Genomic DNA, 141,602 nt, shown 5'->3' with positions numbered 1-141,602 from the left:
ACCGTGCCAAGGCGCAATGGTCATACGGGGTCTGCCATCCGGGACTTGCTGGGATGACGGAACTGACACGCAGAGGCCCCTACCTAGCGCGCCAACTGTCGGTGTTTCGGACCAGGGGGTCCTCAACCAACCAGTGAATTTGAACTGCGTGCCCCTAATCCCGGATGATGATGCAAAGAGACACAAGATTTATACTGGTTCAGGCAATCGATGCCCTACGTCCAGTTTGAGAGATCGATCTTGTATTCCTTGCACCGAAGTGCTTGTAGTAGGGGGTTACAAGCTAGGGGAGAGAGGGAGCTAGTCCCAGGTCTCGGCAAGGTGTCGTGTGGGCCGCTTGAGACGTTGCTCTCAGGCGGCTGGGATGTGTGCGTGTGTGTGTTACAAGGTGTTCTTCTCTTTTTGTCCCCCCCTCTAAGTGGCCCAAGTCCTCTCCTTTTATAGTTGAAGGGAGGGCAAGGGCAGTACATGTGCTAACTATACGGCGTCGTGCCAACAGGGGAGGCATGTCCGAGCCCTGTGGCCTGTTCCTGTGGCGGCGTGGTCATCGGAGTGGTCCGTCCTTGGAGCACTGGGGCGGCGTGCTAGTCCCATCCGATCCTGTACGTCGTGGGAGCCCTGGGACTGCCTCGGAGCGGGTGCGGCGGTGGACGTGCAAGCCGCTTGTGGACGGACCGTGCACGAGGCCGAGGCTTGGTCGGTGCCGAGGCTGCACCGCAGTGGGGGGTCTCGGTAGGCACAAACCCCAAGATAGCCGAGACCTTGGTGCATAGTGCCGAGGCCCCGAGTGGGCGGCTGATCTGGTGCGCCGGCTTGGAGGCGGTGATAACCCGGGCCAAGTTGTCTAGGCGGGGATCGCGGGGCACAGTGCAGTGTGAGAGCTGATCGTGGGCACAGCGTCAGAACACAGTGGCCGGTAATCCCCGCCGTGCCCTGTCCCAGCCGGTATGGCGTTGATGCGACCTCAGGTCCCGTCGGCCATTCTGTGGCGTCGAGCCATCGTCCGGCTAAGATTGCGGGAGTGGTTGAAGTATTAATGAGACATGACGTGCTGTCGGGAAGACCGGCCGAGGCGGGGGCGACGGACTATGGATAAGCTGGTCTCACGCGATACGGAGAATGAGGCCTCGCGCGAGACAGAGAGGGGAGCCTCACGCGAGACGGAGATCGAACTCCTTGCCGAGGCCTTCCATGGAGAGCCTCACGCGAGGCGGAGATTGTGTTCCCTGCCGAGGCCTTCCGTGGAGAGCCTCGCGCGAGGCGGAGATTGCGTCAGGACGCCGAGACCTCCTGCGCGAGGCTCGAGGCGAGGCGGAGGGCCTGGTGGGCTCGGACGTGGCGGGTGAGGGGCCCACAGCTTACCTTCTAGCTTTGTTTTTTGATGGGACTTAAGTGACCCCTTTGATTGTTCGCTCGGGGTACCCCGTTCTAAGGTACCCGATACAAGTGTTTCAGGCTTTTCAAACCTTTTGTTTCGAGTGTTTCATCTAGATGTTGCAAAAGTAGATCTGGATGTTGCATATATTGCAATGACAAAATACGTCAGTTGCGGCCTATGTTTCAAGTGTTTTAGGTGTTTCATACGTATGTTACAAATGCTTCATCTAGATGTTTCAAAAATAGATCTTGGTATTGCATATGTTGCAAATGGCTATACATACATGTTTCAATCGCATGTTTCAGGTGTTTCATCTGTCTTAGACGTATGTTGTAAATGTTTCATCTGGATGTTTCAAAAATAGATCGAACGTTGCACATACTGCAATGGCGCCGGTGGTCGACGGACAACCGCCTGCCACAGGGCTTCGGCTCCTACCTCGCGCCTTCCTCACGTGGCATGCCTCGCCATGTCCTCTCCCTCCCTTCCCTTCCCTTCCCTTCCCGCAATCTCGTCGTGGCAGTTTGAGCTCGGCCAACGAACGCACGAACGTCGGGTAGGCGCAGCAGCAGGCGCGGGTTGGGTGGGTAGGCGTAGTAGGGCGGGGCAGGGCACGAGCTTCTGGAGTGGTGATGAAATATTTGTTAGTGCACTATTGTGTCTTTTAGATGATTGAGCTATGACAAAGTACTCAACTTCTTAAGACTAGTTGGGCCGAGAATAGTGGACATAATAAGTGTACTCAAGTTAAAAAAATGAATTAAACCTGAAAAGATCAATATTGCGCACTTGAACTTTAAGTTTAGTTTACGACATATTTTAATTTTATTATATATGTTAACATATAAATTTTATGTCCATCAAGAAAGCACTTGTTGGGGCACAGATACGCGAGCAGCGGAGGCCATTGCAAGTAAGAACTAACAATAACTGAATTGTTGAAGTAATGTTGTGCAGGGACAGCCGACAGTATCTTCGCCCACCATCAAACCAAAACGGAGGTCGCAGCGCCACGAGCGAAGGCCGCCCGGCGAAGGCGAAGGTCGCAGCGCCACGAGCGAAGGTCGCCCGGCGAAGACGGAGGTCGCAGCGCCACAAACGAAGGCTGCTTGGCGAAGGCGGAGGCTGCAGTGCAATGGGCGGTGGTTAAAGCTGACGCCACTACAGCAGGAGGGTTCATGACGCGGAGGCGGCCTCGGGCTAGGTATGGGCCTCCCTTGGGCCGGCAATTTAGGCCCAAGGAGATAAGGCGATGCAAAGAAGGGAAGGCCCAGTTTGCCCCGGGCCACCTGTACTAACAGGAGTTGTAAAACGAAGATGTAAAAAGAAAAAGTAGTGAATAGCGCCTTTATAAATGGGGATAACTGAAGTATGTTTGGTTGGTTGTTGAAGACATTTATAAACTCTAATTGTGCTAGGACCTACGTACCACTTTTTTAACCTTCGCATCCGGCCGGGCGAAGGCTCTCTCCATACCATTGGAAAACGCTACTTTTCAACAGTACTCATGCAGAGGGAGATTTACATTTTTACCATTATTAAGAATAACACTCATCTTAATATTATTTTTAGAATGACACTTATAAATTTACCAGATGAAAGAAGTTTTAACATCAAATTTGCCATCTTTGAGCATGTGGCACGCCACGCCAGCCCAACACGCTGGCGCCAGTCAACACGGGCGGCAAAATATCCTTCCTACCTCTGCCCTGCTCGTCTCTCTCCCTCTGCGATAGCTAGGTCCCGTAGCTCCTCTCATTGCTAGATGGGCCTCAGTTGTTAGCTTCGTCTCCCACCTCGAGGCATACTTCTCCCTGATCTCCTCACCTTGGTCATGGTGCTGCACACGGCCTTCACCGATGCTAGAGAAGCTAGCCTCGCACATCACGCAGCTGACGCTGGGGTCGTCGAGGATGGAAACGACGAGCTGCTCGAGCTCGATCTTGACGGCGAGCTCAGCCCCGGGCGCAGGCGAGCTCGGGCAGCGTGCCTTGCTCGTCGTCCTCGGGTGCTCGGCAGCCATGGATGGGTGGGACGAAGCTGGTGGTGCTCGGTCGCTCGTCGTTGCTGCTCGGCGGGCATGACCACCACCGCCGCTACTACCTGCCGTCCCCGTCCAACGTGCTTATCGCGGCGTTCAAGCGCGCGCAGGCGCACCAGCGGCATGGCTCCGTCGAGAGCCAGCAGCAGTCGATGCTCGAGCTGGTGACAACCCTAGCCGCGGGTGAGCTCCGCCCCGGCGGCACGGCTAGCCCTGGCCGCAGTCAAGCTCGGCCCCATTGGAGAAGCTGAGCATCTGCACCGTTGTCGCTGCACCCAAGAACACATCTCGGCCTCCTTCCATTGTTCGCGGAGATGCGCGGGAGCAGTCACGAAGGATTGGGGACGATACTGTGCTGCAGATCGGATTCATGGTGGGGAGCGGAGCAACGGAGGTGATGGCTGCAAGTGCGGCCTGTGGGGCGCACCGGGCAGGCTGGCTTGCTGCTTCGGGGCCGTCCATGGCGCAACTGCTGGACCAAGGAAGAAGAAGAGCTGCTGGGATGCAGAGGCGGCTGAAGGTGGAAGACGACGCTGAAGAGTGGGACCCACCTGGCAGCGGGAGGAGGTGCGGGATCTGGCTATCGGAGGAGGAAAGAGAGGAGAAGGACAACATTTTAACGCCCGTGATGACTAGGTGCCAATGTGTCAGCTGGCGTGGCGTGCCACATGTATAAAAATGGAAAATTTGATGTTAAAATTTCTCACATCTGGTAAATTTGTAAGTGCTATTCTAAAGGTGATATTTAGATGAGTGTCGTTGCTAATAATAGTAAAAATATAAATATCCCTCATGCAGAGTGGCGTGGTTTGACGAGTCAAACTAACCTTTGTGGCGAGTGGAAACTCGCCGTCCGTCGCCCACGCGCCGCGACGGAGGTGCGCCTCGGCGGCGGCGACCCTGCGCAGCACGGCGACGACGAGGCCGACGGCGTAGTCGGCGGTGTCGACGGAGAAGGCCGCGCCGGCGTTGGTGACGGCGAGCCCGCGGCGGTGGCGGCAGGCGCGGAGGTCGACGTGGTCCAGCCCGACGGAGGTCGCTACCATGAGCTCCAGCGCCGGGAACCTGTCAATGAGGCCGGCGGTCACGGCCATGAGCCCCGCCACGAGCAGCACCCGCGCCTCCGCCGCCGTGGCCGCGTCGGCGTCCCCGGCCAGGACGAAGCGGTACCGGCCTTCCAGCGCCGCCGCGAAGTTCGGGAACAGCGGCTGCGCCAGCAGCACCAGCGGTTTGTCGCCGTCCGCCGGCGGCGGCGGCATCCTCTTCGATCCGGTAGGAGGACCGAGGACGGCACGGCAGGATTTGGTGAGCAGAGGGGAGGAGCGACAATGAGAATCAACAACAGTTGTTTAGGTGAGGTGGGTGGGCTGTTGATAACTCACAACCAATGCAGATTATTTATTTGTTTATTCGGGGGATTCGTTGGTCTGAATTTTAGCTGAAACTGGCTGAAAAACACTGTTTCGGCTGAATTATTGTGAGAGAAAAATACTGTTCCGGTTGAAAAAACAAGCCGAATAAGCTAAATTTAAGACAAGCGAACGGAGCCTTTGTTAATTAGAATATTGCAGGAATCAGATCAGTAACAACCCCACAAAGAATTAAAATATAATAGGGCGTTGTTTAGATTGAGATTAGAAATCAGTATTTGGCACTGTAACACTTTCGTTTGTATTTGACAATTATTGTTTAATCATGGTCTAACTAGGCTCAAAAGATTCTTCTCGTAATTTACAATCAAACTATATAATTAGTTATTTTTTTATCTACATTTAATACTTCATGTATGTGTCTAAAGATTTAATGTGATAAAGAGAATGAAAAAACTAGCAATCTAAACAATGTCAAGACGAAGCATCATTCATTTCAACTGCAAATCATGTCATGTCATGTTGATTGATCAGCTCAGCTGCAAGATCCTCTCCTGGACCGCTGGACGCCGTTACGAACGCCCGTGCCTCTTCCGTAGCTAAACTGATGAAACAGATGCACCACGAGTCAACTCTATCTTGCTAGAACTGGTCGCTAGCGGTGGCGAACTTCATTGCAGACTGCAGAGCAGTGCAAGCGCAGGAACGTAGGTAGAATTCGATCGTCTCGTCTAGGCCTCGTTTGATAGGTATGTATTCGTCTCAATTTATACATGTTGACGTGGATTAGAGTGAAATTAAACTAAATTATATTTTATTCCACTCTAATACATGTGAATTAAAGTGAATACACATACATTCAAATAAGGTCTCAGTCTCCAGGTGGATCCAATCCAACACACTAAATTGAGATCGTTAGAGTAAGGCTAATAATACAGTCAGCTGCTGACTGTATGAATCCTTGTAGCCTACCTCTCGGTCCAACCATATAGTAGTTATAGTTTTCACTGTTAATATATGGTCCACTTATATGTCTCACGGAGTTTTTTCGTTCTTATATCCAAACCGACTATAAACTTACAATCCGTTTTTTCTCTTCTCCTTTCCTCGCTCCTACGCCTCAGCATTTAGCCATCTCGTAGCCCCTCGTTATACTTGCTCCTATAAAAAAAACTCAATTGAGTTGAGTCTGAACAACGACGCCGCAGGTAGGAACGCCGACCGTCCGACCGTCATATCCATTCGCGCGTCTCGCGGTAGCTGCTTTGTCCTCGTGTTTACCGCTCTGCTTAGCCCATTTCTCATCCAACGCGTTGTACCTCTCAACTTTCTCTATGCATAATAAAAGACAGCCCACGTACAAATCCTAGCCCAATTAAGGCCTAGTTCGAGAGTGAAATGAGCCCAACTTGAGGGCGGAGAACACATAAACAGATGCTTTGATTTAGTACATAAACATATACAAACACTATTTAAGCACAGATATAAAACCATTTTACGTCAGTATTTTGAATAGTTTTCTGCTCCAAACAGCCAAAATAATCTCCAGCAAAAGCCAGTACAACATATCAATCCATCCAGTTTAACCAAAATAATTTCCAACAGTGTTCACCACATTCATCCCAAAAGAAGAAAAGAGCCTTTCCACGTGGCAGCTACCAACAAATTTGGACTTTAAAAGGAAATCTTAAACATGCGTATCATCGATTCCACTAGGACTCTCTAAAAACTAGTTGTACAAAGTTGAAAAAAAGAGCGATATTAAAACTACCACCAACAAATTGGTGAAACTAGTGAAGACATCGCTGCTCTTGTGAGCATTATCTATTGATGCTTAAGTTTCTACACCACCACCATTCTCTTCATACTGCACAAACCATGCAACTTGTTATTTAGCGTATAGTAGTGAGTGAGAACACTATGATGCAAGAGTTTTTAGCAACACATGCTAGATTTATTTGTCACTTTGTTTTGAACTTTCATGTCTTGTCTCAGTCGACTTCTATATTGCTTTACAATTTTTGGTTGATCCTCCATTTTTCTTTAGGCGTGCAACACTAATAAGGGTACTAAAGGTCCTCCGAGGATCGTCTCAAAAAAAGAAGTCTTCCGAGGATTAAAAAAAACATGCAACTTGTTATTTAGCGTATAGTAGTGAGCGAGAAGCTCCAAATCGTGGCTCCACCGGCTCCTCCTCATCTCAGTTTATTTTCTGCCTCGAAATCCAAAACGACTCCGTGCTACAGTACTGTTATAGTGATTTCATGGAGGAGCCGGAGCCCCTGGGAGCTATGCCAAACACAGCATTAGTACCCGTTAGGAACGCCCTAATAAGGAAGTATAATAAAGATAAGGAAGTATAGTAAAGATCTGGAGGTGGGTTGAATGCCAGCATGGAGGAGAGAGAAGAAGAAATGAGTTCATAGCAAAATTAGACACAGAACTAAAATTTTTTTTTAGGAGACAAGTGGATGATACGTGAGCCAATTATTATATGGGTCGGCTGATATGTAATCAGTAGTAGAGGGTCGTTAATACATTCTTTTCAGACGTCAGTGTGCCTATACTGGTCTCTACACCGTACATGGATGCTTACCGCTGTGTACTGTACGTATGGTTTTTTTTAGAGTTTTTACTGTACTTATTTGAGTACATGTCTATAATATGAGAAAGCTAGCTTAGCTAGTTATATTCGAATATGGCCCACTTTGGTACTTAGCTAGTTATATTAGAATATGGCCCACTTTGGTACGGACTAGCTCCAACTCCTCCAACATGTGCACTGTTCCAACCAAGGATGGAAACTCATTTAATCTAATAAATTCGTATTTTCAAACAAATTCGAATTCAAAAAATTCAGAACATCAAATTCGAAATCAAAACAAAAACAATTTAGATATTTTCCGACGATTTTCTACTTTTAATTCGAAATATCCCAAATTCAAAATTCGGTTGAAACCGAATTTAGCCCACTGCACAGGTCACACAACCCATTTACAGGCTGCTCACCACGCAGCTGTGTGCTTTCAACTGGGAGCCAGCTGCCCTCTCATATAGATGACGTCCAGCCTCATCTCATTTCACCTCGCGAGGTGGTACTAAACGGCAGCAAGCCACCAGCATCTTCTCCGCTTCCCTTCTCAGCTTACCGGTGCTAAACGCAAAGCCTACCTAGGCCATAGCCCATCAAACTCATCGGTTTAACCCCCACCTGCTAAGTCAATGACACGTTTGATAGTTTTTGCCTCAGCCGAATAAATCTTTGTTACTCAAAAAAAAAGCCGAATAAATCTTTAAAATAAAATACTATATCTATTCCAAAAAAAAATAAAATTATCCTGACTCAGTTCGTGTTCACGTTTCTATGATTTTAAAATGGTATGCTAGTTGCTACATCTAATTTTAATTCCTATTATCCTGCTAGCTGTTAATTAGTTGTTCTATACTTGTATTTGCGTGTCTGCTATTGTATTAATACTTAAGACTAAGGATCATGCACTTGTTAATTATTATAGGCACTTGAACTTGATCATCCATGTACATGTACTTAGTCATGCACTTGTTAATTGTCATGCACTTGGGCCTAAGGGTCGGTATTCCGTATTGAATTTTCGTAATCGGCCATGTTCGACATAATTCCGCTCAAATTGGTTCGTTTTCGGAATTCTCAATATTCCGTAAGTTCGTGTTCGTTTTCATGTCTGGCTTTACCGTTTTTGTTTTCGTTTTCGTATTCAAATGTAAAAGTAGAAGGCAGTGTTCGGCTGAGCAAGAAGCCGGCTTATTCGGCTTATTTTTTCAGCTGGGACAATGTTTTCCTCTAAAAAAAAAGTACAAACAGTGTTTTTCAGCATGAACAGTGTTTTTCATACCAGCCAAACACTGCCGAAAACAATTTAGGAGTTTTCCGACCATTTTCATCCTTAGTTCCAACACAATAGCTGAACAATGATGGTGCCAGTGAAGCCAGTTTTTTTTTTTTTTGTTCACCAGCTCCCCTGACACTACAATAGCTGAACAATGATGGAGCTGGAGGTGGTTGAATCCATACCAAAGGGGCCTATATATAAGTATATGAGGAACGAATGAAACTGTGCTGTATTCCCATACATTTATTTATTTATGGCACAAGCACGCGCGTCGGTGCATTCAAATTAATTTGTGTACTTCTATTGTACTACTCCCTCTCTTAATTTTTATGATGCATAGATTTCGACTGTGTCTCAGTTCCAGTTTTGAAAAATAATTAGTTCCATAACATCGAGATATTCCATTCCTTTCAAATTATAGTCGTCGTTCACTATGAATTTAATTTGTTCTAACTTAAATTACTACCTTTTACTATGTTTTTTTTCTAAAAATATATATCAACGTCTACATATCAAAGAAAAGCTCTATGAAAATTATTTCTATACAGAATTACGAACTAATCTGATATTCTAGATGTTTGTGCATATTTATATAAACTTAGGTAAAGTTAAAAGGATTTGACTTAGAACAAAGTTAAAGTAAACTATAACTTGAAATAGAGAGAGTATGTTTAGGGATTTAGAAATATGTTTTCAAAGTTCGTGGACCAAAATACCACACATCTTAACAAGTTTAGAAACCGCACTCAATTTGTTTAAAACTAAAATGTTTGAACAGTACATGAGTGGCATATAAGGAAAATTGGATAAAGGTCCTTGTTCTTTAATAGTGCTATACTCATCACCAGTAATACGTTGGGCGAAACATCTCTTTCTCGTAATGCATGCAATTGTTTCTGAACAGCTTCCAAGTTGGGTATTAAGGAGCTGCTGCCTCTTCTGATCTAGAACTGAAGGACCTACTCACTGGTGTGGCGTTTGCCTGTGGTGGCAGTGGCTATGATCCGCTCATATCCAAGCTTGCGGTAATTATATTTATATATATATTTATTTTTTTGTTTTTATTTCCGAATCAAGAAGCTATATCAATATTGAAGTTGTTCTATATCTTTATTGTTTCTGAGAATAAAATTAATTGTTACGTAAGCTGAGACCTGCAAATTAATGCAGACAACCTTGTCGAGTGACGATCAACTCGAACTATTTCAAGACTACAAGCAGAAGCTAACGACTTTGGTTGGAGAGAAGGAAATGACACGAGTTATCTCACAAGGCGTCTTCTTTACAGTCATGGGGTCAAATGACATTGTAAATAATTATTTCACTCTACCTATAAGACGCCACGAATATGATCTTCCTTCGTACGTGGACTTTCTTGTCTCTTCGGCGATTAACTTCACAAAGGTAATTATTGCTAATTCTAACCTTTCTGATCGTTTCTCTATATTTTCTATCATCTTTTTTATAGCCACAAGTCTTGTCTCATTCCTAAATTCTCTACAAGAATTTAAATACATTGTGTTGCTCCCTAAATTATGCAAATATATTTTCTATCTTTTGTTAAGATGTTAGAGACAGATTCAACTAAAGCAAACAAGATGTATTTTTTCTTCTAGAGTTAAATGCGCAAGAAATTTATTAACTTATGTGGTGGTTTCAGTTAGGTCTGTCAACTGATTTTTGGGTCCATCAATATACCTTTTAAGTTGTGTCACCTAGGTTCATACTAATGTTGAAGTGGCATACTAATCCTGATGAATTGGGGCCATCGCTATTCTGGTGATGTTCAGACCTTGATATGATGTCAATGTCACACTCGTCCATCGCGCCGCCTTTCACATTGTGCCACCACCGTGAGATCTTGGACGCACCGAGCACCATGCTAGCATCACATGGGCGTGGTCCTCACCCTCCTTGCCATCTTCTCCCTCTTGCCGGCATGAAGCATGGCGACGCCCTAGTGACATGTTACTACATTGAGAGGGTGGACTAAGCATCAAGCTCTAGGGGGCTGGCTACTTCTTCCTCTCCTCACTCACATCTTTTCTCTCTTCATCCTTTTCTCCATAATCTTGTTTCTAGTTGTAATGGAGACAACTCATTAGGGGGGCTAGAGCACCCACGACCCCCTAGATCCACTGCATCATCATTGTTTAGGTCCTCCCAAAGTCTGCTTTGACCGGTCATCTCTGTGATCGCAAAGGTTCTTGAGCGGCAGCCGGTGGCTTCGATGGGTCAGCCCACAACCTGTTTTGATGAAATGCCACATCATCATGAGAAGCCCATATAGTGGAGGTATGGACATGTACCTAGGTCACACAATTTCAAAAGATAATTGACCCAAAAATCAATTTTAAGAGTTGATGGATCTAATTGGAACCCTTACACAAATTAATAGAGCTTCACGGGATTTAACACTTCTCGATGATAGTTTTATGGTAATAGATGTGACATCGTATTGTTTTCTCCTTGTAGGGCGAAACTTTCCTTGTGTGTAGCAAAGGGTTGTTGTGTTTACTAATTTAGCTAGTGCTTGGGCCGGGCAGCACCATCTATCCCCACGGTCGCTATAGAAATCATAAGTCCCATGACGCTGCCTACTTGACCCGGCAACCTTGCACGCTATCATCAACCAAATAGGCCTTGTTTAAAGAGTACTAGAAAGACATGTTTAATTGCTCTCTTCTTTTGTATAGACTTTGAATGATATGGGAGCTAAGAACATTGGATTTCTGGGTGTCCCACCATTGGGATGTTGTCCTTCATAAATAACACTTGGAGGAAGCCCATCACGCCAATGCGAACCATCAAGGAATCAAGCATCACAGTTGTATAATTCTAGAGTTTCAAAGGAAATAGAGCGATTGAATGCAGAACGAAGTGTTTCTGGATCAACGATTGTTTATCTTGACATATACTACAACTTACTTGATCTTATTCAGAATCTAGCTTCATTCGATAAGTCTTATATTTTCTTTGCTACTACAACCCAATAATATTGATGCGTTGATATTGTAAGCTTACTAAACCAACCTTCATATCAGCATAGGCCACATCTACTTGCAAGATATGAAAACTAATTTAATTCTATGTAGTATTCGATATTCTATACATCTTTCTCAAGGGGTTTTAGTTATTGTTGGGATAACCACACTAACATAGCTTGATAGGGTTAGCGAAAGCACTAATTTCACCACAATATGAAATCAGCCTGAGATCAACACCTATTCACTAAAGGAAATATATGCATCACACATATAAATGGGGAAAATAGAAGCAGTCACAATAGATTCCAACTAGTTATTATCACATCAACCTCAGTTGCAATTGGTTGCAAGTGGTCACAATCAGCACCAACAGCAATCAAAACTAGTTGCAGCTAGTCACTCCAACAGCAGTTGCAACTAGTTGTAGCCACACTTCATCTCAATAGCGAGACACCAGATTTAACATAGAAAACCTCCAAATTGGGGTAAAAAACATGGGACCAAGCCAACCAAATCTTCTTCCACTATCTGCTTGTGGGATTACAACAAATTCATCTCTAGATAGCACTAGAGGCAACCATACATCAAGATTTACATATCTTGGACAACAATAATAAGATTTGAGGCAGCTATTAGGGTGAAGAAAGAGGTCACAAAATGATGGTGGAATGCATACTAGAGGTACCAAGGATGTGGATCTTCAGCTTCATAACCTTGAGGACGAACCCTTCTTGGTCTATTGCTTGATCTCTCTAATCTCCCTCTTTTTCTTCTCTCTCGGAGGCTCTCTAGTGCTCGAAGGAGCTGAACTGAACAACTGTTTCCTCATCCCTTCTATTGCAAGCCAAGTTACAAATACTAGATGCATGCAAGATTGGTCCACTTTCTTGAACTACACCGATGATGTGTGACCCTGCTCACTAGGAGCAATTACTCTCCTCAATGCCCACTCATGACGAGGATTTTCCAACATTTAGTTGGCATGTTCTCATAAGATCAAGTACAATAATAGTCTTATAGCCAAGCTAGTCAACATTTTTGCATATGTGAAGGAGAGAAGAAAGGAGAGAGAAGAGAGCTCGGCTCTCATGCAAGCAGCAAAATAAGCACACGAGCCTATACAGTGGTAGGCCTAGATATCAGGTGAATATGAAGAGGATTATGAAACAGAAGATGGGACATTGATAAAAGCAAAAATAAAAAAAGTTTTTATAGACAAATAGAGAAAACTATTGTATAGCTTAGCTGTTACAACTTGACTTACACTCAAATACTTGCTCTATTTCTGAGCTTGCTGTTACTATCATTTCTACACTACTAAAGAATGAGCCACATTTTTACAGGTTTCAAGGATGTCAGCGAAGGTTGCAGCGGTAGCACAGTGTTAAATGCCCGCTATATTCATTGCATATCACAGTGCATGTCCAAATGCAATCGATTATATTTTCTGGGACGGCTTCCATCCTAGTGAGAAGGCCTACAACATCGTAGTGGATAAGCTCATTCAGCAAGATGATGTGAAGAAATTGTTGTTGCACACTCTATAATAGTTTTAATGCTCCCATAGAACAACCTGACCAGTGACCATGGATTCCACATTGCAATGTCATTTGCCAAATGTACGAAACATATATAAAATGTGTGTCAATCTTATACAGATTAATTAATTTGTATTTTTAGCTCAAAATCCTTAATTACAACAGTGCTGTACAGTAATAACCACATATCTGTAACTAGTTGTCAATAATAAGAACGCCTTTATATTTATAGAACCGTCCGTGGGGGAGTACCTAATATAAAAAGTTGTACCCTTACCATTTGTGTGCCAGCAGAAATTTCATTGTTGAACACCACGATAATTTAATATACATCCTTTGCTACCCTGTTGGTAGGTGTACCCGTGACTGTGACTTTAGTGAGGTATAAAAACGTGAGAAATCAGTATACCCGTGACTGCCCCACCACCGCACCGGGCCGGCCCTCGTGACAGCGCTCGTTCTAGTTCCATGCTCTGCATTACTTTGTAGGTTGAAGGAGGAAAAGGAATTAGAAACTTTTACCAGGGTTCCAGATGCAAAATTCTGGCTGAACTTCTAAAATGCATAGAAAATCACCAAAAAAATCATAAAATAGAAAATCAAGTTGTGTTGAACTCCTCTTGAGTAGTTCTATGCAGTACATATATAATATGGCATTGACATAGTTTAATTGATTCAAATTTAGATTTTCAGTGTTTAATTCATAACTGCGGTTTGTGTAGTCCAAATGCTACAAAATTTTGGTGGTAAACTACCCACTGCATGGTTGATTCTGTAGTAAAAATTTCAAGTTCTTTTGATGCAGTATGACTAAGTTCATCATTTAACTTAGTTTTTGATTGAGTTCTAAGACATTGAAGGTCTCTATAAATTATTTTTTACAAATGGTTACCGGTGATGGGAGTCTGCGGCGTGCGCGTGCCATTCGTTTGCCGGGATGAAGCAAGTGGCTGCAGCAACTGCAAGGACTACTCAACTGCTGGTGCTTGTCGTGGTCAAATATGTCGCCCCGGCGTGTACAAATAAAACATGACCCCACTGCAAGGACTTTGTCGTAATCAAATCTGTCGCCGTAGACGTGTAAAAAAATAATGACCCAGGTGCAATGCACGAACATTTATCTAGTATTGGTAATAGATAGCAACTATAAAAATTAGAAAGATTGACTTCAAACAGGCCTTTTACTAAGTCCCTCTTTAAAACATATAGGTCTATTAAAATTCTAAAATAGGAAAAACATAGGATCGAAATGCCTATACAATTGCAAATCTATAAGAATCATGTTTAACATTTCATCATATGGTAAAAGCCGCTCGATAACGAAGGGGTACGCCTCATACAAAGCCGCCGCCGCCTAGGTAGAGCCGTTGCCACCCCTCCTCCCTCCGCCGCCACCGTACCTAGGGCTCCTCTCCTTCCTCTCCGGTGCGTCTACCAAGGACAAGAAGGAGAGGAGACCCATCCTTTCCCCCCGTAGTTTTTCTATCTAGTTGATTAGGGTTTAGTCCAATAAATCTTCCAGCGAAATCAGATGATTTTCGGTCGGGATCATGTGTCCTACGACGACTTCGGTGATTGTCACAATGAGATCGTCGTTGCAGGTGTTGATTTCATTTGTAGGCGGTCAATTTGTGGCCTTTATCTGTAAGGGGAGGGATACTTTTGGGAGCCCCTACGAGGACAGTGACTCCAGGTCATCGATCTCATCATCCATGGTCGCAGAGAGGAATTCAAGGTCTCTAGGTGATGATTCTGCAGCCTATGTCGTAACCGACGATGCAACTGACGATATTCTTTCAGCGATTTAGATGTGTTTCGGACAGGTTCCAAAGCGTTGGATCTTGCGGCATATCCAATGTTTTGGGGTTGGTCATTGGATTTGGCATAAGGACTTCACTTTGGCTCTGGCGTTCGAGGGAAACCATTGGGGAAGAAGATGGGAGAATCTGGATAGAATATTATGTATTTTAGATTTTTTCATGTATAATTTGTGTAACACCCATGGTGTTACGAGCTTGCTTAGCACCGAGATTTAGGTCCAAGAGGGATTAGCCAAACAAGTTTTCGAGTTTTAAAAATTTATAACGCACGTGAAATGATAAGCGAATCCTATGTGACTCACTTTTGTGGCCAAGAAAAATCAAAATAAATAGTGTTAACTAGTGCTCTTAGGAGCTCAAAAAAATCAAATTTGACGTTAAGATAAGCTCTTTTCGTTAAGTCGGCAAACACTTGAACTATTGTTAAAATACCATTTTTGGTGATTTATATTGAGCAAAATAGTTAAATGGTGCTTAAATATTTTGCTCCTATGGGATAGTATAAGGTATGGACTATTGCATGAAGTATTTATTAGTTAAAGTCAACAAGGTTTAGACCTATCAAAAATTATGATAAAAGAGTTAATGGTTACTTAGCCCCAACTAAAATCCTTAACTTTTCTAAGTATGGAAAAGTAGTAAGACAATGCTATTTTGACATTTAAATTCTAGCTAAAATGTTTAAATACTAGCTACATGTTTTGGTATAGTTGATTGCATCAAAGTGAGTGCATGAGCATGGTGTAGGTTGAAGTTGTGTGGGATGTCACGTTGCTCTCGTAAAAATTTCCCAAACCTCCTTAGAAGCGCTGTAACCACGTTGTTGGCGCTTTGTTCATGAACCGGCAGTCTAGCGACGAGCCCATGTTGGCATCCTTTTATCTCCCTCTATGGTTGCTCTATGGTCGTGATGATTGCTTCGCTAGATGGCTGGCAGTGTTGGCTCTGGGTCAGCGAAATTGGTTGAGTTTCAATCGAGGTAACCAGCCGTCTTTGCTTCGCTTTAAAATTCATGCACGACCTTACCTCGGGCTGGCTGGTCCGGTGTGCGCGGTCACCGTGCTCGGGAGTGCGGCATCATGCAGGGGAGCCTGCACTGTTGCACGCACGCACCGCGCATGACCTTGCTGGCGGCTGTCTCATCGTTGCCCGTGCTGTGCGTTGGACCGAGCGGGTCGTGGCCACCTCATGTCGGGCCGGCCGAGCCGTGCCTTGGTTCACATGCTCACGAGCACTATGCCACACCGCTGCGCTGTGCCGATGTGCTGCCACTGCGCTACGTCGGTGTAGCCACTATACGACCACGCTGCAAGGCGCCATCGCGGTGCGGTTATCATGTGCATCCGTTATCATCGCGAGCATGCGCCATCTTGACTATTGAGCCGTGCGCGGGGCTGGGCTGAGGCCATGACCATTGTTGTTGTGCATACGTGGCGGCCACCCTGCCCTGCAATTCAACTACCATGAGCCGTGCCACCGCCACCATGTCTAGGTCAACCGACCCCAGTCATAGGTTGACGGTGATGCCTCTCTACTCGCCCTGACTCGCTAGCCGCCATGGGAGGTCCCTGCTCGAGTGGGGCCGCTCCAATTCAAAAGCATCATGCCAAATCTCTTGGTCTCGTCGTCCGTGCATGTATGCTCGTACTGCTGCCATCAATCAGGGTTGCCTTGTCTTAATCCACTCGAGCTCACTCGTGTGACCTCCCCACAATCACGCTGAGCGTGGAGTCATCGCTCCTCCTTTCCTCCTAGCGTTAGCGGCTTCACCGTTTAATTCCTCGCTCTAGCGGGTAGCTTAGGAAGTAGGCTAGCTGTCTCCTTCCCCTCAAGCTCGATCATGCCCTTCCAATCGGTAATTTGGCCTTTTGCTCGTCGCTGGTCATGGGCGCCGCCAAATCAGTAGGTTGGGAGGTAAGGCATGTAGGAGTGATAGCAGTTCGATTGCTCCTAACCCTAAGCTCGCCTTGACTCCCTCTTGTAACACCGTCGGTGTTACACCCTAAATCATTTACTAAAACATGTCATGAGCATCATACTTGTGTGTTAATGCATGTCATGAAGTGAGTAGATAATGCATTGCAACTAAAACGATCAACAAAAATGTGAAACAAAAGTTGCTCCATGATTTGTACAGTTAACAAGTAGGGGTGTAAACTAATTTTTATTGAACAAAAATGCTATAGAACATATATGTGACACGTAAATAAAGTTTGAAGTACAAACTTTGTAGATGACAATGAAATACTTGGTATTGAAAAAAATATTGCTAAGTAATATTTTTAGTAGCTTAGAAATGTAATATAAAATTAAGATTAGCTCAAACGCTTAGAAAATTTCTAAGCTTGTGGACAGCTAGACGCTGCTAAGTTTAGCAATTTATTTGGAGAGATTGGGTTAAGGAGTGGTGTAGTGTTATGATTCGATTTAGTACTTCCATATGCCATCTTGAGTGTAGTGAAGCCAGTTTAGGTTTAGGAGCAACGGTTTAGTCGTGATCAGCGTTTTAAAATTTGGGCACGTCATACCTTTGTGCTATCTGAGGCCGTGCGCGTGGTCACCACGCGTGGCCAACCCGTGTTGCCGTGCGGTTGTGCCATGCGCACGCGCGTGGCCGCGCATCTGCTGGCAGTGGCCGCCATGGCCTTATCGTGGCTTGGCCGCACCGCTAGGCCGCCGGTTCACTCTACACTCGACCGCCCCTACCATCGTGGCTACCGCTGGTGCTACTGCTACATCCGCGCCCACACCGTGTCGACGCCGCTGCCGCTACCATCGTATCGCCACACTACGTGCATACCCCTGCGTTGTGCCGCTAGCCTGTCTTGATGCTATGTGCATGAGGCTGTGTCGCTATCGCCTTTCCACTTATGGCACTACGGCGCACATGCCACGTAGGCAGCGAGTGCGTGGCCATCGGCTAGCGCTTGGCCGTGGGCCACCCCAGTTGTGGCAATTGCGTCCCTCCAAGCACGCACATGCCGAGCCTCTGACCGAGTCCCCACCACCTCCCATCCGCTCACTTCTCCCCTGTCCACATCTCTGCTGCCGCCGCCGCTGTGCCGCATCAGAGCGCCTATATGTGAGAGGACGCCTTCTATTAATTCGTTGTGCCCACTGTTCCGCCCTCACTTCCCGTCTCTAGCTGTCCCCACCCCACTTTGATTGCGCTCGATTGAGCCTTAATTTTGGAGCTTTGCCCCGCCACCGCACCGTTAAGACTCATCACCTCCCGCGCCATGGCTGCACCAATAGATCTGTCTTGAGCCCCTCTGCGCCATGCGCACACTAGTTGTAGCTCTAGTGCCACCTCCTCGCCACTAACGCGGCCATGCCTTTGTGGTCCGCCGTTCACCTCGCAGAGAGCACATGGCCAGCCTCGCTCGGGTCATCTCTAGCCGAGCCGGCACCTCGGTTAGGTCACTGGTGAGTTATCATTCCTCACCTGCTACCCCTACTACCTTGTTGTTGCTACGGCTCACCAGAACACCGTTGCCATTATCGTAGGGTGCCCACCATCGTGGAGAGGTCCTTCTACGACGTCCCAGCTCATGCAACCGCTGTCCATCGCCTCGCGTTGACCCCTTGGTGAGATTCGGTCTCTTAGCTAGGTTAGCATGGGGCCTGTGTGGCCGGCGCTATCGCCAGTGCCACCGCTCGCCATGCCAGAGCACGCGGGGGAGGCCTTGGACCATGCCGTTGTAAAGAGGAGAGAGTGCAAGGGTCTTTTTGCATATGTGTTGTCTCTAGGAATAGTAACATGGACTACGGGTTGTTTTGTTCAGAGTCCAAGGGCGCTTTTGCTAATATATCAGAGCGCACATGGGCTCCTCACCATGAACCGCATCCATGCGTGGGCCACGTTGGGCCGGATTCAGTTATCTTTTTCATAGAAATTTGAAATAGCTTTTCATTTTTATTTCTAAGCTGAACTTTGATAGATAATATAAAATAATATAGATGTCCAAAAATTGTGAAACTAATTTTGTTGGGTTCCTAAAAATATCGTCTACCTATGAGTATAGTTAGTTCATACATATCTGTGTGGATGCTAAGGAGCATTAAAATAGTTGAGATGCTTAGTATTATTTCGATTAATAATTGTAGGAATTCTTGTGGTAGATTGGTGATAGCAAAAACTCTGAAATTTTTATAGTAGCTTCAATGTATTATTATGTGCTCACTGTAATTTTTGTAGCCATAGAATAGACTACTTAATAGGTAGCTAAATACCCATTAAGGCTAAAGGAATAATGGCATGATATTGGTTTATAAAAGTTAAGCACTTGTAGGGTGAGCTTGAAATCTATTTAGTAGAGATAATGATTAGCTTAGTATCTTAGTCATTAGAGCTAGCTTAGTAGCTTAGCATGTGTATTCTTATTTTAAGAGTTGTTGTCGCTAAAATACTAAGTGCTGCATCATCATTGCATGCATGTAGAGAACGAGTTGGTGGAGTTCATGACCACCGGAGAGTAGGAGTACGAGGAGGTGATCGAGGAGTACAAGGATGAGGTCCTCATACAGGATGAAGCCCCACAGCCACTGATGACTGACATAGCTGACAATCCACCTGCCCAAGGCAAGCCCCGGTGCATAACCCTTATTTTTTATAATCACTGAATATATATATATATGTGTGTGTGTGTGTGTGTGATGTGCATTTACGTTATAGGAATTTTATGAAACCCACCTGCATAAATATATATGTCCTAAGAGTCTTAATAGTGCAAGTTCGAGTAGCTACTATTCTTAGGTTTTCGGTAGCGTGAGTAACCTGTCGTTACTCACAATAGGTGATTATTATAATTACTCTCATGATACAATGATGAAAGGAAAAATGGAGACATGGCAGGGATATGGTATGGGTATTGGTGGGTGTAACAGGTTATATCCTACGGCCAACGGGGCATAGCTTGGTTACACTGTTTTTCCTGTTCGTGTTGATTAAGGACCGTCTGTTGCTGTGGATGGTAGTCAGGTCACAGACTTATTATCCTAAGCACATACTTGCTTATGGGAGCGGGAAGGCTCATTACGCTCTTGCCATGGGTTCTGGCTCTTTTTGGACTGACTGATTGGAGGCGGAGAAAGGTGGAGGTCTAAGCACCATACTGAGACCGGGTCTCAAGTGTGGTGGCTTGGAGTCCAAGTTTGGACGGGGACCTAGAACCCGTGATAGGAGTGGAATGGGTTGGTCTTGTTTATGCCTGGGGTATAAACGGGACATGTGTTTTGAGGTACCTAGCTAGGATACATTAGTTTGTGAATCACCATTTCTGTGAGAACTAGAAGATGAAAAATGGTGAAATGGTTTTGATTGCTCAACCCTTTCTTAAAAATAGAACATGTGCTTACCTAGAATGGTTAGCTAATGAAGTAATCATGACTGCTAATAAAACTTAACTGTAAGGATAAACTATTAGTAATGCTTTTCGCGAACAAAAAGAAAATAGCAAACCCATATTTCCTATCATATCCTTAAGAGTCAGGTAACTAATCCCACTAGTCGGGTAAGTCTTGCGAGTACATTGTGTACTAAGGGTTTATTTTACCCCTATTGCAGGTGCAGCTTGAGGAGTAGCTCTTGTGTGGAGGATTCTTCTAGTGGGCATAGATGGATCCTTGTATCATTTCCGCTAGATGCTTATTTTTATTCCGTTATTTAATTATCGCACTCTGAACTCTGGTATTGTAATAAATAATTTCTAAGAACTCTTGTTGTATGAAATGGACTAAGTATTGTAAGCTCGTACTCGTTATTGGATTCTAAATGTAAAACGTGGATTGTTTCGAGTTCTCCCTTGGGGTGTGCTCGATGGAACTACCCGATGTTACTCTCTTTCGAGGTGCTTGGTGTCTAGTGAAAGACGAGCGCCTCTGAAAGCATGTTATTTCAGGCGGTTCTACCACAGGTGGTATCAGAGCCAATAATGAGTCTACGAGTTTAAAAATTCTTTTCAAAATCTAAAATTTTACCAACAAAAGCTTTGCGAAAAGTAGGATGCGATAAATTACGTAAATAAGTATAAGCCCTAGTAATATGGTCTATCTAGGATAGTGACACTAGTTTTATCTAACCAATCTTCTACAGGTATACTAACTTACGCTGCGTAGGAATCGTTTAGCGTACAGGAACTGAGTGTGCACTGTGCCAAAAATTATATACGAATGCCGCTATATTCCGTCTTGAGCGAACGAATAGGTCGATCCATGCATCAGAGAAAGAGAAATTTGCTTAAACTAAACTTCCCCACACGTATAATTTTTGGATAGTAAATTGATAGGATAATAAATAAAGAGAAATGCTTTAGCTCTTAAGGAAAAGTCTCGCTAGTAACCATTTATTGGGCCTTGTCATCTCTTTAACCTTTTGTTTCTAAATATGAAGGCTTTGTCCCTAATGGTGGGTTCATATATGTTTACAGATGAACTTGAGGTCTGGTCGTGGGAGCACCAGTATTAGGACGGGCCGTGGTCTTGGTAAAGACCAGGGCGAAAATGGTCATGGCGATGATCATGGCAATGCTTACAAGGAGAGACACGAGGCCCCATTCCTTGGTCCTCCTCCTCCACCACCACCACCGCCTCCAATGACCCATGCCGAGATGACGGCTGAGATGTTGGATGCTCGTCGTGAGTTGGCCTGTGCCTTGGAGATGCTGGCACAGGCGATTGGTGGCTTCGCCCTTAGAGGCCTCGGTGGCAATGGCGGAAACGGGGGTGGTGCCCACGGTCCCAAAAGGCCCTATTCCTATCAGGATTTCTTGGGGACACACCCACCCACGTTCACGCCGACTGCTGAGCCTTTGGACGTGGAGCATTGGCTTCGTATTGTGGAGTAGAAGTTTCAACTGCTCAATGTGACCGACGAGCAAAAGGTGCGCTTTGCCGCACAACAGCTTCTGGGATCTGCCAGTGTTTGGTGGGACACTTTCAATGCCATACAACCTATGGACCACCAATGGACTTGGTGGGAGTTTACCACTGCTTTCTGTTAGTACTACATTCCCGCTGACTTGCTGAATAGGAAGTTGTTTGAGTTTCTAGAGCTGAAGCAAGGAAACATGACTGTGATGGAGTATGTGAATAAGTTCAACCATCTTGCATAGTATGCTAGGACTCATGTGGATACTGATGAGAATAAGATGGACCGTTTCAATCGCGGTCTCTCTTGCATCTTTCAAGAGAAGTTGTATACAGGGGGCTATCAGACCTTTGGTGCTTTGATGAATGCTGCCATTGCTATGGAGGGACTTCAGCGTGACTTTCAGGCTGAGTGAAAGCGTAAGAGGGTGATCACTAGGTCTTCTAGTCACCCATAGTCGTAGAAGGTACAGGTTGTGAGGAGGATGTCCTATCACTCTCTGGGTGGACAGTCGTCTCACTAGACTCAGCAGACTCACCACGCACCTCCCACTCAGTACCGTGCACCTACTCAGTAGGTGCAGCGGCCTCAGGGACAGCATGTTCCGCCTAGTTAGGGACAGGGAACAAGCCAGGTGCTTGTTTCAAATGTAGTAAGGAAGGCCACTATGCTCATGAGTGCCCCCAGAACTAGCTTACTCAGTCTTCTTAGCCTTCAGCCAACTCTCGCTTGGTCAAGAGGACTATCATAAGGAAGAAGGTGCCCGTGAGCCACTCGGGGCAGGTTAACTTCACCGAGGCTGAGGAGATTCCACAGAGAGAGTCTGTGATGGCTGGTATGTTCACCATTGATTCCCACCCAGCATATGTATTATTTGATTCTGGTGCATCACATTCATTCATGAGTATGGGGTTTGCACAAAGGCACAATATATCTACTATGGCTATTCCTATTGCCTATAGAATCAGAGCTTCGGGTGCGTAGTTGTACGTTAAAACTCGGACGGACACAGTGAGATTAGTGCTAGCAACTCACTCTTATCATCTCCAGTTCATGTTATTGCCTGGGTAAGGCATAGATTCAATTCTAGGAATAAACTGGTTGAGAAGTTATGGGGTAGTCTTAAACCTTAGGCAGAGAGTTGTTGAGTTGAAGCTTCTTTCTTCTGAGGATAGAATGTCTCTCCTTATGTCCTCAGTTTCCACCCTACCAGTTATTGCTCATACTAAAGCCTCTCCTGATCTTGCCTCTATTCCTGTGGTTTGTGAGTTTTCGGATGTCCTTCTTGAAGATTTACCTAGGTTACCACCGAATTGGGAGGTTGAGTTTGCAATTGAGTTAGAACCTGGTACTGCTCCTATTTTGCGGAGTCCTTACCGCATGGCTCCAAAGGAACTGACAGATATGAAGAAGCAGCTAGAGAAATTATTGGAGAAGGGATTCATCTGTCCTAGTTCTTTATCATAGGGTTGTCCATCTATTTTTATGAAGAAGAAGGACGACACTCTTCGGATGTGTGTGGATTATCGCCTTCTCAATGTGGTAACCATTAAGAACAAATATCATTTACCTCGTATTGATACTTTGTTCGATCAGTTGGCTAGTGCCAAAGTGTTTTTAAAGATTGATCTTCGTTCTGGGTATCACTAAATTAAGATCCGACCACAAGATATACCAAAGATAGCTTTCTCTACTAGGTATGTCCTTTTATGAATACCTAGTCATGTCTTTTAGTCTCACCAATGCTCCTGCATTCTTCATGTACCTCATGAATTTAGTCTTTATGCTGGAGTTGGATAAGTTTGTATTGGTGTTCATTGATGATATTTTGATATACACCAAGAACAATGAAGAGCATGCACAGTATCTTCGGATAGTATTGACTCGGTTAAGGGAACACAAGTTGTATGCAAGTTGTATTTTGATCGTGTTGTGACCCTACATGAAGTTTCCCTTACTATTGTTTCCGATAGACGATCAGTCTTTGTCTCTCGTTTCTGATAGCAACTCTAGAAATGCCTTGGTACCCATCTCCTCAGGAGTTCAGCTTATCACCCGCAAACTGACGGTCAGACAGAAAGAGTCAATTAGGTATTTGAGGATATGTTAATGGCTTGTGTTATCTCTTTTCTAGAAAAGTGGGACGCATGCTTGACTCTAGCTGAGTTTTCTTATAACAATAGCTATCAAGAAAGCATTCGTATGGCACCTTTTTGAGGCCATGTATGGCAAGAAATATAGAACACCTCTTAACTGAGTTGAAGTGGGTGATCGTGGTTATTTTGGACCTGATTTTATCAAAGAAGCTCGAGAGCGAGTTAGTGTTATTCAGAGTCATTTAAAGGCAGCTCAGAATCATCAAAAAACTTATGCGGACAGCGAAGAAGGCCTTTGAAGTTGGTGACCATCTAGGTCACACGTCACCCGCTTTTCACGCTGACGTGGCAGCTGACCCTGCATTTGACGTGTGGGGCCGTGGTCTTCTCCTTGCTCTCTCAGGGCAGTCCCAATGGTGCATTGATGATGGTTTCTATCCTCATTAAATGACTTGCCACGTAGGCAAAATGCTGACATGGCAACGTAATTAATGAAGAAAGAGAGCAAAAATCATAGACCTGGTTTCTTCATGAAGAAACCAGGTCTACTTTTGACCCAATGCACCAAGAAACCATAAAATCGTCATTAGGGAGAAACCACCAGTTTCTAGGGAGCTCGTGTCGCACTTCCATTGGAGGAAAATATAGAGTTGGGAGAGAGAAAGAGAAAATAGTTATTACTCATAGAAACCATGGGTTGAAAAGAAATACTTTTTTGATATGATATCCTATGTTATAGAAACTACTAGTTTCTTTCATTGGGACTGCCCTCAGCACGCGCGCTCTCTCGATCAAAGCCGGACGCTGGGCAGGAGGCCGACACCGGCAGGCCGCCGCCCCCTGCGCCATCCCCATCAGGCCGAGCCCCCGTGGCCCCTATCTCTCCCGGGCAAGAAGTGGTGCCGGCCTGCGCGAGGTGCGCGGCGACAGCGCTGCACAGCGAGGTGCCCGCGCGGCGGCGCCCCTCGACCCCTGACCGCGACGCCCGCTGCCCGAGCCGCTCGACGCCGGCGGCCCGCGCTGGTCCACCTTCTTATGCACCCGACGCCGGCCATCTTCTCCTTCCTCACCCGAGCCCACGCTGCTCCCTGGCCACGGGCCGGCCCAGGCCGCGACGGCCGCCGTAGGCCTTCCTCTCCGCCGACGAGCCGGCCGCCGAGCACAGCCACTCCGGCCTGGAGGAGCTCAAGTCCGAGATCTCCATTGTGCGATCCCGTCTCTCGAGTCCGCCGCCGCCATCTTCCGCAACGACGGCAACCCGTTCACAGCGTTGGAGGTGATGGCGCCGCCGCCAAAGCAGATCTCGGACGGCGAGATCTCGCTGACGAGGCGGCGCGTGGGGGAGCCAGTGCGGCACGGCGGAGAGCGCGCTGTTCCTGGCCGCGACGGCGAGCGCGGCAGGGCGGACGGCTTCGAGCTCGGCCATGGCGGAGAACTGCGCGCCGGCCATGCACACCCGGCCGGCCACGTGAGACCCCTCGCTACCGTCCCACACCGCGAGTCCACGTCGTCGCGGCCGCCGCCGGCTGCGTCGAAGTCGGCGATGGCGTCTGCGACCGTGGACGGCGGCGGAAGCCACCTCAGCGCTGGCTGCCGATGCAGAGACCCGACACCTGGAGCAGCCGCTCCTCCATGCGTGCGCGTGCATGCACCAGTGCTGTGCCCAAGCACGACGGTGAGCTGGACTTCGAACGTGCGATGGGTGATGCGATGCGAAAAGGGGAAAGCTCGCTTTGCTGAGCCGGGAGTGCTGGCTGCACGGCCATGGATCCGCGAGGGCTCGGGGCCTCGGGCAGGCGGCGACGGCGATGGTCTGCTGCGGTAGCCGCTGGTACCACTCCGCGACGTCCACCTCCACCTCGCTCGACGACGACGACGGCAGCAGCACGCGCTCCTCCAGCATCCGCTGCACGGTGTCGGCGACGAAGGGCGTGAGCAGATTGGGTTCTTGGTGTGGAAGGCGGGCGACGAGCACGTTCGACACCGGTGGCCCCGCCGCATGCGCCGCTGACGCCGAGGCCGCGCAGGATAAGAGAAGGACCTATTCAGGCCTGACAAGTGGGCTCCACACGCCATGTCAGCATAACGAGTGACTTCAGATTTGTTTGGACCGAGACCCGAAACCATATCGGGCTAATATGGATGAAAACGGATCGGATACGAACGGATATCACTTATATTATATTTGTTTTTATATTTCTGTTCGGATTCGGATTCGGACACGGATAGCGTTCGGATACATATACGAATACGGATTGACTCGGTTACGAATACGAATAATGAGTATCGAATACGGTATGAATCGGATTCGGAGAAGATCGAATACAAATATCTATTCGGATATTGAGTAAAAGCAGCATATATATATATATATATAAAAACAGCACACACACATATATATATACATATATATATATATATACATATATATATATATATACATATATCCAAATGGAAACTTATATATGGGCCAGCTAGCTTAGCTAGGGTTATAGAGGATTGGGCCGTTTGGACAAGAAGTAATATTTTGGCCTAATTTCAAAAATCACAATTCGAGACAAAAAAAAACAAAAAAACAAAAAAATATTGTTTGATGCCCTAAACAAATTCAAATGAAAATGTTGTAATCAACAAAGTTTTATAACTTTTTGGGATCTAAAACTTTCATTTTGGTTGTTTCTCCATCTGAGATTCCAAGGTCGTTTGAAAAATCCAAATTTTAAATTTGAGAAATTCAAACGTAGTTTTCCTTGAAAAGATGATTTCAAATAAAAAAAGTTTTCAACTATAAAGTTTCATAAATTTCTAAGATCTACAACTTTTATTTTAGTCATTTGTTCATCCGACATAGTGGTAGTTACATTATTCACGAATCTCACACATCTCTCTTATAGTTTATGAAACTACAAGAGAGGGATGTAAATTTTGTGAACAATGTTACTACCACAATCTCGGATGAACAAATGACCAAAATAAAAGTTGTAGATCTTGATGAGTTTTACAACTTTTATGTTCATGACTTTTTCAACTGAAGTCATTTAATGTTTGAAAATGACGTTTGAAGTTGCTATTTTTTGAAATTCAAAATCCAAATAGATACAATACAGTCACATGAAAAGATGAACACAATAATAGCTATAAGAACACAATAAATTGATAGAACATGATTTTAGAAAATTTTAGAAAAAAAAATTATCAAATTTGAAGTTAGTACGAGGGAGAAAAACTAGTTACAAGTTTTAGCCAAAGATTAAAAAGAGAAATAGGCGTTCTTTAACCATTTCGAAATTGAAATTCAAATAGCATTTTGAAGCACTAAATGATTTCAAATGAAAAAATTGTAAACAACAAAGTTTCATAACTTTTTGAGATCTACAATTTTTATTTTGATCATTTCTCCATCCAAGGTCGTTTGAATAATATCCGGATAATATCCGTTTGAATAATATTCGGATATATCCGATACTTAACCGGATTATCCGATATCCGCCGGATATCGATGATATTACATTCGTATTTGATATCCGCCTAAGATATCCGTTTTATTATCCGTATCCGAAAAAAATACGGATATCCGAGTAACTATCCAGATAAGTGTTCATATTTGTTCGGTCGAACGGACGGTCGAATAAATATCCATACTGTTTTCATCCATACGAGCTAGGGACCTAGAAATTACATCTTGAGGGTACATGGACCTAAATGACATCCAATGCCAAGTTTGAGGACCGGTGATGCATTTTCCTCATTTGGGGACGTACTGATTTAATATAAGTTCCAATTCCCTTAGAAAAAAAAGAAATTCTATAAGAATCCAGAATGCAGGAGACGGTCATATAGGATTCCTAGGACACAAAAGAAAAGAAAACACGCTTATTTTGCTCCAAAATTCCTATTCCAAAATTAGTTCTGACCTACCACAGGCGGCAACAAGTGTTTAATGGGCCTTGTTTGAGGGTGTTTGGTTCGAGCTACTAAACTTTAGCAGTTACTATACGGTTTAGTCACATTTAGTAACTCCAGAGTTACTAGAGAGGACTAAAGCTCTTTTAGTAGCTTTTAGTCATAGCGTTTGGTTAAAAAATTACTAAAGTAACTAAAAACTACTAAATTTAGTAGCTACTAGACCCTTAGTGTGTGTAGCTTGAGCTGTGCAAGTCGCTGGCAAAAATATTGGCACACTGGTATGGGTCCCTCAAAAAAAGTAATTTATCTATCATGAGGTAATAAAGAACCGATTGATGTTTTTATAGGAAGAAAACTGCCGGTTGGAAAGATGGTAGCACACGAGACCGAACGAGGAAACGTGTGTCAGCGATGGAACCATTTGGATCAACATTAGGTCGTTTAATTTGTTGGGTCTTTGAGAGGAGGTGGTAACATTATTATGTTTCTATATCCTGATTAGATGTTGCGCCGCTTCTTTGAGAATCATCTTGTTGGTTGGCATGATGTTCTCTCGTGTAGATTTTGCTCTATATGATTAATAGATGTGACAATAGTTAAGATTGGTAATAACCAATGCAATATTCAATGGAAGAAAAGGTGGAGCGCATTGGTACCTTGTTGATCTTGGCAACATCCTTGGTTGCATTCGTCGTTGTGTCGAGATTGTATTGCAAGTAAGGGGGTCATTTTTGTTGGGCAACGATAACCCTTGTTGGATAGGCTGTCTTGCTTATTTAAATAGGGGAGAAAGATTATCAGAGTGAGAATTTTGATTTGCCGTTGAGTTCGGTTAGATATTCTTGTCCTGTCCATGGGCACGATGGAGACGATAGATGTAACTTGTTGGTTTGGTTAGCATTGATACGGTGTTTTCGTAGAATCTCAAGAAGCGTTATAGATATTTTATTCACCAACTATGGACATTTTTTTTTCTTTTGCCCAACTGTTGACGTTGGAATGACCGTACCTGATTCTTTTATTAATATAGATTAATTAATTAATCGTGAACGTGATGGATACTGATGATTGGTAGGCCTTCTTTTAACCAACTGTGAACGTCGGTGGGTGTGACCTTTTCCCGAATAATAAGATTTTAGACGATGGGCTTGGTTCTTTAGCTATCTCCTAAAATTTCTGTCATATCGAATGTTGGATATATGCATGGAGTATTAAATATAGACTAATTACGAAATTAATTGCACAACTTGTGAATAATTTACGAGACGGATCTTTTAAGCCTAATTAGTCCATGATTTGACAACATGGTGCTACAGTACACACGCGCTAATGACAGATTAATTAGGCTTAAAAATTTCGTCTCAGAAATTAGCCTCCATCTATGTAATTGGTTTTGTAATTAATCTATATTTAATGCTCCTTGTTAGTATCTAAATATTCGATGTGACATAAATTTTAAAAACGGCTAAAGAACCAAACACCCCCTATGTTTTATCTATATAATGGTAGCAATGGTTAGAGTGGCGCTGCTCGTGGCCACGGCGGCGGCGCTGGTGGTCGTCGTCGTCCATGCAGACGGAGCTACGACGACGACGGCAGCAGCTGGAGGCTCCGCCGCCGCTACGGACGACCACCAGCGGCCGAAGATCCCGGCCATCTTCGTGTTCGGCGACTCCATCGTCGACCCCGGCAACACCAACAACCGGTTGACGGCGGTGAAGGCCAACTTCCCGCCGTACGGGCAGGACTTCCCCGGCGGCGTCGCCACCGGGAGGTTCTCCAATGGCTTGGTCCCAGGGGACCTCTTTGGTACGTGCGTGGGGTAGTCTCCTATCCTATATGCTGCCGACCCTGTTTAGATTTCAATGCTCCTTCCATCAGTATCCGTACATACATGGTGTATATTTATTTATTTATATTATTGTCGGAGGCACGGTACTTGAGCAAGAGATTAAATTATATTAATTAATTATATCTAGCTAGATTGCACAACTAATGTCATAAACTAGTATTCCCTAAGTTCCAAATCGTGAGACGTTTTAGTTTTTCTACCTGCATTGTTTTTAATATATATATATATATATATATAGAGAGAGAGACGTAGTATATACTCCTTTATCTCATCCTAAAAAAATATAATTATAGTATGATAGCAAGTTAAAGTGTCTCAAATTTGACTAACTATATATAAAAACAAAATATAGTTCAATAAGTATCATTAAATTTCTCATGATATACTCATAATATACTTATTTGGCGGTATAAACGACGTTAATACTTTTAACTATATATTTGGTCAAATTTACTTTAACAAAAATGCAACTAGAATTATTTTTTTTCATGACAAAAGTATTATATAAATCGATAATGCTGGCCCACAGGAGTCTATCCCGTCCGGATGCGGCTCATCCTCATCCACTCATCCGCTCTCTCTCAAAAAACAACACGCACGCACAGTGCGCTGTCCGAAAATTCCCCAAATGGACCTCAAGCTAGCCCTGCCTGCCTGCCTCTCTCCACTTCCGCTTCCTCTCGCTTCCTCCAGCTCCACTGCTCCGCTCCGCTCGGCCTCGGTGTGCGGTGCTCGCTGCGGCTCGGTCCGGTGGAAGGACAGCATGTCGGCCTCGGCGTCGCCGCCGTCGGCGGGCGAAGACAAGCAGGAGGCGGCGCCCGTCAGGCACTGCAAGGGCGCTAACGACCTCGACAAGGTCATACTCCACGAGGTATGGGGTAGCTCCGTAGAGGTACCCATCTACCACTCTCGCGAGTCACCGGCCATGTTTCGGATGCCGAACCCCGGTGCAGATCCGCAGCGCTAGCCATGGTGCTGTTCGAAGCCCGATTCCTCGGTCGTTGCCCCAACCTTCCCCTCCCATATGTTGCATATATATGTTTCAGATGTTTTAGATGTATATTGCAATGGTTTCATCTTGATGTTGCAAAAGTAAATCGAGAGATGTTGCAAGTGTTTCAAAAGCATGTTGCAAGCGTTTGTTCAAAATGTTTCATTTGTTTCCAGACGTATGTTGCGATCAATTTTTTTTCTGGATGTTGCATATGTTTCACATATATGTTGCAACAATATGTCCCAAATGTTTTAGTTGTTTCAGTCTTATGTTGCAATAAGTAGTTTCATGTTGCAAGTTGCAATTTTTGGATGTTTCATGTGTTTCGCACACATATTGCAAGTGTATGTTCTAAATGTTTCATCTTTTTTCAGACGTATGTTGCATTCAAATGTTTTTCATGCTGCAAGTGTTTTATGTTGTTTGGCTGGGGGTGAACCGAAGGCAAGCGGTCTGGGCGTACAGCGCGCCGGGGGGCCAGCGGACGGTGGTGCTTCGGTGCTGCGGTTGAGGGCGTGCTCATCCTCAACTGTTCATCCCGGCTCCTGAGTGCCGCCCGCGTGGAGAGAGAGGAGGGGGTCGGGGGGCGACCGATGGGCACAGAGACGAGGGCGAAGTGCGCGCGTGGGGCGGGGCAAAGGCGGACGGGGCGGGCTGCACGGGCGTCCAGACATCCGGACACTTGCCACGCCCTATATAAAATACATTAAAAGAGTCATATATTTAAAAAAAATCAAAATATTTTACAATTTGGAATGAATGTAAGGAGTACTAAGCTACTAGCTACTAGTATGCAAATTAAAGGAAACCATTCTTTTTAGAGGCCGGTGTGCTGGTCTTGACACCGTACGTGTGGATGCTTACTGCTTGTCCATGTAAGTATTGGAGTGCATGTCTAAAATTGGGGAAAGCTAGCTAGCTAGTATATTCGAATAGAATATATACTCCATCCATCCCAAATTATAAGTCATTCTAAATTTTTTGGAAAGTCAAAGAATTTCATGTATTAAAATATAAGGTATGGGTGTGTATGTGTGCACGGGTAACCTAATAAGCTGCAAATAAAGAACCAAATAGTATATTACTTGGAGGGATCAATGTATAAAAGACTTGGCGCGGCTACCATACATATACTAAAATATAAGGTATCTTAGAAATTCTAGTGCATATTATATGGGGAAAAAAGCAAATCATGCATGTAACCTTCCTTTAATCATTGACGATATTATGTTTGTTGTTTGGTTCAGCTTCTGAAAAGTGCTTTTACTGCCAAAAAGCAGAATGACAACCAAACGGCCTGCTGGAACCTGAAGTTGCTTTACCAGAAGCTGAACCAAAGTGGATCTAGAAATCTGTTTTCAAAGTTCATAGACCTTAGTGGCATCCCTCGACAGGTTTAGAGGCTGCTGATGCATTTAATAGCTCAATTTGAAACTAGAATGCTCGAACACATGAATGACATACGAGGAAAATTGGATAGAGGTCCTTGTTCTTTAATAGTGCTATACTCATCACCAGTACTACTGCAACGTTGGGTGAAACATCATAACTTCTTTCTCATAGTGCAATTATTTCTGAACAGCTTCCAAGTTGGGTATTAAGGAGCTGCTGCCTCCTTTCCTTAGTCCTGATCTACAACTAAAGGACCTACTCACTGGTGTGGCGTTTGCTTGTGGAGGCAGTGGCTATGACCCACTCACATCCACGTTTACGGTAATAATTATACATGTGTATATACTTTTTTCAAATCAAGAAGCTATATCAATATTGAAGTTGTTATCTTCTTTATTGTTTCTGAGAATGAAATTGTTACGTAAGCTGAGACATGCAAATTAATGCAGAGCACCTTGTCGAGTACCGACCAACTTAAACTATTTCATGACTACAAGCAGAAGCTAACAGCTTTAGTTGGAGAGAAGGAAATGACACGAGTTATCTCACAAGGCGTCTTCTTAACATTAATGGGGGCAAATGACATTATAAATAATTATTTCCTTCTCCCTTTGAGACGCCACCAATATGATCTTCCTTCATATGTGGACTTTGTTGTCTCTTCGGCGATTAACTTCACAAAGGTAATTATTGCTAATTCTAATCTTTCTAGTCATTTCTCTATATTTTGTATCATCTTTTTATTCACAAAAGTCTTGTCTCATTCGTAAATTCTATGCAATAATCTAAATATTTATTTTGTTGCTCCCTAAACTATGCAAATATATTTTCTATCTTTTGTTAAGACGTTGAGAAAGATTTCAACTAAAGCAAACAAGATGTATTTTTTTAGAGTTAAATGCACTAGAGATTTATTAACTTGTGTGGTGGTTTTAGTTAGGCCTGTCAACTGATTCTGGGTCCATCAATAAATCTTTTAAGTTGTGTCACCTAGGTTATACTAATGTTGATGTGGCATACTAATCTTGATGAATTGGGGCCATCTCTACTCTAGGGATATTCTGCGACCATGCTACACCTATGATATGATGTCAATGTCACACTCGTCGGTTGTGCGCCTTTCACATTGTGCCACCACCATGAGCTCCTGGATGCAACAAGCACCATGCTAGCATCACACGGGCATGGTCCTCATGCTCTCTTTGCCGTCTTCTCCCTCTTGTTGGCGTCAAGCATGGCGACGCCCTGGTGACACGTTACATTGAGAGGGTGAACTCAGCATCAAGCTCTAGGCGATCTAGCTACTTCTTCCTCTCCTCACTCGCATCTTCATTCTCTTCATCATTTTCTCCCCTCACTTCTTTCTCCCTAATCTTCCTTTTAGTTGTAGTGGAGACAAGTTAGTAGGGGGATGGAGCCCCCATGACCCCCTAGATCCGTCAGTGCATCATCATTGTTTAGGTCCTCCCAAAGTCTTTTCATCTCTCATCTTTGTCCTCACAAAGGTTCTTGAGTGGTGGCCGGTGCTCTGATGGGTCAGCCCACAACTTGTCTGATGAAATGCCATGTCATCATTAGAAGCCCATATAGTGAAGGTATGGACATGCACCTAGGTCACACAACTTCAGAAGATTATTGACCAAAAAACCTATTTTAAGCGTTGATGGATCTAACTAGAACCCTCACACAAATTAATAGAGCTCCGAGGCATTTAACTCTTCTCAATGATAGCTTTATAGTAATAGATGTGACATCATATTATTTTCTCCTTGCGTGGTGAAACTTTCCCAGTGTAGTAAAGGATTGTTTTGGTTACTGATTTAGATAGTTTGCTTGGGCCAAGCAGCACCATCTATCCCCAAGGTCTCTATAGTAATTCAAAGTCCCATGATGCTGCCTGCTTGACCAGGCAACCTTGCACGTCATCAACCAAATAGGTCTTGTATAAAGAGTACTAGAAAGACATCATATTTAATTGCTCTCTTCTTTTGTACAGACTCTGAATGATATGGGAGCTAAGAGGATTGGATTTGTTGGTGTCCCACCATTGGGATGTTGTCCTTCACAAATTACACTAGGAGAAAGCCCGTCACGTCAGTGTGAACCATTAAGGAACCAAGCATCACAGTTATATAATTCTAGAGTTTCAAAGGAAATAGAGCGATTGAATGCAGAACGAAGTGCTTCTGGATCAAAGATTGTTTATTTTGACATATACTACAAGTTGCTTGATCTTATTCAGAATCCAGCTTTATACGGTAAGTCTTACATTTTATTCGCTGCTACAACCCAATAATATTGATTGACTGATGTTGTAAGCTTACTAAACCAACCTTCATACCATCATAGACCACATCTAGCTGTAAGATATGATAAACTAATCTAATTATATACGATTGTCTGTATTTTGTACATTTTATTTCTCAAGATGTTTTAGTTATTGTTGGGATAACAACACTAACATAGCTTGCTAGTGACAACGGAAGCACTAACTTCACCACAATTTGAGATCAGCCCAGAATCATTACCTATTTAAAGAAGGAAACATATGCATCACACATATAAATGGAGGAAATGACAACACTCACGACTGATTCCAACCAGTTATTATCACATCAACCTCAGTTGCAATTGGTCACAATCAGCACTAATAGCAATCACAACTACTTGCAGTTGGTCACTCCAATAGCAGCTGCAACTAGTTGCAGCCACACTTCATCTCAACAGCAAAACGCTAGATATAACGCGGAAACCCCCAAATTAGGGTAAAAACCACGAGACCAAGCCAGCCAAATCGTCTTCCACTATCTGCTTATGGGATTACAACAAATTTATCTCTAAATAACACTAGAGGCATCCATACATCAAGATCTATAGATCTTGGACAACAATAATAAGATTTGGGGCTGCTACTAGGGTGACGAAATACCTCACCAAATGATGGTGGAATTCAAATTAGAGGCACCAAGGATGTAGATCTGCAGCTACACAACCTTGACTATGAACCCTTCTTGATCTATAGCAAGATCTCCTCTCTAATCTCCCTCTTCTCCCTCTCTGTTTCTTCTCTCTTGGAGGCTTTCTCTAGTGCTCAACGGGGTTCAACTGAACAGTTGTTTCCCATCCCTTCTATTGCAAGCCAAATTGCAAATACTAGATGCACACAAGATTGGTCCATTTTCTTTAGCTACACCTACGATGTGTGGGCCTGCTCACTGCGAGCAATTACTCTCCTCAATGCCCACTCATGAGGAGGATTTTCCAACAGTTAGTTGGCATGTTCTCGTCAGACCAAGTACGATAATAGACTTATAGCCAAGCTAGTTAGCATTTTGCTGGTGTGAAGGAGAGAAGAAAGGAGAGGGGGAGAGCTAGGCTCTCATGCAAGCAACAAGCTGAGCACATGAGCCTATACAGTGGTGGGCTAGATATGTGAAGTGGATTATGAAAGAGAAGATGAGACATTGGTAAAAGCAACAATAAAAAAGTTTTTTATAGACAAATAGACACACACATTGTATAGTTCGGCTATTACAACTTAGACTTATACCCATATACTTGGCTCTATCGTTGGGCTTGCCCTTGCGATCATTTGTGCACGACTAAAGAATGAGCCATATTTTTACAGGTTTCAAGGATGTCAGCGAAGGTTGCTGCGGTAGCACAGTGTTAAATGCCATCATATTCATTGCATATCAGAGTGCATGCCCAAATGTAATTGATTATATTTTTTGGGACGGCTTCCATCCTATTAAGGGCAGTCCCAATAAAAAAAACTAGTAGTTTCTATAACATAGGATATCACACCAAAAAAGTACTACTTTCCAACTCATGGTTTATATGAGTAATAACTATTTTCTCTTTCTCTCTCCCAACTCTATCTTTTCCTCCAATGGGAGTGCGACACGAGCTCCCTAGAAACTGATGGTTTCTCTCCAATGGCGATTTCATGGTTTCTTGGTGCATTGGGTCAAGAGTAGACTTAGTTTCTTCATGAAGAAACCATTTCTATGATTTTTGCTCTCTTTCTTTATTAATTACGTTACCGTGTTAGTATTTTGCCTACGTGACAAGTCATTTAATGAGGATAAAAACCATCATCAATGCACCATTGGGACTGCCCTGAGAAGGCCTACAAAATTGTAGTGGATAAGCTCGTTCAGGAAGCTTCGGAGTACCTGCTGAGGTGAAGAAATTGCTGTTGCACGCTCTACAATAGTTTTAATGCTCCCATAGAACAACCTGACCATTTCCACATTTCAATGCCATTTGCCGGCCAAATGTACGAAACATATAAGATTGGATTACTCCTAAACACGTAATGAAAGGCTCCCTCCTCCGCATATCCACACGGCAGCCACTGTTGACGACGTGGCAGTTACTGTTCACGCGCTAATTGCTGTTCGCTCGCCAGTCACTGTGCAAATTCTGCTTCAAATACGGTTCGCCACTGTTTAGGACCGTTGTTTTATTGTTCCAAACTCCTCTTGCTGCTCGAGTCACTGATCACGTACGTTCCTCCCTGCACGAGCTGCGAAGCGCGCGTCAATGTGACAGAGATGGCCCGTTCGGCTGATAGAATTTTAGCTAAAACTGTCTGAAAAATATTATTCTGGTTGAATTGTTGTGAGAGAAAAATACTGTCCTTGCTAAAAAAAAAGCCGAATATGGAATAAGCCGAACGGGGTTTTGAGCTCAAAATCCTTACGACTGTGTTGTACAAAACCACAACGGATCTGTAACTAGTTGTAACAACAATCAGAACACCTTTATATTTATACAGATATAGTTTATTAAAAAAACAGTATGTTGATATAAAAAGTAGTACTATTACCATTTGTGTGCTAGCAGAAATTTCATTGTTGAACACCAAGATAGTTCAATATACATTATTTGCTGCGGTTACCCTATTGCTAGGTACATGTGACTTTTGTGAGGTATAAAATCGTGAGAAATCATCCTTCGTTAGGCCCTGATTGGATTCATATTGGTAATAGTTACCAACTAAAAACATTTAGAAAGAGTGACTTCAAACGGGCCTTTTACTATGACCCTCGCTGAAATATAGGATTATAAATTTCAGAAATAGGAAGAACAGAGGATTGAAATGCCTATGCACTTGAAATTCTATAAGAATCTAGAATGCAGGAAACCGACAACAGCAAGATCATAGGATTCCGAAGACACAAAGGAAAAGAAAACACGCTTATTTTGCCCCAAAATTCGTATCCAAAATTTTGTCTGACCTACCACGGGCGGCAGCAAGTGTGTTAATGGGCCTCGTTAGTGTGTCTAGCTGGGCTGTGCAAGTCGCTGGCAAAAAATAATAGCACGCTGGTATGGGTCGTTTAGTAAGTCTATCATGAGGTAACGAAGAACCGATTGAGGGTTTTTTTTAGGAAGAACTGCCGATTGGAAAGATGGCAGCACGAGAACGAACGAGGAATTGTGTGTCAGCGATGGAGCCATTTGGATCAACATCAGGTCGTGGATGCGCATCCAAAACAACCGCAAGATTTGGGGGATCAACTACCAGCCCAGATTGCTCTAGACACGTTTCCTTCCTTCCCGGTGCAGTGCAAACCTGAGTCGTCTCCCGATGTCACCTGCAGGGTCCCTTGCCTGCTTCTAAACGTCGTGTAGCTCATCCTCACCAGGAACAAGCCATATGGCAGGAGAAGAGGCATTCAGGGGATCGAATCGAACAGAACGACCGGGCGATAGCGATGCAGGCTTATCATAGTGCGAATCGAGCATATTTCGTTTAGATGTAATAATAGATAATAATTGTGATGAAAGGGGCCGTGCTGAGCGTGGTAGGGCAGGGAGGATTTTGTCCTGTCACCGGTGGCAGCCAGCGTGTGTCGATCGGACCACCAAACAGACCCATGGCGTAACAAGAGTAAACGGGCGTTGAATCCACCTGCAGACGCTTGACATTTGGAGCACCAATGGTTTGTAGTGCTTTACGCTACGGTGACAACGAAATGCATGTCGGCCCTGTTCGTCACTCTTATAATCCATATTTTTCAGCTTGTTTTTTTTAATCAAAACAGTGTTTTTCTCTCACACCAAATCAGCCGGAACGATGTTTCGACTTGTTTTTTCAGCAAAGCGAACGGAGCCATCATCTCAACTGAGTCCAGGTAAACTGCAGGAGCACAAACTCTCAGCTGAGTGTAAGAACTGTAGCTAGCAGTGGCAGGTTTCAGAGAAGAGGATCAGCATAAGCATCACCCTGTTCGTTTGGGCTTATTTGGCTTATAAGCCGTATTTTTTCAGCCAACAAACAGTATTCTTTCTCTCACACCAAATCAGTCAACAGTGTTTTTAGTCATGGCTTATCAGCCAAACAAGCCCAAGCGAATAGGACGTATAACCATCCATGTGAAAACCAACAGGAGAGCTGAGAATAAACTTAAGTTAATCCCAGGTGGAGGTAACAGCTAGAGGTAGAATTTGACCTGTTTGGCATGGACGTCCGTTGTTTTTTTACCATGGACCTGCCCGCAGCACCTAGTGCAATATCTCCACACCACACGTGTGATCAAGAGAAGGCAGCTGGCAAACATACAAAGTACAAGACCTGCAGAAGATACACACAAAATTGCTCAGTAAACTACGGGATTTTTAACTGTTTGCCACCGCTAGGGATGACACTCCTTCGTTTGGCATTTTTATACGTCCTCCTACATAATTGTCATCGCAAACAGTGAACCTGTCGGATACCGTGAGAAGGGGTACCCTAAGCAAGATCCAAAAAACGACTGCTTAGACTTCGTAAAGATCGAAACCAGCCAAACGCTGCTGGCCTCGGCCGATCCTCTGACTCGCCCGAGGCCCCATCGCCGCGGGCCTCGGCCGATTCTCCGACTCGCCCGAGGCCCCATCGCCGCGGGCCTCGGCCGATTCTCCGCCAAAGGCCTCGGCCGGGCCACCGACCCTCTGTCTCGCGCAAGGCGGGCTCGGCAGCACTCCGCTACCTCCTCCTTCTCCCGTCCCTCCGGCAAAACGTCGTGTCACGTCAACTCAGCCAACTGCTGCCCCTGACAACAGCCGCACGCCCGGCACAGTACAGCAGAATGGCCGATGGGACAGGAGGCAGGACTGGGCAGGGGTTACCCGCCACTGTACTAACCACCGTGACGCCCATGCCTCACTATGCTGCCAACTCCTGCACCAAGGACAATGCAGCGTGGGGAGCCACATCTGGGCTACTGTAGCCTCGGAATCAGTACCCAAGGCCAATAACTCCCCCCAAGGCCTCGACAGTTTGCTTCACGGGCTCGGCAGCCTGAGGGTCCATGACCACCGAGCCCCCCACGATGGCTCGGCCTCGGCATCTGCAGAGCCGCTGCCCCCTACGACGTCATTACACGGCAACCCGCACGTCGCCCGCCATGTCCTGCATCAAGCCGTACTGGAGCCCCACGACGCACAAGACCGAGTACGACCAGCATGTCACTTCCGCACGTCCCATCGAGGCACTCAACCACTCCGACAAATCACACGACGGCGCAGTGCAGCGACGTGGCAGACCAGACGTCCGTCACGTCAGCACCCTGCCATCCACGACGGGACTGTGCAAGGGTTACCGACTACTGTGCTGCCTAAACTCCTGCACCAAGGACGGACACGACGTGGGGAGTCAGAACCGGGTTCCTGTGACCTCGGGACCAGCGAACCGACCGCTCCGCCCCGCTCGAGACCCCCGATGAGCCTCGGACGAACTAACCGAGTTCCGCCTCGCCCGAGACTCCCGGTAGGGCCTCGGGCGAACTGGCCATGCTCCGCCTCGCCCGAGGCTGGGCTCGTCCCGCAATCTCGTCACCTCCGCCTCAAAAGTCACTCTGGCAGGCTATCGCATCCAATTAATGCACCCAGCTGCCCTCACTACGTAAGCCACGATCGGCAGTATGCCTCGACAGGACAACGGTCAAAATCGCCTTTTTACCATCCCTTACTGACGATACAGGGCACCGTATCCTGTAGACGCATGTTCGGCACTGTTCCGCCTAAATCAACTATCGACGATGGCCGCCCAGACCTCACATTGCCACCCGCTAAAGGCCTCGGCACAGCAGGCCTCAGCACAGCGGGTCTCGGCCTCAGCGCGATAGGTCTCGACACAGCCTACTACAGCAGCCACCAGGCCTCGGCACTTCACCAAGTCAACAAAAGTACAAGAGCGCAGCATGTCGTCAGCCTTGAAGACCATACCGACTAGACATTGACGGGAACTCCCACGACGCCATACTGCTTCTGGGAGCGGAATACGTCAGCAAATAGTAGCCTTCTCATGTACCTCTCGCTTCCTCCTTGTAACTATAAAAGGAGGTAGCCAGGGCCATTTCTGGGGGGGGGGGCGGAAAGAAAAACACACCGATAGAACCACGCACTTCCACGCTGCCTGGGAGCAACGTCCCAAGCAGTTCGCACCACCCTCGCCGAGACCTGGGGCTAGCTCCCTCTCTCACTCAGCTTGTAACCCCCTACTACGAGCACTCCGGTGCAAGGAATACAAGATCAATCTCTCAGACTGGACGTAGGGCCTCGATTGCCCGAACCAGTATAAACCTTGTGTCTCTTTGCATCACCATCCGGGATTAGGGACACGCAGTACAAATTCACTCGTTGGTTGAGGGCCCCCCGGTTCCAAAACACCGACAGTTGGCGCGCCAGGTAGGGGACTCTGCGTGTCAGCTTCGTCATCCTAGCAAGTTCCGGATGGCAGACCACATACGACCATTGCGTCTCGGCACCATAGTTTGGTTCGGGAGCCTAGAGTTCATGTCTCTAGGGCATGAGTACGACATGGTACTCCTCACTCCTCGAACCCCACCGTCCGACGACGAAGTCGCGCCCCGGCAGCCCAGGCGCAGGCGGCGCCCGGGCGGCCGCTCTCGCCACGCTCGCCAGGCACGGCGCGAGCAAGGCCACCCCGACGCTACGCGAGCCCGGGGCGGCACACCACTCCCCGCCGATATCCTACGACCAGCTGTTGGTACGAGGTCCCTAGCTGGGGGCCTGTCTGACCTGAGCCTGGACAAAGGAAAATCGCCGGGGGCTTACGGCGATGCCTAGTCATCTAACCCCGCTCGGCAATTCCCTGAAGAACCGACCCCGGCGGGGCAGAATCTGGAGACAGCCTCGTTCCCATACCCCTTTGGGTTGAGAAATGCCGCCACCTCCTACGCCTACGCTTACGCTGCCGCTCACGAGCACCCCTCGGAAAGTTCAACGAGGCCGCGGACGAACTGGCAAAGATGGCATCGGCACGGACCCCGGCCCCTCCGAACGTCTTCGCCAGAGACCTCCACAAGCCATCCGTCGACTACGCCTCGGCGACGGAAGAGGACCCATCGGCCGAGCCCACCGCAGGGCCCGAGGCCCCCTCTGCCGCCGAGACCCCGCCAGCCGAGCCCGAGGCGATGGCGATTGACGAAGAGCCTCCCAAGGCCGACCAAGGAACGGACTGGCGAGTCCCTCTCCTTGATCGCCTCGTCCGAGGAGAGCTTCCTGCTGACAGAACCGAAGCCCGATGGCTTGCGCGACGCGCCAAGACTTACGTCCTCTGCGACGGCGAGTTATATAGGCGCAGCCCATCTGGTATTCTCCAACGATGCATCACCACCGAGGCTGGCCAATCCTTACTTCGGGACTTACACGCGGGAGTCTGCGGGCACCACGCGGCGCCTCGGACGCTCGTAGGTAACGCCTTCCGCCAAGGTTTCTATTGGCCAACAGCGGTGGCCGACGCCACAAAGCTAGTACGCACCTGCGAGGGATGCCAGTACTATGCTCGACAGACGCACCTCCCGGCCCAAGCCCTCCAAACCATCCCCATCACATGGCCATTCGCTGTGTGGGGACTGGACATGGTTGGGCCTCTACAGAAGGCACCCGGGGGCTATACCCATCTGCTGGTAGCTATCGACAAATTCTCCAAATGGATCGAGGCTCGCCCGATCGCTCAGATCAAATCCAAGCAAGCGGTGCTGTTCTTTACGGATATCATCCACAGGTTCGGGGTTCCTAACACCATCATCACTGACAATGGGACACAATTCACCGGGCGCAAGTTCCTAACGTTTTGCGACGACCACCACATCCGGGTGGCCTGGGCGGCCGTAGGGCACCCAAGGACGAATGGCCAAGTAGAGCGTGCCAACGGCATGATCCTACAAGGCCTTAAGCCAAGAATATTCAACCAGTTGAAGAAGTTTGGCAAGAAATGGCTTGCCGAACTCCCGTCAGTCATCTGGAGCCTAAGAAATACCCCGAGCCGAGCCACGGGATTCACACCGTTCTTCCTGGTCTATGGAGCCGAGGCCATCCTCCCCACTGACTTAGAATACGGCTCCCCGAGGCTACAGGCGTACAACGAGCAAAGCAACCGCACTGCCCGCGAAGACGCCCTCGACCAACTGGAGGAAGCCCGCGACGTCGCGCTACTACACTCAGCCAGGTATCAGCAAGCCCTACGACGCTACCAAGCCCGGCGCGTCCAAAGCCGGGACCTGAAGGTGGGCGACCTGGTGCTGAGACTGAGGCAGAGCAACAAGGGCTGCCACAAGCTGACCCCACCCTGGGAAGGGCCGTATATCGTCGCTCAAGTGCTGAAGCCCGGGACCTACAAGTTAGCCAACGAGAAGGGCGAAATCTTCACCAACGCTTGGAACATAGAACAGCTACGTCGTTTCTACCCTTAAATTTCCAAACGTTGTTTACATTATTTCTCGAAATACAATAAAGAAGCGTTCTTTAGTTGTTATAATCTTTCGAGGAACCCCCTTATAGACAAATCGACTGTATAGAACCTAAGGACCGAAAGATTGTCTCAAGGGCGAAAAGGCCGGCCGAGTCGTGAGAACGGCCTATGCCTCTGGGCTACGGCAGCTCCCTCACCACCGTTTCGCCCAAAGGACAGCTTAGGTTCCGAGGAAGTTCTTTGCAGAGAGGTTGTCTATCGATAGGGGCTCGACGTCACTATAACGCAATAAGGGAGACTCGGCTCTGCCTCTGCAAAGTCGAGCCTCCCTCGGGGGCTAAAAAGGGGGAACCCCCCTAAGTCCCGGACACCATTTCTCAACCGTTTTTCCGAAAATTTCCACGCCAAACTCTCTCGCGCTTCGACGGGACCTTCGCAAGAAACCCAGAGACCAAAAGCCTGGCTGGAGGCCAAAGGGCCGGCCGAGTCGTGAGAACGGCCTACGCCTCTGGGCTACGGCAGCTCCCTCACCACCCTTCGCCGAAGGACGGCTTAGGTTCCGAGGGATTTCTTCGCGATCGAGACAGAGGGCACGGACTTAGAAATAGAATGGAAAACGGTTAAGAAGCACACATACGCAAATACTTTAAGGGCCTCGACGGCCACAAAAAACGTCACGATTCGGCAACTAACTCAATCCGGTTACATGGCCCCTTTTGGCCCAGGTCAAAGCTCAAGGATCGGCGGCTGGCGCGGGAGGGACCACCTCTTCTTCGAACAGCTTGGCCAACGCGGTGCCAGGTGCCTCGGCCGCCTCCAACAGCCTCACGACCTCTGCATCAGCCTCCTCGTCATCTTCTGGCAACACATAGCCGTCGCTGACAGCCTCGAGGTTGATGGCGTAGTGCGAGGAGACGACGGCCAGGGCGCGCTTGACACCCGTGTGCAACGCCCCTCGGAGTCTCTCGCGGACGTGGCCGCTCAACGCGATGAGGCGACTCCCAAGGGAGCTAGCTGATTGGACCTCCTCGACGTCCAGAGCCTCGCAGGCAGACCGGACAGCGCTGCGCAGCGCCTCGTGCTCCCGGACCTCGACATCCAGCGCTGCTTGCGCCGCGACGGAGGCCTCAGCCGCCTGGGAGGCCTCTTTCTCCAGATCTACGTCGCAACAAGGGGTCAGGAGTCAAGCGCGAACCAGGACAAAAAGAGCAAATGGAACGAGGAACATGGTTCAGCGGAACTTACCCTCGGCCTTGCCCTTCCAGGCTGAGACCTCGACCCGAGAGGCCTCGGCCGCCTTGGTAGCCTCTGCCAGGGCGACTTTTGTCGCCTGATGCTCGCTCTGCTCTGCACCCAGCTGCCCGGCTGTGGCCTTCGCAGAGGCCGTCGCTTCTTGGGCCCGAAGCCTGAAGGAGTCTCGCTCCTCCTCCAGTTCCTTGATCTTGGCCACCAGAGGGGCGGACTGCTCCTTAGCCATGGCCAACTCCGCCTGAATGTCAGCACAACGAAGGCGGAGGTCCTCCACTTCTGCACTCCGCGCCGACAATAGTCCCTGGGCATCGGCAAGCAAGCCCTTCTGGCGCCGGAGCTGGTCCCAGATATCCCTCTCATTTCGCAGGAACACCGATTTCCCAAGGGATCGGGTCTCGAGCTCCTAAGAAGGCAAAACAAAAAACACACGTCAAACACTGCGAGCGGGCTCGGAGAGAAAACAACGCGGCACGAGAGGGGAAAGTACTTACCCGCGTGACACCGGGCAAATCCTGACCCATAATAGTCATCGCTGTCTGCAGCGACCGCACTGCCAATTGGCGGTACTGCTCGAGGGTGTCCCAATGCCCCCCCTCTGCAGTATCTTCAAAAGCGAACACGGGCTCCCCCTCGGGGTCAGCCCGGTTCCGCCAGAAAACACGCGGGAAGTTCCACCCGCGAGGCTCGGGCCGTAGCCGGACAAGAGCCGAACTCCCTCGGCGGGATCTGGGACTGGTTGCTCCGCGGTACTGGCCGCCTCGACGTCCGCCGCCTCCTTCCCTCGGGAGGAATCATTAGACGAGATTGTCTGAACCAGGGGCGGCGCCAAAATTTGCCCCGTCTCCACCTCCATCGCCTCGGTCTCAACGGACCCGAGGGCTCTGGCCTCCGCCATCTCTACCTTGATGGCCTCGGCGTCCACCGCCCTGACGTCGGAGGTCTTGGGGGCTCCGGCCTCGCCCTCAGTGGCCTCGGCAATGGCAGACGCCCCAGCCTCCTTCGCGGCCGCCTCGGCCCCCTGTTCCTGGGCAGCCTCCTCCTCCACTCGCTCCGCGGCCGCCTCGGCCCCCTGTTCCTGGGCAGCCGCCTCCTCCGAAACGGCCTCACCCGACGCCGCGCCGCGTCGCACGCCTGCCTGCGCCTCCGCTGCCTGATGGGCGGAAGAGCCAACGTTCACCTTGAGCGCCTTACGGGGCGCCAAGGGAGGGTCTCCCACCAGAAGCGTCTGGCTGCAAGAAAAGACACTCCCAAGGTCAGCATGCAACCAAGGGGCAAACAAGAAGCGGACTCCGCCAGGAAAGACGCTTACCGCGAACGGGGACGCAACCGCTTCGACACCGTCCGCCTCCTCTGCAACGGCGGCGGTGGTGGCAGCAGCGCGGCCTCGGCGTCCACCAGCGCCAGCTAGTCCCCGTCGGACCCCGGCGCCTCCTCGACCCTTCGCGGGGATAATGGGGTCGCCCCCACCGTCACCCGCTCAACCTCCACCGTCGAACCCATCGGGCCGACGACACGCTCCTCCGACACCCGCGCCTCGGGTGTGCCGGCCTCGGCGCCGGGACGGGCCACCACTGGCCCCGGGACACCTCCTCCTCCTCCTAGGGGCGTCAGGCTCCTTGCCGGCGCCCCGGGAACCATCTCCCTGATGTCGGGGAGGTGTTCCAGGCAGGCCGTCCCCACCTCGCGCCCGCCGCCGTCGCTCGAAGAATCCGACACCGACGACGAGGGAGACGGCTCCAAAGGGAGACCGTCGAGCCTCTGGCGCCGGCGACGGGCGTCCAGCTTTTCGCGCGCGAGGATCTTCTTCGTGCGCTTCGCCTCCTGGGCATCTTTCTTCTTCTTCTCCTCCTCGGCACACGCCCTGTTCACTGATCGCCGCCGGGCGTCCTCAGGAACGGGCGGCGGGGAGCCTCGCACGTCTCTTATCCCCTGTGAGAACGACGAAGTAAGACAACAGACCAAAAAGGCGAAAAACAAGAAGGACGCGAAAGCCTCGACAACATCCAACTTACCAGCGAGACATACCCCCGCGACGGGCGCATCGGGAACGGCGTCAAGTCATCGAGCCTCGGCTTCCCGTCTACCACCTCCCTCACCCGACGCAGGGTCTCGTCGTCGGTAAGGGCGAAGGCGGACATCTTGATACCGGCGACCGGGTCGCTCGGCGTCATCTCGAACAGCCGCCGCCGCCGGGCCATTAGCGGCAACACCCTCCGGCGGTGAAAGGCCGCCACGACCACGGCCGCCGAAAGGCCGCAGTCACGCAGCTTCCCCAAGGCCCTCAAGAGCGGTTCCAGCCTAGGCTGGTCGACCTTGATGACGCCGTACCCCCATTTCTCCGGTTGACTCTCTACAACCCGCCCGGTATAAGGGGGAAGTCCTCCGCCGTCGTTGCGGAGGTAGAACCAGCCGTCATACCAACGACGATTGGACGTTGACAGCTGGGCCGGGATGTAGAGGGACTGCCGGTCTTGGCGCACGTGGAGGGTGCAGCCGCCGGCCCTCTGCGCCTTCCGAGCCCCCCTCGTTCCCCCCGGCTTGGAGGTGAACGTCGCTCGGAACAAATGGAGCCACAACTCCTAGTGGGGAGCGATCCCCAGATACCCCTCACAGACGGCGACGAAGATGGCCGCCTGCGCGATGGAGTTGGGGCTGAAATTGTGCAGCTCCACGCCATAATAGTGCGGGAGTGCCCGCATGAAGCTATCCGCCGGCGACCCGAAGCCTCGCTCGTGGAAGACGACGAAGCTCACCACGTAACCGTCGCGCAGCCTCGGCTCCGACTCGTCCCCCGGAGCAATCCACTCCGGCTCGTCGGGGTCGGTGATCGGGCGAAGAAGACCGGCCTCCACGAGCGACTGCAGCTTCTCCTCGGTGACGTCGGACCGCTCCCAGGGATCCGCCGGGAGGATGACGGGACCACCAGCCATTGCGCGGCGGAGGACGCTGCTACAGCGGTAATCTCTCTCCCTCTCTCTTTCGATCTCTCGCCCTCGCACTTCTCTTCCCCGGCGCTCTATGCTCTCAGCGACGGCACGGAGGCAGCAAAAGCGAACGCGGAAAAGGTAAGGAGGGAGAGGGCGAGGCTGTTTGCGTATTTATGCAGGGACGAATCGAAACCGCCGGGCGACGAAATCGGGGAAGTTTCCCCCAGAAAATCCAGCGCGGTTATCCAGATCCGGTCTTACCGCCCACTCCCTCCTCATTAATTGCGCGTGCAGCTACGTCCCGTCGACTGACGCCACGTCGCGCCCAACCGCAGCAGCAGCAGGCGCCGTTTCACCTCCCCGAAAAAGCTGCCTCAAAAGGCGCGCCTGCCGTTGCTAACCGCAGGGAGAGAGGTAACCCCCACCCTATTCCTTTCAGGCAAAGGAACCGGGCACCGAGCCCGTTACGGTCCAGGGGTTCGAAGGCTGGGCCCTCAGGGGTTTCGACAGCCGCCCCAGGACAACAGAGTCAGGGGCGACTACGGGCGAGCCTATGCGAGGCCGAGGCCCAAGCAAGCGAGACGCTTGGGATGCCCTGTGTCGTGTCCGAGACCGGCAGGGAAGTCTCCGAATGGGATCCCACCGTAGGGAGGCACCGAGCCACCAAGGCCCAGCGAACGGCCTCGGCACCCACTAGAGAAACCCTCCGGTACTCTTGGAGCGCGTCTCCGGACCGCTAGCCGACCCCCAGCGAACGGGGTACGGGCCTCCACTCGGACTTACCCGATAACAGCTCACCGGAAATGCCGTCGCTCGCGCCCACCAAGGGTAGCGTGGCATCTTCCACCCCTCCTTCCGAGCGAAAAGGAAGCGCGAGGGTCGAACAAAAAGTCAGGAGAATCCCTGACGGCCCTCTCGCTCCGCGCAGAGGCTAAGGGACTCTTCCTGCGAAACGTTGCCGAGTCCCAGCGACTTGGGCTCGCACACGAGGGGACTCGGCAATACAAACCCTCCTTCCGAGCGAAAAGGAAGCGCGAGGGTCGAACAAAAAGTCAGGAGAATCCCTGACGGCCCTCTTGCCCCGTGCAGAGGCTAAGGGACTCTTCCTGCGACACATTGCCGAATCCCAGCGACTTGGGCTCGCACACGAGGGGGCTCGGCAATACAAACCCTCCTTCCGAGCGAAAAGGAAGCGCGAGGGTCGTTCAAAAAGCCGGAAGAACTCCTGACGGCCCTCTTGCTCCATGCAGAGGCTAGGGAGCTCCTTCTGCAAAAAGACGCCGAGACCCCGCGACCTAGGCTCGCACCCGAGGGGGGCTCGGCAGTCAGACCCTCACACGCGAGGGGCGAACCAAAAGCCAGGGGACCTCTGACCGCTCTCTCGCTTTGCGCGAGAGACTCGGGGGCCCTCCTGCAACTTTGCCGAGACCCAGCAGCTCAGGCTCGCACACGAGTGGGCTCGGCAAATAGCCCCCCCCCCGTCCGAGCGAAAAGGACGGGCGGGGGACGGGCAAAAAGGACGGGAGGACCCCTGACCGCCCTCTCGCTCCGTGCGGAGGCTCGGGGGCTCTTCCTGCACCCGAGATAAAGACAAGCGACCCAAGCCTGTTACGGTCCAGGGGTTCGAAGGCTGGGCCCCCGGGGGTTTCGACAGCCGCCCCAGGGCAAAAGAGTCAGGGACGACTACGGGCAAGCCTGTATGAGCGCGCCCTGTATCGTGTCCGAGACCGGCAGGGAGGTCTCCGAATGGGATCCCACCATAGGGAGGCACCGAGCCACCGAGGCCCAGCGAACGGCCTTGGCACCCACTAGAGAAACCCTCCGGTACTCTTGGAGTGCGTCTCCGGATCGCTAGCCGACCCCCAGCGAACGAGGTACGGGCCTCCACTCGGACTTACCCGATAACAGCTCACCGGAAGTGCCATCGCTCGCGCCCACCGAGGGTAGCGTGGCACATTCCACCCCTCCTTCCGAGCGAAAAGAAAGCGCGAGGATCGAATAAAAAGTCAGGAGAATCCCTGACGGCCCTCTTGCTCCGCACAGAGGCTAAGGGACTCTTCCTGCGACACTTTGCCGAGACCCAGCGGCTCAGACTCGCACACGAGGGGTCTCGGCAAAACAAACCCTCCTTCCGAGCGAAAAGGAAGCGCGAGGGTCGTTCAAAAAGCCGGAAGAACTCCTGACGGTCCTCTCGCTCCGTACGGAGGCTAGGGAGCTCCTTCTGCAAAAGACGCCAAGACCCCGCGACCTATGTTCGCACCCGAGGGGGCCTCGGCCGACAGACCCTCACGCGCGAGGGGCGAACCAAAAGCCAGGGGGACCTCTGACCGCTCTCTCCCTCCGCACGAGAGACTCGGGGGCTCCTCCTGCGAACTTTGCCGAGACCCAGCGACTTGGGCTCGCACACGAGGGGGCTCGGCAATACAAACCCTCCTTCCGAACGAAAAGGAAGCGCGAGGGTCGTACAAAAAGCCAGGTGAACCCCTGACGGCCCTCTCGCTCCAGGCGGAGGCTAAGGGGCTCTTCCCGCAGCATCGTCGAGGCCCTGCGATCCGAACTCGCACCCACGGGCCCGGCAAACACAATGTAACTCCCCACTCGAAAGAGAAAAAAGCCCCTGGAGAAGTGAAATCACTCCTCTAGGGCCTCGGGGGCTACACCCGGCGGGTGCGCTCGCGCGCACCCACCGAAACCTCGAAAACAAAACACCATCCCGACAGGAACTATCAAGAGCCAATTCTCGTCAGAACCTCAGGGGGAGTGCCTCCACTCCCCCTAAGGCTCGGGGGCTACTGTCGGATACCGTGAGAAGGGGTACCCTAAGCAAGATCCAAAAAACGACTGCTTAGACTTCGTAAAGATCGAAACCAGCCAAACGCTGCTGGCCTCGGCCGATCCTCTGACTCGCCCGAGGCCCCATCGCCGCGGGCCTCGGCCGATTCTCCGACTCGCCCGAGGCCCCATCGCCGCGGGCCTCGGCCGATTCTCCGCCAAAGGCCTCGGCCGGGCCACCGACCCTCTGTCTCGCGCAAGGCGGGCTCGGCAGCACTCCGCTACCTCCTCCTTCTCCCGTCCCTCTGGCAAAACGTCGTGTCACGTCAACTCAGCCAACTGCTGCCCCTGACAACAGCCGCACGCCCGGCACAGTACAGCAGAATGGCCGATGGGACAGGAGGCAGGACTGGGCAGGGGTTACCCGCCACTGTACTAACCACCGTGACGCCCATGCCTCACTATGCTGCCAACTCCTGCACCAAGGACAATGCAGCGTGGGGAGCCACATCTGGGCTACTGTAGCCTCGGAATCAGTACCCAAGGCCAATAACTCCCCCCAAGGCCTCGACAGTTTGCTTCACGGGCTCGGCAGCCTGAGGGTCCATGACCACCGAGCCCCCCACGATGGCTCGGCCTCGGCATCTGCAGAGCCGCTGCCCCCTACGACGTCATTACACGGCAACCCGCACGTCGCCCGCCATGTCCTGCATCAAGCCGTACTGGAGCCCCACGACGCACAAGACCGAGTACGACCAGCATGTCACTTCCGCACGTCCCATCGAGGCACTCAACCACTCCGACAAATCACACGACGGCGCAGTGCAGCGACGTGGCAGACCAGACGTCCGTCACGTCAGCACCCTGCCATCCACGACGGGACTGTGCAAGGGTTACCGACTACTGTGCTGCCTAAACTCCTGCACCAAGGACGGACACGACGTGGGGAGTCAGAACCGGGTTCCTGTGACCTCGGGACCAGCGAACCGACCGCTCCGCCCCGCTCGAGACCCCCGATGAGCCTCGGACGAACTAACCGAGTTCCGCCTCGCCCGAGACTCCCGGTAGGGCCTCGGGCGAACTGGCCATGCTCCGCCTCGCCCGAGGCTGGGCTCGTCCCGCAATCTCGTCACCTCCGCCTCAAAAGTCACTCTGGCAGGCTATCGCATCCAATTAATGCACCCAGCTGCCCTCACTACGTAAGCCACGATCGGCAGTATGCCTCGACAGGACAACGGTCAAAATCGCCTTTTTACCATCCCTTACTGACGATACAGGGCACCGTATCCTGTAGACGCATGTTCGGCACTGTTCCGCCTAAATCAACTATCGACGATGGCCGCCCAGACCTCACATTGCCACCCGCTAAAGGCCTCGGCACAGCAGGCCTCAGCACAGCGGGTCTCGGCCTCAGCGCGATAGGTCTCGACACAGCCTACTACAGCAGCCACCAGGCCTCGGCACTTCACCAAGTCAACAAAAGTACAAGAGCGCAGCATGTCGTCAGCCTTGAAGACCATACCGACTAGACATCGACGGGAACTCCCACGACGCCATACTGCTTCTGGGAGCGGAATACGTCAGCAAATAGTAGCCTTCTCATGTACCTCTCGCTTCCTCCTTGTAACTATAAAAGGAGGTAGCCAGGGCCATTTCTGGGGGGGGGCGGAAAGAAAAACACACCGATAGAACCACGCACTTCCACGCTGCCTGGGAGCAACGTCCCAAGCAGTTCGCACCACCCTCGCCGAGACCTGGGGCTAGCTCCCTCTCTCACTCAGCTTGTAACCCCCTACTACGAGCACTCCGGTGCAAGGAATACAAGATCAATCTCTCAGACTGGACGTAGGGCCTCGATTGCCCGAACCAGTATAAACCTTGTGTCTCTTTGCATCACCATCCGGGATTAGGGACACGCAGTACAAATTCACTCGTTGGTTGAGGGCCCACCGGTTCCAAAACACCGACAGAACCTCCTACGTTTTTGTCATTTTTGCTGACATGGCACGCCAGGTGGGCACGCCAGCGTGGCAGTGAGCCTGAAAAGGCCTACAGAGAATGCGAAATGACCTATTTACCCTTGTTGCTTCTCTCTCTACTTGATGACGTGTGGGCCCCACACATCAGCTTTGTCTTCAACCTCCAGCCACAGATGGGTGCCAGGCACCTCCAACTTCATCTCACACCTCCAGCACCTGGATGGGAGCTAGGCACCTCCAGCTTCGTCATCCCTCCATGGCTGTCGAGCAGCCAAGGACGACGAGCAAGGCACCGCGCACGAAGTCGATGGAGTTCTTGCGACAAAGAGGGGATGGTGGCATGCAGCCACAGGTAGAAACCGAGGCTCTCCGGCGGATTGCTTCGGTTGAGGTGGAAGACGCCACAACGGCCATAGATTGGCGCTGAGATGTGGATAGACGGACGCGGCGGGTCCTTGCGGCGCCAACGTAGGAGACGGGGAGACGAGAGCTGCTGTGTATGCAGAGATCGGTGAGCTCGACCTCGGGACGGCAATGGCGGCGACGGCGGTGGTTCACAACGATGGGGCAGGGGCTGCCGACCAACGAGTAGCGGGGTGAAGTCATCATGCCACTACGAACTCGCAGAGCCCGTTGGGAGTAGCAGAGACGGCTGGATGAGGGAGATCGATGGTGACGATGGAGCTCCAATCATGGTCGTAGCTCCGTGCAAGCTCCAGTCTTCTACCCTGCCTCCGTGGAAGCTGCAAACAAGAGCAAGCGCAGGGAGCTTTTATGAGGCAGCAGCTCTATAGCAGCACGGCCTAGGTGCCAGCGCGCCGCTCCTCCTCCCTCCGCCGCCAGAGCCCGCTCGCCGTCGAGTCGCTCGGCTTCGGGTGATGGCTGGAGTTTGACGACAAAGCTGACGTGTGGGGCCTACGCATCAGCAAGTAGAGGGAGAGAAGCAACAGGGGTAAATAGATCATTTCGCATTCTCTGTAGGCCTTCTCAGGCTCACTGCCACGCTAGCGTGCCCACCTGGCGTGCCATGTCAACAAAAATGGTAAAAACGTAGGAGGTTCACTGTTTGCGATGGCAATTGTGTAGGATCACGTATAAAAGTGGCAAACGAAGGAGTGTCATCCATTAGGATGTCAAAAAGTTACAAATCCCGTAAACTAAGGTCCGGAGTTCTTACCAGTGCTGTCAGTAACATCAGCGCGTAACACGAGCCCAGGCGGAACGGAACGGCGCTCTCTCTTTCTCCTGCCACCAAGTGACGTGCAAACCAACAAAAGCAAGCAGGCTGGGAGTGCAGAGGCCACCTCTAGTAAACAACTCTGCCGTCGCGGCATTGGACACAGGACGCGCGTGCGGACAGCCGCCCTCCGAATTTTTCGTCTTCCTCCTCCCCGTCCCTTTCGCCTCGGCTAGACATCCACGGCGACCTAATACGTACATATATATGGAGCAAAAGCTCACCTCAGCTGCATACTAGCCGAGCAGTTGGTGGCCTGGCCGGAGAAGATTCTTCTTCTTCTCCAGGGTCCCCTTCTCTTTCCTTTTCCAGTGTGTAAGCCAGGGAGTGCTTCAGGCAGAGAGGGAGAGATGCAGCGGCACACGGGGCGAGACATGTGGGACGTGGAGGAGTGCCAGAGCCCGCGCATGGGCAGCGTCATCCTCGGCGTCGACGGCGGCGCCAGCAACACCGTCTGCGTCTGCATCCCCGCCGCCATGCCCTTCAACGACCCGCTCCCGGTCCTCTCCCGCACCCTCGCCGGCTGCTCCAACCACAACTCCGTCGGAGGTAACAGCATCTGGACTCAGCTCAACGATCGCAGCTCCTTGCTCTGCACAAGTTTCCTGCAGTGACAAGCAATGATCGTGATGGATAACAAACCAGTAAACGATCCTGTGGGATTTTCCTGCTGGTTAAAATAATTTTTTTTTTTTTGTAAAAGTAGTAAAAGAAGCTGTTGTTTACTTTTCTTGTTCCGATTGTTCAGAGGACAGGGCAAGGGAGACACTGGAGAGAGTGATGTCACAGGCGCTGCTCAAGGCACGCCGGCGACGATCCAATGTCTGCGCAGTCTGCTTGGCTGTAGCAGGCGTCAACCATCCGATCGATCAGCAGAGAATGCTGGATTGGCTCAGGTTAGTCTAGTATAGATATGCCCAATTTAGCAAAACATTATAGTTCAGACAGTTGTCAACTGAAACTGTAGTCTATTTTTCAGTTAAGTTCCTCTCCAACTGAGCGCAGACAAACACTCTTTTTCAGGGACATATTTCCAAGCCATGTCAAGCTGTTCGTGGAGAACGACGCGGTGGCGGCGTTGGCCAGTGGAACCATGGGCAAGCTGCACGGATGCGTGCTCATCGCAGGGACAGGGACCATAGCTTATGGGTTCACCAGTGATGGCAGGGAAGCCCGAGCAGCAGGTGCAGGGCCGGTTCTAGGTGATTGGGGCAGGTTAGTCAAAAAGGACTATGTTTTCTAATCCATGACAGTAACTTTAATACAAGATAATTGAATCAGTTAGTGGAAGCTGGTTCATACATATAGTCTATGTCAATGTGGCTGCCATTGGTGGATTTGTTTGACCGGTTTATGTGGCATCTCACATGCAGTGGATATGGGATTTCTGCCCAGGCATTGACAGCAGTGGTGAGAGCTTATGATGGCCGGGGTCCTGAAACGGTGCTTACAAACAACATGCTTGACTTCCTTGGACTGGCATCGCCAGACGAATTGATAGGGTAATCCATCTTGGCTCGCTAAACTTACTGTTTCAGCTTTACATAGAAAGACCAACCTGAAAATAGTTCGACAAACAAATCTAAACAATTCTATAGCGCAGTTTCACTAAACGAATTAAGAGATCAATCTAAACAATTCTATTTTAAGTAGAGGAGCATATTCCATAGTCTAGGATTGGTAAGTCGATAAAAACTTGTCAAGTTACGACAATCATTTTGTTACAAGGTGCAAGTGACAACTTCTACTTACCTGTTCATTGTTCTGATAACAGATGGACATATGAAGACCAATCATGGGCTCGTATCGCTGACCTTCTTCCAGTTGTGGTAGAATCAGCTGAAAGTGGTGATGAGGTCGCAAACAAGATCCTACACAATTCAGTTGGGGAACTAGCTTCCAGTGTCAAGGCTGTAGTGCAAAGGCTTGACCTTGGCGGTGAAGGTGACACAAGAATCCTCTCTGATTTTTTCCCCCTGAAATACATGTATAGTTTACATATATATCTAATAAGAGTTATCTCATTATAAAAAAATGACTTTTGGTAAAGAAAACATTGGTTATATAGAACTAAACAAGACCCTCAAAGTTGCATTTACTAGAAGGCCTCATGGAAGAATTTCTTAAGATGTTTCTACTTCACAGATGGCAAGCATCCATTTCCACTTGTTATGGTTGGTAAAGTTCTTGAGGCAAACAAAAGGTGGGACATTGGGAAAGAAGTGATCGATTGTGTTACCAAGAATTACCCAGGTGCCTATCCAATACATCCCAAGGTGAGCAGAATATAACAAATATTCTTCAGATTAGCAATCTTCAAGAACTAATTAGCTGAATAGTGGAAACAAATATCTCAGAGAAAATTTAGTTGAAATGGGGAAGCAAAAAACTGAGCTGTGTATATGCTTAAACAATATCGGATATACACAGTTTACAAACTGATACATGTTCAGATCCTACTGCAAAATTTGCCAAATTAGTATTTATGAGGTCTCTATCTGCTTGTACCCTGCAGGTGGAGCCAGCTGTTGGTGCAGCTTTATTAGCATGGAATGCTATAGCAAGCGAATTAGATGGCGATATTAGAACTGTTCAATAATGAAACATCCTACAAATTATTGTATATTATGTTTTAGTGCTGAATCATCACCTAGCCTTTTGCATTTGCAGTAACAGATTGCTTGAAAAGGTTGTAATCTTCTCGAGAAAGAAAGGTTTACAACAAGGAATTTGATTTAGTGGTAGTTTCTTTCGATAAAAATAGAATTACAGAAAGAAAATGTGTGTCAATATACGTGATTTGTTCTGGTGAAATTTGAAATAGTCATCAAATCTGTGATAGCAAGCAAAGTAACTCCACTTACCTCAGTTTCTGTCATCTGCTGCTCACGCAAACAACCAAGCAATGGCAACAGTAAGTTATAGCAAGCAGCCATGCATACATCACTCAAATGCTCAATCACTATGGAATTTCAATTTTTTTTAAAGAAACTACTAATGAAGTTTTAATCATAAATATAGATCAAGCAACTTGAGATAACTATGTATACAAAATCTGTTTCATTGCCCTAGAAAGGTTTGTGTTATGTGGCTGCTGGGATTTGAGAGGGAGAGAGCTGAGGGAGAGGCGGCGACAGGTGGCTACAATACCCACGGAGCTCCAGTAGGCGGGTACTGTTCGCGACCATAATTGTGGTGGCTGGGGCTGCGAGGGAGGCCGGAGGCCGGCCGGGGGCCTTGCCCACGGCCGAACAAGAGAGAAGGAATTTCCTTCTTAATTCTTGCTTGATTAGATTAATACATCTCATCTCCTTATATAGAGAGGTTTACTTGACCCTTAAGCAAGCGACCCTTATCTCTAATTAACCCTAACACTAGTGGGCTATACCATCAGCCCAGGCCCAATAGGCTCATGACGTACTCTAACACTACACCCCACCTGGACATGCAGCTCATCCTCGAGCTACAACCTAACGAACTTATAACGCTGACTCGACTCCTAACACCTAAAAACAAGCTTTTTTACATCTTGGCTTATTTTATTAGTCTCAATCTGAAATGGACTGGGACTCTTTATTTTTGACTCCTGAACATAAGGTGCACACCATCCGCACACCAAACCTGCATGTGTACAGCCTCCTGGATCCCATGGATACCATCTAGACGAAAGGAGTGCATGTGTATGGCCACCTGGAAGTGGTCGCAACAGCGACCAGCGGAGGCGCCCTCGCGGCGGCCAGTGGCAGAATGCGACAGCGCTACGCGGTGCGCTCTCGCTGGTGACCCCACGCCTTCTCCCCGCCAGACGGCTGCTGGTCTGCACCGCACAGAGAAGAGCGGAGGGCTTTCGATGGAGAACGAGGTGGAGGGATGCGGCTCCCCAGCCGCCGACCGCAGGGAAAATAGCATGCCCGCCGCCCATGGGGGAAACCGCATGCCCGAGATCCCCGACGCAGCGGACAAGATCGAGGTCCTCCGCGCAGCGAAGCGCGACGTGGAGGAGCTGCGAAGGGGTGCAGGGCTGAATCAACTGCAGATCGCGCATCTCCCGCACCCGCCGACATGCTAGGAGGCCGCGCGTAGCAGCCTGCAGCCGCACCGCAGCCAACACCTGGTGGGTAAGCATCTTACCCGCGAAGGGATCCGGCAGTGGCTCATCGGAACCTGGCATCGGGAACTCCAACTTGTAGAACTTGGGCGGCGGCGGGTCCTGTGCGGCGGCCGAGGGCGCCGCGCCCGTGCTGTCCAGCGAGGGCGACGCGACGGAGAGCGTCGGCATCAGGCTGCCGCCGTGGAATAGGGGGCCATCCACCCCGCCATAGAGGATGCCCGGAGCCGGGGCGCCGCCAGGCGCCATGACAGCCCCGGTGGTCGGGAGCGGCAGTAGGTGCGGCTGGGGACTGGGCGCCGTGTAGATGGGTTTCGACGAACCGGCGATCCAAACCGGAAGTGGTGACGGCGACGGCGGGAACTTGATCTATTGGATGGGAACGCCCTGGGACGACGGCGGCGTGGCTGGGAACGAGGTCGTCGCAGTCCCGTCGTAAGGCATCCCATATTGGTACGAGATGACCAGCGCCGTGGTCGCGGCTGAGGGATGCGGTGGCGGGGGTAGCTGCTGTTGGTGTGGCGGCGGAGGAGGTGGCAGCTGGGGATGCGGCTGGGGCGCATAGGGCCCGACGAGGAAGGCCCTGATGCCCGCCACGGCCTACCCTAATTCCAGGATTGCGTCCGTCATCTGCTCCGGGGTGAGGACGAGGGCGGACGGCGCCGAGGCAGAGGGCGCAAGCGCCCCTGAGGACGACAGAGCGCCCAATGCCGGCGCGCCTGCTGTGTGGGGCAGCAGCGCCGACGAAGACGCCGGCGGCGGTGGGTGGAAAGAACTCGGTAGAGAGCTGGACATGATCGAACCAGAGATCTCTGATACCAGATTGTTATGTGGCTGTTGGGATTTGAGAGGGAGAGAGCTGAGGGAGAGGCGGCGACGGTACCCGTGGCGCTACAGTAAAGCGGGTACTGTTCACGACCATAATTGTGGCGGCTGGGGCTGCGAGGGAGGCCGGAGGCCGGCCGGGGGCCTTGCCCACGGCCGAGCAAGAGGAAAGTGATTTCCTTCTTAATTCTTGCTTGATTAGATTAATACATCTTCTCTCCTTATATAGAGAGGTTTACTTGACTCCCAAGCAAGGCTTACTTGACCCTTAAGCAAGCGACCCTTATCTCTAATTAACCTTAACACTAGCGGGCTATACCGCCAGCCCAGGCCCAATAGGCTCATGACGTACTCTAACAGTTTGCTTCCTCGAAAATGGACAAATGTTGTACATAAGATATGTACAGGTTTACAAGACCATTAGTACAAACCAGGACTCCAAAATTTATAAGCTACTATGCTTACAATATGACTAGAGCTTGTATAACAGCTAAGTTATATCTATGTAGGCTGCCGATAAAAATGCGATCACCCTCACAAAATTTGAACTATCATAATTTGTACATTAGAAGGTGTATTCACTTCTACATTCATCATACAGGACGTGAATCCGATCATCTGCGGAGTGAGCGACAGTATAACTGCATCCATTACCAAATGATGTTTAGAAAAATGCATTGCTACAATTTAGAAATATATCACAGCTCAATGCCCTTGAAATGCATACCCTAGGTTTCAAAATTCAGTCGAATGGACTACCTCAGCTTCCTTCTGGCTGCAGATTTGCAGTGTCAATTTGGCCACGGATCAATTTCATAGCCTTGCAATGGTATGCTGTTCCTCCACCATGAAATTAATATCTCTCATGTCCCTTAAGCCACTCTAAACTAAAATCCCCAATAAGGAAATAATCAGTCATTGCACTTCATAAAAAAAAATCTGCTCTAAAGTAAACATAAAACATTCAATCAAGCATAGTGTTGAAGTCTGAGGTTGAGAGTCATATATGCACATACATTTTGTGGCATGTGCATATTCTTGATGGAGGATTCCATCAATGTGATGACAATACAATGCCACATCAGTAATTAAATATAGAGTAGCATATGGGGATTTTTAGGTAGCTTATTGGTTAAACTACTCAGACCAAACCCACCAGAAGTAGGATGCCACACCTTCATTGGTGGTTACAAGTAACTGCTTTTTGCTTTCCTCTAAGAAGAGTTATGTAGTCACAATGTGGTATGAATATGAATGAATATAACTTTTTTACATATAATTTGTAATGGATGTTTAGCAAAAGTACAGGTGCAAGGTTACGATGTGGTATGAAAATATAGGAGTTCACATCCCAATAATTTTTCATGAACATTTGGCAATATCAGAAATGCATCCAACTGGGTTGGAGCCTTGCTTCTATGAAAAATACAGCTTGAAGGTATTCATATAGTGATTGATAAGAAAGTACCAGCTCACCTTGCTGCTCCAACTTATGTTGTATCTTGTGAGTCCTCTTTTTGTCTGCTTCTTATACCTGCAACAAGCTTGCATGTCTTCAAGAAAGCATCCAATAGCTGCATGCACAGCATCAATTATGAATTATACTCTGCCCTTCTGATATGAATGAATCATCATAAGAGACCACGTACAAGCATCTCATAATGGACAGAAGAATCATATTGTGAGTTCTCAGGTATAATAGAGAAAATACAAAATAAAATACAGTTGCAAAGTTTTTGTTTTAAAAAAAAGGCACTTCACATGTAAAGAAGCACCAGTCGAATGATTAAGAACTAGGGAAGATAGGAGAAATTAAAATATTGACACTTGAGAGGATTACCACAGGATGATGCTGAAAAACAGGAGAGTAGTGCTCAAGAGTTACATATATCTTTTGAACAAGACTCAAGAGTGCATTAACCTTGTCTCCCATAATGTCGACCTAAATAAAACAGAAAAAAAAACATTTAAACAAGTTGCGATGTTAATTTGAAACAACATGTGTTCTTGTAGTCTAATAGAAGCGTAGTCCAACAACAACCGATCAGGGATAAATATCAAAGCAGAAGGGGTTCAAATCATCAGTGACTCACTTGCATGCTATCAGAATATCTAATTGACATCATCTTGCTTTTCAATTAAAATTACCATGCTGATTAAAAAGATAATGAATGAACATCCTGCCTAAACATCTATGAGAATTACTTTATAATGTGCACTTTACTACAGAAATGAAAAAGGCACATAATGGACCAAATAAATTCTATGCACCTAGCAGATTACTCAAATTGATCTGATCTGTTTCTAAAAATAAGCAGAGCTGAGAGTATTCTGTCTTTATGGTGTGAGTGGGTTCTAATGTGTACAGGTTCTAAAGCCTTTGTCTTCTTAATATAACGATATGCGGTTATCATATGTGTTCCAGAAACAAAAAGGAATATTCTATCTTACTCAAACTTGATTGTTTGCAGTCTTTAAACTCCTAAATGCAGCTATTTGACACAAGAATGAGCATGAGCCTTCGATAAGATCCTTGAATATTTGCATGCATGTCAAACAGAGAGAAATCACTTTGTGCTGGACTGTAAGAAAAAGAAGAAGAAGAAGAAGGGCTACTGTGCAAAGAAGTAAATTTGAGCAGATATGGAAAACATACCTCAGATTCAGCTTTTCGAAGCTCAGAACGTCTTGTGTCAAGCATTTGTTTATACCACAGGCCCTTCTTTGTTAGTACGATGGCCTGTTGTACCATATGGTTGCATCGATCATTCAGATTTTCAGTTCTGAATGCAACAACAATCTTTTATCAGTTTGTGCTAGCATCAAGAGTATGGATTATTCGACAACACAAAGGATTTTTACAAGCACTATTTTCCATCCAACCTAAAACACAAGCCAGGTTCTCAAAAAAGAAGTCAATAGTCATACCGAAGTCATAAAAAAAACATGCTGAAATATTTTATTTTGCATTCTGAAAGCAAAAGGAAAAGGGCGTGCAATAGTTTTCAGAGGGGGGGGGGGGGGGGGGTGCTAAATGCGCATACTTTTTCTCGTTTCCTTTTATATCTTCTGGCATTCTATGTTCAATCTCCACAAATTCTTTAGACAAATCCATAGATAGCAGGATGCAATCAAGCAGTTTTTCTTGCTCTCTTTTACCTAGGATATCACTGTGATTCAACCTTTTTGTTTCCATTTCCTTTACAGTGGTTGAGGCAATTTCTAAAATCTGATTCAGCTTGATGAGCTCTTCATACTGTATATCTGGATCAGAAATCTCACATGATCTTTGTGGCTCCATCTCAATATCACGGAGAATCATTTCCTCGCTGTCTTGCTTGATTAGCTCTAGATCTTGCTGATTATTTTGGATGGAATGCTCTTTTTCTAGCATTGACAACTTTTCCTTTAGCTTCTGATTTTCTTCATTAGATAGACACAACGCCTTGTCCTTTTCTGAGAGCGCGGCTTCAAGTGAGGACACTTTTGCACGGAAACTTTGTGCAGTATCCTCCAAGACATTCCTATCACTATCAACCAATTTTCTCATAACAGTTTGGTAAATTTCATCTCTGATAGTACTTTCAACAAAAAGATCCTCATATTCTACTTTAGTGCTGTTGACTTGTCTCAAGAGTTGTTTTTCTAATGAATATTGAAGTGACATTTTCTTGGTGGCGTCAGATATTTGGCTCGATAATTCCTGAATATCCTTTGTCTTCTCTGCAAGCAAACACCGAAGATGCTGGTTTTCACGGTATAGCGAATCAATTCTACTGTTCAATTTGCTCCTTTCATCAAGTGCATCACTGTTACTGCAGATTGTAGGTGCTTCTGCTGCCATTCCATTGGACATGATTTGGTCAAATCTTGAAATGACCTCAGGGAATTTCCTCCTTAAAGGCTCAAATTCTGCATCATACTTAAGAGCCAATGACCATTTCTCTCGTTTGAACTTGAAGAGCTCTTCTGTTTTCTCTTGCAAATCCAACTCATGCAGCCTTTTTAATTTACTGATCTCAGATCTGAAATAGTTAAGCATTTCTTGTCTAGTCATGCCCTTCAGATGTCGGAAGTCGGATCTTTCTGATATAACTTCACTGGGACTTATAGATTTCTGTGTTGCAGAATTCTGGCTTTCCCCGGAAGACAGAGAGTGATCCTGGTGTGTTCGCTTTCTGAAAAAGCTGAACTTCCATCTGTCGCTCCAGTTACCCAAACTTTCATGCCTACAGAGGGAAATTTGTGGTTCCTCTTCAGAAGGTAACAGAATATTAGAAATAGCAATCAGCTCTTCACGTATAGAAGCACACTGCGCCACAGTTTCCTGCCAGTTTTTTCTTAGACTGTTCACTGTGGAACTTTGCTCGTACAGTTTCCTCTCTACTTCATCCTGAAAACCTCTAACACAGTCTCCAATAATAATGCCGGTAACTTCTAACTGTAACTCATGCTCCCACTGAAGATCATGGATTGAAGAATTGACCACTGTGAGCATCTCTCTAATTTGTCGGAACACCACAACCAGCAGCAACTTCAAGCTGTTGAACCCATCATCTATCTCAGCTAGCTTCCCAACATGGCATACTGTACAGCATGAACCATCTGCATCAGATTTGTGAGCCAAGTTATAGTTTTTGAAGACCCTTATATCCTCGGAGAGCTTATTAAGCTGGTGATCAACTTCCAATTTCATCAAATCTAAGTATTCTGTGTAAGTAACTTCTACATTTGCATCCAGAAGGTGTTGATGTAACCTTGAAACTACAGTTGCAAATTCTTCGAAGTTGTTTGCGACATCAGAGCAGCAATTGTGGGACAACAAGCCTGACGATGGCACAACTGCATCCTTGAACTCGCTAAAAGGCCCGTTGAACAAGGACAGGCCACTCTGAGCAGTACACCAGGATTGGTCAATGGTGGCTGGTCTAGTCAATCTACCAAGAAAGGGGTCCATTCTTTCATCCACCACCTGCAACATTCATTTTTTAATATTTGTCAGTCGATAGTAAACTTAGAACGCCAACTACAATATGAATGTACGAACTGAGGCAAATAAATTTGATGCCTCTCATGGAAACAAGATATACTTAATTTCATAGGAAATGAGATTAGTAACTTAACCATGCAAGTTTCTCTCTTGGAAAAAAAAATAGTTCCTGATAGTAGATACCCAGTAGATCTGAAAGAGGTGGTTTGCTACTAGCATTGCATATGGAAACAATTGATCTATGTGAAAGTAAGGCGCACACGATAACTAATTGTGGATCAAGTCATAAAGTCAAATGGGCTTAGAAAAATGTCGATGATGGAATGATGCCTCGACTAGACCTTAACAACATGCAGGAGTCAACTAGGCATGTTACCATTATTCTGTACCTTTTTTTGCTGACATGTTATAAGGTACCTAACCGAAGAAAAAACAGAACACTCCATTATGATCCATGCTTCAGCGTGACACCCGAAAATGTACAACCTGATGTTGAATGTTTAAGCGATGTTGAATTATAGTTGATATGCAACAGATGTAATACTTATGTGACATACTATCTGTAACATTTCTCCAGAATTAGCGTAATAACTAGCAAGTAGCAACTGAAATGCATCACTGTTCTCAAATTCACTAACCGGTAGCGTTTGTCATAAGTCTATCAAATACCAAATCCTTTACCATCCAGGAGAGCTAACGCAGAGTAGAGGAACTCTGGTAACGGATGCGAAGTAATAGCCAACAGGACAACTGCAGGACGGGAACGCTCGAACAGAACACCAGTACCATAGACAATTATTCCATTCCTCTCTCACTCAGCCACGGCCACAACCAGCGACGGTAAAAAACGTGCCAAAGTAACCAACAGCAGTGAAGTACTGGACACTACAAGCTGAGCAGAGCAGAGCAATTCACACCGGGTGCTGCTCTTCTCCGTCCCAAAACCCCCACGCCCTCCCGCACCAAAAGCAGAGCACGCACTGAAGCGATGAAGATTCCGCCGTCCACCTCGATCCTCCAGAAGGGCAAAACCCTAGCGAAAACGCCCGCGAAGCGTCTCAAACTACAGCCACGGAGCACGACAGCATCGACCATCCCCGCTCCGAACCGCGGCAGCTAATTCGAGCAGCCCAAACCAAACCCCAACAAACCACCACGAAATTCCGAACGCACAAGCATGGCGGCACGGAGCGACTTACAGGCTGGATCCGCGCCATTGGCAGGAGTCGGAGAGGCCGCTTCAGCGCCCCGTCGGCGCCGTCGCGGATGGGGTTCAGCTGCTCCCCGCCCTACTCTTGCTCCTCGTACAGCGCGTGCCGGGTTGGTTGGGGATAACGGCGGCAGTAGAAGAGGAAGGGTGGGGTGGTGGTGGTGAATCGGAGCCCTGGCAGTAACGAATTGGCTTGGATTTGACCTGTGATCGCGACGAGGAAGACGACGACGCGGCCGCTCCGCTGCGCTCACTTGCGGACAAACGAACAGAGAGGAGAAGCGGAGAACGAGTCACCTCAGCACGCCTGGAGGAGGAGGGTAAAACGGGCATCGGGCCGGGCGCGGAGCAACGGCGGGATGGGGGCGGCCCCGCCACGTAGGCGGCGCGGAGAGCGCGGAGGCGTGCCGGAGCGGTCGCTGTACGTGGGCCCGTTAGAGGATGGGCCCGTGCGGCGGTGGGGGTTGTTGGGACGATGGGACGTGCGGTAATGAGGGATGGGGCACGTGGGGCCCGGGCGTCGGCGGTGGTGGGAGCCCGTGGGGTGCTGAGCTGGATGGGTCAGCCTCTGTGGGATATGTACGGGAACGCGGGCTACTCAAGATGCGTGCGCGATTTGAGGGTGGCCGTTGGATCGGTCCTCGGGGCGTGGTCTCGTGAGGTGGGGATGCCGAGTGGACAGCTGGTTCGCGTTGCTTCCAATTATTCCATGTCCATGGCTTTTGCCATTAGCATTTTGTGAATCACAATTCTATTTGGGCTGTAGCTGCTGTTGTAGGGCCTGATCGCTTTAACTTATCAGTCGGCTTATCAGCTACTGTATTTTTCTCTCATAACAAAATAGCTTTAGCCGGCTTATCAGCGGGCTTTATCACGGCATGTAGTCGCAGCCGAACAGCCCTATTATATGCACTTTTAATTAAAGAAATAAAAATCATTTTCAGAACCTTTTTTTTCTATTTTTAAAGAGCTCCAATTTTCATCAGGCGAAGCAACGCAGCACTGGCCCCATGTAGCACTGCGTGTCAAGCAACCATTGTTGCAGAATGGCAGCATGTTTAATTTAATTTTGAGAGGTCGTCGCCATGCGGTTCACGTAATTGTTTCAGATAAGACACTGGACTTGGATCTGATTTGTTTTCGCTAGTATTTTAGTGGCAGCAGATCTAGATATCTTGGCACTCGGCATGTTCACATCGGCAGGATTGACCGTCGAGGCAGCAGAGCAGGTGCGACAGACAGGAACCATGTGGCTTCTTTCATTGCGCAAATAAAGCTTGGGCAAATAATGTACGCGCGTTTATCATCAAGCGAGAGGTTAAAAGGCCTTCACTCAGTCACCAAGAACTCTTAGGCTAAATCAACTACCCTAGTTCCTTGGTGAAATAGACGGGACACAGCATTTGAAGCATGATAACAACGGGTGTCCGTGTCACGTTCTGATGTAGTATTATCACTCCAGCGGTGATGTGATGTGTTCACAAGATCTGCACCAAGCAGCCTGAAAATTTAGGGCGCCTGTATATATTTACTTCCAGAAAGTAGAAACACCTGAAACCTGTTGCAAGAGTGGCTACACTTGTAAACTGGACGGAGCCTTTACAGATCACGGACGGACACGTAAACTTTACAGATCATGAAGATCATGAGATGTGTACTGGAGTCAGGTGAACAGAAGCTCTTATTTTTGTCACGTCTCCTGTGTCCTGTGCCTGCATACAAGGTTCAGTTGCATGTCCAGAAGGACAGCGGAAAAGGTGATGAAAAGGCAGCGAGTCACACTGAAACCGAACGCTTCTCTTTTTACCCGAAAACCGCTGCAGATGATTTGGAGCGGAGGGTGGACCGTGGACCAGACAAGCATCAAGCAACCATAACTGAAGCGGCAATCATGCGGGAATGCAGGACCATAAGACTAGCATATATTAATTAATTCTTTTCCCAGCAGAATAAAGGGAGAGTGGAGATGATAGCCTCTGCTTTTCTTTGATTGGGGGGCCAAAGTTGACTGGGCTAGGATAGTACAAATGTACAATTCAATAATGCATCTCAGTTAAACAGTCAGAATATGCATCAAGCAAGGGCATGTACCCTTGAAAATAGCTTAGCAACCAGTGTGAAACGAGCAAAAATAAAAAGCTGCACTGGTAGATTAAAAACCGTGTGCTTCATTTTATTCACAATTTAGAGCAGAAGCTTATGAATTAGTCCACAATTTTACATCGCAGCCACAATCATTCAATCATATGTCCAGTTTCTCACCTCAGTCGCCGAAACAATCAAAATCCTTGGCATTTCATAACCTACTAGTAAACCTCCACGTGCCACTGCTTGTTCTTTTTCAGCTGTGACAGCTTCTGGTCCCAACTCTCACCTCTTTGCCCAGCCACCCTCTTGAGCGTGTCCTGGATCCCTGGCATCATCCCCTTCAAACCGCAGAAGTAGATGTGCGCACCACCATCTAGCAGCTTGAAGATTTCATCGCTGTACTCCTCAATCTTGTCCTGCACGTACATCTTGCCACCATTCTTGTTCTTCTGCTCCCTGCTTAGTGCTTTGTCATACCTGCAATCTCATCAACACTTGGTTCAGCTCAACAATATCTGCTATGCTTTACTTCACCTAGGCATTGCATTATAAGTGGCCACCATGGTCAAGAGAACAAAGCACTAGACTAGCTTCCTCAGCTATATCGCTATGATTGAATGGAAAAACATGTTAAAGCATTATTAATTCTCAAAACCTGAAATTGTCTGGATACTGCTGAAGGTAGTTTGTGAACTCTTCATCATAGAGAAGGCTGTCAGAGTTAGCCACGCCTAGGAAGAGCCAGGCCAGACCACTGAATTTGAAAGTTGGGACATCTTCCATGAACATACGACGTAGGTAGCCACGGTAAGGAGCAACACCAGTCCCTGTGGCAATCATTATATGAGTCGCATTTGGATCATCCTCGGGAAGAAGCATTATTTTGCCTGAGGGGCCTGCCGGAAGAGAAATAGTTATGAGATGCTTGAGGAAGGGATAGCCAGCATATAACAGAAGACAAAATAAAAGATGATCAAGCCAAATATCGCCTCCACATGTGACCATATTGAACATGCTTTAACAACAAATTTTATGACTCATGCGAACAACAACAACAAAGGCCTTTAAGTAAGTCAGTTGGGGTAGGCTAGAGTTGATGAACCACCAACAAAAAAAGGAAAAGGAAAGAAAAATAAAACAAGGGTACATAAGGCATTAATAGAGGAAAAAAATTATAATCAACAATAAGAAAAAATTATAATAAAAAAGAATGGTATTAAGATAAAACCTGAACTGCAACCAACAAACAGAAATATCAAGAAGAAAACATGTCATAAAGGGGGCAAAGACATCCGTTCAGTGCATACTATTCAGTTAAGTCCTTACCATGGTAAGGACACCACATAAGATCAACCTCATTTTGAATGTCCGCTTTGGATGATAGAACAAGGTTTTTTTTTAGTTCAACCCATGTTAGTTCCTTCTGCAAATTTGAGACTTGGCTAAAAAAAACTCTGAGAATGGGAACACCAAACACAGTGCCCCTGAAACTACTGTAGTCACCACTCACCACAAATTTTACATCCTATAGGTAATCAATTAATAGCAGTCTGTCTAACTGTTGTTCTCAAGAATATACAATATCCTTTATATTATATGTGACACATACATGTCACCCACCTCAAAGCCCTCAAAGCTAGTAAACATTCAGTTTCATCATATATGATGGAGATAATGGACAACTCAGATGAGCAATGAACAACCAGACTCAGCTACCATGGCAGGACACCAGGCCAACATTTTTGTCAATCACGGATCAGATTTGCATATCTTCATAATCTCAAAATCTAAGACAGTAAATCCCAAAAACACATATGCAAAAGTTTCAAAGGGCTAAAAATGATTAGGATGTAAATGTGATGCGCAGTCAGTACGATCCATATTTTTTTAATGGAATGGAGTGAATCAGACACCAAGAAATTTGGTATTCACAAAGACCTAAACAAGCTTCTCGGCACAACTTAAAGAAAGCTGCACCAGGAGTACCAATGCAAAGGCCTCATCATAAGTACCTGTCACATTTCATCATTTTCATCTCCATTCCACATGTATGATTACTACAGCAAATTTAACCATTGGTATTTTAAACGCAGAAAAAAGGAGGAACAAGAGTTGCACCTTGATCAATGATGAAGAAATAATTGTGATGTATAATAAAATGTAAGGCCTATTGTGCAGTTAGAGGTTATTATTTAGTGTTAGAATACACATAACCATGTTTTTTACATGCCATTTGAGATCAGTTCCATACCTGTGATCTGAACTTTGTCCCCTGGTTTTGAGTCACACAGGAAGTTACTGCAGATACCTTTCTTTGAGGGGTCTTCCTCTCCAGTTTCAGGATCATAATAAACAGCACGACGAACACATAAGCTTGTTGTCTTTCCATCAAAAGAATCACCATATCTTGTAGAAGCAATTGAATAGAGCCTAACAGTATTTGGAGATCCAGGTTTTTTTGGATTCTCTCCCTGACAACAAGTTATATGTTAGTCTGTGAGAAACAACGGTATTAGATACAGTAAAAGCAGATGCAGATGCAGTAAAAGCAGATAAAAAATTGAACCGAAAATACAGATATTAGATACGGTATTAGAAACAACAGTATTAGATACAGTAAAAGCAGATGCAGATAAAAAAGAAAAAAAATGAACTGCAAATACAGCAGGGGAGGCCCCCACTATAAAGTTTTATTTAAATAAAGAGAAGCTCAACAACTGTTCGAAAAACAACAGGGAGAGAAACTGTACAAGAGAAGAAAGAAGGAAGGGGGTCCGAGGTGGACCAGAGAGCTACGACAGCCCAAGGGGGGAGAAAGCCAACAACACTAGACTAGGACTGCTAAAAGGGATAGGAAAATAATCTTTTAGAGTCTAAGAGCCTGTTAGCTAGTCTTCTCTGCACAAAAGGGTGTTAACTAGTCTTTCTGCACAAAAAGGCCTACATGTTTTTATGTCCTGCTAACAGCAACCGAGCTAGGATTGCCAGCAATTTTTGACAAGGGACTTACAAGTCATAGTTAGGTTTTAACATTGTTTGCCACACTATCAGCAGTCACAGAATTGGAAATATTGGATACACTGTACACAGACAATTTCCTAACGAGATTTAACCAATAACCATAATATCAGCAGCATATATTTGAATAATACTATCTTATTTATAGCAAAAGTGATCAATAAAGAATCATATAATAATAAAAAAAGGATACAAACTACAGATTATGAAGTGTCCAGTGCACACTTGCCAACAATGGAAAGACAAAAAGTATAAATTCATTAGGGAAAAAAAAACTATAGAAGTATTGCATTATGCTTGGCAGGACTAGGGAGGAGATGCTTACTGGAGGAATGACACCATAACTCTGTCCTTCCCAGTATGGAACATTGCCACCATGATCAATGACAATATGGCATGTTTCACCTGGAGCTTTGGGTCCTACAATCCTCTCAACTGAGACAATTGTGGCCGTGTAAGGTTCCTTTGGTTTGTATAAGTTGAGTGGTGGCTCCTTTGCATTCTCCAGCTCAACGGGTTTAACAGCAACTTTGCTTCTGCTTGCTTGTTGAACAGACATGCAGAAGACCTTGTTCAGATGTCGTGATTGCTGGGCTTTGTTTTTCCATGCTAATGTCATCCCAATGCATGGTTTGCTCCGGAAGGTCAGATTACTGTTACCCTGAATAGAACAAGTGAATCCTGTAAGCCTACTACCACACATCAGGAGCACATAAATGCAAGAACTAAATCATCACGGCCCTCTCAGGCAGGAATGTTGCAATACTACATGTGTGTCAAAATAATATACGGCCCTAAAATGTCCCAAATGATATCAACAAATAGTATGCTTCTGTGAAAGAGAATTCAGCAGGATTCGGCTAGCTCAAAACAGCAAATATCCAAACTAGCACAAACTCCTTAGCACCTAAATAAGCTACTGACCAGGGAATCTGGCTACTGACGGTATAATCAAACTAACAGTATCACTGATAAATCTGACCATCTCAAGTGAACTGCAGATGTCGATAGCAACAAAATAAGGCCATCAGCGGCACACATTTCGCTTCCAATATCATTGGTAATTAATACTTTTCACCAGAAATATAGAAGCAGAAAAAAAAAACGTCCCTCTCAATACCGTTCTACAGTGTCAAAACAGACCGAGCCACGAGATTCCCCAATGAAGGGGGGCCAAGCCCTGGCGTCAGTACGCTACGCACCTTGAGCGCGGTGCCCTTGAAGACACAGTCCGAACCGACGGGCACCGAGGCTGCGGCGGCCACCTGCACGGAACGAGAGGGAGCGAAACGTAATCAGAGTGCACGCGACTAAAGACAAGCCCGGCATCGCGCGCGCGTGGAGTGGCCGTCCGTACCTGAGATCCGAGCGCGGGGGAAGCCATGGCCGACCGACCGACCGAGCCGCGTGGGAGGAGGGGTTTGCTAGGGTTTTGATCTGCGGGAGGGAACTGAACTTTGGGGAGGCGAGCGACGGGAGGAGAGGGACGGGCTTGTTGACCGTTTGGAAAAGAGAACACTCCTGATGCTGCAGAAAGCAGGGGAAGAAGGCTCTTCAGTCCTGAGTCCTGACAGTGACAGCCGAATTTTGTGGGGCTCAACTGCTGACCACTAAAGGCTCAAGCATTGCCACTTTTGCTACTTGCATTATTATTCATTTATTCTTTAGCTTCAGTAATTTTCAGAGGGGCCTTATAGGCCGGTTTAAAAACTTTGAGCAGCTTTCATTTTGATAAATTAAGCCAGAGTTCTGTGCTGATTTATTTAAATTCGTACATTTTGAGCAAGCATTACCTACAACTAAACATCCTGTATGTTCTTTCTTCAGAGAAGACGGTGGTAAGCTGATGCTGCAAAGCAAATGTGTAGGCAGAACAATCGAAGCAAAATGTGTGTTTCAGAACAATCGAAGCAAAATGCGGTTTCGCCCTCCGCCGGTCTTCAGCATGTGCTCGGCGTCTTCAACAAGAGGAAACATGTGCAAGAGAATGGCGGCGGCGGCAGCAGCAGATACCTGCATGTCTGCATCAGAATGTCAAAAAATCGTGGTCACGCGCCACGACCGAGGAATTTAGCAGCGCTGCATCAGGAATCCACGCACTGTTTTTTTCTCGGCCTGCTTGCAACACAAAGCACCGAGGGAAAAGAAAAACCCAGTCCGGGCCAACATATACTCCTCCAGACACAAATTAGGAGCAGATCAAGACCGGCTTCCCAGGCCATGCACAACTCCACATTTCAATGTCATCCACTCATCCTGCAAAAACTGAACAACCCCTCCTGTATATCACAATAAGCATCTCAAGAAACCTGGCACCCAATCCATCAGACAAGGAGCTTTCATGCCAAAGGGTTCTTTGTTCTGTCCCTATTTTATTTTTGTTTTATCTTAGTCGTCCAAAACACCAAAACGCATAAAGCAGTACTGGTGCAGGGCACTGCGAACGTTTGCACCGCACATTATTATTACAAAACGCTGGTTCTTGTTTTACGGGAACCGGAACAGACCACGGCGTAACGCTTTATTCCAGACACGCCAGGGTTCTCCACTAGTCTAGCTGCAATTCGCGGAAAGGTTTTTGCATCCTTGTAGTGAACCCTGAATTGCTGCGACCAGATTGGTTCACATCAACGGCGTACGCGACTCCTTGCAACAGGGTCATCCTGTGTTTACCGTAAGAAGATATGGTTAGTACTTGACTGAAACCTTCCATCTGTTGTAAGTGGAGACGGAGCAGTGGTTGATTAGACTAGAGGCAGCTGACAAATCGAGAGCAAGACTCACCTCGAGGCAGTGGTCGAATGTCCCGTTCTTCAGAGCCTCAGGAAAGCTAATTTGCAGTGCCCTAAGGGCCCTGCAATGTAGAGGGGAAGATATGGGGATCGCGCATGCAAGGAAATGCCGCATGTTACAATTTAAGTTCCTATCTAGTATGCAAATGACAGCACTTACCGGGGATGATCAGTCAGCCTGTGGTAGCAACAGATGATGTGCTTCAGCAACCTGGTGGAGGGTTGTTCAGCTAGTGAAATCGCCATGCTTTGTAAAACAGAGGCTAGCGCAAAGAAACGTTCCACGGTGAAACAGATGTACTGTAACCCAGCTTCATCCAGCACAATCCTTTCGACAATGTAAGTGGCCACCTGCATATGCATTTGACTAATTAGTGGATTAAAGCAATGCTTACCAGATTAGTGCAATTTCCATTAACTACACCTGTAATGAGAGACTTAGGCTCCCAATACTCAATTTGTCATTTATGCAGATGAGATGTTATGAGATGTTACAAAGAGGTTAGCTACATTTATCTGCCAACAAGAATAGGAGTCATCTCCTACTGTTCTCAGAGAAAATACACAGAACTTTGGTTGACAGATATATATACGCTACGGAAATTAGCAGCAAATGGTACTTGCTGAAGCAACAATGCCAACAGTTTTTGAAGTTTTTTCATAAGCCTCATTTTATGCTTTGAAGTCATAAGGAAATTTTAGGGCTATCTGAGAGAAGCCCAGTGTAGGAAAATTTGATCCTGAACACCTGCTTGGCTACATTCGAGAACATAAAGTGCTTCATAGTCTACCTCACCTAAAATATGTAAACTATATAAACTGTTTGATATGTTGGAAGAGGATAGCATACCATACCATGCAAAGTAAGGTAGTAAAGATACTGAGCAACACATGGCTAATAACAAGTACAGCCAGTAGATGGCATTAATGATCTCAATCAAGAAAACTTTAATTATAGCATGCCAATTTAAATGGTGGGGACTGTGAACTTACGCCACATGATTGCAAGATTGTGTTCCATGCAAATTTTAGACAACCAAGCATACCAGCGAATACAATAACATGATATGGGATGGCTGAGCAGAGGCAAAAGATGAAAATAGTTCACGCAAAAGACGATAAGACATACTGTTTTTGAAAGCTCTTCGCCTGTTTCCATGATTCGCAAGCACAGAGGAATGATTTCACTTTGCAGCAGGAAACCGATGGCTTCAGTATCATCTGCCTGCATGTATCAAGACAAAGAAGCTTCTTTCTCATTTGCAGAATTAGTGTTTGATGAAAACAACAAATGGATCTTGGCCATGAATTTATCGCGGTCAGGTTAAGTGCTCCCCTATTATCCGAATAGGATTGAACGCGCCAAATGTTCCCACTGAAAGAAACACATGACCAACGTTCCAGAAATCCTTAAACATCCTCGCATGTGAGAATGTAATCATGTGTTCCTTCTGAATATCACAAGTTACATGGCATTGCTTTGCACTAGTGAAGTGACAGAAGGCCCAGCCCCCCAGGACTAGTGAAGCAGATCCAGGCTGAGTTGTGTAAAATTAAGTATAAATTACCTTAACAAGAGCACCAATCACACCTAGACTGGTGAGTCGCAGGGACTCGAAAGATCTAGCATTGCTGACAGTGTTCAAGAGTGGGTATAGGTATATGGGAATGTAAGCTGCAAAAAGAAAGGATGGAATGAGAGGGAGTGAAGAATAATGGTGACATATCCAGGAAACAAAGTTTATTAGTACTATAAAAAAAAGGGGCGTACCCAATGCAAAGAGCTCCCGCTCTGTGCGGGGTCTGGGGAAGGGTGTTAGTGGCAAGCCTTACCCTCGCCTGTGCAATGCGAGGAGACCGCGACTCGAACCCGGGACCTTCCGGTCACAGGCGGTAAGACTATCGCTTGCACCAGGCCCGCCCTTCAAAAGTTTATTAGTACTATACAAGTAAAAAATCCATAATACTTCAGAAATTTTATTACAGCAACTAACATAAACCAAAAGTGTGTCAACTGTCAAACACTATATGACGATGTGGCAAAACTTTAGTTCGGTGGTTGTTCAGGTCAGGTCCTAGTTCTATAGTCAGTGGCGCACTAGTTAATTTCCTCTGTGTGGCGTGGTATAGTGTGGCAGAGTTTGTACTTGGTTTCTTGTTCTTCTACAATGAAATGATACGCAACTCTCCTAGGCATTCGAGAAAAAAGATAATGTGGTAAAATACTAACATCGGATAACTAACAACACACCTTCAGTACATTTCAGCTTAGACGTTCAAAAAGTCATGTTCATTGACATTACCTTTTAGAAAGGAGGTCCTAGTCTCAGGGTGTGATGCAACAGACTGCAACAATTTTAGGAGTGAGGGTGAACAAAACATACGATAGAAATCTAATGTTCATAACTTAAAATGGATAACAACAAACAGAAGAAAAAAATCCCCTTTGCAGTGCAGTATGTCATGGGAGCAGACAATTTTTTCTGCTTAAACCCATTATTTCTTAATACCATACCTGAAGAAGTGCAATTGCGTTGCATACTCGGCTCGATGCACATGCCGTTAGTGTTGGGGGTGAAAGTGCAGGGTAGACTGACAAAATTTCCTGTTTTTTTTCAAGTCGTCAAACATACTGAATGAGACCAAAAGACTGACCTAAAAGATCAATTTAAACTTCGAGAACATATATTAACAAAACTGATATAGTCATGAAATCAAAGATTGAATCAAGATTGCCTGAACTAACAGACTGACGATAGGTTAGTACATACCCGGAGCAGGATAATAATTGATCCAAAAGAGTGCCACATCAGTGGAGCCAAATTCTTAAACATCTCCCTTTTCTGAAAAAGTTACAAAAAGAACATTACATACCAAATTTGTTGCCATGTTAACGACTCAACATGCATCTACTATTGTTCAGACCAGCACCATTACTGAATCAATCAGCTACAAAATGAATAAAAGTTTACAATGGAATGAGTTCACATCCTTAGCTACTTAGGAAAGCGATAACTATGGGATTCAAGCAATTAGCATGTTAATACACATATACAGGAAAATAATAGTAGTTTCACAAATTCAGAGCAGCTCAAACACAAATCTGATTCACTAAAAATAGTTTACACTGCAGTTCATATAAATGAATGGGGGGTCAACTATCAAAAACAAGAAACAAGTTTATACTTAACTATTATATATAAGGGTGTTCCATATATAAATAAACACATCCCTTCTGTGAGCAAACTCCTAAATTGCAACTGAAATTGTTGCCCAGTATATGCAATGAACCACCAGCAGTTCAAGATTTTTCAGCATTACAATGTGCAGTAAGCTACAGCTGGCATCTGAACAAAAAGAGTAAAATTCTCAAAGTTTCATAAATACACCAACTCCTTTCAAAGCACATATATTACTCTTTACTATACATAAACATCCTTACAACCACTGCCTATGAATGTGGCAGCTTGCTCTACTACATGTCAGACAAACAAATAGAAAAAAGATCATGATTTTGCAGTCCCGAAGACCACTAACACAAATCAAATCGGCACTTTTGTTGATCAAAATGTATTACATCTCAAGGATATGAAACAACTAATTTATGCATGGCAATCCGCCTCCAATAAACTCAAACTGGACGAAACCAGGTCTCCTTAATCCCGATGAATCTATACATGCGCTAGAAAACCAGCTATGAACCAAAATTAAGAAATCATACATACAAAATACCTAAATTATTGTGATTTCCAAATCTGAGATCAAACAGTATTGCCCTTGGCAAACCAAGAACCGATTGCCTTGATTATACCCAATCAATTAAACTGAACTATTTAAATCTGGAAAACCACAAAGCATCACAGATGCGAACTTCAGCAGCTATCGCAACAAGAACTCCTGGCAAGAAACCTCACTAGAGATCGAGGAGGCCAGATCTTCCAACACAGGGATGTATAAACAGCAGACGAGGAAAGGAAAAAGAGGGACCTTGGAGAGCTCAGCGAGGGCATTTCCACGCAACTCAGGTTCGTAGAGGTCGCGCAGAAGCCGCTCTTCCGGCTTCATCTTGGTATCCTTCTCCGCCTGCACCACGGCGTTGCAGCCTCCACTGCCTCTTGCCACGGAGGGAGGAAGGTGAGGCATTGGGGAAGGAGCAGGTGTCGAAGATTTTCCGTTTCAAAGAGGCGAAGAAATAGAAGAAGGCTATCATTATTAGATTTATTAATCTATTTAAAAGACCCTTATACCCTTTTCCCGTTGTTCTTATAAGGTAAAAATAAATGCATCCTTATATTTACCCTTTCCTTTGGGTTTTGTTTCTGTAATAAAACTTATCATCCGTTTTAGCTTTTGTACGTTTCATATTTGGAATGCTCTGTACACTGCCTTTTTGGATGATAGTGCTTTGGGTGCTTGGGATTGTCTTAAGTGTAAGAAATAGCTGGTTTGCTATGTGAATGAATATGTATCTCTGATCATGGATGTAATCAATTACTTACTGCAATAGCAGTACACCATTCACATTTCCTAAGCTAGTATTATATGGCTAGATTGTTGGGCTAGGAACAGCAAGGGTTGGAGGCGTACTTACCCTTTACAAGAGGCTCTGAGTAACCTGTTTACATGGAGATACTAACTCCATGTTTAACTCAGAATGTTCTTCCATATTCATCTTATAGAGTCGGCCCTACAATTTGACTAACAGACTGCTTGTTCTTCTCCCAAATAGGTAGCAATTCCAAAGCAACTAACTCAAAACAAACTTCCTAGCTAGGACATTTCAGACAATTATGGATGTCTGAGCCTGCTTCTTGCATCATGCATATGTTTTTCTACGAATGTGTCCACAACACAGTCCAGTAGTAGTCTTTCAAGTATGGCTTTGTGGACCAGTGATTTTGTCACTACATGATTTAGGGAGTATAGAGGTGGCCATTTTAAAGCTTCATAGCAAAACATATCTATATGCTATAGCATCCTCTATAAAATTGCAAAAGTCAGGGGGGCATAGCCCACTAGCCCCAATGAAGCTGCTACCTTAGACAATTCACTTTGTATGCACCCTATATTAAAATATCAACTCAACTGACTCCCTGAACCATTCCAATTTGTCCAGTTCACCCCCTAATGATTTTTTTCTCCTTTTTGTTACTCCTTGATGCTACAGAGGGATGGAGATATTGATGCGGACATTAGCCATAGGATCAAAACAGGGTGGATCAAGTGGCGACAAGCATCTGGCATTCTCTGTGACAAGAGGGTACCACAAAAGCTAAAAGGCAAGTTCTATAGAACGGCGATTAGACCGGCTATGTTGTATGGAGCAGAATGTTGGCCTACAAAGATTCGACATGTTCAACAACTGAGTGTTGCAGAAATGCGTATGTTGCGATGGATTTGCGGTCACACAAGAATAGACCGAGTTCAGAACGATGATATACATGATCGCCTAGAGGTAGCACCAATTGAAGAAAAACTTGTCCAACATCGGTTGAGGTAGTTTGGCCATGTCCAAAGAAGACCTCCAGAAGCACCAGTGCATTGTGGAGTCCTAAGCCAAGCTAATAATATGAGGAGAGGTAGAGGAAGACCAAAATTGACATGGGGGGAGACAATAAAAGGAGATTTGAAAGCTTGAGATATACCTAGAGATCTATATTTGAATAGGAGTACATGGAAAGCAGCTATTGAAGTGCCCGAACCATGACTTGGGGCTCTTGGTGGGTTTCAACTCTAGCCTACCCCAACTTGTTTGGGACTGAAAGGCTATGTTGTTGTTGTTTGTTACTCCTTGTACAGGTTGTATATCGGGTTATGGGTTAATAGATGAGATTTCTAAAGTATGTTAAGAAAAAACTTGAAAATTGTTGTTGTCGTCTTTCACACATTGTCATGTCTCACTAGTCAAAGTGTCGGGTTCATAAACCCGGGGTCCCTCGGGGACCGGCTTCTGCGTCAAGGCTCGGCCCAAGAGTCTAAAAACAACAGGGCAAAGGGGCGGTCCAGCAACCGACCGGAAGGCCAGGCCCAAGAAGAGCAACGCCCGCTCGTCGGCTACTTCGGCCCACCTATCCGACCGGAGCGCTCGATTCGGGCTCCAGCCGTCTCCGGACGGCCTCTCCGATCGGAAGGCCTGCCCCGAGCCCTACTTCCGACTCCGACCCCGCGTTCCTCCGACCGGGGCTCGTAGGAACCCTGCTCACCGCTCTTCTCTGACCGGCGCACTCAGAGCCGACTAGAGCCATCCGACCAGGGACGCCCGCTCGGTAGGGACCAGAAGCACGTGCGGAGAAAGGCAAGGCAAGGCTCGCAAGTCAAAACCACTGTACCAGAGACCATACCCTGCACGGAACAGTAATCTGCAGCCACCTGACACAAACAGTATTGTAGGCGCCGACATCTCCCTCTACAGTATTGTAGGGACCGCTAAAACTCCCATACGGTAAGGCCCTCCACGTGCCTCTGGGCATCGATAGCGGTATGGGCGCCAGGATTTACCGTACCAGGTGAACATAGCGATACTCCTCACATGCCTATAGACATCAAACAGTATTTGCAGGTACCGACGTCCACCGTCCCTGAAGAAGGCAGCACGACCTCCCGTATGCATCTGACATTCTACAGTGACATCAATAGTGTTGTAGGCGCCTACCATTATCTGCTACCCGCCGGCGTGGGCAACAAGGCTCGGTAGGCGTGGGCAACAAGGCTCGGCAGCATACGTACCCTCACCCTCTCACTTGTAAAGTCATCCCCTTCATCTATAAAAGGGGGTGCGCTTCCTCCAACAAAAAGACGGATCCCAGTTGATCAGGGTTCCTTGGATCGATAGCTCACAACCACAGAACCGCTAGGTTCGGACCTCAAGCACCCGCTTGAACACTTAGCTCATAGCGAAGTTCCTGTCACTCTCGGCCCTTCCGACCGGAGCCGACCGGACCTCTTGCACACCCCATCTTTCTCCCTCTCGTTTGTAACCCCACTACAGACTTCGAGCACCTGGGCTTAGGAATAAAGTCACCGACCGACCCCGACTGGACGTAGGGCACGTTGCTCGAACCAGTATAAATCCTGTGTCATTGAGTGCTAGGCTACCTCCGATCACAACGTACAGCAAAACTATAAATATTCACTAGTTGGTCACTTTCTGCACCGACACAAAGTAATATAAAGAGTAATACTCCCAAGTCTTAACTGATGGAAATAATCACAAAATTTGAACCCGAGACAACTTTTACGAGGAGAAACAAAAAAACACAAATTTCATTAGGGGTGATTTGATCTAATTTGATTACTTTGTGGGAGTAAATCAAGTCAACAATCAACATTTTGTATAGGTGGCTGAACAGACAAACAGAATAGTTGGAGGTCGTAAAGTCTAAAGTGCACTTTTTCCTTAAAATTAGTTTTTTTATAAACAAAAAAGGTAAAGACAACTACACCTATGTATTTTACGATCATTCAGTAAGCATATGTACCTAAGGTTTCTACATTTATTTTACATGATCAAGGACCAATATTCTCAAATAAGTTGATTGCTTACTAGTTAATCAATAAAGGAAGATATATTATTTCATCGAAACTTATGATAGGTAGATTATAGAAAACCACATATATAAATTGGTAAAAGACTATCTAACCATGTTATCATAAGTCATCTGAGTTTGAAACAACTCAGTGCCAATTAATTCTGAGATATTATGTGAAATGAATAGGAGGTGATGAAATAGGCTGTCTAGAGGAGAAACAAAATTAACTTGCCTAATTTCAAATAGGCAAGGGCCTAATGTTTTTGATCTAACAGATCAAGAACTGAAGGCATGCCACAGGTTCAAGGTCTTTAGGACTAGGAGCCTCATTGTTCGATATGATGCATAGATTCAACAATTCTAAATTGTTTGTAAATAAATGATGGAATGCAACACCAGTGACAGTGAGCGATAGGGTTTAAATAGCTGCAGGGACTGATTCCATGCATGAAACAACACTAGGAAACTTCACATGATTCTGCACTGGCATCCAAAACTACCATGGACAGTATCAAATCAGACTGCTATTTCACAGACAAGCACTTCATTTAGCTGTGAACTACCACTCTAATGAGGTGTACATGCAATATATTAGCTGTAACTGTAAAGAAAACTGAAGTCCTCAGGTCTTACCAATGGGTGTAAATCTCATCCGCCGCATCCGGACATTAGTCCTTCGGAGGATAAATATTAGGCCTACATCAATTTTACATGCCAGACTCGTGTCACTATGTGTACTGTAACACTATGTGTGAGTAATAGCAACATCCTACCTTGTTGATAATGTTGAGACTAACACTTCGTCACTTCTAACTTGAAACTCGCTGATATCAAAGGGCGAGCCCGTTGTACCCCCAATACAATTTAATGAATTCTTTCTCTTATGTTAGCCCTGTGTAAAATAAATAACTTTCAGTTGCTCCTCTAATTCCTGATAAAAAGCTAGGAAAATAGCAGCCTAGTAGAAAGATAACGAGGGTTTCACCAGCAATGCGTTGGGCCATTGGTGTCAGTCAGATGCATACCGTCCGTGTGGCGTCCCCTGCTCGCTGAAACAGACGAAACCGCCACTGCTCCCTCCACCAAATTAGTGGCTCCGAGGATCAGACGCCGCCACCTCGCTGCCGCCCACTCGCCGCATTGCCGCGCCGCCGGTCGACGTCCACCATCCGTTTCCGAAATTGGATCCTCCCCCAAGCGGCCAGGCTCTAGGAGGTAGGCGCTCGTGGAACGGCTGCTCCTCCCGAAGCCGCCAAGCGCTAGCCCGAGGGATGGAGAAACGGCTACTCCTCCCAGATCGAGCCGCTCGACTGCGCTGCATCGAGCCCTCCGTATCGAGCGCTCGCCCAAACAGACCGAAGGGGCCAGCGCCGCCAGCCCTCGCACCGGAACTGGGACGGCCGGCTCGCTCCTCCACCGGAAGTTTGGCGCAGCGGATAAGCCGCTGCCGCCGCGAGACGCGACACGGCCCGTACCAAGCGCCGCATTGCCGCGCCGCCGCGCGCCGGCGATGGGGGTTGAGGGATATACTGCGCTTTTCCATCAGCCGTTGGACTGAGTTCTAACGGTCCAGATTGGCCCTTTGACCCGATCAGAGCAAACACCCGCTGACACACACGCACACGGCTCCACAACAAAACCCCACTTTTCTGTCTTCTCCCTCGGTCGCCCGCGTCTCCTTCTCGTGATTTCTCTCGGGACGGGCGCGCAGCGCCGGCCCGCCCGAGCTCCCCGACGACGACGCCGACGCCGACGACGCCCTAAACCGGTTCTGGCGGCGGTTCTGCCCTCCACCGCAGGCCGAAGTTAACCTCTCCGGAGCTCAACGCCAGCGCCTGCACCGCCCAACCACCCGTCTCCCACCCTCGGCGGGCGCGCCGCCCGCCGTCCCGCCCACTGTCCGCCACCACCGCCGGACTGGCAACTCTCCCGGCGATCCGTCTAAGCCCGGCAGTCTCGCAACTTCAGGTAAGCCCGTAAACCCCAGACCCCCAAATCCCCATCCCCAATTCAGTTTCTTATACGCAAGAAATCAGTCGCGTGAAGACGATTAAAACTCATTTATATATCTATATCTATACTTATATATCTATATCTATAGATAATAATAAAGAGACAAAATTTTAAACTATTTTTTCGTCTTTTTTTTTGTGCGTCTTCCTCTGCCTACCGCATAATGACTCGTTTCTTTTGTTCTGTTAATCCGTGGATTATTTACATATTTATCATAATTACGATGAAAGTGGTATAAAAAATATGCATATGTCAGTGATATAAATATGTAAATGCCCCGTTATCCGTCTACCGGCCCTGGTGGACAAGACGAGAGGGATCGACCGGTTGCCGTTGCTCTCTCGTGGCCATGGCCGTGGCGGCGGCCTTCCCCTCCGGCGCCCTCCTCCCCACCAGCCCCGGTACCCACCTCGCCCCGTTCACTCTGCGCTTCCCCTTCCACCTCCGCCCACGGTGCGCCGCCTTGGCCGCCGCCACACTCCGCGAGGTCTGTGCTGGCCGCGTCCCGGACCACGTCCTACAGAGGTGAACACCGCAACCAGACGTGCCGCCAATCCTTTACCATGCCATTAGCTCACTCGTCGGCGGAGGCAAAGGCAACACCTAGAAATTCCGGGGGTGGTTTCATTTCTTGATTGAAAAAATAGAAAATTGGTTTCAGGGCTGAGGAGGTTGGCTATGTCGTTCCTACCTAAAGATGGCAATGGGGCCCCGATCCCCGATTCCCCGCGGGGAATTCACCTATTAGGGAACGGGGATGCAGCCAAAATGCTCTCCACGGGGATGAATTTGGTAGAAAATCATTCCCCGTCGGGGATCACGGGGACGGGATGGTTTGGCTGTCCCCGGCTCCGATCCCCGCAGACCCGCCCCGTCAAGCAGTATCGCGGCACCGCGCTTCAGCAACCAGGCGACCAGGCCCATGTAAAGGCCCAGGTACTGGCTGAGAGTATATATACGCGCCATCAAACCCTAATTCCACACTCCACAACCCTATCCATTCTCTCCACTCCGTAGAAGCCGGCCGCCGCTCGCTCTGTGCGGCTGTGCGGTGCCCCTGTCCGCCTCCACCAGATCTCTGCCCAATAACACGTAGTCTCAGGCTCTTGACGAGAACGACGTGTCCGGCCGCGGTGTCCCTGGCTCTCTCCGTGTCCGGCTGCCAGCATCCCTGGAGGCCGGTCTGCAGCCGCGGTGTACTCCCTGCGTCTCTCCGTGTTCGGCTGCCAGCACCAGTCTGCAGCCAGTTTGCCTCGCCGGTTGGCCTACTGGTGTTGCTAGAGCTGGAGTAGTGTGTTCTCTTTGCTTCTTTGTGTTTGTATCCTATGCCTGTGTATGTGGCTAGGTGCCTTGAAATCTTGTGATTTGTGCATATATCGCTATGTTTTTTTGCTCTGTGTGTGCTGGACGCCTCGAGAGCTAGTGTGCTGTTGTGCTAGTACAAGTGCAATGTTGCTGCAGCCTTGTTGCCTTGCTATTGGAATGGATTGCTTAAATTTTTTGTACCGTGAATCTGTGATATATTTCTGTAAATTTTCTTATGTTTCTCAAATTTATTTGATACTGAGTTCGGGGACGGGGATCCCCGCGGGGATTAAATCCCCGACGGGGAACGGGGATGGAGAAGAAATGTTCCCCGTCAATGTTCACGGGGACGGGGACGGGGAAAATTCTTCCCCGCGGGGACGGGGATGGTGGCATATCCCCCGACGGGGAATTCCCCGTTGCCATCTTTATTCCTACCGAGGTGCAGGAGCAATCCCTGCCGCTTCTGCTGTCCGGCCAGGATTGCATTCTCCACGCGCAGGTAGTTCTCTCCCTGACTCCCTCCTTATAAGCTTTCTTGCTCGTCTGTTTGCTAGACTAGACCAAGAGTTCCCTATTGCGCGATACTGCTGTGGCCTGTTATGGCATTTCGCATTTCACGGTGTAGACAGGCTCCGGGAAGACGCTGGCCTACCTCCTGTCCGTCTTCTCCGCCATCGACTTCAGCAGGTCCTCGGTGCAAGCACTGGTTGTCGTCCCCACAAGGGAGCTCGGCATGCAGGTGATTGGCTTTGATTTGATTGCCGGCTCGATTGCTTGCTCGGTGCAACCTGTCTGTCTGATGTGGTTTCCTATGGTGCTCCAAGGTTACCAAGGTTGCTAGACTACTCGCAGCCAAGGCCTGCACCGTCATGGCTTTGCTTGACGGTGGTATGCTCAAGAGGCAAAAGAGCTGGGTCAAGGTAATAGTAGTACTGACCATCTCTTGCTGGATTTATGTTGATGCCTGATTACCTAGGACCATTTTGATTGGAAGTGGCTATTCAATGGTTAGGTCCAGATCGATCTTATGATTTCAACGTATATTTATGTCGCTACGATATTCGCGGTTGTGGCATGGTAGCAGAATTCACTTACATCATCATGTAGAGGGTTTGCCATGTGTTTGTGATAGAATTGTTGATAAATTTACAGGCAGAGCCCCCCGCAATAATTGTAGCTACTGTGGCAAGCTTGTGCCAAATGGTCGAGAGGCGCGCATTCAGCCTTCAATCCATGAGAGTGTTAGTTATCGATGAGGTGAGCTCATCGCTCCACTTTCTTAAGTCTTGAATCTAATTACTGCCAGAGTTTGCTCCGCCCACTGATGCTCTGTAATTATACTTGCCAAGTGGGCTAACCTTGTTGTTTCCATAGGTTGATTTTATTTTTGGGTCATCAAAGCAAGTCAGCGCTCTTCGCAAAATATTAACCTCTTATTCAGCAGCTTCGAGTCGTCAAACCATATTTGCAAGCGCATCGATCCCTCAGCACAATTGCTTTCTGCACGACTGTGTACAGCATAAATGGACCAAGGTTGTACTAACTTCTTCTACTGAACCAATTGCTGTTTGCTTTTGTACTTCAAAGAAGGCTAATGTCTTTTTCCCTTTATCATGGTATAGAGCGATGTGGTTCATGTTCATGTCCACCCTGTACAGCCCATGCCTTCGCACCTGTGTCACAAATATGTGGTGAGCATATCAAATTCTCTTATAATGATTGATGACCTTGTATCTAGTTTCTCGTTTACCTCACTCATACAAGGACGTTCCATTTTTCTCCCACCCGCCTGTGACCGGAAGGTCCCGGGTTCGAGTCGCGGTCTCCTCGCATTGCACAGGCGAGGGTAAGGCTTGCCACTAACACCCTTCCCCAGACCCCTCACAGAGCGGGAGCTCTCTGCACTGGGTACGCCCTTTTCTTTCAACCATAAGCACTTACCCACAACCATGCTCACCCACAGGCTCATTGTTGTAAATTATACTAATGTTCTTCTTGACAATTAATTTTGGGATGCATGGCACTTACTCAACATCACCTGCCTCTAGGCTTGCCACATTTCTTCTAATTCTCAACTGATCCAATGCATATAGAGGCAACCTGTTTTTTCTTCTTTCCCATAATTAGTGCCTCCTGGCCATCTAAGTCCACAACCAACCTCCTTTCTCCCAAGATTTCTTTTCAATCTCTGTCTGAATCTTGGTGACTATGACAACACAATCAATGTGCAGATCTGCACCAAGAAGGAAAGGTTGCATGTTTTACTATCCTTGCTTGAGAGGGATGCACCAAAGTCTGGAATCATATTTGTTGCTGAACAGGTACTGGTGTACATGATGTTCTTTTGGTACCATACCATGTTGTGTATATAGTTTCTCTAGTATCTTGGGATTTTGTCATCTATTTTCTGGGGTGCTTCCTCAGTAGAGTTGTCAATAGGCCAGGTGATCTTATGACGGCCAGCAATATTATGTCAGATGCAAATTCAATATAGTCACAATAAAGCATTTTGCCGTCTCTATCTGCTTATACAGAATGATACAGAATAATGCATGATGCAGTGCGCTGTGATGCTGTAATACCATTCACATATGTGATGAGTTGAGCGAATTTGGTATCTGCACTTTGGCAAGCTTGTTTATTATTTTTTGAATTACTACTAATGCCTGGGAAAGTTCTTGCAAAATCTATACCCCAATTATCATTCATCATGTAAACACCAAGATCCAGGCCCATGATGACTTAGTGGCATTGTCTGAGGTATCGGCAGCATCTACCAGTGCATAATTTCGTCATATTTTCAGTTCCCATATTTTCTGTCACTTCCTTTTTAAAAGCTTTGGATACTTTGACATTTATAAGTAATAAAACTGGTTTGTTCACCAACAAAGAAGTATCTATTCATCACCTAGTTCTGAGCAGTTATGTTGACGGTGAATGAATCTTAAGTTCTTGACTAGACCAAAAAGAAGTGGTGTATCACCCGCACATCTGCATTCTGTTTTGTAACTCTAAACCTATGTTCTTAGTCTGAGAGATCAAAGAAGGCTGGAAATCCTCCGTCAACCACCGTTGTTGCTGAGTTCTTGAGAAATGCATATAAGGGAAGCCTAGATGTGCTGCTGCTGGAAGAAGATATGAACTTCAATGCTCGAGCTGCCTCGTTCTCTGTAAGTGCTCTCCGAGTTCCTTGTCAGAATCCCCCAGCATCTCCATTCTTTGTATTGACTATGAGATTTGTGACCTCTGCAGGAAGTGAAGGGGAGAGGATTCCTGCTGGTTTCAACAGACATAGCAAGCAGAGGGTTTGACCTTCCTCAAACCAGCCACATATACAACTTCGACCTTCCTAAGACGGCGACCGACTATCTGCACCGTGCTGGAAGAACCGGGAGAGAACCATTCTCCAGGTTGGAATGCGGCGTGGCAACCCTTATAACAGAGGAAGAGCACTTCGTGCTACAGAGATTTCAGAATGAGCTCAAGTGCCACTGTGAAGAGCTGCCCCTTGAGTCAATGTTTACGTTCTCTTGGGCCTTGTTTAGATACCATCCAAATTCAAGTTTTTTCACTCTCTCCATCACATCAATTTTTAGCCGCTTGCATGGAGTATTAAATGTAGGTAAAAAAAAATAACTAATTACACAGTTTAGTTGAAAATCACGAGATGAATCTTTTGAGCCTAGTTAGTCCATGATTGGACAATATTTGTCAAATAAGACGAAAGTGGTACTATTCATCGGGTTGAAAAAAGTTGCAATCTAAACATGGCCTTGAGCTCGGATGTGGATACTAGCCTTTTCTTCCCTTTTTTGGTACTGCTACAGGAGATCGATTTTTTTCGCACTCGCTCTGAGCATCTATCTATACAGGGAGAAAATCTACAGCATTTGTATCTTATTCGATTGCATATCCATTTTTCTGGTTATGTACTTATGAAATGATCTTGAATCATGACAAAAGTTGGTCCAGAATTGTTTTATCGTCTCGGAAAACGATTTAACTAAACTACAACCATGTGTAGCTCGGTCCACTGGACTATAGCTTATTAAACAACAGCTGTTATTGTTCATTTGTCACTTAAACCAGAGCACGATTATATATAAAGGCACAAAGAATTCATGTCAAAGTCAACGCTTTATCTAGTCATTCATGTGAAATTATCAACAGAAGAAAGCAAAACCATATTCCACATTCAGTACGGATAACATGTTGGCAGCCATGGTACTTTAGCATTTTTTTTACCAAATAAATATCATTAGATTAGTTATGAAATATATTTCTTAGTGCTATTTAGACGCATAAATATTGACTAGCAAATATGCCCGTGCGTTGCAACGGGAGAAACAAAACGTTCAACTTATTCGCTTTAGCTTGCTGCATAGCTGTAGCGGCCACGACAACTTAATTTGTATAGGTGACTTGATGCTTCGAGTGGTTGCTGCAATAATTACAAACAAACGGGTCTGTTAGTGGAAACCAGGATGGCAATGTTAAATATTTACTTTTGTATTATTTTTTTATAAATTTAAAAGCTATACTTTAGTGTATGATGATCATTGTATCCATATAATATAAGTTAATATTGTCAATAATATGACAATGTTGTATTAATTTTGTATTGAATTAAATTACTACCTAGATAGGATTTTTTTCTTTCATCAGGGGGTACTAAAATATTTACTCGCAAGTGTATTCTAACTTTAGTTTTTTATACTATCCATGTGTTGGTAGAGTTTGATATCCAAGTTCAGTGACTTATTATGAGAATCCATAAACAAATATGTAGTTTTAATATCTTATTAAAGTGAGCATGGGTTGGTCGTCATCGTGTCACGCGCTTATCAAGAGTTGCACTCATATATGCAAATAAATTAAAGATTTGCATTGGTATACAGATCGCTTGGAGAAACATTTATTTTGATTAGATTGAATGAAACTTTGCTTAAGATTTCAGTTTACGATTTAATTGGTTAGACTATTGACTGATTCATATTATAGTAATAATTTATATCTAATTAAAACTAACAATTTAGTAATATAAATATTTTTTATTAAGGGTCAGAGTTTCAAAAGTAATACTGTATTTATTTTTTACCTTTATCTTTATACGAGAAAAGCATAGTTCTTTATTAGAAACGAATAAACAAAATAAAATCACGGAAGAGGCAGTCACGGACACCACCGTGCACGAGCGGGGTAGACACCCCGACGGACAATACGGAACATGCACCAGCCGGAGAAGGAAAAAAAAAAAGCAGAGATTGAAACGAAAAAAAAAAGACACGGATAGAGCGATGGTAATACGGACAGAACACGGATTATGTTGGACGAAACGGTGCGTTGCAGCGAGAGAAAAAAAACTATTAAATATTCATGCAAAATGTTAACGTGAATAGTACATATCTACTTATATTTTATGCTTTTATAATTTATTTTTTAATGACCATCACATCCATAACATAAGTTAATGCTGACAATAAATAGCAATGTCCTATTAAACCTGTATCGAATTAAAATACACCTTGGTATATTCTAACTTCTATTGTAGATGGCGTAATTATTTAGATATAAATATATCATAACTTTGTAGCTTTTTCATATTATTCATGTGTTTCTATGACTCAATATAGACCTTTATAGTTTTTGATGCATCATATCAACCTCCGTAACTTTTTTTGTCGATGTGTTATGATTGGTTTTTCCACCAATGATTATGGCGGAAGATCTCTCTTGATTTTTCATATGGCAGCCCTCATCAGGAATTACATAAATACATTTTTTAGATTTCATTAAACAATAGTCTGCCCAGGATTCCGGTCCATGAAATAATTATGTCATTGACTAATCCATATTTTAATAAAAAAATAAGTTTTGTTTCTTATCAAAACTACGTCAGATGATGTAAATCTTTTTCCACAAAACTTAATGCGCAAACAAACATAATAAGTACTGAAAAGTAGGGATTATGCACCGGGCTTACCTTGGGCAGGGACCGGACAACGAAAAGTTAGTGAAGGCTTCGGGAACACCGAGGACGAGGACATCCTCCGTGTATTCCAGGTCTGCCTCTGGCATGTTCTCGGTCATCGCCGAACCTATATGCATGCAACATATGCAAGGATATGATTTAACACAAGGATGATTTAACACACCTATAGACAAAGCACAACTTAACAAGATTCATAACATCTATGGATAGATCACATTTTTACGAAACTAACAAAATTGGTTTGGCATTTTTTGATTTCTTCTATGATTTTTGGTGGATTTTGCAAGATCTCGGTTTTTATAGAAAAAGAGAAAAACAAAAAAAGGGAAAATGTTTGCATGGGCTTGGTCCAGTCCACAACGAAGCCGGCCCAACTGTAATGATTCGGCCTTGGTCGAAAAAGAAGACCACCAGGAGAGGCCCACTCATATTTGGATATTTTGCATCAGGAACCCTGATCTATTTTAAAAACTATTAAGGTCATTTTACCTTTTCTTTCTCTCTAGCATCTTTACATCTGGAACCCCGTAAGTTGTTTACTGAACGTAGAAATATGCTTAAGAATTTTGTGTTGTCTGTCGCTTCCTCTGTTTCGCTGACTTCAGATATTTGGTCTGGTAATGCTAAGGAGGACTACGTTAGTGTTGTTGCTCATTATGTGAGTGCTGATTGGGAGTTACAGAAAAATATTATTAGTCTTAGGTTGATTGAGGTGAAACATACCGGTGAAAATATTGCTGAAAGAATTGCTTGTCTGATTGAGGAGTATTGTCTGATTGACAAGATTTTCTCTGTAACTCTAGACAATGCTTTTCTAATGCTAAGACTATGAATATTTTGACACCTATATTTACTGGTTATTTGGGTCCTGATCCTACAACTGAGCATGTAGATCCTTCTAATCGTAAGTATAGTCTTGTGCATCAATGTTGTGCTTGTCATATCATTAATCTGATTGTAAAATCTGGTTTAAAGAGATTCAAACATTACTAAGAAGATTTTAGATTTGCCATTAACTTCTTAAATTTCTCTAATCAAGTACTATGGGGAAGAATCTTTAGAGGCCCTAGATCTGATATTGTTGGTCCTTCCCTTGTCTCTGCCCCCACTTCATCTTCATCTGGTTCTGCTATTTGTGAGCTCTTAGTTTATCTGGACAGTGACAATGTCACTTCATATGAAGATAATTTTGATTTACTTCTCTGGTGGCGTGACCACAAACTAACCTATATAATCCTATCTATCATGGCTAGAGATATTATGTCTGTTCCTGTTTCTACTGTCTCTTCAGAATCATGTTTCAGCTTGGCAGGAAGGATCATTGGAGAGCGGCGACGACGTTTGTTGTCTAAAATTATAGAGATGCTGAGTTGCATAAAGGATTCGGAGTTAGGAGAAAGAAGGTTACAGCATGCTGTTGACAACCAAGAGTTGGAAGACTCCTTTAAGAATCTGTATCTCGATGTAGATGAATCTGGGGCTGCTGCTGCTGCCGGTACATCTGGGAGTGTTGCTGGTACTTAGTGTGACAGTGAGACTTGAAAGTTGAGAGAGGAGAGAGTGATCTGTTATCTATCTGTTTGTATCTGTAAACTGTAATCTATGTACAAGACCTTTGAACATGTTTAAGACTTTATTAAGAGCTATGCTGCACTTTTTTTTCTAGGGTTTATTACAAGTATGAGTTTACCTAAAAAGATTTTTAATGAGGCAGCATTGCATAAACAACTCATTTATCTTAATTGCCCGTTGTTTCATTTGATGCCTTTTGGTTTGTTGAATTTGGTCATTGTTTGTTGAATGAGTTAGACTTGTCAATTTTGATTGTGAATGTGAAATTTGTTAAGTGCTGGATGAGAGAAATTTTTTGAGGTGATTTAAGGTAACTGGACCGTGGGCTGGCACGGCCCGCAGATCTGGCCGTGCTCAGCGGGCGGACGGCACGAGGCGCGCATCCGAGAGGCCTGGTTCCGTTCGCAGGATCATCCCTTGTCCCTAAGCTAAGCTCCCTACAATCAGCATGTTTGTTTGGTCGTATTTGGCTTATAAGCCGTACCTTTTCAGGCAACGAACAGTTTTTTTTCTCACACTAAATCAACCAACGGTACTTTCAGCCATGGCTTATCAGCCAAACGAGCCCAAACGAACAGGGCGAATGGCAAGATGCCCGCAATTTGAGCAACAGTTGAAAGAGCCTTCTCTGCTATGAATATTATCAAGACCGAGCGAAGAAATAAAATGAATGATGATTGGCTGAATAGTAGCATGATATGCTATATTGAGCGGGATTTGTTTGCATCGATTGAAGATGAAAAAAATTATAAAGCGCTTTCAAGGCTTAAGAAACCGTAAGATGAATTTGCCAAACGAGGGCTCAAGGTGCGTGTTGTTTACTTGTATTAGTCTATTTCAATACATAATGTTATCTTGCTTTATAAATGGTTGAGATGTTGAAATTTTTTGTGTAGAATTGAGGATGTCGGTATAAGTGGAAGTGGTGTTAATTCATGAAGACATGTATGTTTCTTTTTTTTGTCATGGAAGACTCGTAATTTGATACTTTTCTACCTTCAATGTTCTACGTATTGTTTGAGTCTATTGGTTGAACACTTGGACGGGGTAAAATTTTAAGTCCTATATTAGTTAGCTGGGCGGAGCCCGTTTCTGGATCCGCCACTGCCTTAACCCTTTCCTGCAATTCATCAGCTTCTTCATCCATTTCTTTAGCCTCTTCCCGTCGCCTTTTAGCTGCTTCGCGGCGACTTCGAATCAATGTCTCAAGATATTTGATTGTATCATCCGTAGAACTGCCCACGTCAATGCGGACAGAAAACAAAAATATGAAGAGAATTAAATGCAAGACAGGCTTCTTTTTTTCCATAAGCCCGATTTTCTCAGGCCTAGCCTAGCTAGACAGAAAGGAAGAAAGACACATGAGATACAGTTGTAGTGGAAAGAAAATTGTACGGATGAATGCTACGAAGATCCTGTTCCGACAATTGTTGTCTCTGTTCGAATTAAAGAGTGTAATACACGTCAGTCTATGTTGCAAGTGTGGAGAATAATTAATTGTAATCATGGATAGAACAAAGCGTTAATTTCTCCTCGTCGCGGAAGTAGAAAGGAAGGTACAATTTTTTGTCAGTTGCATGCATGCAGTTTTTGGAACTCAGTTAATCAATTAATCCTGACATATTCCACAAATTTAATTCCCAGTTACATAACTCTCACCATTGAACCCCGCGGGGGTGGAGGCATCTTGACATGGTCGTCCTGAGACCTGCACGTATACATGGGAATTCGTTAGTGATAACATAGCTATACCATGCATGATCAATTAGATTCGTGTTTTCTTTCATTCCTTTCATGACGGTTGCCCTTTTCTAAAAACTGCCGGTTGCCCTGCCGGCCGCTTCCCCATCCAACAACGGCCAACACACCGTGTATTCACCACCAGAGAGGGGGAAATACCTCCCTCCCACATAAATCAACCTTTCTTGTTCTTTTTTTTTAAATCAATCTTTCTTTATGGAAATTATTGTGCTTAATTGCAGCCTGGAGCATATGGATTACATGAAATCGCTTGATTTTCAGGAGTCCAACCATCTTTTTTGGGCTGGAAAGTCAGCATCAAGTTGGAGTTAACCTTTATCCCATAGAGTGAAAGACAAATACAAACCTCGTAGAGATAATTGGTTCAACAGTCTAAAATAGAACGCTTCTTTTTGCTGCTGTGCCTTCCAGGGTTGAGTGGACCGACGGCGGCGCAACACCGACGGCGGCTGTGCCTTCCAGGGACGCCCAGGCACCTATGGGGGTTGCTGCTGACGGCGTCCCGGCACACAATGCAGCGGCAGATGATGGCCAGGAGGCAGGTGAAGATCGTGATCAGTGCATCAACTGATCATCCATGGTGTTGTGTCGTGTGAAGATCGTGACCAGGCGGACCAACAACAGACGGGGACGACCCTGCGGCCTTGACCACTGGACGCCATGGAGCTCCGGCTGCGGCCGCTCGACGTCGTGGAGGTCCGGTCACGGCCTCGACGCCCGTCCTCCCCGCACGGCTGCTCGACGCCATGGTGCTCCGGCTGCGGCCGCTGGACGCCGTGGAGGTCCGGTCGCGGCCTCGACGCCCGCCCTCCCCGCGCAGCTGCTCGACGCCATGGAGCTCCGGCTGCGGCCACTGGACGCCGTGGAGGTCCGGTCGCGGCCTCGACGCCCGCCCTCCCTGCGTAGCTGCTCGACGCCATGGAGCTCCGGCCGGTCGCGGCCTCGACGCCCGCCCTCCCCGCACGGCTGCTCGACGCCATGGAGCTCCGGCTGCGGCCGCTGGACGCCGTGGAGGTCCGATCGCGGCCTCGACGCCCGCCCTCCCCGACCCCGCGCAGCTGGTCGACGCCATGGAGCTCCGGCTGCGGCCGCTGGACGCCGTGGAGGTCCGGTCGCGGCCTCGACGCCCACCCTCCCCGCGCAGCTGCTCGACGCCATGGAGCTCCGGCTGCGGCCGCTGGACGCCTGCCTCCCCGTGCGCGGCCGCTCGACGCCGTGGAGGTCCGACCACGTCCGCTCCATGCCCGGCTCGTGCGTCTTCCTGCGCCGACCCGCCTCGACGCGGTGGAGGTTCAACCGTGGCCCTCCTCCCCATGCCGGTTCGCCCTCCCCACGCTGGCCTGCGGGGATAAAATATTCCTAGATTAATATTATTTTAATACGGCAACGTAGTACATAACGGGAATATAATATGTTATGGCAACGTAGTACATACACGGGAATATAATATGTTACCTGTATGTCTTATGCCGTATATATATATACGGCAGCAAGCTATTCACGGGAATAAGCTATTCCTGTTTCCACACTCGAAGCAGCGGAGTGCTCGCCTGAATTAATTCGCAGGTAAACCCGCATCCGCTTTGATAGATCTCTCTGCCTATGTTATTTTTTTATGCTAGTAGTAGTACGGTAGTAGGCGGCCCGGCCTAGCCTGACTGAAATCTTCCTCCGGAAGCCTCCCGAGCATGCAGCAATTTATATGTACTATATATATATATATATATATATATATATATATATATATATATATATATATATGCATTCTCTGCAGCAATATTATATGTACCACATATTATGTGCACTCTCTGTAGCAATATTATATGGAAATATCATGCTCTTGCTCCTACTTTAATATTTAATTATAATTTTATCCTCATTTTTATCATCGTTATAATTTTACTTCTGCTTTATAACTACTGAGGCTCAGTTTATTCTTACTTTTAACTCTATTAGTTATATTGAAATAAAAAAAATTAAAAACAACAAAACCCTTCGATACCCCTTATCCTCCGATACCCTCCCCAATCCCCCCGTCCTCTGCCGTATCCCCTCTCTCTCTCTCATTCTGCTCACGTCAGCTCCCGCAGCGTGGGTGAAAGGCGTTGTTGGCGAGGCTGAGCTCCCGCAGCGTGGCGGCGCAGGGCGGAGGGGAGGCTGAGGACGAGGACAGGAGCGCGCCGGCGAGGCGGTTGGTGGAGAGGTCGAGTACCCGGAGCACGGGCGCGCTGGCGCAGAGGTCGGGCGCGAGGGGGCCGGAGATGAGTTGTTGCTGGCGTCGAGGTGGTCCGGGAGGGGGACGCCCTGAAGCGCGCCGTGGAGGAGGTTGGAGGAGAGGTTAGCGGCGCGGATGGTCCCTGGCAAGGCGGCGAGGGCCGCGGCGACGGCGCCCGTGAGCGCGTTCCGGCTGAGGTCGAGGTCCCGGAGGAACGGGAGCGCCGCGAGCGCCGGGGACGGGAGCGGGCCCGCGAGGCCTCGGGCCGGGAGGCGCAATGCGGACACGCAGCCGCCGGCGTCGCAGGAAACGCCGTCCCACGCGCAGCACCCGGGGGCGGAGGAGGAGGAGGGCCAGAGGAGGGCGTCCGCCGCCGACGTGAGGTTCCCGGCGAAGGCAAGCAGCGTGCGCAGGTCGTCCGGGTGGCACGGCGCCGGGTCCGGGTTCGCGGCGGCGCGCGCCCGTGGGATGAGCAGCGGCAGCAGGAAAAACACTGTTCATACGATTTGATGCGGGAGAAAAACACATTGCGGTTGAAAAAACAGGCCGGCTTCTTAGCTCACCCGAACACTGCCCGATAGGCGATCGCTAACTGCTAGTGTTTACTACATTTGCAGGATCGATCTGTCATCCGTGATCGACCACCAAAATGGAGGTGCTCAGTTGGGCCAACGTTGGGAATGTGGCGAACATTGCGCAGCTGCTCGGGGGGGCGGTCCAGGCGGTCGGGTGCCGGCCGAGCCCCTCCTCACGGCGTTCCGCCGCGTGTCCGCGCTCGTCGAGAGTGCGGCCGTGTTCGTCGACCGTGTGGACCAGCTGCGGGACGCCATCGAGGAAGTGGTGGCGCGCGGCGAAGAGACCGTCCGGAGGGTGGAGGAGGCAGTCAGTTTCCTAGGCCGGACCAAGAAACCACTCGGTCTTGCGTTGGGTAGAAATCATTCGGTCTTGCCTTGGGGGAGAGAAGGGATGGTTTCTATCTTCTTCCCCAGATCCCGTGCGCTCACCTCCCGGCTACCGACGACGAGCTCCCCACGCAGCAGCTCCTCATCCGCGGCTGCGGGCTCCTACTGCGCCGACGCCGACGCCGCACGCAGTGCTGAGTTCGAGCTGCCGCTGGAACAGGAATCGGAAGCACTTCGTCGTTGTACAGGAAGGCGACGCGGACAAGGCGGACCAACAACAGACGGGGACAGACCCTGCGGCCTCGACCACTGGATGCCATGGAGCTCTGGCTGCGGCCACTGGACGCCGTGGAGGTCCGGTCGCGGCCACGACGCCCGTCCTCCCCGCACGGCTGCTCGACGCCATGGAGCTCCGGCTGCGGCCGCTGGACGCCGTGGAGGTCCGGTCGCGGCCTCGACGCCCCCCTCCCTGCGCAGCTGCTCGACGCCATGGAGCTCCGGTTGCGGCCGCTGGACGCCGTGGAGGTCCGGTGCGGCCTCGACGCCCGCCCTCCTGCGCAGCTGCTCGACGCCATGGAGCTCCGGCCGGTCGCGGCCTCGACGCCGCCCTCCCCGCACGGCTGCTCGACGCCATGGAGCTCCGCTGCGGCCGCTGGACGCCGTGAAGGTCCGGGTCGCGGCCTCGACGCCCGCCCTCCCGCGCAGCTGGTCGACGCCATGGAGCTCCGGCTGCGGCCGTTGGACGCCGTGGAGGTCCGGTCGCGGCCTCGACGCCCGCCCGCCCTCCCGCGCAGCTGGTCGACGCCAGGAGCTCCGGCTGCGGCCGCTGGACGCCGTGGAGGTCCGGTCGCGGCCTCGACGCGCCCGCCCTCCCCGCGCAGCTGGTCGACGCCATGGAGCTCCGGCTGCGGCCGCTGGACGCGTGGAGGTCCGGTCGCGGCCGCTCAACGCCGTGGAGGTCCGGCCGCGGCCGCTCCACTCCCGGCTAGTGTGTCTCCCCGCGCCGACCCGCCTCGACGCCATGGAGGTTCAGCCGCCGTGGCCCTCCTCGTCGTGCCGGCTTGCCCTCCCCACGCTGGCCTGCCTCGATGCCCAGCTCGCTCGTCTCCCTCCTCTGCGCACGGCGAGCGAGCTCGTATAGTCGCATATCTCGTCTCCGTCTAATACGCCTCGAATCGAATCGAATGGAAAAAGCTGCAGCCTTTCCTCCGCCTTCCTCAGGAAGCCTTCCTTCCGACCATGCAGCTTAATCTCTTTGCAGCAATATTATATATACAATATATATATACGGCAACACACATTCCTTGGTGCTACTACTACTATTATTATACGGCAAGGTAGTACATACACGGGAATAAAATATTCCTGGATTAATATTATTTTAATACGGCAATGTAGTACATACACGGGAATATAAAACTGCCTATGTTATGTCTTATGCCGTATACATATACGGCAGCAAGATATCCACCGGAATAAGATATTCCGGCCTTATGAGGAAGCGAACGGGGCCTTACGAGGAAGCGAACGGGAACGGGGCCTACTGTGTCTAGACGAGCCTAGACGAGTACACGCAGGTCGCTAGTACATCCACGGAATAAGATATTCCTGGGTCAATATATTATATACGGCAGCGATCTCTCTGCGTTGTGTCTTTTATATATTATATATATATATATAGATATATATATATATATATAGATATATATCTATATATAATATATATATATATATAATATATATATATATATATAGGCCTTGTTTAGATCACTTCTGAATTCTAAGTTTTTCACTCTCTTTTCGTCATATCAATTTTTGGACGCATGCATGGAGCATTAAATGTAGGTAAAAAAATAACTAATTGCACAGTTTAGTTGTAAATCACAAGACGAATCTTTTGAGCCTAGTTAGTCCATGATCGGACAAAGTTTGTCATATACAAAAAAACGTACTACAGTATCCAGATTGTAAAAATTTGCAATCTAAATAAGGCCATAGTAGTAGTAGGAGCAGCAACACTAAATGCTCCTTCCTTCTTCTGGTGTCTTCCCTCGGGAATCGAAATTGTGAGGGGGGCATAGTTTTTCAACGACAAACTCAATGGGACGGAGGGAGCTGTTTACTACCATTTGCAGGATCGATCTGTCATCGGTATCGACCACCAAAAATGGAGGTGCTCGGAATTGCGGCGAACATTCTGCAGCTTGCTCGGGCCGGTCCAGGTCGCTCATCACCATGGCCGACAACTACCTGCTGTTGTCACAGAACAAGACGGAATGCCTCGAGCTCGAGCTGCGCGTGGGGAAGCTGAAGGCGCTCATCGGGTGGCAAACCCCTTCCTGGAGCACGGTGCAGCAGAAGCAGCCGTGGCTCGAGGCTGAGGTGAGCAGCGCGCTCCGCGAGGCAGACGGCCTCGCCAACTCTTACAGGAACGGCACGGTTTGGTTCCGGGTCCGGACGGGCAGGAGCATGACCCAGCAGTTCCGTGACCTGTGCAACAGGATCGACTCCTACTATGGCGTCTTCACCTCCCTCAACGCCCAACTCATCGCACAAGCGGGACCTCTTACTGCTCCGTTACTTGTCAGGTGAATACTGAAACTATACTGATTGCTTCAATGATCAAGCTACGTTGCCTACGTGATAGTGCTATGTTGTTCAGTAGCAGTAATAACTCGATGTGGCTCGGTGTAAATTAACGGCCGGCAATTAATCTAATTAAACGCGTGCGTGTTATGGACTTATGGCAATTCAGGGCTGAGAGGAACGAAGGCGGCGCAACACCGACGGCGGCTGTGCCTTCCAGGGACGCCGAGGCCCCTATGGGGGTTGCTGCTGACGGCGTCCCGGCACACAATGCAGCGGCAGATGATGGCCAGGAGGCAGGTGAAGATCGTGATCAGCGCATCAACTGATCATCCAGTGACGTGTGTGAGGTGAAACAGGAAAAGGGAATTGTTGTCACCGTGAAATTGAAAGCACAATCCTTGTCATTTCCGTCCACAGAAATAAGCCTTGATTTGTAACGTATTTGTTGACGCTTAAGAGAAGTATTAGATTGATTTATTGTGTTTTGACGATGGTATAAATTGGAACTCAATCGGTTATATACCACTTATTTTATAAAGGGTAGGAATGGTCTTATCCATAGAAAAAACTAATGTGGTACTAGAGCGTGTTTAGTTCTCACTCAAAATCTAAAAAAATACTACAGCACCTATCACATCGAATCTTATGATACATGCATGGAGCATTAAATGTAGACGAAAAAAAAACTAATTACACAGTTTGGTTGAAAATTACAAGACGAACGTTTTGAGCTTAATTAGTCCACGATTGAACACTATTTGCCAAATAAAAACGAAAGTGCTACCGTTGCCCAAATTTTCAAATTTAGGCAAACTAAACACGCTCTATGTAAAAAAAAAAAAAAAAAAAACATGTACCTTATGCTCTGCTTCTCACGGTCACGGTAATTTCTCCTCTCCCCCGTTCTCTCTCCCTCTCGACCGGTGTCCCCGGCTGGCAGCGCGCCCCGGCGGCCGCGCCTCCGGCGGGCTGCGCCCGGTGGGCACGAGCTCCGGCGAACGCGCCCTATCTCGTGTCCCCGGCAGCCACGCCCCTAGCGACCGCGCCCCCCGGCGAGCCGCGCTCCGACGGCCGCGCCCCCCGGCGGGCAGCGCCCTGGCGGCCGCGGCGTCTCGTCGGCCCTCGCCGCCCCTGCCGGCCCCGGCGGCGGTCCTCGCGGCTCCGGCTGGCCTCGGTGGCGGCCCTCGCTGGCCCCGGTGGGCTGTGCCACTGTGGCCGCGCCTCCGGCGGTCTGCACCCCGGCGAGCCGCGCTCCCATCGGCCGCGACCCCGATGTCCGCGCCAGGATTCAAGAGATTTGTGATTTTATTTTCGCGGCTCTGCGTTCTTGTGTTTTCTGTGTGTTTTTCTCCTCTCCTGTTCGTCCTTCAATTGGTCGATTTAAGAGCGTTTTTGTTCGTTCTTTTTGAGTCGATTCGAGCAAGGATATGTGCTGATCAAATCCCCCAAGTGATTCAACTAATTTGGTACGAGCTCGTAGATCGATCCAATTTTCGGTTTAGGGTGAAAACCCCCGTTCTTGCCCCAAATCTTGCATTTCCTAGAGTTTAAGCTGACATTGGGCGATGATCTCTTAGAGTATGCTCACCAACTCCCTTGTGATGGTCTGTGCAATGTTTGGGAGCGATTCGTTTTGATTTCGACCGGTTTCGTCGATTTTTGTGCTCGCCCCTTCTCTGTTCGTGCGCTCGTGTTCGTTCTGTTCTTGCGTTCGAGCTCCAGATGGCCGCATCGGTGTGGGCTTCGTTGGTCACCGATGCAGTCAGGCTCAGCGCCTAGCAGTGCCCCGCCGAAGCCTCTGTAGCTGCTTTGCCTCTGCCGTTCTTCCGTCCCCCCACTCCGATTCCTCTGTTCCCCTGCCTATACTGCTAACACTAACACACACGAACACCCCAAAGAAGAATCCGGGAGACGCCCACGCCACCCCCTGCGCGCTCGGCCGCCGTCGCGCTAGCTTCTCCGCCGCGACCAGGTGCGCCCGTGAGCTCGGCCACCCCCGGCGGCGGCTCGGCATGGAGAGCGCCCACGGGGAGCCCGACTCCTCTCTACCATCTTTAGTTTTTTCTTCGGATTTTAATTTGTTTCCCCCTCGGTTTTGAAGGATGCCCGGGTGGATTATCGAAGGCTTCGAGCTCGCGACCAACCCGACGAAGCTATGGCGTGCTTTGAGAAAACAGAAGGAAGCGAAAAATGTTGTGAAGAGTTGTCGAGGATATTTTCTTCTTGGTGTTCGCCAGAGATTTTTGGCAGTGTCGTGGTGTATGAAACTAGCAGGCTCTGCCTCCAGTCCCCAGCAGGAGTCCGCAAGGAGGGTTCAGAACGGAATGAAGCTCATCGGCGTCCTTACTGCAGAAAGCGCGGCAGATCTGGCGTCATCTTTCTATTATTAGTTTTATTGGCGTTGGCAGTGACCGCAGCTGAAGGGTGAGTGTCAATCTCTTAGTTCCCAAATCGAACACTCTCAGTTTATCTTGCTTCTATTTTTTCAGCTCATATATAGTTTATCGGAAGAAGTGCATATGGGTGTGGCCGTGTGGGAGTGAATCTCTGATCTCTGACCGGCCGGAGAGGAGCGGAGGCACAAAGGCTGGGGTGCAAGGGAAGGTTTTTTTAGGGTAAACACTAGGAGAGGGCTCCTACTGTGAATTTTTATAAAATTTTGTGAAAGTAGATTGTGCAAAAAGAAGCGTTCTATTTTAGACTGTTGAACCAATTATCTCTATGAGGTTTGTATTTGTCTTTCACTCTATGGGATAAAGGTTAACTCCAACTTGATGCTGACTTTCCAACCCAAAAAAGATGGTTGGACTCCTCTGAAAATCAAGCGATTTCATGTAATCCATATGCTCCAGGCTGCAATTAAGCACAATAATTTCCATAAAGAAAGATTGATCTTTTTTAAAAGAACAAGAAAGGTTGATTTATGTGGGAGGGAAGTATTTCCCCCTCTCTGGTGGTGAATACACGGTGTGTTGGCCGTTGTTGGATGGGGAAGCGGCCGGCAGGGCAACCGGCAGTTTTTAGAAAAGGGCAATCGTCATGAATGGAATGAAAGAAAACACGAATCTAATTGATCATGCATGGTATAGCTATGTTATCACTAACGAATTCCCATGTATACGTGCAGGTCTCAGGACGACCATGTCAAGATGCCTCCACCCCCGCGGGGTTCAATGGTGAGAGTTATGTAACTGGGAATTAAATTTGTGGAATATGTCAGGATTAATTGATTAACTGAGTTCCAAAAACTGCATGCATGCAACTAACAAAAATTTGTACCTTCCTTTTTACTTCCGCGACGAGGAGAAATTAATGCTTTGTTCTATCCATGATTACAATTAATTATTCTCCACGCTTGCAACATAGACTGACGTGTATTACACTCTTTAATTCGAACAGAGGCAACAATTGTCGGAACAGGATCTTCGTAGCATTCATCGGTACAATTTTCTTTCTACTACAACTGTATCTCATGTGTCTTTCTTCCTTTCTGTCTAGCTAGGCTAGGCCTGAGGAAATCGGGCTTATGGAAAAAAAAGAAGCATGTCTTGCATTTAATTCTCTTCATATTTTTGTTTTCTGTCCACATTGACGTGGGCAGTTCTACGGATGATACAATCAAATATCTTGAGACATTGATTCGAAGTCGCCGCGAAGCAGCTAAAAGGCGACGGGAAGAGGCTAAAGAAATGGATGAAGAAGCTGATGAATTGCAGGAAAGGGTTAAGGTTCTCAGGCAGGTAATTAATTTCCCGTCGACCTTCCCCCCACGCTCGACGACAACAGCAACAACAACCAAGCCTGTCAGTCCCAAGCAAGTTGGGGCAGGCTAGAGTTCAGGCACGTCGATAGCCGTTTTTCAAGCACTCTTATTCAGACACAGATCTCGTATATCACATTCTTTCAAATCTCTTCTTATTGCCTCCCCCATGTCAATTTCGGTCTTCCTCTGCCTCTCCACACATTATATCTTGACTTAGAACTCCAATGCACTGGTGCCTCTCAAGATCTCATTTGGACATGGCCAAACCTTCTCCCCACGCTCAGCACATAATATTGTGTAGGTAGCTGCTACAATTGTGCCGTGTATGCATAGAAGTAGAGATTTTTTTTTGTATGGTTGTTAAAAAGGTATGAAGAGTAAAATTACAACTTGCTCTGTAGAAGGTACAACATTTTTTTGTGTGTATTTCTCAAGTTGTAATTGATGGAGTAGCAATGCACGTATGAATAGTTGTCCTGTTAATTGATGAACACAAGGTACATATAAATAGATAGCCTTCTCTAGATGTATAATCTACCAGGGACTTATGGAAACAGAATCCCGGGATTATAGGAGCGGGCTATGCGTGCCTGGAGTTGACGGCCGGATAACGGTGGCGGCGCAACTAACCCTTGCCTACGGCAGGGTTAGGCTAACGTGTCCAGCAGGATTGCTAACAATAATTAGTAGTATCTCTTGAAGGACCGCAAAAAAAATCTGATAGGAGTATATGAGATCTGTTACGGTGCCTATGCAGGTTAGCTAGACAATCCTGCGTATAGCAGTCTAGAAGGTGTTTGTATGAGCCAAATAATGCAAGCTGAACTATAGTCGCTTTCTTTTCATGCAGACAGGATGTGCCAAGCAGGATCAGTATGTTATCCCACATATGTACTGTATTTTTTTAGGCTGAATACATATGTACTGTATTTATCCCATGGCATCTATATTTTACAAATAATGTTGCAATGCTGTTGCTTAACTTAATTGTTCTTTTACATTTTAGCCCTCATACACTTTTTTACTGGCATTTTAAAATAGAAGTCTATATTTGGTCTCTCAACTATGATATTGGTCCGATTTCAGTCCATCAACCCGTACTCTCGCACGGGTAGAATTTTAAAGTTATACTATTAATATATTTGATTAATTAAAAATTACTTATATTAAATTGTATGTTTTTTATTTATTTTCTACAAAACAGAAATAGTAGATACTTTGTAGTCTATATTTAATGATCATAAACTTATTAATTACTTTTTGTGCAAGGGACCGACTTATATATTTTTCATGCGTATTCATATTTTTACTTTGCATGCACCTTGTATATCTTTAATATGCAAGTAGTTTGAAACCTTGCCATTAACTATGGTGAGAATTTTGATTTTTATTTTTATTTTATTGACAGCTATAGATATTTTAATCAAGTTAAAACTGTTGTGTTTATTGTATCTTTTACTAACTCTCAAATAAGGATTTTAGGCCATATAGTAGATTCCTAAGTACTGCAATAGCATATACAATCATTCGAAAATTGCACCATGTCACCTAAGATAAGTGACAGACCTCGAAATGAGATCTCGGAAGGGGGTAGCAGTGCTAACCTCAAGAGAATTTTAAATCTTGCCTTATAATGGTCGACTTGCTATAGAGTAATGTTAAAGGGCCAAAAAAACATAGCCATCAGTAGAGATTTAATTTTCCTATCGAGGAATTATACGTGCAGTTATGGTTATACCATCAATATAGACATGTTAAACATTTAGTTAAAATATATAAATATAGATAAAGTAATAACCTTTTTAAATTATGTCATGGTTACTAATATGGTTTTAAAAAATTGTTAGCATCCTTAGTATATGAGTTGTTAAGGAAAAAACATAACATATATATTTACCACTCATGCATGCTGACACAATGTGTATGCTTACATTAATCAAATCTTAATATATTAATATTGATAGAAGTGGGTAATGTATAAATATCTACATGCTCTATGGTTATTTAAACAATTTTTAATAGAAGATATTGATTATCTTTTAGATGTATATTTGAGAGGATATTTAATTTTCTCAGTAATGAGATGAAAATTGGGTTACATAAATTATTTATTGTTATAGGAGTACTTGGGTAATTAAAAGCAAATTTAGGTCTACGATCGGCGCCAACCGGCCAACTCCGCGTTGGTCGTCGCGGCTGATCGCGCGGGCAAGCAACCCCAACAGGGCCTGCTTGACCACTTCGACAAGCTCATGGAGAGCCCGTGCACCAACCACGCCTACCCCGTCAAGCACCTCTACAAGGACTGCGAACTCCTCAATTGCTTTCTACGACAGGCCTGCGGGCCAAAAGAAGGAAAGGGCAAGGAGACAGCGGCCAAGAAAGGAGGCGCGGTGGGCAAGGATGGGGACGACTTCCCCGATCCCAAGGAATGCATCATGATCTTTGGGGGGTCCGATGCCATCTACTCCAAGCGCCAGCACAAGGTGCACAAACGGTCGAGAGAGGGACTGGTCCCAGGTCTCTGATGGAAGGGTCGAAAGGATGCCAAGAGCCTGGTGGCGGCTTGGCTGTGTGTGATGTGTGCTGTCGAATCGTGTCGATCAAGCTCTCTGTGAGTGGATCCCCCCCTTCTAGCGGGATGCCCTGCTCTCCCTTTTATAGACCAAGGGTAGCAGGGGTTACATGTCGGAGAAAGGAGAAAAAACCAGAGGCCCAGGAACCCCTCCGAAGGCGCTGGGTCCTCTTTTTCCTCTGGGTTAGCCTTGCTGACACGGCCGGGTGGTGTTACGGATTGGCACGTTTGCCGGGCGCCTGTGTGCTGACGACGCCACGCCTTTACTCGATCAGCAAGTGGTCACGTCCCGTCCCGCCCTCGTGGGCGGCGTGTCAGACAGGAGTGTTGATCTGCAGCTCTGTGGGGAGCGGACGGTGCGGCGACTGCACGTCCGTCACCGTAGGGGACGCGAGTCCCTTTTTGGACCGTAGTGGTTGTCGTATGTCTGTGTCAGGTTCCGCGCCCGAGGGCTGAAGGCGGCGCCTACAATACTGTAGGGCGAAAGCCGGCGCCTACAACACTATTCGGATTCTACCATGCCTGGAAGGGTCTAAAGCGCCTGTCCCGTCGCACCCTGACGGTACTTTCCTGCAGCGCGCAGGGCATGGTCCTTGATGCCGCAGTTGACCCGAACGTCTTGTCTCACCCTGTGCCTGTCATCATGAAGGAGCAGGGTGCAGTTGTTAGGCGAGGCGGTGTTCGGCCCTCGGGGGTCGGGCGAGGCGGAGCCAGCCCTCGGACGTCGGGCGAGGCGGAGCCCGCCCTCGGACGTCGGGCAAGGCGGAGCCCGTCCTCGGACGCTGGGCGGGGCGATGTTCAGCCCTCCATCGGGTGAGGCAGAGCCCGCCCTCGGACGTCGGGCGAGGCGGGGTCTGGCCCTCGGGGGTCGGGCGAGGCGGAACCAATCTTCCGTCGTTCGGGCAAGAAGCGTCGTCGCGTTCTTGTCTGATCGGAAGTGTCAGCGTTCGATGGTTATTAGTTTCACTTCATTGGGTACCCTGGTATTAGGTCCCAGACATGTGTTTGTGATAGAATTGTTGATAAATTTACAGGCAGAACCCCCCGCAATAATTGTAGCTACTGTGGCAAGCTTGTGCCAAATGGTCGAGAGGCGCACATTCAGCCTTCAATTAATGAGAGTGTTAGTTATCGATGAGGTGAGCTCATCGCTCCACTTAAGTCTTGAATCTAATTACTGCCAGAGTTTGCTCCGCCCACTGATGCTCTGTAATTATACTTGCCAAGTGGGCTAATGTTGTTATTTCCATAGGTTGATTTTATTTTTGGGTCATCAAAGCAAGTCAGCGCTCTTCGCAAAATATTAACCTCTTATTCAGCACATTCAGCCTTCAATCCATGAGAGTGTTAGTTATCGATGAGGTGAGCTCATCGCTCCACTTAAGTCTTGAATCTAATTACTGCCAGAGTTTGCTCCGCCCACTGATGCTCTGTAATTATACTTGCCAAGTGGGCTAACGTTGTTATTTCCATAGGTTGATTTTTTTTTTGGGTCATCAAAGCAAGTCAGCGCTCTTCGCAAAATATTAACCTCTTATTCAGCAGCTTCGAGTCGTCAAACCATATTTGCAAGCGCATCGATCCCTCAGCACAATCACTTTCTGCACGACTGTGTACAGCATAAATGGACCAAGGTTGTACTAACTTCTTCTACTGAACCAATTGCTGTTTGCTTTTGTACTTCAAAGAAGGCTAATGTCTTTTTCCCTTTATCATGGTATAGAGTGATGTGGTTCATGTTCATGTCCACCGTGTACAGCCCATGCCTTCGCACCTGTCACAAATATGTGGTGAGCATATCAAATTCTCTGTATAATGATTGATGACCTTGTATCTAGTTTCTCTTTTACCTCACTCATACAAGGACGCTCCAATTTTCTCCCACCCGCCTGTGACCGGAAGGTCCCGGGTTCGAGTCGCGGTCTCCTCGCATTGCACAGGCGAGGGTAAGGCTTGCCACTAACACCCTTCCCCAGACCCCGCACAGAGCGGGAGCTCTCTGCACTAGGTACGCCCTTTTCTTTCAACCATAGGCACTTACCCACAACCATGCTCACCCACAGGCTCATTGTTGTAAATTATACTAATGTTCTTCTTGACAATTAATTTTGGGATGCATGGCACTTACTCAACATCACCTGCCTCTAGGCATGCCACATTTCTTCTAATTCTCAACTGATCCAATGCATATAGAGGCAACCTGTTTTTTTCTTCTTTCCCATAATTAGTGCCTCCTGGCCATCTAAGTCCACAACCAACCTCCTTTCTCCCAAGATTTCTTTTCGACCTCTGTCTGAATCTTGGTGACTATGACAACACAATCAATGTGCAGATCTGCACCAAGAAGGAAAGGTTGCATGTTTTACTATCCTTGCTTGAGAGGGATGCACCAAAGTCTGGATTCATATTTGTTGCTGAACAGGTACTGGTGTACATGATGTTCTTTTTGTACCATACCATGTTGCTTATATAGTTTCTCTAGTATCTTGGGATTTTGTCATCTATTTTCTGGGTTGCTTCCTCAGTAGAGTTGTCAATAGGCCAGGTGATCTTATGACGGGCCAGCAATATTTGTCAGATGCAGATTCAATATAGTCACAATAAAGCATTTTGCCATCTCTATCTGCTTATACAGAATGATACAGAATAATGCATGATGCAGTGCGCTGTGATGCTGTAATGCCATGCACATATGTGATGAGTTGAGCGAATTTGGTATCTGCACTTTGGCAAGCTTGTTTATTATTTTTTGAATTACTACTAATGCCTGGGAAAGTTCTTGCAAAATCTATACCCCAATTATCATTCATCATGTAAACACCAAGATCCAGGCCCATGATGACTTAGTGGCATTGTCTGAGGTACCGGCAGCATCTACCAGTGCATAATTTCGTCATATTTTCAGTTCCCATATTTTCTGTCACTTCCTTTTTAAAAGCTCTGGATACTTTGACATTTATAAGTAATAAAACTGGTTTGTTCACCAACAAAGAAGTATCTATTCATCACCTAGTTCTGAGCAGTTATGTTGACGGTGAATGAATCTTAAGTTCTTGACTAGACCAAAAAGAAGTGGTGTATCACCCGCACATCTGCATTCTGTTTTGTAACTCTAAACCTATGTTCTTAGTCTGAGAGATCAAAGAAGGCTGGAAATCCTCCGTCAACCACCGTCGTTGCTGAGTTCTTGAGAAATGCATATAAGGGAAGCCTAGATGTGCTGCTGCTGGTAGAAGATATGAACTTCAATGCTCGAGCTGCCTCGTTCTCTGTAAGTGCTCTCCGAGTTCCTTGTCAGAATCCCCCAGCATCTCCATTCTTTGTATTGACTATGAGATTTGTGACCTCTGCAGGAAGTGAAGGGGAGAGGATTCCTGCTGGTTTCAACAGACATTGCAAGCAGAGGGTTTGACCTTCCTCAAACCAGCCACATATACAACTTCGACCTTCCTAAGACGGCGACCGACTATCTGCACCGTGCTGGAAGAACCGGGAGAGAACCATTCTCCAGGTTGGAATGCGGCGTGGCAACCCTTATAACAGAGGAAGAGCACTTCGTGCTACAGAGATTTCAGAATGAGCTCAAGTTCCACTGTGAAGAGCTGCCCCTTGAGTCAATGTTTACGTTCTCTTGGGCCTTGTTTAGATACCATCCAAATTCAAGTTTTTTCACTCTCTCCGTCACATCAATTTTTAGCCGCTTGCATGGAGTATTAAATATAGGTAAAAAAAAATAACTAATTACACAGTTTAGTTGAAAATCACGAGATGAATCTTTTGAGCTTACTTGGTCCACGATTGGACAATATTTGTCAAATAAGACGAAAGTGGTACTATTCATCGGGTTGAAAAAAGTTGCAATCTAAACATGGCCTTGAGCTCGGATGTGGATACTAGCCTTTTCTTCCCTTTTTTGGGTACTGCTACAGGAGATCGATTTTTTTCCCACTCGCTCTGAGCATCTATCTATACAGGGAGAAAATCTACAGCATTTGTATCTTATACGATTGCATATCCATTTTTCTGGTTATGTACTTATGAAATGATCTTGAATCATGACAAAAGTTGGTCCAGAATTGTTTTATCGTCTCGGAAAACGATTTAACTAAACTACAACCATGTGTAGCTCAGTCCACTGGACTATAGCTTATTAAACAACAGCTGTTATTGTTCATTTGTCACTTAAACCAGAGCACGATTATATATAAAGGCACAAAGAATTCATGTCAAAGTCAACGCTTTATCTAGTCATTCATGTGAAATTATCAACAGAAGAAAGCAAAACCATATTCCACATTCAGTACGGATAACATGTTGGCAGCCATGGTACTTTAGCATTTTTTTTACCAAATAAATATCATTAGATTAGTTATGAAATATATTTCTTAGTGCTATTTAGACGCATAAATATTGACTAGCAAATATGCCCGTGCGTTGCAACGGGAGAAACAAAACGTTCAACTTATTCGCTTTAGCTTGCTGCATAGCTGTAGCGGCCGCGACAACTTAATTTGTATAGGTGACTTGATGCTTCGAGTGGTTGCTGCAACAATTACAAACAAACGGGTCTGTTAGTGGAAACCAGGATGGCAATGTTAAATATTTACTTCTGTATTATTTTTTTATAAAATTTAAAAGCTATACTTTAGTGTATGATGATCATTGTATCCATATAATATAAGTTAATATTGTCAATAATATGACAATGTTGTATTAATTTTGTATTGAATTAAATTACTACCTAGATAGGATTTTTTTCTTTCATCAGGGGGTACTAAAATATTTACTCGCAAGTGTATTCTAACTTTAGTTTTTATACTATCCATGTGTTGGTAGAGTTTGATATCCAAGTTCAGTGACTTATTATGAGAATCCATAAACAAATATGTAGTTTTAATATCTTATTAAAGTCAGCATGGGTTGGTCGTCATCGTGTCACGCGCTTATCAAGAGTTGCACTCATATATGCAAATAACTTAAAGATTTGCATTGGTATACAGATCGCTTGGAGAAACATTTATTTTGATTAGATTGAATGAAACTTTGCTTAAGATTTCAGTTTACGATTTAATTGGTTAGACTATTGACTGATTCATATTATAGTAATAATTTATATCTAATTAAAACTAACAATTTAGTAATATAAATATTTTTTATTAAGGGTCAGAGTTTCAAAAGTAATACTGTATTTATTTTTTACCTTTATCTTTATACGAGAAAAGCATAGTTCTTTATTAGAAACGAATAAACAAAATAAAATCACGGAAGAGGCAGTCACGGACACCACCGTGCACGAGCGGGGCTAGACACCCCGACGGACAATACGGAACATGCACCAGCCGGAGAAGGAAAAAAAAAAGCAGAGATTGAAACGAAAAAAAAAAGACACGGATAGAGCGATGGTAATACGGACAGAACACGGATTATGTTGGACGAAACGGTGCGTTGCAGCGAGAGAAAAAAAAACTATTAAATATTCATGTAAAATGTTAACGTGAATGGTACATATCTACTTATATTTTATGCTTTTATAATTTATTTTTTAATGACCATCACATCCATAACATAAGTTAATGCTGACAATAAATAGCAATGTCCTATTAAACCTGTATCGAATTAAAATACACCTTGGTATATTCTAACTTCTATTGCAGATGGCGTAATTATTTAGATATAAATATATCATAACTTTGTAGCTTTTTCATATTATTCATGTGTTTCTATGACTCAATATAGACCTTTATAGTTTTTGATGCATCATATCAACCTCCGTAACTTTTTTTGTCGATGTGTTATGATTGGTTTTTCCACCAATGATTATGGCGGAAGATCTCTCTTGATTTTTCATATGGCAGCCCTCATCAAGAATTACATAAATACATTTTTTAGATTTCATTAAACAATAGTCTGCCCAGGATTCCGGTCCATGAAATAATTAATTATGTCATTGACTAATCCATATTTTAATAAAAAATAAGTTTTGTTTCTTATCAAAACTACGTCAGATGATGTAAATCTTTTTCCACAAAACTTAATGCGCAAACAAACATAATAAGTACTGAAAAGTAGGGATTATGCACCGGGCTTGCCTTGGGCAGGGACCGGACAACGAAAAGTTAGTGAAGGCTTCGGGAACACCGAGGACGAGGACATCCTCCGTGTATTCCAGGTCTGCCTCTGGCACGTTCTCGGTCATCGTCGAACCTATATGCATGCAACATATGCAAGGATATGATTTAACACAAGGATGATTTAACACACCTATAGACAAAGCATAACTTAACAAGATTCATAACATCTATGGATAGATCACATTTTTACGAAACTAACAAAACTGGTTTGGCATTTTTTGATTTCTTCTATGATTTTTGGTGGATTTTGCAAGATCTCGGTTTTTATAGAAAAAGAGAAAAACAAAAAAAAGGGAAAATGTTTGCATGGGCTTGGTCCAGTCCACAATGAAGCCGGCCCAAGTGCAATGATTCGGCCTTGGTCGAAAAAGAAGCCCACCAGGAGAGGCCCACTCATATTTGGATATTTTGCATCAGGAACCCTGATCTATTTTAAAAACTATTAAGGTCATTTTACCTTTTCTTTCTCTCTAGCATCTTTACATCTGGAACCCCGTAAGTTGTTTACTGAACGTAGAAATATGCTTAAGAATTTTGTGTTGTCTGCCGCTTCCTCTGTTTCGCTGACTTCAAATATTTGGTCTGGTAATGCTAAGGAGGACTACGTTAGTGTTGTTGCTCATTATGTGAGTGCTGATTGGGAGTTACAGAAAAATATTATTAGTCTTAGGTTGATTGAGGTGAAACATACCGGTGAAAATATTGCTGAAAGAATTGCTTGTCTGATTGAGGAGTATTGTCTGATTGACAAGATTTTCTCTGTAACTCTAGACAATGCTTCTTCTAATGCTAAGACTATGAATATTTTGACACCTATATTTACTGGTTATTTGGGTCCTGATCCTACAACTGAGCATGTAGATCCTTCTAATCGTAAGTATAGTCTTGTGCATCAATGTTGTGCTTGTCATATCATTAATCTGATTGTAAAATCTGGTTTAAAGAGGTTCAAACATTACTAAGAAGATTTTGATTTGCCATTAACTTCTTAAATTTCTCTAATCAAGTACTATGGGGAAGAATCTTTAGAGGCCCTAGATCTGATATTGTTGGTCCTTCCCCTGTCTCTGCCCCCACTTCATCTTCATCTAGTTCTGCTATTTGTGAGCTCTTAGTTTATCTGGACAGTGACAATGTCACTACATATGAGGATAATTTTGATTTACTTCTCTGGTGGCGTGACCACAAACTAACCTATATAATCCTATCTATCATGGCTAGAGATATTATGTCTGTTCCTGTTTCTACTGTCTCTTCATAATCATGTTTCAGCTTGGCAGGAAGGATCATTGGAGAGCGGCGACGATGTTTGTTGCCTAAAATTATAGAGATGCTGAGTTGCATAAAGGATTCGGAGTTAGGAGAAAGAAGGTTACAACATGCTATTGACAACCAAGAGTTGGAAGACTTCTTCAAGAATCTGTATCTCGATGTAGATGAATCTGGGGCTGCTGCTGCTGCCGGTACATCTGGGAGTGTTGCTGGTACTTAGTGTGACAGTGAGACTTGAAAGTTGAGAGAGGAGAGAGTGATCTGTTATCTATCTGTTTGTATCTGTAAACTGTAATCTATGTACGAGACCTTTGAACATGTTTAAGACTTTATTAAGAGCTATACTGCACTTTTTTTCTAGGGTTTATCACAAGTATGAGTTTTACCTAAAAAGATTTGTAACGTATAGGCGCCTATCGGGCCTAAAAAGACCTGTGATACACTAGCAGTTAGCGATCGCCTATCGGGCCTACTACTACTACTAAGGTTGTACAGCATAAATGCACTTTTTTTTCTAGGGTTTATCACAAGTATGAGTTTATCACAAGTATGTGTTTTAAATCAATCTTTCTTTATGGAAATTATTGTGCTTAATTGCAGCCTGGAGCATATGGATTACATGAAATCGCTTGATTTTCAGGAGTCCAACCATCTTTTTTGGGCTGGAAAGTCATCATCAAGTTGGAGTTAACCTTTATCCCATAGAGTGAAAGACAAATACAAACCTCGTAGAGATAATTGGTTCAATAGTCTAAAATAGAACGCTTCTTTTTGCTGCTGTGCCTTCCAGGGTTGAGTGGACCGAAGGCGGCGCAACACCGACGGCGGCTGTGCCTTCCAGGGACGCCGAGGCACCTATGGGGGTTGCTGCTGATGGCGTCCCGGCACACAATGCAGCGGCAGATGATGGCCAGGAGGCAGGTGAAGATCGTGATCAGCGCATCAGCTGATCATCCATGGTGTTGTCATCCATGGTGTCGTGTCGTGTGAAGATTGTGATCAGACGTGTGTGAGGTGAAACAGGAAAAGGGAATTGTTGTCACCGTGAAATTGAAAACACAATCCTTGTCATTTCTGTCCACAGAAATGAGCCTTGATTTGTAACTAATTTGTTGACGCGTAAGAGAGGTAGCTGATTGATTTGTTGTGTTTTGACGATTAGATAGATGGGAACTTAATCGGTCATGTACCACTTATTTTATAGAAAAAAGTTTATTTTTGACCCTCCAACTACGGCTGCTGCAGTTGTTTCTAGACCTCTGACTCGAAAACCAAACACACGTAGTCTCTTAACTCTTAAAACCAGTTAAAATTGGCAAAGCGCCCATTCAACATGGTTTCGGCCCAGTCTACCCGTCACGGGCGCGGTTTCATCCCAGTCTCCATGTCTGACGAGCCAGGTCCACATCGCGAGCTTCCATCGTCTCGGTGCTTTCAGCCGCAGCCGAGGCTGAGGTCGAAATCGACGCCATTGGTGACCGGCTCAACGAGCTCCTGTCCAGCGCCTCGCTGATGTCCTCCCACCAGCCCCAGTCCCAAGCCGTGGCGGCACGCGCGCTGAGCACGCGCATCGACCTTGCCGTCGCGCCGGCCGAGCCCCTCCTCACGGCGTTCCGCCGCGTGTCCGCGCTCGTCGAGAGTGCGGCCGTGTTCGTCGACCGTGTGGACCAGCTGCGGGACGCCATCGAGGAAGTGGTGGCGCGCGGCGAAGAGACCGTCCGGAGGGTGGAGGAGGCAGTCAGTTTCCTAGGCCGGACCAAGAAACCACTCGGTCTTGCGTTGGGTAGAAATCATTCGGTCTTGCCTTGGGGGAGAGAAGGGATGGTTTCTATCTTCTTCCCCAGATCCCGTGCGCTCACCTCCCGGCTACCGACGACGAGCTCCCCACGCAGCAGCTCCTCATCCGCGGCTGCGGGCTCCTACTGCGCCGACGCCGACGCCGCACGCAGTGCTGAGTTCGAGCTGCCGCTGGAACAGGAATCGGAAGCACTTCGTCGTTGTACAGGAAGGCGACGCGGACAAGGCGGACCAACAACAGACGGGGACAGACCCTGCGGCCTCGACCACTGGATGCCATGGAGCTCTGGCTGCGGCCACTGGACGCCGTGGAGGTCCGGTCGCGGCCACGACGCCCGTCCTCCCCGCACGGCTGCTCGACGCCATGGAGCTCCGGCTGCGGCCGCTGGACGCCGTGGAGGTCCGGTCGCGGCCTCGACGCCCGCCCTCCCTGCGCAGCTGCTCGACGCCATGGAGCTCCGGTTGCGGCCGCTGGACGCCGTGGAGGTCCGGTCGCGGCCTCGACGCCCGCCCTCCCTGCGCAGCTGCTCGACGCCATGGAGCTCCGGCCGGTCGCGGCCTCGACGCCCGCCCTCCCCGCACGGCTGCTCGACGCCATGGAGCTCCGGCTGCGGCCGCTGGACGCCGTGAAGGTCCGGTCGCGGCCTCGACGCCCGCCCTCCCCGCGCAGCTGGTCGACGCCATGGAGCTCCGGCTGCGGCCGTTGGACGCCGTGGAGGTCCGGTCGCGGCCTCGACGCCCGCCCGCCCTCCCCGCGCAGCTGGTCGACGCCATGGAGCTCCGGCTGCGGCCGCTGGACGCCGTGGAGGTCCGGTCGCGGCCTCGACGCCCGCCCGCCCTCCCCGCGCAGCTGGTCGACGCCATGGAGCTCCGGCTGCGGCCGCTGGACGCCGTGGAGGTCCGGTCGCGGCCGCTCAACGCCGTGGAGGTCCGGCCGCGGCCGCTCCACTCCCGGCTAGTGTGTCTCCCCGCGCCGACCCGCCTCGACGCCATGGAGGTTCAGCCGCCGTGGCCCTCCTCGTCGTGCCGGCTTGCCCTCCCCACGCTGGCCTGCCTCGATGCCCAGCTCGCTCGTCTCCCTCCTCTGCGCACGGCGAGCGAGCTCGTATAGTCGCATATCTCGTCTCCGTCTAATACGCCTCGAATCGAATCGAATGGAAAAAGCTGCAGCCTTTCCTCCGCCTTCCTCAGGAAGCCTTCCTTCCGACCATGCAGCTTAATCTCTTTGCAGCAATATTATATATACAATATATATATACGGCAACACACATTCCTTGGTGCTACTACTACTATTATTATACGGCAAGGTAGTACATACACGGGAATAAAATATTCCTGGATTAATATTATTTTAATACGGCAATGTAGTACATACACGGGAATATAAAACTGCCTATGTTATGTCTTATGCCGTATACATATACGGCAGCAAGATATCCACCGGAATAAGATATTCCGGCCTTATGAGGAAGCGAACGGGGCCTTACGAGGAAGCGAACGGGAACGGGGCCTACTGTGTCTAGACGAGCCTAGACGAGTACACGCAGGTCGCTAGTACATCCACGGGAATAAGATATTCCTGGGTCAATATATTATATACGGCAGCGATCTCTCTGCGTTGTGTCTTTTATATATATATATATATATATATATATATATATATATATATATATATATATATATATATATATATATATATATATATATATATATATATATATATATATATATAGGCCTTGTTTAGATCACTTCTGAATTCTAAGTTTTTTCACTCTCTTTTCGTCATATCAATTTTTGGACGCATGCATGGAGCATTAAATGTAGGTAAAAAAATAACTAATTGCACAGTTTAGTTGTAAATCACAAGACGAATCTTTTGAGCCTAGTTAGTCCATGATCGGACAAAGTTTGTCATATACAAACAAAACGTACTACAGTATCCAGATTGTAAAAATTTGCAATCTAAATAAGGCCATAGTAGTAGTAGGAGCAGCAACACTAAATGCTCCTTCCTTCTTCTGGTGTCTTCCCTCGGGAATCGAAATTGTGAGGGGGGCATAGTTTTTCAACGACAAACTCAATGGGACGGAGGGAGCAGTGTTTACTACATTTGCAGGATCGATCTGTCATCGGTGATCGACCACCAAAATGGAGGTGCTCAGTTGGGTCAACGTTGGGAATGCGGCGAACATTGCGCAGCTGCTAGGGGGGGCGGTCCAGGCGGTCGGGTGCCTCATCAACGTGTCCGACAACTTCCTGCAGTTGTCACAGACCAAGAAGGAATGCCGCGAGCTCGAGCTGCGCGTGGAGAAGCTGAAGGCGCTCATCGGGTGGCAAACCCCTTGCTGGAGCACGGTGCAGCAGAAGCAGCCGTGGCTCGAGGCTGAGGTGAGCAGCGCGCTCCGCGAGGCAGACGGCCTCGCCAACTCTTACAGGAACGGCACGGTTTGGTTCCGGGTCCGGACGGGCAGGAGCATGACCCAGCAGTTCCGTGACCTGTGCAACAGGATCGACTCCTACTATGGCGTCTTCACCTACCTCAACGCCCAACTCATCGCACAAGCGGGACCTCTTACTGCTCCGTTACTTGTCAGGTGAATACTGAAACTATACTGATTGCTTCAATGATCAAGCTACGTTGCCTACGTGATAGTGCTATGTTGTTCAGTAGCAGTAATAACTCGATGTGGCTCGGTGTAAATTAACGGCCGGCAATTAATCTAATTAAACGCGTGCGTGTTATGGACTTATGGCAATTCAGGGCTGAGAGGAACGAAGGCGGCGCAACACCGACGGCGGCTGTGCCTTCCAGGGACGCCGAGGCCCCTATGGGGGTTGCTGCTGACGGCGTCCCGGCACACAATGCAGCGGCAGATGATGGCCAGGAGGCAGGTGAAGATCGTGATCAGCGCATCAACTGATCATCCAGTGACGTGTGTGAGGTGAAACAGGAAAAGGGAATTGTTGTCACCGTGAAATTGAAAGCACAATCCTTGTCATTTCCGTCCACAGAAATAAGCCTTGATTTGTAACGTATTTGTTGACGCTTAAGAGAAGTATTAGATTGATTTATTGTGTTTTGACGATGGTATAAATTGGAACTCAATCGGTTATATACCACTTATTTTATAAAGGGTAGGAATGGTCTTATCCATAGAAAAAACTAATGTGGTACTAGAGCGTGTTTAGTTCTCACTCAAAATCTAAAAAAATACTACAGCACCTATCACATCGAATCTTATGATACATGCATGGAGCATTAAATGTAGACGAAAAAAAAACTAATTACACAGTTTGGTTGAAAATTACAAGACGAACGTTTTGAGCTTAATTAGTCCACGATTGAACACTATTTGCCAAATAAAAACGAAAGTGCTACCGTTGCCCAAATTTTCAAATTTAGGCAAACTAAACACGCTCTATGTAAAAAAAAAAAAAAAAAAACATGTACCTTATGCTCTGCTTCTCACGGTCACGGTAATTTCTCCTCTCCCCCGTTCTCTCTCCCTCTCGACCGGTGTCCCCGGCTGGCAGCGCGCCCCGGCGGCCGCGCCTCCGGCGGGCTGCGCCCGGTGGGCACGAGCTCCGGCGAACGCGCCCTATCTCGTGTCCCCGGCAGCCACGCCCCTAGCGACCGCGCCCCCCGGCGAGCCGCGCTCCGACGGCCGCGCCCCCCGGCGGGCAGCGCCCTGGCGGCCGCGGCGTCTCGTCGGCCCTCGCCGCCCCTGCCGGCCCCGGCGGCGGTCCTCGCGGCTCCGGCTGGCCTCGGTGGCGGCCCTCGCTGGCCCCGGTGGGCTGTGCCACTGTGGCCGCGCCTCCGGCGGTCTGCACCCCGGCGAGCCGCGCTCCCATCGGCCGCGACCCCGATGTCCGCGCCAGGATTCAAGAGATTTGTGATTTTATTTTCGCGGCTCTGCGTTCTTGTGTTTTCTGTGTGTTTTTCTCCTCTCCTGTTCGTCCTTCAATTGGTCGATTTAAGAGCGTTTTTGTTCGTTCTTTTTGAGTCGATTCGAGCAAGGATATGTGCTGATCAAATCCCCCAAGTGATTCAACTAATTTGGTACGAGCTCGTAGATCGATCCAATTTTCGGTTTAGGGTGAAAACCCCCGTTCTTGCCCCAAATCTTGCATTTCCTAGAGTTTAAGCTGACATTGGGCGATGATCTCTTAGAGTATGCTCACCAACTCCCTTGTGATGGTCTGTGCAATGTTTGGGAGCGATTCGTTTTGATTTCGACCGGTTTCGTCGATTTTTGTGCTCGCCCCTTCTCTGTTCGTGCGCTCGTGTTCGTTCTGTTCTTGCGTTCGAGCTCCAGATGGCCGCATCGGTGTGGGCTTCGTTGGTCACCGATGCAGTCAGGCTCAGCGCCTAGCAGTGCCCCGCCGAAGCCTCTGTAGCTGCTTTGCCTCTGCCGTTCTTCCGTCCCCCCACTCCGATTCCTCTGTTCCCCTGCCTATACTGCTAACACTAACACACACGAACACCCCAAAGAAGAATCCGGGAGACGCCCACGCCACCCCCTGCGCGCTCGGCCGCCGTTGCGCTAGCTTCTCCGCCGCGACCAGGTGCGCCCGTGAGCTCGGCCACCCCCGGCGGCGGCTCGGCATGGAGAGCGCCCACGGGGAGCCCGACTCCTCTCTACCATCTTCAGTTTTTTCTTCGGATTTTAATTTGTTTCCCCCTCGGTTTCGAAGGATGCCCGGGTGGATTAGTCGAAGGCTTCGAGCTCGCGACCAACCCGACGAAGCTATGGCGTGCTTTGAGAAAACCAAAGGAAGCGAAAAATGTTGTGAAGAGTTGTCGAGGATATTTTCTTCTTGGTGTTCGCCAGAGACTTTTGGCAGTGTCGTGGTGTATGAGACTAGCAGGGCTCTGCCTCCAGTCCCCAGCAGGAGTCCGCAAGGAGGGTTCAGAACGGAATGAAGCTCATCGGCGTCCTTACTGCAGAAAGCGCGGCAGATCTGGCGTCATCGTTCTATTATTAGTTTTATTGGCGTTGGCAGTGACCGCAGCTGAAGGGTGAGTGTCAATCTCTTAGTTCCCAAATCGAACACTCTCAATTTATCTTGCTTCTATTTTTTCAGCTCATATATAGTTTATCGGAAGAAGTGCATATGGGTGTGGCCGTGTGGGAGTGAATCTCTGATCTCTGACCGGCCGGAGAGGAGCGGAGGCACAAAGGCTGGGGTGCAAGCGAAGTTTTTTTTTTAGGGTAAACAGTAGGAGAGGGCTCCTACTGCGAATTTTTATAAAATTTTGTGAAAGTAGAATGTGCAAAAAGAAGAGTTCTATTTTAGACTGTTGAACCAATTATATCTATGAGGTTTGTATTTGTCTTTCACTCTATGGGATAAAGGTTAACTCCAACTTGATGCTGACTTTCCAACCCAAAAAAGATGGTTGGACTCCTCTGAAAATCAAGCGATTTCATGTAATCCATATGCTCCAGGCTGCAATTAAGCACAATAATTTCCATAAAGAAAGATTGATCTTTTTTAAAAGAACAAGATTTATGTGGGAGGGAAGTATTTCCCCCTCTCTGGTGGTGAATACACGGTGTGTTGGCCGTTGTTGGATGGGGAAGCGGCCGGCAGGGCAACCGGCAGTTTTTAGAAAAGGGCAACCGTCATGAATGGAATGAAAGAAAACACGAATCTAATTGATCATGCATGGTATAGCTATGTTATCACTAACGAATTCCCATGTATACGTGCAGGTCTCAGGACGACCATGTCAAGATGCCTCCACCCCCGCGGGGTTCAATGGTGAGAGTTATGTAACTGGGAATTAAATTTGTGGAATATGTCAGGATTAATTGATTAACTGAGTTCCAAAAACTGCATGCATGCAACTGACAAAAAGTTGTACCTTCCTTTTTACTTCCGCGACGAGGAGAAATTAACGCTTTGTTCTATCCATGATTACAATTAATTATTCTCCACGCTTGCAACATAGACTGACGTGTATTACACTCTTTAATTCGAACAGAGACAACAATTGTCGGAACAGGATCTTCGTAGCATTCATCGGTACAATTTTCTTTCCACTACAACTGTATCTCATGTGTCTTTCTTCCTTTCTGTCTAGCTAGGCTAGGCCTGAGGAAATCGGGCTTATGGAAAAAAAGAAGCCTGTCTTGCATTTAATTCTCTTCATATTTTTGTTTTCTGTCCACATTGACGTGGGCAGTTCTACGGATGATACAATCAAATATCTTGAGACATTGATTCGAAGTCGCCGCGAAGCAGCTAAAAGGCGACGGGAAGAGGCTAAAGAAATGGATGAAGAAGCTGATGAATTGCAGGAAAGGGTTAAGGTTCTCAGGCAGGTAATTAATTTCCCGTCGACCTTCCCCCCACGCTCGACGACAACAGCAACAACAACCAAGCCTGTCAGTCCCAAGCAAGTTGGGGCAGGCTAGAGTTCAGGCACGTCGATAGCCTTTTTTCAAGCACTCCTATTCAGACACAGATCTCGTATATCACATTCTTTCAAATCTCTTCTTATTGCCTCCCCCATGTCAATTTCGGTCTTCCTCTGCCTCTCCTCACATTATATCTTGACTTAGAACTCCAATGCACTAGTGCCTCTCAAGATCTCATTTGGACATGGCCAAACCTTCTCCCCACGCTCGACACATAATATTGTGTAGGTAGCTGCTACAATTGTGCCGTGTATGCATAGAAGTAGAGATTTTTTTTTGTATGGTTGTTAAAAAGGTATCAAGAGTAAAATTACAACTTGCTCTGTAGAAGGTACAACATTTTTTCGTGTGTATTTCTCAAGTTGTAATTGATGGAGTAGCAATGCACGCATGAATAGTTGTCCTGTTAATAGATGAACACAAGGTACATATAAATAGATAGCCTTCTCTAGATGTATAATCTACCAGGGACTTATGGAAACAGAATCCCTGGATTATAGGAGCGGGCTATGCTTGCCTAGAGCTGACGGCCAGATAACGGTGGCGGCGCAACTAACCCTTGCCTACGGCAGGGTTAGGCTAACGTGTCCAGCAGGATTGCTAACAATAATTAGTAGTATCTCTTGAAGGACCGCAAAAAAAATCTGATAGGAGTATATGAGATCTGTTACGGTGCCTATGCAGGTTAGCTAGACAATCCTGCGTATAGCAGTCTAGAAGGTGTTTGTATGAGCCAAATAATGCAAGCTGAACTATAGTCGCTTTCTTTTCATGCAGACACTGCAAGGATGTGCCAAGCAGGATCAGTAAGTTATCCCACATATGTACTGTATTTTTTTAGGCTGAATACATATGTACTGTATTTATCCCATGGCATCTATATTTTACAAATAATGTTGCAATGCTTTTGCTTAACTTAATTGTTCTTTTACATTTTAGCCCTCGTACACTTTTTTACTGGCATTTTAAAATAGAAGTCTATATTTGGTCTCTCAACTTTGATCTTGGTCCGATTTCAGTCCATCAACCCGTACTCTCGCACGGGCTAGAATTTTAAAGTTATACTATTAATATATTTGATTAATTAAAAATTACTTATATTAAATTGTATGTTTTTTTTTTCTACAAAATAGAAATAGTAGATACTTTGTAGTCTATATTTATTGATCATAAACTTATTAATTACTTTTTTTGCAAGGGACCGACTTATATATTTTTCATGCGTATTCATATTTTTACTTTGCATGCACCTTGTATATCTTTAATATGCAAGTAGTTTGAAACCTTGCCATTAACTATGGTGAGAATTTTTATTTTGATTTTGATTTTATTGACAGCTATAGATATTTTAATCAAGTTAAAACTGCTGTGCTTATTGTATCTTTTACTAACTCTCAAATAAGGATTTTAGGCCATATAGTAGATTCCTAAGTACTGCAATAGCATATGCAATCATTCGAAAATTGCACCATGTCACCTAAGATAAGTGACAGACCTCGAAATGAGATCTCGGAAGGGGTAGCAGTGCTAACCTCAAGAGAATTTTAAACCTTGCCTTATAATGGTCGAATTGCTATAGAGTAATGTTAAAGGGCCAAAAAAAACATAGCCGTCAGTAGAGATTGAATTTTCCTATCGAGGAGTTATACGTGCAATTATGGTTATACCATCAATATAGACGTGTTAAACATTTAGTTAAAATATATAAATATAGATAAAGTAATAACCTTTTTAAATTATGTCATGGTTACTAATATGGTTTTAAAAAATTGTTAGCATCCTTAGTATATGAGTTGTTAAGGAAAAAACATAACATATATATTTACCACTCATGCATGCTGACACAATGTGTATGCTTACATTAATCAAATCTTAATATATTAATATTGATAGAAGTGGGTAATGTATAAATATCTACATGCTCTATGGTTATTTAAACAATTTTTAATAGAAGATATTGATTATCTTTTAGATGTATATTTGAGAGGATATTTAATTTTCTCAGTAATGAGATGAAAATTGGGTTACATAAATTATTTATTGTTATAGGAGTACTTGGGTAATTAAAAGCAAATTTAGGTCTACGATCGGCGCCAATCGGCCAACTCCGCGTTGGTCGCCGCGGCTGATCGCGCGGGCAAGCAACCCCAGCAGGGCCTGCTTGACCACTTCGACAAGCTCATGGAGAGCCCGTGCATCAACCACGCCTACCCCGTCAAGCACCTCTACAAGAACTGCGAACTCCTCAATCGCTTTCTACGACAGGCCGGTGGGCCAAAAGAAGGAAAGGGCAAGGAGACAGCGGCCAAGAAAGGAGGCGCGGCGGGCAAGGATGGGGACGACTTCCCCGATCCTGAGGAATGCATCATGATCTTTGGGGGGTTCGATGCCATCTACTCCAAGCGCCAACACAAGGTGCACAAACGGTCGAGAGAGGGACTGGTCCTAGGTCTCTGATGGAAGGGTCGAAAGGATGCCAAGAGCCTGGTGGCGGCTTGGCTGTGTGTGATGTGTGCTGTCGAATCGTGTCGATCAAGCTCTCTGTGAGTTGATCCCCCCCTTCTAGCGGGGTGCCCTGCCCTCCCTTTTATAGACCAAGGGGAGCAGGGCTTACATGTCGGAGAAAGGAGAAAAAACCAGAGGCCCAGGAACCCCTCCGAAGGCGTTGGGTCCTCTTTTTCCTCTGGGTTAGCCATGCTGACACGGCCGGGTGGTGTCAGGGATTGGCACGTTCGCCGGACGCCTGTGTGCTGACGACGCCACGCCTTTACTTGATCAACAAGTGGTCACGTCCCGTCCCGCCCCCGCGGGCGGCGTGTCAGACAGGAGTGTTGATCTGCAGCTCTGTGGGGAGCGGACGGTGCGGCGACTGCACGTCCGTCACCGTAGGGGACGCGAGTCCCTTTTTGGACCGTAGTGGTTGTCGTATGTCTGTGTCAGGTTCCGCGCCCGAGGGCTGAAGGCGGCGCCTACAATACTGTAGGGCGAAAGCCGGCGCCTACAACACTATTCGGATTCTACCATGCCTGGAAGGGTCTAAAGCGCCTGTCCCGTCGCACCCTGACGGTACTTTCCTGCAGCGCGCAGGGCATGGTCCTTGATGCCGCAGTTGACCCGAACGTCTTGTCTCACCCTGTGCCTGTCATCATGAAGGAGCAGGGTGCAGTTGTTAGGCGAGGCGGTGTTCGGCCCTCGGGGGTCGGGCGAGGCGGAGCCAGCCCTCGGACGTCGGGCGAGGCGGAGCCCCCCCTCGGACGTCGGGCGAGGCGGAGCCCATCCTCGGACGCCGGGCGGGGCGATGTTCAGCCCTCCATCGGGCGAGGCGGAGCCCGCCCTCCGACGTCGGGCGAGGCGGGGTCTGGCCCTCGGGGGTCGGGCGAGGCGGGGTCTGGCCCTCGGGGGTCGGGCGAGGCGGAACCAATCTTCCGTCGTTCGGGCAAGAAGCGTCATCGCGTTCTTGTCTGCTCGGAAGTGTCAGCGTTCGATGGTTATTAGTTCCACTTCATTGGGTACCCTGGTATTAGGTCCCCGACACATGTGTTTGTGATAGAATTGTTGATAAATTTACAGGCAGAACCCCCCGCAATAATTGTAGCTACTGTGGCAAGCTTGTGCCAAATGGTCGAGAGGCGCACATTCAGCCTTCAATCCATGAGAGTGTTAGTTATCGATGAGGTGAGCTCATCGCTCCACTTTCTTAAGTCTTGAATCTAATTACTGCCAGAGTTTGCTCCGCCCACTGATGCTCTGTAATTATACTTGCCAAGTGGGCTAACCTTGTTGTTTCCATAGGTTGATTTTATTTTTGGGTCATCAAAGCAAGTCAGCGCTCTTCGCAAAATATTAACCTCTTATTCAGCAGCTTCGAGTCGTCAAACCATATTTGCAAGCGCATCGATCCCTCAGCACAATCGCTTTCTGCACGACTGTGTACAGCATAAATGGACCAAGGTTGTACTAACTTCTACTGAACCAATTGCTGTTTGCCTTTGTACTTCAAAGAAGGCTAATGTCTTTTTCCCTTTATCATGGTATAGAGTGATGTGGTTCATGTTCATGTCCACCCTGTACAGCCCATGCCTTCGCACCTGTGTCATAAATATGTGGTGAGCATATCAAATTCTCTGTATAATGATTGATGACCTTGTATCTAGTTTCTCCTTTACCTCACTCATACAAGGACGTTCCAATTTTCTCCCACCCGCCTGTGACCGGAAGGTCCCGGGTTCGAGTCGCGGTCTCCTCGCATTGCACAGGCGAGGGTAAGGCTTGCCACTAACACCCTTCCCTAGACCCCGCACAGAGCGGGAGCTCTCTGCACTGGGTACGCCCTTTTCTTTCAACCATTGGCACTTACCCACAACCATGCTCACTCACAGGCTCATTGTTGTAAATTATACTAATGTTCTTCTTGACAATTAATTTTGGGATGCATGACACTTACTCACTTACCCACAACCATGCTCACTCACAGGCTCATTGTTGTAAATTATACTAATGTTCTTCTTGACAATTAATTTTGGGATGCATGACACTTACTCAACATCACCTGCCTCTAGGCATGGCATGCCACATTTCTTCTAATTCTCAACTGATCCAATGCATATAGAGGCAACCTGTTTTTTCTTCTTTCCCATAATTAGTGCCTCCTGGCCATCTAAGTCCACAACCAACCTCCTTTCTCCCAAGATTTCTTTTCGATCTCTGTCTGAATCTTGGTGACTATGACAACACAATCAATGTGCAGATCTGCACCAAGAAGGAAAGGTTGCATGTTTTACTATCCTTGCTTGAGAGGGATGCACCAAAGTCTGGATTCATATTTGTTGCTGAACAGGTACTGGTGTACATGATGTTCTTTTTGTACCATACCATGTTGCTTATATAGTTTCTCTAGTATCTTGGGATTTTGTCATCTATTTTCTGGGTTGCTTCCTCAGTAGAGTTGTCAATAGGCCAGGTGATCTTATGACGGGCCAGCAATATTATGTCAGATGCAAATTCAATATAGTCACAATAAAGCATTTTGCCGTCTCTATCTGCTTATACAGAATAATGCATGATGCAGTGCGCTGTGATGCTGTAATGCCATGCACATATGTGATGAGTTGAGCCAATTTGGTATCTGCACTTTGGCAAGCTTGTTTATTATTTTTTTGAATTACTACTAATGCCTGGGAAAGTTCTTGCAAAATCTATACCCCAATTATCATTCATCATGTAAACACCAAGATCCAGGCCCATGATGACTTAGTGGCATTGTCTGAGGTACCGGCAGCATCTACCAGTGCATAATTTCGTCATATTTTCAGTTCCCATATTTTCTGTCACTTCCTTTTTAAAAGCTTTGGATACTTTGACATTTATAAGTAATAAAACTGGTTTGTTCACCAACAAAGAAGTATCTATTCATCACCTAGTTCTGAGCAGTTATGTTGACGGTGAATGAATCTTAAGTTCTTGACTAGACCAAAAAGAAGTGGTGTATCACCCGCACATCTGCATTCTGTTTTGTAACTCTAAACCTATGTTCTTAGTCTGAGAGATCAAAGAAGGCTGGAAATCCTCCGTCAACCACCGTCGTTGCTGAGTTCTTGAGAAATGCATATAAGGGAAGCCTAGATGTGCTGCTGCTGGAAGAAGATATGAACTTCAATGCTCGAGCTGCCTCGTTCTCTGTAAGTGCTCTCCGAGTTCTTTGTCAGAATCCCCCAGCATCTCCATTCTTTGTATTGACTATGAGATTTGTGACCTCTGCAGGAAGTGAAGGGGAGAGGATTCCTGCTGGTTTCAACAGACATAGCAAGCAGAGGGTTTGACCTTCCTCAAACCAGCCACATATACAACTTCGACCTTCCTAAGACGGCGACCGACTATCTGCACCGTGCTGGAAGAACCGGGAGAGAACCATTCTCCAGGTTGGAATGCGGCGTGGCAACCCTTATAACAGAGGAAGAGCACTTCGTGCTACAGAGATTTCAGAATGAGCTCAAGTTCCACTGTGAAGAGCTGCCCCTTGAGTCAATGTTTACGTTCTCTTGAGCTCGGATGTGGATACTAGCCTTTTCTTCCCCTTTTTTGGGTACTGCTACAGGAGATCGTTTTTTTTCCCCACTCGCTCTGAGCATCTATACAGGGGGAAAATCTACAGCATTTGTATCTTATACGATTGCATATCCATTTCTCTAGCTTAATGTGCTTGTGCACCAGCCCGCGATTCCGCCCGCAGCAGCCAGAGCTCGCTGCCATGGCCCCCCGCCTGGAGCGGAGGCAGCGGCCGCGCTCACCTCAGGAAGGAGGAAGGAGAAGGGGACGAGCTTGACGGAGGTGACGGCGTTTGCACCAAACGTGACGGAATGCTATATCCAGGTGACCTTGCATTCTTTCGATGGTATTTTACGGAGCGGCAAAATTTCGATGGTGTTTTTTTTTTGATACGGCGATCTTTCAATGCTACCAGACCAATTTTCCCTACAAACAAACGGGTCTGTTAGTGGAAACCAAGATGGCAATGTTAAATATTTACTTTTGTATTATTTTTTATAAAATTTAAAAGCTATACTTTATTGTATGATGATCATTGTATCCATATAATATAAGTTAATATTGGCAATAATATGACAATGTTGTATTAATTTTGTATTGAATTAAATTACTACCTAGATAAGATTTTTTTCTTTCGTCATGGGGCACTAAAATATTTACTCGCAAATGTATTCTAACTTTAGTTTTTAAACTATCTATGTGTTGGTAGAGTTTGATATCCAAGTTCAGTGACTTATTATGAGAATCCATAAAAAAATATGTAATTTTAATATCTTATTAAAGTCAGCATGGGTTGGTCGTCATCTGTCACGATTTCACATGTCAGCGCTTATCAAGAGTTGCACTCATGTATGCAGATAACTTAAAGATTTGTACTAGTATGCAGATCGCTTGGAGAAACATTTATTTTGATTAGATTGAATGAAACATTGCTTAAGATTTCAGTTTACGATTTTATTGGTTAGACCATTGACTGATTCATATTATAGTAATAATTTATATCTAATTAAAACTAACAATTTAGTAATATAAATATTTTTTTATTAAGGGTCAGAGTTTCAAAAGTAATACTGTATTTATTTTTTACCTTTATCTTTATACGAGAAAAGAATAGTTCTTTATTACAAAAGAATAAACAAAATAAAATCACGGAAGAGGCAGTCACGGACACCACCGTGCACGAGCGGGGTAGACACCCCGACGGACAATACGGAACATGCACCAGCCGGAGAAGGAAACAAAAAGCAGAGATTGAAACGAAAAAAACAAGACACGGATAGAGCGATGATAATACGGACAGAACACGGATTATGTTGCATGAAACTGTGCGTTGCAACGAGAAAAAAAAAACTACGAAATATTCATGCAAAACATTAACGTGAATGGTACATATCTACTTATGTTTTATGCTTTTATAATTTATTTTATAATGACCATCACATCGATAACATAAATTAATGTTGACAATAAATAGTAATGTCCTATTAAACCTGTATCGAATTAAAATACACCTTGGTATATTCTAACTTCTATTGCAAATGGCGTAATTATTTAGATATAAATATATCATAACTTTGTAGCTTTTTCATACTATTCATGTGTTTGTATGACTCAATATAGACCTTTATGACGCTTCATATCAACCTCCGTAACTTTCTTGTCGATGTGTTATGATTGGTTTTTCCACCAATGATTATGGCGGGAGATCTCTCTTGATTTTTCACATGGCAGCCCTCATCAGGAATTATATAAATACATTTTTTTAGATTTCATTAGACAATAATCTGCCCAGGATTCCCGTCCATGAAATAATTAATTATGTCATTGACTAATCCATATTTTAATAAAAAATAAGTTTTGTTTCTTATCAAAACTACATCAGATGATGTAAATCTTTTTCCTCAAAACTTAATGCGCAAACAAACATAATAAGTACTGAAAAAGTAGGGATTATGCACAGGGCTTGCCTTGGGCAGGGACCGGACAACGAAAAGTTAGTGAAGGCTTTGGGAACACCGAGGATGAGGACATCTTCCGCGTATTCCAGGTCTACCTCTGGCACGTTCTCGGTCATCGCCGAACCTATATGCATGCAACATACGCAAGGATATGATTTAACACAAGGATGATTTAACACACCTATAGACAAAGCACAATCTAACAAGATTCATAACATCTATGGATAGATCACATTTTTACGAAATTAACAAAACTGGTTTGGCATTTTTTTGATTTTTTCTATGATTTTTGGTGGATTTTGCAAGATCTCGGTTTTTATAGAAGAAGAGAAAAACAAAAAAAGGAAAAAGGTTTGCATGGACTTGGTCCAGTCCACAACGAATCCGACCCAACTGCAATGATTCGGCCCAGGTCGAAAAAGAAGCCCACCAGGAGAGGCCCACTCATATTTGGATATTTTACATCAGGAACCCTAATCTATTTTAAAAACTATTAAGGTCATTTCACCTTTTCTTTCTCTCTAGCATCTTTACATCTGGAACCCTGTAAGTTGTTTACTGAACGTCGAAATATGCTTAAGAATTCTGTGTTGTCTGCTGCTTCCTCTGTTTCGCTGACTTCAGATATTTGGTCTGGTAATGTTAAGGAGGACTATATTAGTGTTGTTGCTTATTAAGTGAGTGCTGATTGTGAGTTACTGAAAAATATTATTGGTCTTAGGTTCATTGAGGTGAAACATGCTGGTGAAAATATTGCTGAAAGAATTGCTTGTCTGATTGAGGAGTATGGTCTGATTGATAAGATTTTCTCTGTAACTCTAGACAATGCTTCTTCTAATGCTAAGACTATGAATATTTTGACACCTATATTTGCTGGTTATTTGGGTCCTGATCCTACAACTGAGCATGTAGATCCTTCTAATCGTAAGTATAGTCTTGTGCATCAACGTTGTGCTTGTCATATCATTAATCTAATTGTAAAATTTGGTTTAAAGAGGTTCAAACATTACTAAGAAGATTTTAGATCTGCCATTAGCTTCTTAAATTCCTCTAATCAAGCACTATGGGGGAAGAATCTTTAGAGGCCCTAGATCTGATGTTGTTGGTCCTTCCCCTATCTCTGCCCCCACTTCATCTTCATCTGGTTCTGCTATTTGTGAGCTCTTAGTTTATTTGGACAGTGACAATGTCACTACATATGAGGATAATTTTGATTTACTTCTCTGGTGGTGTGACCACAAACTAACCTATATAATCCTATCTATCGTGGCTAGAGATATTAGGTATGTTCCTGTTTTTACTGTCTCTTCAGAATCATGTTTCAGCTTGGCAGGAAGGATCATTGAGAGCGGCAACGATGTTTGTTGCCTAAAACTATAGAGATGCTGAGTTGCATAAAGGATTCGGAGTTAGGAGAAAGAAGGTTACAACATGCTGTTGACAACCAAGAGTTAGAAGACTCCTTCAAAAATCTGTATCTCGATATAGATGAATCTGGGGTTGCTGCTGCTGCCGGTACATCTGGGAGTGTTGCTGGTACTTAGTGTGACAGTGAGACTTGAAAGTTGAGAGAGGAGAGAGTGATCTGTTATCTATCTGTCTGTATCTGTAAACTGTAATCTATGTACGAGACCTTTGAACATGTTTAAGGCTTTACTAAGAGCTATGTTGCACTCTTTTTTTCTAGGGTTTATCACAAGGATGAGTTTTGTCTAGAAAGATTTTTAATGAGGCAGCATTGCACAAACAACTCATTTATCTTAATTGCCTGTTGTTTCATTTGATGCCTTTCGGTTTGTTGAATTTGGTCATTGTTTGTTGAATGAGTTAGACTTGTCAATTCTGATTGTGAATGTGAAATTTGTTAAGTGCTGGATGAGAGGAAATTTTTTAGGTGATTTAAGGTAACCGGACCGTGGGCTGGCACGGCCCGCAGATCTGGCCGTGCTCAGCGGGCGGACGGCACGAGGCGCGCGTCCGAGAGGTCTGGTTCCGCTCGTAGGATCATCCATTGTCCCTAAGCTAAGCTCCCTACAATCAGCATATTCGTTTGGTCGTGTTTGGCTTATAAGCCGTACTTTTTCAGGCAACGAACTGTTTTTTCTCTTACTCAACCAACAGTATTTTTAGCCATGGCTTATCAGCGAAACGAGCCCAAACAAACAGGGGGCGAATGGCAAGATGCCCGCAATTTGAGCATAGCGACAAACCATTGAAGGCGCTGCATGCAGAGGATCATGGCCACATCAGTTTTCTGTCGGACGACATTCTGATAGGGATAATCACCCGACTGCCGATCCGTGATGCCGTGGTCACCGACGGTGTCTCGACGAGGTGGAGGCACTTGCGGAAGTACGTCCCCAACTTCATCCTCACTCCGCGCTACATCAACATGAAAGACAAGGGCCCTAGGAGCGAGCAGGCGGACGGGTTCGCGGGCGTGGTGAGAACTGTCCTGTGCCACCACGGCGGCATAGGGGTCAACAGATTATTCTTCAGGCTCCCGCTCACATGCTGTTGCCACACCGCCGAGGTGGACCAAGTTATGGAGTTCGCGGCAGCGGCCGGGACATCGAACCTTGGCTTTTTGCTCACCAACAACCACTGCAGTGAGCACGCGGGGCCACCTTACTACTTCCCCCACTGGCGGTTCGCCGGCGGTCATCTGCAAAGGCTAATGCTGTACGGCGTTGATCTCACCGTGGCACCGCAGAGGAACCTCGAGGGCCTGGCACAACTGGCATATCTTGACCTCACCTGCGTCGCAGTGGATGACGGCGGTGTCGCGAACATCCTATCCACTTGTGGCGTGCTCATCACCCTCTATCTTCAGCAGTGCCAGCAGCTTGTCCACGTGAACATGTCGCACGCCCGTCTGCGTGTGCTCGGCGTCCGTCAATGTGGTAATTTGAAGAGCATAACGATACAATCAAGCACCCTGATCCAGTTGGTGTACAAAGGTCACAAAGTCAACATCAAGTACGGCCACACGCCAGCCATCCTGAAGCTCAGGATCTTGTTCTGCATGGCGAACGAATGCCCACTTGACTGCGTCGGCAGTGCTGGAGCCCTCCCCAACCTCAAGCAGCTTTTCTTGGAGTTTCCTTCGCCTCTGCATGCCGCCACTTGTACCCAGCTCCAAGGTGTACAGCACAATTGTTGGTTTGCGGGCCTGAACCAAATCGTATTGCTCCTCAGGACCCCATGGAAAGAGCTTATCAGCTCAGTGGCTTACCTCCTCATCGCCACACCTTTGGTCAAGGACCTGCGCGTCGAGACTTACAGCAACCTGCCAGCGTCACCACCGAACAGCCTGATGATCCAATGGCCAGAGCGCCGCTCGATGAAGAAGCTCCAGAGCATCATCATCGGCGGATTCAGCGGGGAGCCGGAGCTGATGGAACTGACATTTTTCCTCCTGCAAAGGTCGCCGGCGCTCCGGACACTGGCCATCGACACGCACAGGCGGCATCTACGACCTGGCTAGGCCTGGAACAGAGAGGCGTGCTTGAAGAGAGTGGAGGCGGAAGACCATGTGAGGTGCTACTACGCAAGAGGTGTTGCGTGGACAGACTTGGTGCCGAAGATCCCATCATCTATCAAGTTCACCATCCTCTGAGTTATGTACCAATTTTCTTTATGTCGCATTGATGCGTTAAAACATCAGAGTTTGTAACTTTGGATTGAGAGCCTACTAGCCTAAATCCTTTTGTGCCAGGACTAATATATACCTGGTGAAGAACAATGTTATCCTTTTGTCCCGGGATTTATAGATACCTGGTGGAGAACAATATTGAGATATGTCATGGTGGGGTTCATATTTGGAAGATGCATATTACTGAATTTGTTAGAGGGCTTTTGTATTGCATAAACATGACTACATTCTGTTGTGCAATTTGAAACTAACAATAGGTGGTCGAGTCGGGGAAGCTAAAACATGTGTCTTGTCTGTTCTCTGACTGTCTTTCTCATGATGTGTGTAGGTCAATAGAATCGGTATTAGTGATCAGCGGCGAGATGATCAGTGTTGTGCATGACAGTTGTGTGTGTTGCTATTGCTAGGAGGTAGCATGCTCAGGTGTAGAAGGGGCAAGGGCCAAGGGGCTTGTTCTGTCATCACAAGAGGGAGGACGACGGTTAGCAGTGTGTGTTTGTGAACCTGCTTTGCTGGCTTGAAGTCTTTCTGAAACAATTTCATCTTCTGAAAAAAAAAAGAATCTAGTATGGTTTCAAGTTGAACACTAGGTGGAATTTTTTGGTGACCTACTAAATCCACTCCCCAACTCTCTGTTGGCGGCATCCAAGTTGATGCCACGCAAAGTTTATCCAAAATTCAAGTTGCTTTTTAACTTGACAACCACGGTACAGGTGCGCTATGGGTATACTGATCCTGCATCCTGCTTTGTTCTTTCGTGAAGCTGTAAATCATTTTGGAGAGGTAAAAAGTAAAGAAAAAAAAACAAATGTGTCAGCCAACTGACCACTGATCAGTAAGGAGGTGAGGGCTGCTTCTGAAAGAAACTGGGACTTCTGGGGCCACGCCGACACCAACGGCCCTGCTGGGCCAGCATTGGGCTTGGGCTACAAATGGCACATAAAACAAATGGTGGCCCACTCCAGGCTTGTCATGCGAGTTAATCTGGTCGACAACGACATGCTGTTCCCGTTCAATAATTTCGTCAAAACATCTGGTTGTGTCAGTGGCAGCATGCTAGCTAATAATGCTCCAGTAGCAGAGTGGTGCCGCCAGCCACTTGCGAATGCATGACAACGTACTAACAGCGTATCCTGCGTGATCGAGCTAGTGGTCATGCACGCCTATAAAAAACCCAAAACAAGTGGTTTCGCGGCCACAAAACACCACTCCTATTTGCTAATGCACCGTGCACGTACGTATGGTAGGTTAAGCAGGTTGGACACGACGACGATGGTCGCTGCAACGTCCAACTCACGGCAAAGGCACGTCCCATCTATTCGAATAGAAACAACATGCTCCCTCCGTCCATAAAAAATTACAATTATCACTTTTCGAAAAGCCAAATAATTTAAACTTTGACTAAATTTATATAAAAAGTACTAACATTCTTGATACAAAATAAGTATCATTATATTCGTTATAGGATACCTTGGCATAATAAATTTATTAGGCGACATAAACATTAATACTATTTACTATAAACTTGATTAAATTGTTGGTTTGATCTCCCAACCACAGTGGCCCAACGGTCACTTGGGCCTTGACCTCGCGCCCTGATCGGGGGCGCCCAGTCCATCTATGGCTGGCGGACCCCTGTCACACTGCGCATTAAATAGAGGTGGGGTCGGCGGCTCTCAGTACGAGGTTCGCCTGAGCCGTACGCCCCACCAGAAACCCTACTCCGATCTAACAGAGGGGCGCAGCCAGTGACGGGAAGCACCGCCGCCGCCACTGCACTACGCCGCCACGGTCTTCACCGCTACTCCGACCGTCGCTGCCGTGTGCAGATCTTCATCGACGTACCAGCGAAGGCAGGGAGCTCCTAAGACGGTCAGATGCTCCTATTCTCTCTCTCTGTCTCCTACTCCCGAAGGATTCTCTAAGTCACTAGTTATCCCAAATAGAAAAGAACTCACCCACTGGATCCGCTACTAGATGATCCAAAGAATACAACAATGGTATCAGAGCCGGTTTATCTAGGCGTGGATCTTGTCAGGGGCTAGAAAACGATTAGAAAAGAAAAGATAGGTTAGATCCGGTTCGGATCGAAAGAAAAGAATTACAGAGGGTTCATCGAACCCTAAACCCTAATCGGGTGATAGAAAGAAAAAGAAAGAAGGGGATTCGAATTCAATTCGGATTACCCTAAAGAACCCTAACCCTAAAGAAATTGGACGGTCCGGGGGGAAGTCTTACCAGGGCTTCCCCGCCACCGTCACTACTGCCTCACGCGGGAAGAGAATCAAAAGAACAGCAAAGAAAAGAACGGTTTAGATCCATTCGGATCTAGACAAAGAAAGAAGAATAGTGAATCGAATCGGCCCTAACCCTAACTTGCCGAAACCCTAACCCCAATTCCATCCCCGTCCCCAAATCGAATCAGATCCGAGTAGAAAAGGAGAAACACAGAAGGGGAAAAAGAAAAGCAAGGCAGGTGACTTACCTCACCGCTGCCATCTCCGCTGTCGTGCGGGAAAGACCGGACCGCGCCGGTGTTCGTCGCCGAGGTGCATCCGCGCGGGTACGGATACAGGGCGCCGACACGGAGTCGCTTGATGGCGGCGCGCTCTCCCGATGGGGAGCGCACTCGCCGGCAAGAGGGCCCGCGGTGGCGTCGTCTTCGTCGTCTCCTCCGGCGCGGCTCGCTGTCGCTCGAGATGCGTCGCGCTGCTGAGAGAGAGAGACGCGCGAGAGAGAAAGGGGGAAAAGGAAATGAAGCTAGGGTTTCCACATCGCGGGCGGCCTAACGATTTTGTTCGCCCTAGATGCACGCTCGGCCGTCGGATGCGCATGGACGGTCGGGATCTAGCGGGCTACATCGCGGCCTAGGCGGGGGCGCGCGGCCGCGGCGCTTTGCCGGCCCAGGCCCACGTTGCGGCCTGGGTGGCAGAGCGCGCGCGCGAGGGAGAAAGGCCGGGCTGGATGAGCGCCACGCGCTGCTGCTGCTGCTGGGCCGCACGCGCGGGCAGGCCTTCGGGCCGAGCAGGCTTCAGGCAGGCGCACGCGCGGGCGGGCCTTCAGGCCGAGCAGGCTTCAGGCAGGCCGGATTACTGCTGTTGCAGGCCAGGCCAGAATGAATAGTAAATGATGTTTTGAAGTGTATTTATTTTCAGAAGCATATTTGAATGAATTTTGATCAATTTGAAGATGTAAATTTCTGGTAAAATTGCACCAATGTGTTAGATTTTCCAGAAAGTAGAAAAGTACAGTAAAATGCTTCTGAAAAGTATATAAAGAAATTTTGTCAAGTTTCCGCTGCAAAATTAAAGATGTTGTCTTCTTATTAAATTCGAACCAACGGGAGAATTTAATTTGAAGAGCAGTTATAGTTATTCAGTAAATGATGAAAAGTTTATCCTCTAGTTAAAATTAGAACCAGCTGAAAAATTTTAATCGGAGGAATAGTCGGTTGATAGTTAAGATAAATTATAATATTGTTATTTTCTGACCAACGTTGATGATAACATATTATAAGTTTATTTATGAGTTCAAGTTTAAAGTTAAATTATGGTATTGTTATTTTCTAACCAACGTTGATGATAACAATATTATAATTCTATGAGTTTTATGTTTAAAGTTTAAATCTCTGATGAATTTTGCATCAAAGTGACCAATTTTTCAGAGAAAAGATAAAGATCAAGGAATGCTCTTAAACTAGAGAAATGTAATTTTATGTTTTCGCTGCAATGAAGTTGATTGTCTTCTAATTAAATTCGAACCAACGGGAGAATTTAATTTTGAGGAGCAGTTCTATGTTTTATTCCATTTCTGCCCAACGGTGATGTGGAATTAATGTAGAAGAATGATGTTTTATTCTATTTCTGCCCAACGGTGATATAGAATAAAACATAAAGTTTTCAAAGTTTAATGAGCATTATTGTTGAATATTTTTCAGACAAAAGATCTCCATGCTTTCATTCTTGAAGGCAGTAAGAGAAATGAGCTGGGTACTTGTGACTCAGATGATGAAATGCCTAAGGGCAAGTTATGTATGAAAGAATACCATTGTTTAAGGGACTGTGTTCTCTTTAAAGAATGGCTTCAAAAGAAAAGAATTCTAGGATATTGATCCAAGAAAAGAGATAGATTAATAAGAGTCTTCATTGAGAAATGTCTTTTATGTACTCTCTGTGAAGAAGAATTTATTTTCAGTTTCACTTATGAGAGTTGTAAAAGTCATATACATGTTTAATTTGACTAACATTGGATTACTGAAAGGTCCTTATTTGGTTTTGGTAATTGAGTGACAACTTAGGTGGACTAATTGTGTTTATGTGAGATACATAGGTGATTAGTCCATAGGTACATGTGTATGAGCAACATATGCCATGGAGGTGAAAATGGCTTGGAGATGTTGCAAAGCTCACACATGTGATGATGAAGGAGCTTATTGCACATGAGATAAGACATTAAGTCATGTGATCAAGGTGGAGAAGATCAAGACAAGACTTGGCTTGATGGACCGGTTGCAAGCGTGAAGGGCAAGTCGAAGGCTTTGGAGTGATGGACCGTGTGGCGGTGAAGCTTGAGCAAGACTTGGCGCCGATGGACGATGGCAACGGTGAAGAGCAAGTAGAGTCAAGATCGATGAACCAATATGATCATGTGATGATATGAAGTGGATCATATCATTGTTGATCATGTTGGTGCATGTGTTGCATCGACATTGAAGGAGATGGAATGGAATGCGTAAGGCAAAGGTATAATCTAGGGCATTTCATTTCACCGGTCATAGGTGTGTAGAGAAGTTTATGACCGGGTTTAGGATAGATGGCCGTACTATCAAGAGGGGCAAACTTGTTTGCATATCGGTCATCTAGTGCCACTCGAGTGATCTAACTTTGCATTGTCGCTAGGATCAAGTGGCGTGGCAAGTTGAGTGGCTAACATCCTTTGGGAAATGATTGTGAAAATGCTAACACACATACACATGTGGGTGTACACTTGGTGGTGTTGGCACATTTACAAAGGAGGTGGTGTTTGCAGGGGTGAGTTGGGTTTGGGTCCCTCTCTCCCTCCTGCCTCACAAGCTCGGCGGGATTCGGCGCTTTCAAGAAAATAGAATGTCTATTTTCTATTGCGCCAGATGCAAATTCTGGTGGTTAGCACACTTGAGCAAGGGTGAAGAGAATGGAGAAGATGCTGGCATCGGTCAACTGACCGGACGCTGGATCTGAATGCACCGGACGCTGGCAGGCTGCGTTGAAGGGTCGAGATGGCGACTAGAGGGGGGGTGAATAGTCTTTTCTAAAACTTAATCGCGTCGGCTAACCGATACAAATACGGAATTAAAACTATCGGTCTAGCCAAGACTATACCCCATTATATATGTTCACTAGCACCTTGCAAAGATAACAATTATGCAACAAAGGTGCTGGGCTAGATAGAGCTCTCCTAACTAATTCTAGAAGCAAGGTCACATAAACCTATGCCGCTAGTACTTTAAGCGACAAGGGAGATCCTACACATGCTAGTAAGCAAAAGCACAAAGCTAACTAAGCTCACTAGCAATGCTCAATAACAAGGCGACCAATGCCAAATTAGAGAGCGCAAATACTTAGCTACACAAACTAAGTAATGTGACTAACAAGGTTACTAAAACCAAATTAGCCATGCAAGGGAGCTACTTCTATGCTACACAAGCAAGAAGGTAATTAGCAAGCTACACAAGCTATCTAATTACAAGAGCAACTACACAAGCTTAATATGTATAAAAGTAATTGCAAGCTTGTGTAATGGGGATGCAAACCAATGGGAAGAACAAGGTTGACACGATGATTTTTCTCCCGAGGTTCACGTGTTTGCCAACACGCTAGTCCCCGTTGTGTCGACCGCTCACTTGGTGGTTCGGTGGCTAATTAGCATCACCCGCTAAGCCCGCACGTCGGGCGCCGCAAGAACCTACCCCTTGAGTGAGGGTAGCTCAATGACATGCTTTACTAGAGTTACTCTTCGTGGCTCCCACGGGGCGAGCACAATGCCCCTCACAAGCTCCTCTCCGGAGCGCCGCACAAGCTTCTTACGGGCTTCCACGGAGACCACCACCAAGCCGTCTAGGAGGTGGCAACCTCCAAGAGTAACAAGCACCACCGGCTTGCAACTCGATCACCTAGTGCCACTCGATGCAACCTCACGATGCAATCACACTAGAATCGCTCACTCACACAATCGGATGATCACTATCAAGTATGTGTGAGATGGAGGGCTCCTAAGCACTCTCAAGCATGGACACAAAGTCCCCCAAGGTGCTCAGTGCCAGCCATGGCCGAAGGCCACTTCTATTTATAGCCCCAAGGGCTAAACTAGCCGTTACCCCTTCACTGGGCAACGGTCGGGCTGACCGGACGCTCCGGTCGTGTTGACCGGACGCTGGACCTCAGCGTCCGGTCGCTCGCAGACGACCACGTGTCCCGGTTCCAACGGTCACTTGACCTGACCGGACGCTCCAGCTTCAACTGACTGGACGCTGAGCCTCCAGCGTCCGGTCGTTTCCAGTAAGCTCCCGGGCATGACCGGACGCGTCCGGTCGAACGCGATCGGACGCAGCCAGCGTTCGGTCACTCTCCAGCTACTGCGTCACCGTACGTCAGCCTGACCGGACGTAGCCTTCCAGCGTCCGGTGCATTCAGATCCAGCGTCCAGTCAGTTGACCGACGCCGGCATCTTCGCGACCAACTCATTTTCACTTCTAACTTCTTCACCCTTGCTCAAGTGTGCTAACCACAAGAATTTGCATCCGGCACAATAGAAAATAGGCATTCCATTTTCCCGAAAACGCCGAATCAAAGTGAATTTTGCATCAAAGTGACCAATTTTTCAGAGAAAAGATAAAGATCAAGGAATGCTCTTAAACTAGAGAAATGTAATTTTATGTTTTTGCTGCAATGAAGTTGATTGTCTTCTAATTAAATTCGAACCAACGGGAGAATTTAATTTTGAGGAGCAGTTCTATGTTTTATTCCATTTCTGCCCAACGGTGATGTGGAATTAATGTAGAAGAATGATATTTTATTCTATTTCTGCCCAACGGTGATATAGAATAGAACATAAAGTTTTCAAAGTTTAATGAGCATTATTGTTGAATATTTTTCAGACAAAAGATCTCCATGCTTTCATTCTTGAAGGCAGTAAGAGAAATGAGCTGGGTACTTGTGACTCAGATGATGAAATGCCTAAGGGCAAGTTATGTATGAAAGAATACCATTGTTTAAGGGACTGTGTTCTCTTTAAAGAATGGCTTCAAAAGAAAAGAATTCTAGAATATTGATCCAAGAAAAGAGATAGATTAATGAGAGTCTTCATTGAGAAATGTCTTTTATGTACTCTCTGTGAAGAAGAATTTATTTTCAGTTTCACTTATGAGAGTTGTAAAAGTCATATACATGTTTAATTTGACTAACATTGGATTACTGAAAGGTCCTTATTTGGTTTTGGTAATTGAGTGACAACTTAGGTGGACTAATTGTGTTTATGTGAGATACACAGGTGATTAGTCCATAGGTACATGTGTATGAGCAACATATGCCATGGAGGTAAAAATGGCTTGGAGATGTTGCAAAGCTCACACATGTGATGATGAAGGAGCTTATTGCACATGAGATAAGACATTAAGTCATGTGATCAAGGTGGAGAAGATCAAGACAAGACTTGGCTTGATGGACCGGTTGCAAGCGTGAAGGGCAAGTCGAAGGCTTTGGAGTGATGGACCGCGTGGCGGTGAAGCTTGAGCAAGACTTGGCGCCGATGGACGATGGCAACGGTGAAGAGCAAGTAGAGTCAAGATCGATGAACCAATATGATCATGTGATGATATGAAGTGGATCATATCATTGTTGATCATGTTGGTGCATGTGTTGCATCGACATTGAAGGAGATGGAATGGAATGCGTAAGGCAAAGGTATAACCTAGGGCATTTCATTTCACCGGTCATAGGTGTGTAGAGAAGTTTATGACCGAGTTTAGGATAGATGGCCGTACTATCAAGAGGGGCAAACTTGTTTGCATATCGGTCATCTAGTGCCACTCGAGTGATCTAACTTTACATTGTCGCTAGGATCGAGTGGCGTGGCAAGTTGAGTGGCTAACATCCTTTGGGAAATGATTGTGAAAATGCTAACACACATACACATGTTGGTGTACACTTGGTGGTGTTGGCACATTTACAAAGGAGGTGGTGTTTGCAGGGGTGAGTTGGGTTTGGGTCTAGCCAAGACTATACCCCACTCCATTCTCTTCACCCTTGCTCAAGTGTGCAAACTTCGCGACCATCTATACCCCACTCCATTCTCTTCACCCTTGCTCAAGTGTGCAAACCCATCTATAAAATGAATGTAAAAGTGATCTATAAAAAATGAATGTGATCGTTGAGGGAGTAAGACGGTCATAATAGCGATACCCCTAAAGTAAAGAAATAGCTAAATTCCTAGACTTTTTATAGTTCCGATGGAAAGATAGCATAGTCAGCTAGTATTTATACTAGATGACGCCATATGAGTTTTTAGCAGATTAAACCCAAAATAAGAAATTTGAAGATACACCATCTTTACAGAAGATGGAGTAATCTGGGGGAGCATGGTATGCAGATACCTAAGGCTTGAATAGAAGTGGGATTACATATCCACTACAGTGTTTTTAGAGCAACAAATTGCTTTATACATGCTGATGTTGTATGACATATACAACACCAAATGTTAGCTCTTAAAGAGGATGAATAAGTAAACAAGGATCTTATGATACAGGAGGCTATAGAACAATTGCCTTTTGGCAATGAAGAGTAACAATAGCCTCATATGAAAGAAGTGCCACGAGGCCCTAGAAGGTCTCAAAGAATAAGAAAATCAGATATTTATGGTGACTAAGAAGTAAAAGTTAAGAAAGAAATTCAAATAGAGAGTGATTCCACCTCATTTAAAGAAGCCATGATAGGCGTTCACTCGTCTAAATGGCAAGTAGCAAAGGAAGATGAAATGAAATCGATAAATATCAATGATGTTTGGAACTTAGAAGAAAATCCTAATGGAGCCAAAACAGTAGGCTATAATGGGTCTACAAGACAAAGGTGACTCCAAAGGGAATATAGAAAGATATCCAAAGGGAATATGGAAAGCTATAAAGCGCCACTTGTGGTGAAATGATTTACATAAAGAGCAGGAATAGATTATAATGAGCATGCAAGGATTCTTTTAGAATCATAATGGTATTAGTGACACATTACGATTTACAGTTACATCAGAAGGATGTAAAGACATATTCCTCAACGAGGATTTGTATGGAAATGTTTACATGGCATAACTCAAAAGGTTTTATCGTGGAAGGAAAAGAACGTAAAGGGATGTTGCCTAAAGAAATCCATTTATGGATTAAAGCAAGCTTCAAGACAATGGTTCTTGAAGTTTTGACAGTACAATAAGAAAGTTTGGGTTTTAAAGAGAATGTAGAGGACAATTGTATTTATGCAAAGTTTAAACAAGGAAAATTTATTTTCCTAATCCTGCATGTGGGTAGCACCTTACTCACTAGTAGTGGTGTTAATCTACTGTTGGAGAAGAAGCAGTTCTTGTCCTCAAGTTTCAATGAGAATGATCTTAGTAAAGCATCATTCGTTACAGAAATTGGAACTTACCAAGATAAAAGGAAAAGGGGTATTAGAACTATCTCAAGTGTATACTTAGAGAAGATTCTAAAGAAATAAAGTATATATATGAATAAACCTGCGCCTATTCCTATAGTCAAGGGTAATAGCTTTCGAAACTTTCAGTGTTCCAAGAATAAATGTGAGATCGATCAAATGGACGTCCTATATGCTTCAGCTGTTGGAAGCTTATTGAATGCTTATAAGCAAGAACTTACCCTTACATAGTTTATGTATCCGGGATGTTTTTGGCAGAAGTCCAGTCCAGATATAGATCACAGGAATAGAGTTGAGAATGTTTTGCAATTGTGCAAAGATTTATAGGCCTCATGGTGAGTAAGAAAGAATAAGTACTCTCAAATAGTTGTGGGTACAAATGTTAAATTTTGGCGAGATGTTTAGTGAAA

The 141,602-nt window shown here is 46.7% G+C and overlaps 8 protein-coding genes and 3 pseudogenes across 22 annotated transcripts; 7 read left to right on the top strand and 4 right to left on the bottom strand.

Annotated features, from left to right (window-relative positions):
* Positions 1-4,066: 4,066 nt before the first annotated feature.
* On the bottom strand, positions 4,067-4,806 carry LOC136543284 (glyoxylate/hydroxypyruvate reductase HPR3-like). The gene has a single exon (XM_066535772.1). The coding sequence runs from the start codon at positions 4,676-4,678 to the stop codon at positions 4,067-4,069; it is 612 nt and encodes a 203-aa protein (XP_066391869.1). The 5' UTR covers positions 4,679-4,806.
* A 2,681-nt stretch (positions 4,807-7,487) lies between these two features.
* Positions 7,488-13,192, top strand: LOC136543283 (GDSL esterase/lipase EXL3-like; annotated as a pseudogene).
* Positions 13,193-29,384: 16,192 nt separating this feature from the next.
* On the top strand, positions 29,385-36,445 carry LOC136543282 (GDSL esterase/lipase EXL3-like). Its single transcript, XM_066535770.1, has 6 exons — positions 29,385-29,682; positions 32,302-32,432; positions 32,561-32,794; positions 34,108-34,369; positions 35,740-35,862; positions 36,234-36,445. The coding sequence occupies exons 1-6, from the start codon at positions 29,385-29,387 to the stop codon at positions 36,299-36,301; spliced, it is 1,116 nt and encodes a 371-aa protein (XP_066391867.1). The 3' UTR covers positions 36,302-36,445.
* A 16,433-nt stretch (positions 36,446-52,878) lies between these two features.
* Positions 52,879-55,780, top strand: LOC136541431 (uncharacterized). 2 transcript variants are annotated; one of them, XM_066533294.1, is made up of 7 exons: positions 52,879-53,537; positions 53,737-53,884; positions 54,012-54,203; positions 54,362-54,490; positions 54,763-54,932; positions 55,134-55,264; positions 55,504-55,780. In XM_066533294.1, the coding sequence occupies exons 1-7, from the start codon at positions 53,339-53,341 to the stop codon at positions 55,585-55,587; spliced, it is 1,053 nt and encodes a 350-aa protein (XP_066389391.1). In that variant the 5' UTR covers positions 52,879-53,338; the 3' UTR covers positions 55,588-55,780. The 2 variants fall into 2 exon arrangements, with proteins under 2 accessions (XP_066389391.1, XP_066389390.1); XM_066533293.1 differs by having other exon boundaries at positions 53,994-54,203.
* Positions 55,781-58,297: 2,517 nt separating this feature from the next.
* On the bottom strand, positions 58,298-64,436 carry LOC136541430 (WPP domain-associated protein-like). 6 transcript variants are annotated; one of them, XM_066533287.1, is made up of 8 exons: positions 63,301-63,500; positions 60,966-62,893; positions 60,578-60,704; positions 59,762-59,863; positions 59,398-59,495; positions 58,649-58,808; positions 58,454-58,562; positions 58,298-58,422 (listed from the first exon to the last, which is right to left on the bottom strand). In XM_066533287.1, exons 1-5 carry the CDS (start codon positions 63,355-63,357, stop codon positions 59,412-59,414), a joined length of 2,298 nt encoding a protein of 765 aa, XP_066389384.1. In that variant the 5' UTR covers positions 63,358-63,500; the 3' UTR covers positions 58,298-58,422; positions 58,454-58,562; positions 58,649-58,808; positions 59,398-59,411. The 6 variants fall into 6 exon arrangements, with proteins under 6 accessions (XP_066389384.1, XP_066389388.1, XP_066389389.1 ...); XM_066533291.1 differs by lacking the exon at positions 63,301-63,500 and adding an exon at positions 64,111-64,436 and having other exon boundaries at positions 58,298-58,562; XM_066533292.1 differs by lacking the exon at positions 63,301-63,500 and adding an exon at positions 63,550-64,091 and having other exon boundaries at positions 58,298-58,562.
* Positions 64,437-66,269: 1,833 nt separating this feature from the next.
* LOC136545122 (ferredoxin--NADP reductase, embryo isozyme, chloroplastic-like) lies at positions 66,270-70,758 on the bottom strand. The gene is made up of 6 exons (XM_066537156.1): positions 70,585-70,758; positions 70,430-70,492; positions 69,553-69,888; positions 68,461-68,680; positions 66,865-67,105; positions 66,270-66,686 (listed from the first exon to the last, which is right to left on the bottom strand). Exons 1-6 carry the CDS (start codon positions 70,609-70,611, stop codon positions 66,428-66,430), a joined length of 1,146 nt encoding a protein of 381 aa, XP_066393253.1. The 5' UTR covers positions 70,612-70,758; the 3' UTR covers positions 66,270-66,427.
* A 775-nt stretch (positions 70,759-71,533) lies between these two features.
* Positions 71,534-81,073, bottom strand: LOC136541429 (uncharacterized). 6 transcript variants are annotated; one of them, XM_066533282.1, is made up of 12 exons: positions 80,534-81,073; positions 80,322-80,440; positions 80,182-80,244; positions 76,007-76,131; positions 74,791-74,862; positions 74,535-74,624; positions 74,323-74,365; positions 73,588-73,694; positions 73,149-73,244; positions 72,180-72,370; positions 72,012-72,081; positions 71,534-71,890 (listed from the first exon to the last, which is right to left on the bottom strand). In XM_066533282.1, exons 3-12 carry the CDS (start codon positions 80,207-80,209, stop codon positions 71,855-71,857), a joined length of 858 nt encoding a protein of 285 aa, XP_066389379.1. In that variant the 5' UTR covers positions 80,210-80,244; positions 80,322-80,440; positions 80,534-81,073; the 3' UTR covers positions 71,534-71,854. The 6 variants fall into 6 exon arrangements, with proteins under 6 accessions (XP_066389379.1, XP_066389378.1, XP_066389376.1 ...); XM_066533281.1 differs by having other exon boundaries at positions 80,574-81,073; XM_066533283.1 differs by lacking the exon at positions 76,007-76,131 and having other exon boundaries at positions 71,535-71,890; positions 80,574-81,046.
* Positions 81,074-81,236: 163 nt separating this feature from the next.
* LOC136541427 (DEAD-box ATP-dependent RNA helicase 58, chloroplastic-like) lies at positions 81,237-86,758 on the top strand. Of its 4 annotated transcripts, none has more exons than XM_066533278.1 (10): positions 81,237-81,516; positions 83,130-83,368; positions 83,499-83,608; positions 83,694-83,789; positions 84,022-84,126; positions 84,244-84,402; positions 84,492-84,560; positions 85,101-85,190; positions 85,899-86,039; positions 86,122-86,758. In XM_066533278.1, the coding sequence occupies exons 2-10, from the start codon at positions 83,191-83,193 to the stop codon at positions 86,503-86,505; spliced, it is 1,332 nt and encodes a 443-aa protein (XP_066389375.1). In that variant the 5' UTR covers positions 81,237-81,516; positions 83,130-83,190; the 3' UTR covers positions 86,506-86,758. The 4 variants fall into 4 exon arrangements, with proteins under 4 accessions (XP_066389375.1, XP_066389374.1, XP_066389372.1 ...); XM_066533277.1 differs by having other exon boundaries at positions 83,495-83,608; XM_066533275.1 differs by lacking the exon at positions 81,237-81,516 and having other exon boundaries at positions 82,089-83,368.
* A 12,015-nt stretch (positions 86,759-98,773) lies between these two features.
* LOC136541426 (DEAD-box ATP-dependent RNA helicase 58, chloroplastic-like) lies at positions 98,774-108,143 on the top strand (annotated as a pseudogene).
* Positions 108,144-116,906: 8,763 nt separating this feature from the next.
* LOC136541425 (DEAD-box ATP-dependent RNA helicase 58, chloroplastic-like) lies at positions 116,907-126,027 on the top strand. Its single transcript, XM_066533274.1, has 11 exons — positions 116,907-118,004; positions 118,134-118,458; positions 119,156-119,204; positions 119,428-119,468; positions 119,629-119,767; positions 123,434-123,538; positions 123,656-123,814; positions 123,901-123,969; positions 124,611-124,700; positions 125,401-125,541; positions 125,624-126,027. The coding sequence occupies exons 2-11, from the start codon at positions 118,295-118,297 to the stop codon at positions 125,903-125,905; spliced, it is 1,239 nt and encodes a 412-aa protein (XP_066389371.1). The 5' UTR covers positions 116,907-118,004; positions 118,134-118,294; the 3' UTR covers positions 125,906-126,027.
* Positions 126,028-130,039: 4,012 nt separating this feature from the next.
* On the top strand, positions 130,040-131,485 carry LOC136547625 (uncharacterized; annotated as a pseudogene).
* Positions 131,486-141,602: the final 10,117 nt, after the last annotated feature.

Source organism: Miscanthus floridulus, chromosome 3 (assembly GCF_019320115.1).
Source record: "Miscanthus floridulus cultivar M001 chromosome 3, ASM1932011v1, whole genome shotgun sequence".
Classification (NCBI taxonomy): domain Eukaryota; kingdom Viridiplantae; phylum Streptophyta; class Magnoliopsida; order Poales; family Poaceae; genus Miscanthus; species Miscanthus floridulus.
The sequence above is the reverse complement of the archived record's forward strand: the minus strand, read 5'-3'. Positions and strand labels throughout refer to the sequence as shown.

Coding starts and splice junctions, on each gene's coding strand:
- LOC136541429 (XM_066533279.1), bottom strand. CDS start 76,162: ATGCCTCACCTTCCTCCCTCCGTGGCAAGAGGCAGTGGAGGCTGCAAC. Junction 74,863..76,006: donor CCCTCGCTGAGCTCTCCAAG/GTCCCTCTTTTT, acceptor TAACTTTTTCAG/AAAAGGGAGATGTTTAAGAA. Junction 72,371..73,148: donor GCGAAGAGCTTTCAAAAACA/GTATGTCTTATC, acceptor ATGCATATGCAG/GTGGCCACTTACATTGTCGA.
- LOC136541427 (XM_066533275.1), top strand. CDS start 82,897: ATGTGGCTAGGTGCCTTGAAATCTTGTGATTTGTGCATATATCGCTAT. Junction 83,609..83,693: donor CAAGGGAGCTCGGCATGCAG/GTGATTGGCTTT, acceptor TGGTGCTCCAAG/GTTACCAAGGTTGCTAGACT. Junction 84,403..84,491: donor TACAGCATAAATGGACCAAG/GTTGTACTAACT, acceptor ATCATGGTATAG/AGCGATGTGGTTCATGTTCA.
- LOC136541430 (XM_066533288.1), bottom strand. CDS start 63,357: ATGGAGTGTTCTGTTTTTTCTTCGGTTAGGTACCTTATAACATGTCAG. Junction 62,894..63,300: donor TAACATGTCAGCAAAAAAAG/GTACAGAATAAT, acceptor TGAATGTTGCAG/GTGGTGGATGAAAGAATGGA. Junction 60,705..60,965: donor ATAAAAGGAAACGAGAAAAA/GTATGCGCATTT, acceptor TGTTGCATTCAG/AACTGAAAATCTGAATGATC.
- LOC136543282 (XM_066535770.1), top strand. CDS start 29,385: ATGGTTAGAGTGGCGCTGCTCGTGGCCACGGCGGCGGCGCTGGTGGTC. Junction 32,795..34,107: donor CGGCGATTAACTTCACAAAG/GTAATTATTGCT, acceptor TCTTTTGTACAG/ACTCTGAATGATATGGGAGC. Junction 34,370..35,739: donor TCAGAATCCAGCTTTATACG/GTAAGTCTTACA, acceptor ATATTTTTACAG/GTTTCAAGGATGTCAGCGAA.
- LOC136541431 (XM_066533293.1), top strand. CDS start 53,339: ATGCAGCGGCACACGGGGCGAGACATGTGGGACGTGGAGGAGTGCCAG. Junction 53,538..53,736: donor CAACCACAACTCCGTCGGAG/GTAACAGCATCT, acceptor CCGATTGTTCAG/AGGACAGGGCAAGGGAGACA. Junction 54,933..55,133: donor GCTTGACCTTGGCGGTGAAG/GTGACACAAGAA, acceptor TCTACTTCACAG/ATGGCAAGCATCCATTTCCA.
- LOC136541425 (XM_066533274.1), top strand. CDS start 118,295: ATGAGACTAGCAGGGCTCTGCCTCCAGTCCCCAGCAGGAGTCCGCAAG. Junction 119,768..123,433: donor GGGTTAAGGTTCTCAGGCAG/GTAATTAATTTC, acceptor ATAAATTTACAG/GCAGAACCCCCCGCAATAAT. Junction 124,701..125,400: donor TCATATTTGTTGCTGAACAG/GTACTGGTGTAC, acceptor CTATGTTCTTAG/TCTGAGAGATCAAAGAAGGC.
- LOC136543284 (XM_066535772.1), bottom strand. CDS start 4,678: ATGCCGCCGCCGCCGGCGGACGGCGACAAACCGCTGGTGCTGCTGGCG.
- LOC136545122 (XM_066537156.1), bottom strand. CDS start 70,611: ATGGCTTCCCCCGCGCTCGGATCTCAG. Junction 69,889..70,429: donor TCAAGGGCACCGCGCTCAAG/GTGCGTAGCGTA, acceptor TGTTCTATTCAG/GGTAACAGTAATCTGACCTT. Junction 67,106..68,460: donor GGACAAAGTTCAGATCACAG/GTATGGAACTGA, acceptor CTCTTCCGGCAG/GCCCCTCAGGCAAAATAATG.